The sequence below is a fragment of the Rhea pennata genome, chromosome 2, assembly GCF_028389875.1.
Source record: "Rhea pennata isolate bPtePen1 chromosome 2, bPtePen1.pri, whole genome shotgun sequence".
NCBI classification, from domain to species: Eukaryota; Metazoa; Chordata; class Aves; order Rheiformes; family Rheidae; genus Rhea; species Rhea pennata.
The window spans coordinates 89997013-90141191 of NC_084664.1; the positions used below are offsets into that span (position 1 = coordinate 89997013).

At 41.7% G+C, this 144179-nt stretch overlaps 3 protein-coding genes and 1 long non-coding RNA gene across 9 annotated transcripts in view; 2 read left to right on the forward strand and 2 right to left on the reverse strand.

Annotated features, from left to right (window-relative positions):
* The window catches only part of ADNP2 (ADNP homeobox 2), a 19512-nt gene extending 11547 nt beyond the window's left edge, over nt 1-7965 (forward strand). For 4 of the 5 annotated variants that reach the window (XM_062569883.1, XM_062569882.1, XM_062569886.1 and 1 more), the window contains one exon: nt 3192-7965. In XM_062569883.1, the coding sequence (XP_062425867.1) occupies nt 3192-6173 (2982 nt within the window). In that variant the 3' untranslated portion in view covers nt 6174-7965. Of the gene's footprint in view, nt 1-3049; nt 3107-3191 lie in introns of all 5 variants that reach the window. The other variant, XM_062569887.1, reaches the window with a different exon arrangement.
* A 7584-nt stretch (nt 7966-15549) lies between these two features.
* BLOC1S4 (biogenesis of lysosomal organelles complex 1 subunit 4) lies at nt 15550-26265 on the reverse strand. Its single transcript, XM_062569889.1, has 5 exons — nt 26039-26265; nt 25356-25427; nt 23343-23444; nt 19647-19781; nt 15550-16384 (listed from the first exon to the last, which is right to left on the reverse strand). The coding sequence occupies exons 1-5, from the start codon at nt 26228-26230 to the stop codon at nt 16283-16285; spliced, it is 603 nt and encodes a 200-aa protein (XP_062425873.1). The 5' UTR covers nt 26231-26265; the 3' UTR covers nt 15550-16282.
* A 2107-nt stretch (nt 26266-28372) lies between these two features.
* On the reverse strand, nt 28373-98587 carry PARD6G (par-6 family cell polarity regulator gamma). Its single transcript, XM_062569890.1, has 3 exons — nt 98500-98587; nt 84430-84652; nt 28373-30653 (listed from the first exon to the last, which is right to left on the reverse strand). The coding sequence occupies exons 1-3, from the start codon at nt 98569-98571 to the stop codon at nt 29794-29796; spliced, it is 1155 nt and encodes a 384-aa protein (XP_062425874.1). The 5' UTR covers nt 98572-98587; the 3' UTR covers nt 28373-29793.
* An 858-nt stretch (nt 98588-99445) lies between these two features.
* On the forward strand, nt 99446-104153 carry LOC134137196 (uncharacterized). Of its 2 annotated transcripts, none has more exons than XR_009957638.1 (4): nt 99446-99678; nt 101171-101300; nt 102018-102122; nt 102254-104153. It is a non-coding gene; the product is annotated as an uncharacterized LOC134137196 (long non-coding RNA). The 2 variants fall into 2 exon arrangements; XR_009957637.1 differs by having other exon boundaries at nt 101174-101300.
* Nucleotides 104154-144179: the final 40026 nt, after the last annotated feature.

Here is a 144179-nt window from a genome sequence, read left to right on the forward strand (position 1 = left end):
GCCTCAGACAAGTCTTAGTTACCTTCAGTCAGACTGCTTTTAGTTTTGGTGAATGGATTAAATCCTATTAATGGTAATGACAGGTCTCCAGGCTCTAGTCAACACATTATCTGAGATCTGACCTTGCAATTTTTTCCTTTTTGTTTCCTTTCTCTTACTAAAGACTGAGAAATTTACTTTTGGGAGATCTTCCATGTTAGCTGAACAAAGGAGATGCACCCTCCAGGCATGGAACAGGGAAGAGGGGGATGAAGATGGAGGAAACAAGTTTCTGAAACCTGAGATGCGTGGTTCCCCTCCTCCCTGCCCCCCCCCCCCCTTCCACAATCCGTTAAGATAAATGGTTATCTCTTCTAGTGAGAATGGAGAAGAATTACAAATAACTGCTAGGGAAAGAATCTTCTTCCATCCCTATCGCCTGGAAACAGACAAACAAGGCAGTTGTATTCACGAGTAAAAACTGATCCCTTGCCAGGAGGGAGAAATACAAATCTTATCCTGGCTCAAATAGTCAGAATGAATATAGTAGCTCTATCTATCCAAAAAACCAACATTAGTATCTGATCTGATGAATCTCACTGCAAAGACCATAATGTGCTACTGTAGCATTGATTTGCCAAGTGATATCTCTTCAGTGTTAAGTTGCTTCCTGCCAAATTTTTTAAACAACTTTTGTTCATTGAAGTATGTCATTCACTTGCCTTAGTGTTACCTAGATTTGAGAGAAAAGAAGTCAGAATAGCATATTCGGAAAGACCAAAGTTGTTACAATAAGGGAAAAGAGCTGTTTTGAGTTGCATCAGAAACTCTGTAGGCTGGAGAGGATTTCTGTTTAGACTGTTTTTTGCCATCAGTTTTATTTTTATGGAGACTTTAGTAATTCTGGAAGAACTAAGGCTTTTGGAGGCTGTTGTTTCTTTCTGCTTGTCGCTAGGTTATGGGGAATGTGGCAGTGCAGAATTGAAAGTGTTACTGTATCCGGGTGTGGGTTCTGTTGGAGTGGAGCTGTTTCCCTCGCCCCCCAATACCTCTAATGAGCCTGTTTGGATACCATTTGTGCAGTTAGTGTTGTGCTGGTCAAACTATGTTGTGACAGTTTAGTTTCCCGAAGCAGATTAGAATTCTTGTTTTGATAAACTTGGGTAGCTGTGATCCCAATAATAGAATACTGAGCAGTAGCATTTGCAAACATGAAAAGCAGTTTAGACTTGTGTGTAAGCAGAACATGCTGACCAAATGATTAAGGTGTCTATGTGGAAGAACTGTTTCAAAAAGGTCAAAGTAGTAAACTTCTGTCATGCTTCTGTCATCTAAAATGTTTTTTTCCTGAAGTTTCATGTCACTCACACCTCCATCAAAAAATAAACAAATTGTCTAAGAAGGCATGAAGAAATACTTCCCCTGACCTTACTGGTATGCATATTAGAGTCAGTTTCTTGGTGATATATTGCTATGTTTGTAAAAACTAGAACCTTTTTTTTTTACTTCAGAATAATAGATTAATTCAGCAGTTGGATCATTTACTTGTGAAGCGTTTTCACTGTCTAACGATTATATACTTAATGTACTCTTATATTATCTGGATTTGGTAGCAGGGAAATGTTGACAGTACATTAAACTGATACAGCTTTGCAGGGACAGAAAGACAGAAACCAGAAATGAACAGCAAAAAGTTATTATAGTTTGTCCCTTTTGTGTAAGAAACAGTAAAACGTGAAGAGGGTATGGGCCTAGTACAGGAAAATAAATGAGATCATCTGAGCCTGGGGCAACCAATTAAAAAAAAAAAAAAAGCAGTCACATTGTCACCTGAGTTCTTCAGAAGTAAGGCTTGCAAGGTGCAGTTTTTAATAATACTGTATTTGCCTCACTAGTTGTTGCAGTGGCCTTTCTCTGCTCCCCATACTCAACGTAAGACGGAACTTCTAGTTTGCACTGGTGCTGTTTGCTAGTAGTCAAGACCAGACACCTAAAAAACCTGCCTAAGAGTAGGAGGTAACATAATGGTCCTTTTCCAATGTAGTACGCCTCACTAGCCGTAGCCATACTGATGTTACCTGATCTAAACCTAACTTCCAAATTCAAAAGGTATAATCTGGACACTGCTTTAGTACTGCTAAATAGGTGATCTTCATGGCTATACGAAATGACAAAAAAAGCTACACAAATTTTTGCAGTTTTCTAATGTGCCTTTGGACATGTATGTGGGTGGTGTAGCTAGGCCAGATGTGGTGGAACAACTTGCTGTTCTTTTTGGATAGTATTTTGTAAGTGAAGACTTGCAGCTGTCAATAAGGTGTAATTCCCATCTAAAGGAATAGACACATTCCACTAGATGTTTGAGTGCAGATTTGTCACTTTGATGTTGTCACTGGTTTTGTAGTTTCTGGCAGAAATCTGTGTTAACTTCCTAGCAAGTTGATAAGAAAAACAGGTGGCAGTTTACTGGTTTTACCACCCTTTAGTAGTTTAAAGGAAGATGGTTAGGCTTATTTTTTTTACACAGTAAAATCTTTTTCTTAAATTCTGAGACGAATCCACACATTCAGAAATGAGTATGCAAGTAAATTTCTTAAAGAAATTACAATAGCGGGTATCCGGTATATTGAGATACTCAGAGGTCATTACTGCTTTAGTTTTTTCTGGCTCTTGAGTCTTTTAAGGCTTTGCTGGCAGAGGTGCTTTTAAAAAGCTTTCAGTGAGGGATAGGATATTGAAATATTCAAAAAAACTTCACTTTTCTCCCTTTCCCCTCAGTAAATAGGAGGTGGCACTGTTGCCTGTTAGTTAAAATTCTAAAAGCTTCATACTAAAAGGGCTGCTACTCCTAATTGCCAAGGTTTCACTACTATATACTGTGGTATACAAATTCTCCTTAGTTTGTTCTGTGATTGATTTTCCTCCTCTTAAAACTGGCTTCATAATTACCTGAACTGGGTTAGAACAGAACCCATTTAAGGCTTCTTAATAAGTTCTACAGAAGCAAAAAGGACACAAATGTTTCTCCCTTTTTAAGTATGTCATCTTTAAGTCTGCTTTTCAAAAACAGGTCTCCATGAAACTGAGAAGATATATGCTATACATCCAGTGAAGGCATTTTTGACAGGTGATAGTGCAGACTTATTTTCAAATGGATAACAGGGGTTTAGAAACTGGCAGTTTCTAAGTGGATGTTTTTGTTTTGTTTGCAGAGATACAGAACAAAGCCGTACTGCTGTAGCTTATGCAAGTTCTCTTCAAAATTGCTTACTTCATTCAAGAATCACTTGCACCGTTACCATGAAGATGAAATGGACCAGGAGTTGGTGGTTCCTTGCCCAAAATGTGCATTTGCTTCTGATCCCAAAATAGTGGGAAAACACATCCGGATGTTTCATTCATCTAATAAGAGAATACAGAACTATACAGTCAGCATTTTGGATGGCATGAAACAATTTAGGAGTGACATCATAAACTTTACATGTCTAAAATGTCACTTTACGGACACACTATATTACAATATGAAGAAACATGTGCTGATGAACCATTTTCAAAATCTAATAAGTACCTATTTTGGCCAGAGACCTGATGAAAGTGAAGAGAATTCTGTTGAGCACTACTGTAAGAAGTGCAATGCTTCAGCAAACAGCCAAGATTCTTTAATGTATCATGTCTTGACAGCTGAAACCCACAGAGACCTGGAGAACAAACTTCGTTCTGTGATTTCAGAACATATTAAGAAACCAGGACTTGTGAAACAAATGCATATTGCTCCGAAGCCTCCCCCACCTATGGCTGTGGCTGCTCCGCCTTTAGGGCCAGCCACTGCCCCAGCAGGTTCCATTACAGCGCCGGCTTGCATCCAGCTTGCATTTCCACAGAATAATCAAAACCAGACCGTGGTGCAGGCCAAAGCAGTTCAGAACACAGTCAGATCACTGACTGTTCCAAGTGCCTCTGGTAGCCTTCCACAAACAACTTCCGCTCCAGTTGTTACTGCGTCACATGTTACTCTGGTATCTAGTAATATTCCTGTAGGTCAGAATACTGTTAATATTCAGCCATCACCCTCACAGCCTATCATTGTTTCCCATAGACTTCCTCTTAATCAGCCTGTTGGGGCTGGAGCTATTCCTCTTAATCATTCTGTTGGGACCCTAAATAGAACTGTGGCCCCTGCAGTTCTTCCACTTAATCAACCTGTCAGGCCTGGCCTCTTTCCTATTAATCAGCCTATTGGTACTATAAATAGTCCAGTTGCAGCTGGACCTCTACCTGTTGCTCAACCTGTTAGCCCTGTAAATCAGCCTGTTGCGCCAGGAGTTCTCTCTGTGAACCAGTCGCTTGGGAATGTGAATAGACCCCTTGGTCATGCAGTCCTTCCTGTGACCCAGACAGTTACCTCTGGGGTTCTCCAGCTTAATCAGCCTGTTGCATCTGGAGTTGTTCCTGTTAGACAGCCTGTCAGGCCTGGATTTCTTCAGCTTAATCAACCTGTTGCTCCAGGAGTTATCCCTGTAAATCAGCCAGTTAGACCTGCCATTTCTCAAAACACAGCTTTTCTAACTGCAGGTCCTATACTTAGACAGTTGATTCCAACTGGTAAGCAGGTTAATGGGATACCTACATACACGCTTGCCCCAGTTTCAGTTACTTTGCCTGTGCCTCCTGGTGGTGGTGTAGCAACTGTTACACCACCACAAATGCCCATCCAGCTAATGCAGTCTGGGACAGTAACTCAACTATCTCAGTCACCAGCTAGTGCACCCTCTCCTCCAGTGGTTTTAGCTTCTCAGAATATATCTTTACAGACTTCTCCACCTGATCCTGCAACAAATCAAGCTATCAAACAGGCTAAGCAGTGGAAGACTTGCCCTGTTTGCAATGAGCTTTTCCCATCAAATGTCTACCAGGTGCACATGGAGGTGGCTCACAAACATGGTAAAATAAAAACCGAGGAAAACCTGGAGCCTGACAAACTTGCAGCTTGCGCACCCTTTTTAAGGTGGATGACAGAAAAGACTGTCCGGTGTTTCTCTTGTAAATGTTTTCTGTGTGAGGAAGAGCTTATGAAACATCTCTTGATGCATGGTTTAGCTTGCTTGTTTTGCACACTCACTTTCCATGACTTAAAAAGCCTTGTGGAGCACAATAAAACTACACATAATGGGAAAAAGAAGTTACATGCAGATTACAGCAACAGAGGATTTCAACTAGATAATGATGCTCAGGGTGACCTTGTATTTCCACACTTTGATTTCAGTACGGTGTTACCAGATGAAGACATTGGTGAAAAAGAAGTACATCTGGCAGTGCTTGCTGGAGTAAATTCAAGGACCCTTGTCCCTGTTTACATCAAAGTGAAACCTCAGACAGTGGAAGTGAACAATAGATGCAAGAAAAAAGTGTTAACATGTCCCTTTTGTTTTGGTACCTTTGTTAGTAAAGAAGCCTATGAAATGCATTTGAAAGAGAGGCATCATATAATGCCAACTGTACATACAATTTTAAAGTCTCCTGCTTTCAAGTGCATCCACTGCTGTGGAGTGTACACTGGAAACATGACTCTAACAGCTATTGCTGTACACCTGCTCCGTTGTAGAAGTGCTCCCAAAGACAGCAACTCAAGTGTGAAGATGCAGCTTGAGCGCACTGAGAAGAAAGAGCTACTGTTTGTGAATGGTGAAAAGCATGAGTCTGTGATGCTTAAAAGAAAACAAGCTGATACCTGCTTTGTTGCAGAAGACCAAAGGAATAAAGAACAGCAGCCTCAAAGCTTAAGTACTGGCATAGCTCTATCTTCAGAAAAAGAAGTGAATTCAGGGGTAGTGCCTTTCAAGCGACAAAAGTCTAATACTAGGACAGAGATGAAGAAACTTTATTCTAGTGAGGATCTTCGCATTCTAGCAGTAGATCCTAAACAGTATGAATACAATTCATATGAGGCTCAAAAACAGTTTTTGACGGATTACTTTCACAAGAGGCCATATCCTACTAAAAAAGAGATGGAGTTGCTATCCTCACTGCTGTATGCATCAAAAATTGATGTTGCATCCTTCTTTGGAAAAAGGAGGAATATATGCTTAAAGGCGATACAAAACCACAAACCATCTGTGCTGCTGGGTTTCAGTGTGTCTGAACTAAAAAATATTAAGCACAGTTTGAATTTAAAAGATGAACCATTAAATATGTAAGAGGTTTTTAAAACAACTAAAAGCAATCTGTAATTGCATACTTATCAGTTTAGCAATTTATTGTACTTGAGTTATTTGTTTTAACTTGCAGACTGGCCTGTTGAAGGGTTACAGTAGTATAAAGGTCTCGTTCAGTTGTGCTGTTATTGTGAAAGGCACACACAGTTGTGTATTTGAAAAAGCTAAAACCTTCAGATTTACACTTCTGGAATTTGTTTTAGCTTTTTACATTTCCTGGAGTAGATTTCTTGTTTTGTTTTGTGTTTTTTTTCCTTCTTTCCCTTCAGCCTCCCATTAGACTTTTTATACCACCATGTAAAACATTTGTCCTGTTTAAAACAAATTTTATTTTTTTCTGCAATGTCAACATCTTTTTTTAAACAATAAAATGTATAATGTTGGTTAAAACACTGAGGTAAACTAGATGGAAAAACATCTATTTGATTTATTTGTGGTTTTTAACTCTCCTATTTTTTGTTTTTTTTCCTTATTTTCTTTTCATCCGCTGGAGAAAGCGGTTGTAGCCTTTACATCCATTCCTCCTTCCCTTGCCCCCGCCTCAACATTTTGGATGCGCTGGTAGCAATAAAATACTTGCCAGTCTTTTTTTTTTTTTTTTTTTTTTTTTTTTTTTCCTCCAATCGTAATACCTTTGCCAGTTAAATCTGATGACTTGTAATATCTAACTAGCACTAATATGGTGGGCATTCTGCTGGGGGCAGGAGAAGGCCTTTTAAACTGCTATAGTTAACTGACTTGAAATGGATGTGTTTATTATTTGTTAAATAGGTTTGCTAAACAGAAGTATTAACTCCTTTTGTTGGTGTTGAAACCTGGTTGTTTAAATATCTGTTGTTCAAAGCAGTAGCATTGGTTCTTATTTCCAAAAGCAAAAACGCTCTGGAGGGCGTCGCATTGCTTTGATACGTGGAATACATGACTTTCATGCACATACCTTCTCTGTAGAAGCCCTATCCAATAGTCACTGAAGCTTGGGGGAAATATTTATATAATTTCAGTTGATATTGCATAAGGTACTAACTGAGCAGCCCATCCTCCGTAACAGATTAGTTACGTGGCTTGAACTCCTGTCACAGTCAGACACTATGCAAGCTAAAACTGGATGAGTTGTTAACGTCAACACTTTCAACTGGCGCTTACCCAAACCGATGATACTCATATACAGATGACAAGTTTTTACTGCCATTATAGAAAGTATAAGAATTGTGTAAAAACAGAGTAGATTATATTGTGCAATGCAAGCTAGCATTCATATTAGGGATTATATCCAAAATTGCCACTTTAAGTTGATCAAAAAGTTAATTTGAGTTGGTGAACAAACTGTATAAATTAGTGGCGGACATAATCGGGCCTTGTTTAGTACTATTTGTTTTTCCTGGTTATGGTCAGTTTCAGTTGGTTTGTAAATATTGCCTCAAAATTCATTAGCAGGTGGTTAACACTTGTAATAAGCAACCTAAATTATACATGATACTTTTTCTTCCTGTTTCCCATAACCCCACCTCTCCTAGAAGAAGAAAGAGGAAGCTGTTCTATCAGTTAACTTGTGCCAGCATTATAAGGGAAGGGTAATGCGCCCCCAAGTTTCTGGTTTTTTAATTCTTTTTAAAGTGGTAAACATATTTTGTCCTATGCAATAGAGGTTTCTAAAACAGATAAAGATTTTGTGTGTGTCCATGTGCTGTTTCTGAAAGGACATGATGTTTTTAACAGTTTGCTGCCTGTTCACCTGAGGTTCTATAAACTATTTAAAATTTTATTTTGGATACAACCCTGGTATTTTCATATTGATCACTTCAAAGAATTTTGATGTGTATGTAATATCCAGTGACCTAAACTGAGAGAATCTGCTGTTTGGTAAAGCTTAGTCATTTTTATACCAGTGTATAACAAACATAATCACCTTTATGGGATTCCCCCCCCAAAGAAAAAGTGACAGTGAGAAAGAAGCAGTGTATTCTTACAGCCTAATAGTAGCTCATTATGCACTCACTGATACCTATGTATGTGTATATATATACACACATACATATATATATGTATATATATGTATGTGTGTATATATATTTATATATAAAATTTGGTTCGTGAACCAATTTAGAGAGCTTTCAGTAAGGAAGAATTCATATTCACTCTCAAAATCTAGATATTGTGAGCCATATTTTCTCTGGAGTAGGTCTGCTGGTATCAGGGAAGTCCCAGCAGGAAGGAATGGGGCAGCCTGCATCAGCAGGAAAGCTTACGATGAACAGCGAAGGATCGGTCTTACGATAACAGAGCACTTCTTGGAGTGGGGAGCTGGGAAGTCAGCAGAGTTGATCCTTGTTTTGGGCACCAGAGAAGCAGTCTGGTCTTAACCAGTTTTCCTATATAATGTCCAGTGGTGATGTTAAGAGTTTTATCTATTGGACTCTTGATTTCAGTTTCAAATAAACCAGGTTTCTAACTTAGGTGTGTGTGCAAATGATTACACATTCTCTCCCCCTACCCTAACTATTTTTTTTCCTAAATATTTAATGGACTTGATAGGATGTTTCTTTGGGTACGGAAAGTCTATTAAAATACTCAAAAGGAAAATAAGACCTAAAACCGAGATCCAGATGCTCTAGATAGACCTTAAAACATGAGTGCATGAAGTAGTACATTACAGTAATCTCTAGTATTATCACAAATACTGATATCTGCATATTTTCTTACAATTGATATCCTTAAATCTCAGTGTTAATTTGCTGTTGCTAAATGCTCGAGTATTCATTAAATGAGAACTGTCAAAACAGACAAAAATTAACAGGTGGATTTTGAAATACAAAAAAAGTGATTGAGGAATCAAAACACCTATGCAACAGTATGGTTATGGTTTCAGAAAAGCCAAAGCGACTGGAAAAAGCCAAGGTAAATTAGTGGCCATACATTTTCCTGTAGGTGTCTGAAGCGTGACGTCATTTGATTAGAAAGGGTTAGTCTGGAAACATACTGCTGCTGCTCTCTAGGAATTCTTCTGGGCTCTCTGGCTCTTCAGTGATGAAAGAGTCCTGTTGGGGAGATACCCTGCCTGCGGCAGACTTCCTGATTGCAAGTCCTTGAGCATGTGGAGGAAGCCCTGCTCCACTTTTAGAGAAGTCCGGTTGGGAAGAGTTGATTCTCAGGGCGACAGCAGCAAGTATTTGTTGCCTTATGGGGATAAGAATACCTCTGTGTCTGCTGCTTCTGTAATTTATTGGTCTGGAGAAATGTTTGGGAAATATTTTGTGGTGTCTGAGTTTTACAGCAGAAAAATTACATTTGTGAAATAAGTGTGGAAGTTTATTATTTCAATGGGTAATAGAAAGGATTATTACAGTAATGTTACTTGGTCATGGCTCTTCTGTATACATTCATGTGTTGGAGTTTAAGTTAATAGTGCTTTGGGAAACTGACTTTATATTTTTGGAGGTGGATAAAAAAAACAATGCCCTTGTGCTTGATTTTCAGTATTTAGTTTTTGTATCAAATTCTGAACAGTTCATAGGATCAAACTTCTTTCCTTCACTGTTTTAAATTGCTGAGCAAATTTTAGGGGCTTTTTTAAGCACTTGTTAAACATAATTTTTGATGTGGAACTCTTAACAGATATCTCTGTAAAATTATTATTCTGCTGTGTGCAACTGTGCCATTTACAAACATATATTTGTCAGAACTTAACTATGGGCACATTCTCCTGGGAAAAATACTGGAAATAGCAAAGTACAGATACACACTGGAGACAAAAATTGCAATTTGATATCAAGAAAAAAAGACCAAAACCCCTCCAAAAATGTGCATAATTTGTTTTAAAGGTCAGAAGAACTTTCACTCCTTCCCCTGCAAAATGAATGTAGAAAGGACAAAGTGAAGGTATTAATGAATGAAGTGGAACTCAGTGGTGCTGCACTTACACTCTGACCTAAAGTTTTGCTCTAGTTCCTGTGTATCTAACTTCCAGTTTCTGCTGCTCTGAGCTCTGACAGGCAAGCAGCAGCTGTGACTCTGTGTTTCCCTTTTCTCTTCAGGTATCAGAGGCCAAAAGATGTACAATGTAGTTCTTTGCTTTGAACTTGTCTGAATTTAACATTCAAAGTTAGAAGGGCCAGATGAGGCTTGTGCTTACTGTATTGTCCTACATGTGTGAGAAGAACATGATTCTGTAAATACCAGGAACATACACTGGATGCCTATCTTCTAATTTCATATAAACCATATAACTTGTATATAGCTGTATGTGTTAGCATGGTATTTTCCCTAGTGGCATCTTGAAGAGCACCTAGGTATTTAATTCATACTGGAATCAAAGGAAGGTAGAGGCCTCAGCTCTTTGAAAATACATGCATTGCTTTTATTTTGGCTACTTGTCTGTTAAATGAGAATAACAGTTCTCACTATCATAGCATGCAAAATAGATGAGTATTTTAAAGACAGTATTGCCAGTCTGCTGTATGCTTGAGCATTTATGAGATCAGATTCTTTCTGGTAAGTGCAGTGGCTCCATTTGATCCTCTAGTGATCAACAGAGCTAAAAGTGTAAGATGGGCTGATCAATAATGATCCTGCCTGTAGCGCTCTGTATTAACAATGATCGAAGGCAAAGCATGGATCCCATAGGTGGAACAGCTGCATCTACTGTTGCTTGGCTTGCTGTTTCTGGAGTAGAGTTTCCTTAAGATAGTTCTTGGGACTGATCTAATTTATCAATTTTATTGACACTTACTCCTTCTTGGGTGTCTTGTGATAGTCTGGTCTCCTGGAGAAGAACAGGAGGTGATACCGTGACAGTGGTAAATGTGCAGATTCCTTGCACATTAGATGAATTGATATGAAAAACACGAGTGCATTAACTAAACTTGCTAATGAGAATCAGCTGTCAGACAACATGAGTTTAGAGAAGAATATGTATTATATTTGAAGAACTTGCATGCTAGGATTTTAACACAACAGCATCGTGGTTACAGACTTGTGTTTTTGATGTCAGCTATTATTTTTATCAGCAATATGAGAGGAAAAGCAAGTGTATTAGCTGGTGGCACAGTCACCCTGCCATCAGTGTCACACGGCTGTGAAGGTGACACAGGCCGGATGCTTCCAGGGGGACAGGAGGAGGTGGCTGCTGGAGCTGAGTGATGCTTTGAGACCTCACCTGAAATACTGCAGTCTGACTATCACTTCTCATCAGTAGACTGATGTCTACTATGTAGTAATCCTTGCTAAGAAAGATTAACTCAACTTGGTAATGCAGAGAAGGATTGTGACATTACTCAGCTTGTGACCAAGCTGAAGACTTAAAATTTATTTCCCATGTTTTAACCAAATGAAACAAAAGCTGACAGATGATTTATTAGGAAAATTACCTAAGGGGGAGAGGCAGCGTAGATTGGCCTACTTTACCGTTGCTAGTTAAGATGGTAAGTGGTAATGTTAGCACAAACATAGGTACACACTGACCATAAGTGCATTCAGAGCAAGAGTACAAAGAAAAACTTCACTTCCAGCAGGGCAGTGAGATTCTGAACCAGTGAGTACAGGTCTGGCAAAAAAAAAAAAAAAAAATTGAGGAGGACATGACTTGTTTTAGTTTTTGAAAGGAGGTAAGTGAGATGGCTGCATGCAATAGAAAGGGACTGCTGGCCTTCTGCTTCAGGCCCTCGGTTCCTGTGTTTCTAGTGCACGAGTATTTCCAACAATGGTATCTGCAGGCAAAGCAGCAGCTCAAACCTGAACATGAGATCTCCCCCGAAGGCAGAGCTGCTTGACAGTCTTTCTAGTGATACCATTTGAACCAAAGATCAGTACAACTTAGGAGCATACATTCAGGTCTAGTTTTATACATTTAATATATTGATATGCAAGTCAGGAAATCTGCAGAGGATGGCTGAGATGATGTAGTGCGACAGGTCAGAAAGTGACAGAAAAAAATCAGCTGACAGCAAACATACATAGCGCCGTGTGATACCTAGTGGAAGTGATTGCCTTTCTAACTCCTGCAAAAAAGATGTAGCCTGGATGCTGAGCTGAATCTCCAGTCAAGAGGATAGAAAGCTCGCTGAAATGAAAAGCCTCATTTTATACCTGAGTTGGAGTGGGAGCTCCCTGTAAGAAAATCTCCAGGGCAGATGGTTGCTTTTAGGTTAACTTTCAAATCTGTCTAAGTGAGGGTGTGAGGTAACAGATATTGTTGGCTTTCCCTTTCTGGGGTGTATTATTTGGAAGAGCCTGCATTTTTGCTGAACATGGTCTTTGATTGAGGCGACTAAGAAATGCCTCACTGTGTAACTGGTCACCCTGTGAAGTCGGTCTGTGTGGTGGTAGGTGCTGGTAACAGTTTTGCAGAATTAGTCCACAGTGGTGAGAGCTCCTATTGCTTCAGGGAGAGTAGTGAAAGTTACTGGAAAGTTTAATCAGGAAAAACCTAAGGGGGAAATAAAGTCTTCACTGCTTTCTGGGTGTCTTGTGATAGTCAAGTGTCCTGGAGAACAGCAGGAGATGATCGATCTTATGACAGTGGCAAATATGCCAGTTCTTTGCACATCAGATGAACTAGGGGAGCTGGCAAGTTCTTTTTGTATGCTAGGCTTCTGCTGCCAGATTTTATTTATATATATATTAATATATATATATATATATATATATATATATATATATATATATATAAAAAGATTTAATTTACATAAATATATAATTTATGTAAAATACATAACGTTATCATTAAGAATTCTAATAAAAAGTTATTCTAAAAATTACACTTTTAATTTTGAAGGATACATTAGTTCTGGGAGGGCAAGATTCAAAAGAACAACTGCCTTCCCCAGTAACCTCAAACCTTCAATGCTTCTAGTGGAGTTGGAATGTACAGCAGAAAGACAGTTTTTTTTCAAAATGGGTACTTCTGTGGGCTTTCTACTTTTTATGTCAACATAAGCTGTACCTACAGGTGGTGGGGGAGGACAAGAGGTTAATTGCTCATAGAAATACCTTAAAAATGTGGGTGTGAGATTCATTTATCCACTGTCTTTAGAGTAGCTGGAAGAGAAGTGGTAACTGAGAACAAGATCTGTGTTAGCTTTCGTAACTGTTCTGCTTGTTTCATTGGGTGGTGATAGACCTCCCTGTGTCTTCCCTGGCTGAATTTTCACGCTATGCATGGGACAGTTGCATCATATTGAGAAACACGGATTTTGGGGGGGAAATTTTTGGAAAATTTTGGGGAAATCTATAGCTCTAGTAACATTTGATTACTGTGAAGTTATTGTCAAGACAGCTAGCTGGTGGGGGCCAAGTCTGCTCCCTGCCTGCAAGTGGAATGAGAGATGGATTTTTCTTTTTTCCAAAGGAGTCATAGAGGGAAACCTTGAAGAGTTACACAAGAAGTTTCAGCTAGAGGAATTTACAAGCTGTAAGCAGAATCAGCCAAGGGCAGGAAAGGTAAGCTGTGCTGGTAATACTTCATTATGATGAAAAGTCCTAGCAGGAAGATTAAAGCCTCCAAAGATTTTTTTTTTTCCATATTACTAAATAAAAATGCATGGTTTGTGCTTTCTGCTCATGCACCTTGAGGAATCTGAACTACTGGCCAAGTGACTCATGCATGAAGGAGAGGGGTGCAGAGTCTGAGGCCTCAAGAATTTGGGGCTCCTGGAGTCATGAAAGATGCTCCAGATGCTCCAGAGAAACAGTGCTTGAGAAACAGGTTAGGGCAATGCTGGCTGTTCTAATCTGAGACCTAAGGTGCATGTGGCCATCACAACAATCTGTATTTCCAAACATAGTCTAATGGCTGCAAGGAGGAGCAGCATTAGGATTTGGTACATATGTAAAAACTCTGGCTGTTAAGCTGTAAGTAGTAGGAAACATAACAATTAATAGGTCTCAAGTGACTTTTATCCAAAATATCCATAATATCCACTTTTTTTTTTTTTTTTTTTTTTTTTTTTTTGAGGGGGGGAGAAGAGGAGGGGAGATGTCATACTTGGCTTGAGCAATTGTGGAGACTGCAATTAGAGAGAGAGGCATGCAGAACAGTATTTTAAGAAATACGTGAAGAAAAAGAGAGAGCGATTTAGTTGCCAAAATTTGAATGGACAGAGAATGGGAACAATCTCAGAAGTAAAACAGCCAATTGAAGAAATTCACCCTTAACCTGTGGGTCAGCATTTGAGAAGTAGCTGACTTTGAAATCAGCTGGAGAAGTAGAAACAGCATAGCATGGATTGTTTCTGCTGTAGAATGTGAGACTACTTGCTAACATGTATTTTCATGAATGTCTGAGCTACTGACAGAGGTAGTAGCTGGACTTGGAAAATGCAGGCTTGATGAGCAAAGAAACATTACAACCACCTGACAGACAACCTGACAGGCAGAGGTTCTGTGGATTGCTCACTGCATCTAAGGATGTGACTCATGCAGCAGGTAAAAATACCTAAATCTGGAACACACACTGGAGTTAGTTAGCATTTTTGAAGTATGACAATGAGACTGCTGAGGGTGGGAGCAGTAGTGCCACAGAAATGACAGACAGGTACAAATTCTAGGGTACCCAACTTTTTTTTTTTTCTTTTCTTTACCCTTTCCCCTCTTCCCCCTCTCAGCAAAAGATGTAAATGGAACCATGGCAGATCAAAAGAATACTACACTGTCTCTTGAAGATAGCTTGTCCTTGAATGCTGTAATTATTGAAATCAAAACATATATAGCATTATGTACAGGACCTGTTGCAGACACTGCAAAGCAGTCAGTGTTGAAAAAGACTAAAACAAGAGGCTAGTAACTTCTGACAGCAAGCAGTGAGTCTTATTTTCCTCAGGAGAGCAGGAATAGCTATGCTTCTCCTCTGCCTGGAAAGCACTTCCCACTTTCCCTCTGCCCACAGAGCCTTTCTCTTTTCTTTCTTGCTGAGAATATTGAAATATTTTGTGTGTGGTGATAGCACACGAAGGAAGAAGTTAGCTGGTTGTGTGATAAGTTTCCAGAATAACTGCTGCAGGGAGAAGGGGTTAAGAGGAAGACATCAAAAAAACATTTGAAAACTTGAACCAAAATTAGGAATGTTCCAGACACCGATAATACTGTAGATCATCTTGCACTGGAAAAGTGAGCCTTGGCTAAGAACTCTAACCTAAGAAAGGAAGATAACTTCAGACAATTTCTTACCATATGAACTAAAACAGAAGAGGGCTGATCTACTAAACTACCAATATCACTTCTATAGCATTTGATTTACTCTGAATTTCTTAACAGTAGTAACCAGGCATCACCTATTAAGCTTTTAAGATACAATGCAAATTACTGAATATGTTTGGCTCATAACATGGCTTAAACACAGAAGAAAGCTTTTCCTGTGATCATCACATTTAGAAACACTCCACACAAAGTTCGTAGCTTTAATTACATTTGTTAAATTACAAGAGCTTTGGTAATCATAGATATATAATTTTGTCATGTATTTACAGAAGTAAAAGTTTCAATTTTACACTAGAGAGACCTGTGAAGTTCAGCTAATTATGCTGGAAGTTCTACAGCAGCCACAGCTCCATTCTCTGAGCTTCGCTTGCTGGACTTCTCAGTTCAGCAAACAGCAGAACAATTACACCTATATTTTCTAATGCAGTACAGTCCTCTATATAAACTGCAGGGGGGCAAGTTTCAAAACTTGCTGCAAGTGATTTTATGCATAGGTTTTCTCTTAATCTTACTTCAACTGAATACATAAAAAAAAATAAAATAAAAACCCTCCACATACACCCTTGTGGTATAGCTATTTACACTTGCAGCAGCACAGAAATTTAAGTGTTAAAAGATTTTTTTATATAAAAAATGTTTCCTATTATTTCCCTATTAAAAAAAAAAGAAAAACCTAATGCAGAAGTATTCTTAAATTCCTTCCTCACTATATTCTGCAAACCTGCACTGTATGTTAGGAAGACTTGAAATAAGGTACAAAAGGATGATTTGAAAATACTGCCTCGAAGGAAGACAATGACAATCAGAATGGCAATATGCCATTAGTAACACTCAGATATTCAGCTATTTGTTCACTTGGCTTTCTCTCTTCTGGTTGTTTCATATCAGCCCCAAAACAAAAATCATGAATAAGGTACTTCATTTAGACAAGGAAAATAGTCTTCGGTCTTGAAGAGGATTGGAGGTTCATAGAGGGTTTGTTGCTGTCGTGATGAAGATGATTTCTGCAAATTAGATAAAGTTTATTTTTTGTCGTCTTAAAAAGCAAGTTTCAAAACAAAGCTTGCAAAGCTAAAATGCAAAACAATAGTACTCAAAGGGCATCCATACTGAGATAACTTTAATTATAGCTTAGATGAGTCTGGTGTTTTCTTAATGCAAGTGAACAAAAAAGTAGGCTTTGACTTTTGCCATCCTATCCCACTGACAGGATCAGCCTTGGAAAACATAAAATCTCAGCTTTGTAAGAGCCAAACAGGCAATCTTTTCCAGCCGTCTAGTCAATATGGTCTTCAACCTTTCAAAGCCATATACTTTTGCCTTTCCTGCTTCAGCCTTCAGGTTCCTCAGTTGCTTCCTTTGATTTAACCACAACATGTATATTTGTTTTCAACAAAGACTTTGACTAAGTAAACCTGCAAAAATCTTTGTTTCAAGAAGGTGGCCTCTCCTGCTGAGTTTCTTCATCAAGTGTATGTGTTTATATATATGTATAAACACAAGTGTTTATATGTATGTACTATAACATAGAGTTAAAAATAGTATGGAAGTAAATTGGAGAAAAGCTGAAAAGTATGAACTGTACATTGTTTTGCTACACTAAATGGTTAATGTAGAAAGACAATAACAAGCACCACTGTCAGCCTTTCTGAACATGAACAACTCTGTGCTGCAACACAGAACGAGTATACGTTTTTCAATATAGGGTCTAAACAGAGGCCTTACAATCAAGACATAAGTATTTAGAAATATTTGGGGGAGGGGGGTGCTCTGGGAAAGATTTCAGTAAACCATTTTGTAGAGCTCTCAGTTTGCTTCTCTCAGATGCAGAGTTCTTCAGGTACTACTTTGCCCTTTGGGGCTGAAAACAAAATGAAGTCTTCGACAAAAAATAAAGAAAAAACAAACAGTATACATGGACTTCAGTATGCTTTAACGGTGCCAAAATGACGATATAAATGAAGTATACCTAAGTAACAGCTAAGTGGATTTTTTCCAGTATCTTGCTAAACTGAATACTAATTATATTCTATATGAAATAAACAGTTTTTCTAGTTTACATAAAATTCTATTCATAGCAGGAAATTTGACTTTTTAGAATTGTTGGATTTATGGCATTTAAACTATATCTAACCTTGACTTCCCCATACTCCTGACCTCTCTGAATTTGTTTTGCCATTCAAATTGCAATGAAATTGAAAATGTAAACAAAGCTGGAATTTGTTAAAAAGAGGTTTTATTTTCTATATCAGAAGTTCTGACAAATGTAAAAAGTTTTGAAATTATCTCCTTCCTGCATACATGCAAATGTTGTACCTCTTCAATTGCTGCCATGAATGTGCAAAGTCAGTTTCCCTTGCTTACAAGGTGTTTTCTCACACAGCAACATAGGAAAGGAAACGGTTTTCAAAACAGAACTTTGGTTTCAATCTGGTGAGGAAATTCATAGCCAGGCACAGTACTCAGTTGTCTGAATACACCTCCTAATATTAGGAGTCTTACAGAGCTCTAATTTTCATTGCTTGGTGAATACAAGAGCCAAAATTTGGGGCAAAATTTGAAAGTGAGGTTACCAATACACAGTTTAAGTAATACGAAATATATCCTGCAGGTAAAGGACCAGACAATTAACTGGGAAGAGAGTAAGAGGATTTGATGGAAAATGTCAGCTACATTGGAAATCACGAAATCAATATAGCACTTTCCAAAGAACTGATATATTGAGCTAGTTAACTGTTAGGCATGAGGAAAGATCTTCATGCACACTTTTATTCGGAAAGGAGTCTAGAAGCTTTTTTCTTATCAACATGCCTGTGTTTGGTACTGAAAACAGATAATTTCCTCTGGCATATTCAGTCTCACTGTGGAACAGTGAACTGCCTTTAAGTTACTCATTTAATACCCCTAAGTTCCGAGTGTTTATTGCTAATCACGCAAACCAAGAAACTGTTGAATGTGCCGAGGCTGGCTTGTTGACACTTCCACAGACTTTCTACCTTACTAATTATAGAAAAACTGAAAAAAAAATCTATGCAACACTAACAATGCACTTTATTAGCTATGCTTGATTTTTTTTTTTTTTATTTTGAAGTCATTAGCACAACTATTTTTAGTAAGGAAAACACCATTGAAGAGTTGCAAGGCTGTACCACAACCATCACATGTTTTTTTAACTGACTGGCTTAGTAATAGAAGTTTTGGGGTTGATTTTTTTTTAAATAAGAAAATTACTCTTCTATCACTCTGAACTTTAACGTGAAAGAAAACAAGGCACTGTAAAATTAACTAACTTGAAGACTACACAGAAAATAGCAGAGGAAACCTGCTCCTCACTGCTGAGTCCTACCAAGGCAATACATACTTTCCTTTTATAGCTATTTTTCTCTGCTGCCATACACGGTTTCAGTAGGTAGGAACATAAATACTTAAACTGTTAGAATGTTGTTTTCTTCTCCCTCTCCACAAACCTGCTTTATTTTAGCACTATACCAATATTATGAGATAGAGACATGACCTAACATAGGAAAAGGTAAAAGAAAGAATTTGGGTGCTGACAAGATGCAAGAAGTAGTATTATATATGGTGTATTGGCACTTAATGTAAAGAAATGTCAGGTGTTTGTACAAGGACCAGAAAGCAGGATTTTTTAAAAAGTGGGGCACAGTGTCCATTTTTTAAAACTAGGTATGGCATTTTCTTGAAACATATCAGACAGACTACTTAAAGTCTTCTGTAGAGAAACAGTCCACAAGTGGCAATGAAGAGAAGCAGAGAAAAACACTTTCCTTTTAGAAAAATATTTTCAACAAGGTCGCTAAATGATTACTGAACTGTGGGTTGTGTAAAAATAACATCTTTATCTTAAAAATGTTGTGCAGCACGTCTTATCTTCTTTTTTTCCCCCTTCTTTGTAACATTTCAGCAGTGACTATATTAATGCAGTACAATCCTTGAAAAGTTTTGTCTGTACAGACTCCTCATACTTCATTAAAATTGTGTTCATTGTTTACTTACTTTGTGCCTTTCACATTCTCTTCTTCATATATTCAGACTTACTTGGGAACATGACTCAAGTCCTCATAAGAATTTATGATTTTTGAGTTTGGGGGTTTTTTGGATTAAGTCAGAGAATTTTGCAAAAATCCTAATGCAACATGTAAGTTTTAAATTCAGATATATGTGTAACAAACATTATTATTATTTTAGTCATCCACATTGGTCAACAGAGCAGTTAAGCTGTTCACATGATAACAAAAGTATACTTACATTAAGGAAGGATGATACGCTGATTGTGTGCAAGATTTTCTTGAATGTATTTGGAAAAGTTCCAAGATCTGTTTCTGCCTTTATGACCCGTTCTTCCATTCCAGCCACATAGTTCCCGATCATCTTCACAAAAGCCTAGATGAGAAGACAGACAATCTATTTTCTCTAATAATAAATTAAAGCAAGATTACGTATTGTAGGACAGTAGTGAAAAGTCCATTACCTGAATGATAAGAAGTCATAAAAACTTCATTATTTATTTCCCTTCCACTCACAACAAGCCCAATCTACTGATAGAAATTACTTGTGAGATGCATAAAAGACAGCAACAGCAGGTTAAATCTAATAAAACAACTGGTCTTCCTTTTTCTATTCATCTTTCATATAACTAAGTTTTAGGAAAATTTAAAAGCATATAATTTGCAACAAGCTAATAGTTGCAAGATGACATAGGTATAGCTTACCGAACTGAATGCTGTTTTCACAAATGAGATAATTAAACATTCAGAAGGTGTAAGTTATCAATAATTAAATATTACATTTTCATGACAGTTGTGTATAGCAAAAGAGGTCCCAGCATTCAGGCTTACTGTCCTTTGCCACTCTTCAAATCCACTTCTGAAGACAAGTTCCAATTTCTATCATAATAATAAGCAGCTATTTTCCTACTTCCAGCACTTCAATCCTGCAGCTTTAGCAAGAACCCTAAAATCTTGTATAACTTTGGTTCTTATACCTACTAGTAGGAAAATATTCAAGTGTCTTATACTGCTTGTATGAAATTATGTTTAAATAGCCATTCTTTCTTCTATATTTTCACAGATAAGGAACTAAGTCACAGAAAGTCAATTTCTCAGGAAGTCCAGGGAAGAGAAAGACACTGAATCAAGATCTCCTAAGACAAGACTAGACCTGTGCCCCAACTCCTTGCTAAGATGCACTTAAAACAGTCAACCCAGGCCTAGCAAGGTTAGCAACATGATTTTGAACTGCCAACCCCTCTGAGTAACTCTTCTAATAATAAGTGGAACTCTTCTCTGTAAGTGGAATTTTTATAAATGTACTGATTTTTACCAGTTTTTGCACAAGCTTGACAGTCTATCATGCCAGAAAGACCTTCACCAAGCAGAGGCTCTTTGTGTTTTGCGACTGTGCAGTGAGCGACGCCAATCAAGTGGAGTAGAGCTAACGCTGTGGCTCAGTATGAACTAAGGAGTGAATGCCCATCCTTTACCTAGTTTTGATATTTAATGCATAGCAATGGTTTTCACAGATACTACTGTAAAAAGGAAACAATCATCTATACGCATGCGCACACACTGCGCTGCCATGCTAAAGTGGAAGGAGTGGTTTACAACCCTGAGTGCGACTGGCATAACAGATTTGACTAAATCACTGCGTCTGTCTCAAACTGCCAGTGTAAAATGTAGACCAGTGATAACTGCCTGTTCTTAAAAGGTGTGTTTTAGTCCATAAAAGACTAAGGTGCTATGGTGATGAATCCTAAGGAAAACAACAATGAACTGCACTCCTCATAAGAATTGTTTGGATGTTCTTCCAGGACCTGCAAGAAATATGCTGCTACGGAAATACAACTGCTTTATGTTTACACAATTATCTCTAGCTCGTGAAGGCCTAATCCTGCAGAGTTCCAGGTATCCTGTGTGCTCACTGACATGTCAGGAACCTCTGAACTTTTACTCTTTTGACCTACAGGCTAGAAAGAATGAAATTGTTCCTACAGCTGAAGTTTATCAGAAGTTTAACATATGAGACACAACAAATGCCAACACAAAGCAAGTAGGATACCAGCAACTGAGTTTCTAAACAGATGGACTAGACCTGACCTATGACAGCATTGTTCTAACAGCTGTCAAAGAGGAATTACATAAATGACAGAACAGTAACAAACATGCACCCACACAAGCAAGTTAATCTATGCAATACAAAAGTCATCCCTAATTATGAGGAAATCTAAACACATTTGGGTGGTAAGCACTTTCTGCATATGCTCATCTCTCTCCAAACAGGCTTACTCTTCTCGGAAGAAAGCCTCAAGTGAATACACTCAAATGACCTTGCTGATAAACTTTATTCTAGTGAAAGAGAAGACTAAATTTTGGATTAAAATACTGGAAGCAACATTACAAACAGATGAATCGGAACACCATATCTGTTTACCCAGAACTTTAGCTGTATCTCTGGTAAAACTCTTAGGCTTCTCTAACAGAAGAGTATCTCAATAAACTACATTGAAGGCAAACTCCTGCATAGACTCTCTCTCTCAGCATCTTACTCAGAAACATCAGTTATGACAGCTCATTCCAACAGCAGGCTTTATTAAAAAAGATACACTGTGTTTTCCATGTAGTACCTCACAAACCACAGGTTGCCATTATAGTGAAAAATAAGATAACTCCTGAAAAGGGTAGTGGGGTATCCAAGTACCCTTTTGAGAACTCCCCTATTCCTTCTCTTCTAACATTTAATATCTAAGGAAAAATAAAACTATATTGCAATTTAAACCTGCAGAAATACCAAGACAGAAATTCCCATGATTTCCACACTTCAGAATGACTATAAGAAAACAACTTTTATTACATAGTGTTAAATTGAGAAAACCACATTCAGAAGCCTCAGTGACAGTTTGTAGTCATTCCCCCAAATGACCTTTTTACTTGAAAGCTAAGCTGTGTGCTAGTGACCAAATTAAGCTATGCTTGAGTATATAGGTATCTGTCTGCATTCTTATTGTAGCAGTAAATGTAACAGCAATGAGTAACGTTCTTCGGTCTGAGGGGTAGATGACCTCATTTTAAACAATCCTATTATCTGCTAAACTTACACGTGTTCTATAGTTTTTCTGGAATTGAAGATTATTTTTCTTTATTTTTTATATTAAAAAAAAATCAAATACAGATTCTATCTTCTGTACCTATTTTCTGAATTGAAGTTTATAATACTTCTTACGATCTAGAACCTGGTCTCCTCAATTTCCTGTGACTGTTAGTAGGCCCTTTTATCAACAGCATGACAAGGATTTAATGCTACTGCTTCTGTAATAGAGGTACATAGGAGTTTATGCTTTCATTTCACCTCATTTTGGCTAGTTTCTCTTGTTAATTCTCCTGTTCCACTTGTATGCAAAATATGAAAATTTCTTGTATTTTTTGCTTCAGATTTAGAAATTTAGCATTTTAGCCCTTAACATTCTTTGTTTTTATCTCACTGCTTTGGTGTATCAGGTTAGGATGACAATCAGCATAATTTAAACTTTTAACTGCCTAGCTTTCTATTAAATTTGGAATCAAGAATCTGAAGTCATGTACAGTTCTGAAGTTTTATGACGAATCAATATCCTTCTCATTCTACTAGTCTCAGAATAGCTTTGAAGATGGTAACTTTGAAAGATGCTACCAAAAAAGTGCTACTATTTCTTTCAGAAAAGGGAAGGATTTTTGTCTTAATTCAAGCAATAAGTTGAAAAACCAAAATGCCTCCAGAAATTAATACTTTTTGTGTTCTCCACGTTTATTAACCCTGAAGTATTGAAGTTGGATCAGACTTTGAGAGCAAAAGAGATCTGAAGTTCTAGAGAGGAACCTACCCCTTCCCCCATACACATACATAACAGCATATCATTGATTTTTCCTGCCTATTGAAAATGGGAGCACATGTTAAATGTCAAATACATACCTCTAATTTGTCAATCTTCCTGTATATATGTCTCATTTCTGCAGCTTTTGTGTAGATTTGAGGTATACTTTCATTGACAACTTGAGAGGAATCGCTTCGAATCTAAAGATGATTCAAACAGTACAAAATTGACTTAAGGGGGATTGAAAACAAATAACAAGAACTACAACAAAACATAACATACAGTAAGAATAGAACTTTGTGTTTAAAGATAGGTGCATTATGCTAGGAAGAGAAATAGGAATGCAGTTGCATTTTACCAGTGCTGATATTATCCACATTTCAGAGATTAAAAACTTAAGAAACCAACCAAACAGACAGTGAATCAGTAGTAAAGTCAGGGCTGGGATCAAGAATAAGAAGTCCCACTCAAAGTCTAGCAACTTCAAATAGAACTTCATTCTTCAACTGCCTTTTAAGAAACGGACATTTTGAAAGGATAATGTCAGATTGGGTGCAATCAGACATGTTTTGTTAAAGATGGTCCAGATAATATTTTTCTGTCAGTAGCATGCTTTCTTCTGTCTCTTCCCCGACTTGTTTTATTTCTGCCATAAGCAGCCGTAGCAGACATACATATACCAAAGCCTCCAGAGAACAAATCTATCAGTACGCGTATTTCTTCTTGAACAGAGGATCTTACTAAAGATTTCTCTTCTTCTGGCTCAGTAAGAAAATACTTGGTCCATTTCTCATTTTGCTCAGTATCAAAGACGTTGTAAAATCTGCAACTTGTTGCAACTAGTAAAAGTATCTCACACATGGCATAGAAAATGAAAATGCTGAGCAAGTAACAACTTGTATCACAAATACATGCTGTACATCTTGACACAATTCTCTCTAGGTTGTATTTCCTATGTGCTACTTTTTCAGTATTTATTTTTGATCTGACTTCAACATACTTTGCTACTTTATTTTTTCTTAGTTACTCTCAAAGGAATAAAACATTGTTTTGCAATAGCAAAAATAAAACTAACCCTATTTTAATGCCACTGTTAAAGTTCTGAGTAGACACAAATATACTACAATTTATTACTTGATACTAATTCTCTTGGTTAGAGACAGGGTCTAACACATCCTAGAATTAAATTGATAAATAAAACAAAATCATAAGTACCCAGATTTGATTCTAGAAACTAAAACTGTATTCCAATTAAATAAAGCACTAAATTAAAAATAAGCTTCCTTCCTTATATGTTTAGAAAGTATCTTTGATCCAAATTCATTTTACACAAGCAAATAAAATATTTGTCTTTATATCAGAAATACACTGCTAACCTTACTAGAACTAAATGAATGAATATTTCCGAAGGCATACTGAAAAATCAAATATATTAAACTGAAGTCCTGACTTATGTTTTGCTATCCGTATGTTTCCTCAGCTTCACTAAAAAAAGCTGGGCCACAAAATTATTCTCACTGACAGAAAAATTAGAGTGAAGTTCCCCTTAGATTAGGGCAAGAGAACCGCATGTACCATGATTTAAAAAGACAGCGTGTATAACAAAGGCAGCCTATAGGAGCTTTCCATCCAGTTTTCTGTTTTTTTCTTATGAGACAGTGAAAATGGAGCTGTCTTCCCAATGAAAAGTAAGAAAGTCCCCTAAGACCAAATCTAGTTTTGCAGGTTTAGCAACTTTGATTAAACATTTATATTGTAAACATGTGTACAGATATCCTATGCAGTTTTTAAAATGAAAAACACAACAAAACATCATCCTTTTAAACACTTGTTGCTGCACTGTTCAAAATGAAATTCCACATATGTATGCACATACGCAAATATATAAATGCAGTTATATAGCTAAATGGGCATATCATTTTACTCCTACGTGAATATTCAGCAGTTTTCATCCATGAGTTACCTGTTTATTAAACGTGTTTTCATACTAGTATCTACCTGCTTGTATATACTAAAAGCTATGTTATGTCTTGGTCCCATTTTCAGACATGAGCATATATTAAACTGCATTCTGACTATAAAAAACAAAGTTGCATGCAAGTTATACATACCATGTCTAACATTCCCACAAATTCATCTACTCTGGTCAGCAAGTCTTCTAGACTCTTCTCTAAGCTTTCTATCTGCAAAACAAATTTCAATGTTAAAAAAAAAAAAAAAAAAGAGTCGAAAACAAAAAAAAAAAAAAAAACCAAGGCCTCTCTCAAGCAAGACCTTTAATTACAGGCAACAGCCAAGCTAAAAACTAGCTTAATAGAAATTCCATTGCTTTGACATTTCTTAGCGACTCCAGATGCAAGCGGCTAGGTGTGCCGGTTGATCTGCCCTGGCAAAAAGTATGCTGAGCTAGGGTAACCGCTGCATTGCCCTGGCAGTCAGCCCGCTCGCCGAAGGAGCCAAGCCGTGCCGCCTCGGGCAGCGGCAGGAAGGCCCTGCCGAGCCCCCAGGGCACCGCGCTGGCTTTGTGCGGAAAGCTCTCCGCAGCCAGACCGAGGCAGCCCAGCCAGGAGGAACTGCCCAGCGGATGGCATGCCAACAGCAGCCGCGTAAAAAAAAAAAAAAAAAAAAAAAAAAAAAAAAAAATATATATATATATATATATATATATATATAAAATCGAAATGGTAAAAAATAATAAAATTAATAATAATAATAATAATGGGGTGGTGGTGGTGGAAGGGTGGCTGCAGGGGCAGGCCAGCGGCCCGGCCCGGACCGGCCCGACGCTGCTCACCTGCGCGCAGAAGACGGCCCGGTCCGGCAGCAGATAGGCGGAATAGGCGGCGGCGGCGGCGCTGAGCGACGCCTCCGAGGCGTCGCCCTCCTCGCCCTCCTGCTCCCCGAGCGCCGAGGCGTTGCTGTGGCTCTGGGAGACGTTGCCGCTGTCGCCGCCGGGGCAGGCGCCCGCCGCCCCCGCCGCCGCCATAGCGCTGCGCGCGGGCCGGCGCCGACCAGCCAGCGCCTGCCGGGCGGCTCCGCGGTCACGTGGGCGGCGCGGGGCGGGGCCCCGCCAGCGCACGCGCCTTCCCGGCGCGCGGGTAGCGGCGGCGGAGGGGCGGGCCCCGCCCGTAACGGCCCGCGGCCGCCGCCGCGGGGCTTCGGGAAAGCCGTTAAACGGCTCCCCGCGCCTGGCCCCCCAGCCTCGCACGGGCAGCAGGCTGGCTTCAGAGTGAGGGAGAGTGGCAGCCACACAGCCTTCCCCGAAGAGACGACTGCAGTGGAACCCGATTACCACCACGCCTTAGGTCCTCCTCTCGTGTACAGCACTCCTCACAGAGCTGGAAAGCTTTTCCGCTATGAGCTTTGACAAAATTACAAGTCCATGGATATAATTTGGGGGCAATATATTAAACAAGACTTCTAAAAAATTGTTTTCTGAGGTGCTTTACAATGAGATGGTATCCTCAGGTTTTACTGTCCTTTATGGATTCTGAGCACAAAGTGATCAGGGCTACTACCTTCAAGACAGGTCACTGTGATTCGCTCAGAGTAGAAGAAATCTAGCTCCTCTGTAAGGAAGTTTATGGAAGTTTCTAGGCTTAATTTGCCTCTGTACTCTCAGTTGCTCATTTTTACAGGCTTATTAGTTAAACAACTTAATCTTGGGCTTGAAGGTTCCTCAATGCATTTCAGTCAAAACCTTGTCAATCTTGTTCCTACCCACTTTTTTCCAGTTAGCGGATTTAGGAGAGGGACAGGTAGAGGTGGCTTTTGTTTAATGAGAGTACATCTCAAAAAAAAAAAAAAACAAAAAAAAAAAACAAAAAAAAACACATACAAGAGACTCAGTTTTCCTTAACTAAGAGTTAGACTGAGCATCGAATGTATGCAAAACAGAAGCGTTTTTTTTTTTTCTTGTCTGCAGATTAGCACAGAGTATTTGCAGGCCTTAACATTTCAAGTTGTTAGCTCCAAAACTAATTCTGTCAGTACTTTGCCATTCAAGTTAATTGAAATCGTGAGCAAAATACTTTCACTCTTCCCACTCATATATCACGTGTGAAATTCACCCCTGGGAGTGCAAGTTGTATTAACTGTAAAAATTTAATTATTTTGTAACAGCATCAACAGAGATAGATCAACACTTCATTTGGACAGTTTCTCCTGCAAAGGTCTGCAGCCTGGCAGCACACAGTGAGACAGAAGTATCTTATAATTCTGGCTCCTCAGATAACGCTCAAGTCCTCAAAGAGGACATGTGACTTGGAAAAAAGTCTTATGATGAGTACAGCAGAACATTTGCTGCCCATGGGGGAAAAAAAAAAAAAAAAATCAGTGTAACAGGGAAGCAGTACAAAGAAGAAGCACATAGAAAGCAACTTAATGTAGGTAACAGAAGACTCAATGTCTGCTCCAGTGCAGAGAAAGTCATTACTAAAATGACTAAGCATCTGAAGAGCTGTCAGAAGTAAAGCTGTCAGAAAAGAAAGTAAAATACTGAAAATGTTAAGAATGGGGGAGGGGAAGGAAGTAGAAGTAGTATAGGAATAAGATTTGTTCAGTTTTTATTGCAGACAGGTCACACTTTTACCCATTAAATAAGGTAACTTCAGCCAAACTCACTTATTTATAAATAAGTAGTCTTATTTAAGGCGTAACAAATTCTCAAGATAAGATGGCCTGATTGAAGCACATCCAGCTATTCCTTTCTTACTGCACCAATAATCAGATTTTAAAAAACCCTTTGGAAGAGTAGTTTTAAGACTAACAGGATCAGTGTGCTATTCCTACTGTGCTGGACAAAATAAGCACAGCTCTGTAACTGCTGTGATACTCTAGTCAAAATTCTTCCACTTACCTAGAAGAGGTTTAATCTTAACTTTTAAAGCAAATACAAAAATGCCCTAGGTTCAATGTCCCAAACATATTTGACAATGAGCAGAAGAACAGATGTTCCACAGGTATTCTAAATCAACTCTAATCGATTAATCCACACATCCTTGCCCAATCATTACAAATTCCCATCTGGAAAATAATCGCTTCAAACCAAGACTCTCGAATTTTCATATCCACACAATATTCAAGAAATGTCTATTCCACCATATAAAAAAAAAAGCTTTAATGCACTACAAAGTTAAAAAACAAAAAGAAAATGACAAACAAGCTAAAAGTAGAAAATACATTGTAAAACATTTATATTTTGTTCCTTACACTGATCAAGATATAACATAATATTTTAGATTAGACCACTTTAATAAATTCAGGGCATTTTCAGAAGTGAACAGTTACTGAGTCAAGAGTCACTGGCTAGCCACTAACTAGCATCCAATGAAGATCTCTCGTAATCCCAAACATTCAGTATATTTTAATTTCTAAAAATTGTGTGTAAATATCAAGCTTTATGATTACTAGAAGAGTCAAAAAATAATAACTATTTCAAGTTAGGTTTGAAAGTCAGTCTATATCCCTCATATGTATTACAGTAAGCCAATCTTTTGTAAGGAAAGACTTCAGGTTGCCCCGAACATACAGCAAGAATCTGTTTTGGCTCCGAGATGTGGGACACAGTCCTAGTGTCCACTATCTGATTTTGCTGCCGTCTTGCATGTATCCCTAAAATTTACATGAACCATGATACAAAAAAAGGAAAAAAAGAAAAAAGAAGAAAAAAAAGACAATGAAAAAGCCAGCAATTTGAAAGAGGTATTATCTAATAAATATCAAAAAAGAAAAAGAATGCACTTTCCACTTAATGGTGCTGAACCTATTTTAAAACCCTCCTTGAATCTATTTTTCTTTTCCCATACAGTACAAATTTGCATTGCAGGCAGGACTGCCTCTGACCAGCAGGTGGTGCTGATCTCAAAGCAATAACAGCATGAACACACTCCACTCTCCTTTCCTCAGGCTTTACAAAAAATATATATTTCATTTATGTTTCATTTGGTCAGTTTCATTTGGAAAAATATATTTGCAGCATCTCCTAGCATTGTTCCAGAGTAGGAAACTGCTACTTTTATGGAGCTTGTCTGGATTAGACATAACATGGTAAATATAGTGTAAACAAGTTAGTGGAAAGTCTGTATGTAATGGTAGAAGAACAGATGGCTATTACAAAGCACTCTTAAAACTGGTATTAGAGGAAAAACAGACTCCACTTCAAATGGCAGGTCTGTTATTACTATTAAAATCTAATTCATATATACATGCATGTATAAATACATCCACCCATGCATTCAAACCCAAGTATGTAGCACTGCCATTGGTAGCCTATAGCCATTGGTAGCCTATAAGGCTGCTTAGATTTATACAAACTATTTAGGGCTGTGTTTTACATGAGTTTTACACTCTGGCTTCCCCTGGCAAATTTTGCAGTGCATGACAGTTTTACGTCTAATTCCAGATGCTGTGTTTCCTAAAAAGCAACATCTTTTGCACCTGTGAGGTCTGTGAGAATATCAGTTCTCTTTGTTTTGTGCATCACATGTTGCAAGACTTAATTGTCCCAATTGGCACTTAAGACTGAGAACAGAGTTGCAGGAATTGCCACTAAAGTGTGATGACTGTTCCATCCTCCTCAATGCCTCCTCTGGGGATAACCAGACTGTGCCGGGGATCAGTTTTTAAGGAACTGAGTAATTTGTGGATATTGCCATTGCTTTCTCGGCCAGAGTTGTTGTTGAGCACCAGGTCCCTTTGAAGTCTGTGGCTAAGGCTGCTGCCATTGATTCGAGAGAGGCTATTAGATGTAAGGCTGTGCAGTTTAGGAATGTGCTGCGGCTCAAGACCGCCTTCAATGACAATGTCAGCCTCCTCATCGCTCTCCATTTCATCAGGGTGGAAGTTTTGCAGCACATGGGATGTAGGCAAGCTATGGTGACTAGCAGTGCTATCTGTAGACTGGCCAGAGCTACCAGACGTCCTACTGCTTCGAATAATATTGTTCCTCTGGTTTGCTGGTTTGACCGTGATTATAAGATTATGGCTGTTAGCAATCATCATGTCTGTGACTTGGTCAAGAGTCTTTCCTGCTACCTCAATACCATTAACTTCCAGGACTTCATCATTCACAGCCAGCAAGCCTGTGCTCTCCGCTAAGCCTCCAGGAACCATACGAGAGATGAAGATACCAGGTACTTTTTCTAGTCCATGAGGAGTAACCCTTACGCTGGTACCATCACGAATGTAAAATCCTAATGGTTTCTCACAGCCATGTCGATACAGCCTCACTCTCCTGTGTGTTTCAGGAAGAATATCCACATCAATTATAGAAGACACTGGTCTAAAATCATGAGGCATGCTGATGTTAATATGAGGACGCCGGCGGAGGTTGTCATTGCGGAGGGTCACCAGAGCCTTCTTCTTCCTTGACAATGTGTTGGTACCAAAATTACTGTAGTCCACCTCATCTGAAAAAGAAACAATACCATTGTTTCAACCATACAGAGAATACTTCAGTCCAGGGGAAATTTTTTTCTTAAACCTGGTTCAGTGAAGTCACATTCCTCAAAATATGGAAGTTATCAAACAAATTCTTCTGCTTACCCTAACCCCCTAACCTTTGTTTCTTTTCATGCCTATCAGCACATCATTCAGACTGAACAGCAGTTGTTTTCAGTGATTAGCCGTATTGGGGTAATGGGGGGGGAAGGGAAGGGAGATGGAAACCCTTTTGATTCTCAGCTCCTGTTGTCAGTTGTGTAGATTGCAATTACTTGCAGCTGCAAGTCTGATATACTATCTTATGTCTGAGACCATGATTTCAAAGTTAGATTGAAATTTTATACATCTCAAATAGGCAAAACACATTCTAAACTTTAAAATCTGAATCAGAGAGTACTTCAATATCCAGTACACAGACCTAACTGATAGCAGACCTCAGTACAAATCTGAAGGCAGGGTAGGAAAGAGGAGTTTGGTATGTACTTAGCCCAGATATATTTTTTTTTTAGGAAGAGATTTATGTTAATATGCATCTTTCATTACTGTACTTTTCACTTTGGAATCTCTTCATTAATTTCCGCTGAATTTGACAGAAATAAAAAGTGCTAAAAATATCAAATTCCAACAAGCTTTGTGAAAATAAGCATCCAGGTAAAAAGAAAACAGAGAGGAAGAAACTGCTATGTTGCCCAGTCCATTTGCTAGAGATCAAAGAACAGACACTCCTATCTGTGAGGATAAAATCCATAGGAAAGCAGCCTGGGTTCTACTCTTCCAGGAATTGTTTAAATGTTTCATCTCTGGTTTTCCCTCCAGGTCATGTGCCAGGCCATCAACTTAAACTCAGCTAAGTAATAGGAAAGCGTCCACAAGTTATTTCATGCAAGAACCTTGAGTTGCATAATATATTTATCCCTGCATATCAAAGCTGTTAACATACAAAATGTATCACTGCAGTTTACCTTAAGAATACAGTGTATCACATTTTAAACATGTGGCATGCACTAGCTGGAAAAACACTTCACCAGGAGTTTAAACATGCTAACCTTTTCAGATAAAAGGCAACAGACCTTCAATTTATTCTGTTAAGCACTGAAACAGAAAAGTATTATGAGAATGTTTTCTCTCCTATATTTTGATCCTGCCTAATAATATTTGAGAAAGTAAGACAGTACCTCTATCCAACAAAGATTAAAGTGTGTTAGTAAAAACAAGTTTACAATTGCATTTTTCTTCTTGCAAAGGCCTTTTTTCCTGAGTCAGTTTTTCAGGCATATTATTGACAGATTTCAATTAAGTGACATTGAATTATCGAACCCTAAAACAAGCGACTTGATCTATCTGGGCCTGCTTTAAGCAGGGTGCTGGATTGGGTGGCCTTCAGAGGTCCCTTCCAACCTGAGTTATTCTGTGATCTCACAGTAGGCTTTTGAGCTGAAAATCATTCTAAGACTTCAGAAAGACCAGTTCTGCATTATCCTACAACTTGTTCGCACTGGCTAGGCTAACACCGTAGACATCGCAAGGCATCTAGAAGGTCTCTCTGAAGGAAAAACCGCCGTGAAATAAACATACTCCTCAGAAGAGTTTGCAGTGTTTAACTTGACGCTTACCTCTTGTCTCATTCTCAGATTGTTCAAAGCTACACCAGCTGCACAGGCCCAATGTTATTTACTTCACAGTTTCCTTAGAGCTAAACCCATAAGCAGTTCCTTTGCCAGTGATGGCACAGTGACCAGTAAGACAGGGAAGTTAAACATGGAAGTCCTTAAAATTACTCAGACATGAAAAGCTCCCATTTCTTGGAAGTGTGGTCACACCCAAGATAGCAACTGTGTGAAGATGGCACCTCCTCAAGCCTGTCCTGTGGGCAGACTCAATGCTGTGTTTAAACAGCCTGCATATTCAAAACAACACAGCAGCTAAAGTTAGACATTATTCTTATTCCTTCATCAACAGAATCATCATCTAAATTCATCTAGAGGTGAAACTTTGCTTAATATTTTGATGGATAAGTTTGAAAGTCAGCAGCAATTACTGTTTGTAAAATATGGGTCCATATGCAATTAATTTAATCAGTCTCAAATACTACATCCTACTCACTCACAATTAATTTTCTGTGGCAGTGCTATGAAAAGTTTGAGGAATTCAGTTTTAGAAATAAAATTCTTCCTCACTTTAAATTTAATGCTGTGGGATTTAAGGTATAATACTGCTATTCTGAGACAACCTTTACCCCAAACGCTCAGTTTAAGATGCTAATTTAAGTTAAACATGGTTTTATGCATTTAAGACTGTTGCAGAACTGGAAAACCAAATTCAAAACAAAATCTCCATACCTTTAAGAGTCAGAAAATGAAATCCACTAGTGCAGTTTATTACACGGCAGATAAAATGAAACACATGCCCACAGCATCCATCCATTCCCTGAAAATACCCAGGTAACTTCTCCCTGCCTCTCCCTCCCTGTCAGAATATTAAAACTGAATGACTTTAAGGCAGACTTGCAAATTCATCTGGGAAGACTTAGACAACACCATTTTCCTTCCCTAAAGATAGCAGTATAAAGAACAATCTGGATAGTTAATTCTCACAGCATGCAAGTTTGTGATGAGCAAGTATTAACGCCACAGGTAAGAAACGAAGGCACGGTGGGCTTCCTGACATGCAGAGGTGGCTTCATCTCTGCATCAGCTTCTCCTGGCTGAACAACCACGACAGCAATGGCACAGAAGTTGTTTTACTTCTGTGACCTCCTCACCTGCACTCAGCTCATATAATCTGTCTCCCCAGATGCTCGCCAGCATTCCTAACCTCTGAGAGCTTCAAAACAACTGCCTCTTAATAATAATAATAAAAGCCTAGCTTACCAAAGAATTGGTATCCTTTCCCTCTGAACATGAGCCAGCCAGAAGCAGAGATTACATTACAAATTATATAGGCTATATTCACTACTGAACCATTCACAAGTTTCAGGTTTAGTATTTCAGGGTCAGACAAGGTTAAAAATGAATTCCACGTCCTGTTGATGAACTGGATTTTTTTTTGGTTCTTAAAATAAATGTCAGGTATTAGTTTTCAACTCTGATCCTAAGCAGGACTGCATATGAGAAAGACGAAGTCCCAATTTTAACAGTACAGGTTTAATAGCTAAAAACCTATTAAAATTTAGAGAAATGAGAGTTAATTTGGAGAGCCTTCAAGGCAAAATACCACCTCTATTTTCTAGAAAAAGTTCAAGTAGAGAATATGTGCTGCCTGACTTATTATTGATTACTGGATTATTATTGATACTTTTATTTACTCACTAGCAGTTAAAGTTTTTGGGAACTTCATGCATATAAAAACCAGACACGCCTCGCCCCTTCCCATTCATATCCTCCACTCCTGCCTGCTGCAGAAATAAAGCAAAATAGCTCTACTGAAGTTTGACATAAGCTGTGTTTGACACAGCTTGTTGCTGTGACAGCAAAAAGTTGTCAATCCCTGGCAAAATGAAACAAAATTTCCTTCCTCACCAGGTAGGAGAACTCAGCCACCACATTTCTTCCTTTTAACAATTCCAGGGTGGTCAAACTGTGCTTTATTACCAATTATTACCAACAATAATAAACTGTTCAGGTGGCATGCAGCAGACTGAAGTTAAAACTGTATCACTGTATAATCTGTAACACATTTAAGAAAGGCTAGTGATTTTTTAATTGGATTTTTTTCCCCCACCATATTGGATTCCAAGCAGGAATGCTATTTTATCTAATGAAAAGTATCCCATTGAATGCCAGATCTCAGTGAAGACAAGTAAATACTGTACATATCCAGACAAAGCTTGTTTTTCATGTTTCATTTGTTACAATATCAAATTGTCCTTTCGCAGAACAGAAAGAGTCTATAGAAATCTGCCATCAAGTGGCATTTCTAAAGAGTGCTTAAAAACTTGTGTTTTACAAGGTACTGTGTTTTCCCGAGTAGTTACACTGACTGTGCCTTGAATGAGGAAAATGAAATGTTATGTAATGGTGATAGGGAAGAGTCAGTCTTTCAAGCACTGAATATTACCTACATTTCTTAGAGTGGGGAAAATTATATGGAGCATTTTCATGCACAAAACACAGTGACTTAAAACAAAGATGTACTACAAACTGGATGGAAAAACCATCCTATTCCCACAAAACTTTGGAAGACTTGGACCTGAATTTTAGCTGCACTCATACTGTTTATGCCTTTTTTAAAAAACAACAACAACAACAAAGGAAAACTTAATACATTTGGAGCAGGAATTCTCAGCTTTCCAGTTCTGTCTTACATGAGACCTCAACCCAAAGCTACACAAAAAATGACTTCCTATTCTTCCGTAGACACAATGTTATTGTGCCTCTTCCCCTGCAAAAGCTTCAGTTTAGTACATTTTAAGACCAATTTGTTAGCAATGTTACACAAAATCTCAAGTATTTTGACTGCACCCTTCCTGTTAGTAAGTACTCCCCCCCCCATATATATACTTGTCACTAGGTAGTGTCACTACCTACCCATTAGGACCTTTCTGTAAGAGAAAACACAGGCTACAGATCTCTTCATACAGCACACTTGTGCTCACTTTCTTCACAACAGTGATTTTACAGAAGCTAACATCTTTGAGGTACTCTCCTAACAGTTCTGTAGTCAGCCTGTGACTTTACGGAATACTTCCCTGGTGGGCATCATGAATCCTACTGCAAAGTCGTACAGGACATCACAGCAAAGTACATTTAAAGGGCTATTTATAAGGGGAAAGAAAACTGCTTAGTGCATCTGGTTGTAGCCAAAGAGTATTGTATTTCCTTAATTTACATGAAACAAGAAATTATAGACCTTCTGAAAAAAACACCAGGAGCACCACTCCCATTGCTTGGACAGCTGCTTTTCATAGGAACTGCCTGCCAGATGAAATACCAAAGCTTAGCCAGATAAGATTATATAAACAAGCTGAATTCCACAGAGAAGCAGACTGCCAGGCTCCTATAGAAACAGTTCGTTTTAGACTCTACTTTTTCAGTGTACATGCACTCACGGCTTATTATTTCCTCCGGGAACTGTGGAACATTAGTTGACAGCTCTGGAAAGTACTTCAAAGACAAAATTACTTCCACTAGGGAGAGCAGCACTTCAGGCAGCTTGGGAATGAGGCCAATGAGTCATTAATAGCGAAGGGTAACCCCTCAATCCAATGGATCTCTATTACTGAGCATTCAAATTATGAGCAGTCGTAAAACCATTTTAAGGGAACATGTCATGCTTAACCCTTCTACCTTTCTATGCCCCAGCTGCAAAAACTGTCTGGATTTTACAGAAGTCGTGTTCAGCGTCTGTTTTCTCAAACAGATCAAAACCAGAAGCATTTGTGAAAGCAATCACAGAGCAAAGAAGCTGGCAGTGTGTCATCTGTGACCTGCAAGACTGACCACATGCAAAAGGATTTAAAGGGAAACAGATACGAAGTGAACTGTGGCTTAGGAGAGTTCCGGTGTCACAAAATCACTCATCAAGGAGCATTTATCACAGGAAAAAATAGTTATCTGAATGCTAACATTGCATTCTGCATGTTACAGGAGTATTAAAAACAGCCACCTTGCTTCCAGGAACCTCTGCGTGAACCAACCTGAAAAAACACACATAGGTGAAATAGTTGTAGCTACTATTCCACTGGAAGTCATTTAATGTATTCCCTTCGCATACACACTCCTCTCTACCCCTTCATTTCACTGTGTCACAAGGAACTGGACACAACTGTGTCAACATTTAGAAGACTGTCTAAACTATATAGTTTATCTATCAGATCCAACAAGGCTTTTGAAGCACAAACAAAAATAAAAAGGGACAAGTTTAAATTAACAAGAGCACGCTATCCAAAGAAATATGAAATCCATGCTTTTCTAAACCTTAACCCATCACTTTTTTACAAAAATGTTTGGAAGCTTTGTTTTAGATTGTAAACTCAATGGAATATTTTTGAAAAGAAATTTCACCAAATAGCTGCACTTAAAAAGAAAAAATGCTACTCTGGTCTAGCCCCTACTATGCATAGCAGACTGCAGTTTTGCAAAGATGACCTTTTACAGTGATTCAGTATCAAAAAGAGAAATTTCCCTTCCAAATTAGGAAGGGCTCATCATCAGGTTAGGATTAAAATCTGAGGAACAAACGTGTCTCTCCTCTCTTCTCCAGCAACTCAAAGTATCCTGTCCTCTTTCATGAAAGTGAACATTTGGTTCCTTGCTGTAGAGCACCTTACAACAAGCAAGCCTGTAATTGCATTAGGTTCAGGCTGCCTTTACAGTGTCAGACATGCACAAGAAACTTTTAGGCCTTGGGAATTTAGTCTGCAGTGGTGTGGTCTCCTGCACTTCTCACTGCTTGTCATCAGAGGCCACTATTCCCTTGCTGAACCTCTTTCCTCCTCAGCAAGAGGCCCTTATGGCCAGCTTCTGGGCTCTGTTTTCTTTTCAGCTTGCAGCACTGGCTCCCAATGAGTAGAAGCTGTTGCTGAACATGCAACTTTGCCCCATGGAATGGGGGAGGCCAGAGGAGGAAACTACCAAACACAAGCAAGTGTACCTTCTGAAGCCATCCTCACCCTCTGAAACATTCAAACCCAGCAGGCAGCTCCCCAGACTAGTCAAAATACAGGCATTAGACTCCAAATCTTACAGATCAATTCAAGGGGTGGTATTTGTGCCATACATGCTCTTCTACTCGAGAACGGTCAGAGCCAATTGCTGCTCTGTGGAGATTTGAAGTGGTTTTGCAAGGTTTGTTTTATTCAGGTCTGAGACCCATTCTCTTTAGGCAGAAGATTTATTTCTACCACAATGACTTTTATTTGGGTTTCTTTTCCCCTTTGGGTGAATGTCCCCAAGACAACTTGCATTTAAAGGAAAGAAGTATTTACTAGGATTGTCAAGCTCCTCTTCCTGCCTAAGTTCCACAATTGATTTCTTTCGACTTCTGTCTTTAGAAAGTGATAGATGCAGCCCTTCTCCCTTGTTTCCTTCCACAAACCACACTGTGCCAAGGATATGTTATTGCAGCAATAGCAAGTTGTGGGTTTTGAGTTTTGGCCTTGTTGTTGTTTTCAAAAGTATTAGTTACATGTTTCCCTTTTCCTTCAGGGGCTGAGTGGGAAGGTGGTGTGGGAAGTTGAGGGAAGGCACATTTCTGTATCTCAGACATCATTATCATTGCAAGATAGCAGGAACAACACAAGGTGCTGCCGCACAGGCTTTCTTAGTGAGAATGGTTCCCACAACAGTCAGTGCTGAGCTGAAACCCAGCAGTAGTGAGTAGGTGGGTGATGCATGCAGAAAATACCAGTGCCATCTATAGGCAGTTCTCCAGCTGGCCAGTGACTAAAAAAAAAAAAAAAAACCAAACAAAAAAAATCTTTTATCATCATGCACCCAAGCACTCCTAACAGCCATATAAAATAGTATTTGCTTAGCTGATGGTATCAAAAAGGAAAGGCTATCAATCCTACTCAAAGGGTCTTAAAGCTCCCCACCCCTCAAACAACTACTACCACCCCAACCTATAATTATGTGCAATCTCTTCAGCAAGTCATCATTATAAACATTACCATTTAAAGTTATTAGAAAGCCACCCTTTAATTATTTTATTTCACCCTCTTTATTTTGACCTGCAGCTCCTTTCATATTTACTCAAAAGACTGGACTATTGACATGTATGCCATTTGCTCCTTATGCCCAAAGGGAGTTCACTCTTTTTAAAAGGATATGTGTATGTATTATGCAAAACAAAACAAAAAGCAAAATGTGAGACGAAACGATAAAAAACTCCTACTAAGCACAATAAATACCATAAAAACCTTATTAATGGCACAAGAAGCTGTGGATTTAACTAGCTATTCTGTGGAAATTGAATGCAACTATTTCCCAACTAGTAGTAGGAAAATAGTTACTTTTTGCACAAGTCTAAAGTTTGGAAGATAAGAAAGGTAAACAGACTGAAGCAAAGAACAAATCTGGGAGAATACTTTTCCATTTTTCACAGTTGCAATATTTGGAATAAAGCCACAACTAATGAAAAAAATCTGCCTTAAGATCACATTCATTCAGTGTACAGAGTTCATATTTCAGAGGAAACAAAAGGTCTTGTCTCATGGTAGTCTCAGAAGAAGTTTCAGTGAACCTTGGAAAGGCAGCACAGCATTAGATAGCAGGGAGTTGCAGGAGAGAAAGGGAGAACAAAATCGAGGTAGGATATTTGTAGAATACTTACACAGCCCTAGGTAGGTCAAACTGAAAGGTTCAGGAGCTGCAGTACTCAACTGTTTAGTACTGAAGCATTTATCTCATAGTATTAATAGTAATCTCATAGTATTAATAGTAAAAACAGAGCCTTTTCCTCTTTGGGGACTAGCTTTTTCCAGGAATGAGGGAGAGCTGGGCCCAGCTATGGCCCTGCCATTTCCAGGCTCTGCTCAGCAGCCCCAGCAAAAGTGAGTCACACAGGACTCCAGAGAAGCTGAGACCTGAAGGTGCCATCCACAGTTCAAGGAAAATCGAACTTAGCATGCTATCTCACACACTCCCTCCTGCAGTTTTCCACCATGTATCCTTGTATTTCTTATCTTGTGTTCTCCTCCTCTCCAAACCAGAGTGATCCTCCCTCCCCATCTAAAAACAAAAGTAATAATAATCAAGAATTGAGAGTTACTTTGTATTCAGGTAACTCCTAATCACATTTCTGAGCATGCAAGTGATTTTCATATTTGAAACGAAAGGCTAGCCTAGAGATGGGAGCCTTAGCTTTCAATAAGAGATACCTATAGACTTCCTGGATGACTGTGGGCAAGTTACTAACTCCACTGGGCTTTATTTCCCCCTCCTTTGTAATTCTTTTCTAAGATAATGATGCTTTTACCTTTAAAAAAGAAAAAAAAGAAAAAGAAATAAGCAGTATTTCCAGGACAAGCACATTAAAGATGGAGATATCTCAAAACTAGGAAACCATGGCAATGGGACCCGTCAACTGTTATAAACATTAAAATTGTGTGATACAAGAGTATTACCAAACAAGAATTACCATAGAACAAAAAATACTTTTTGTCATGCATTCTTTTGCTGAGTAACACCTCATTCATCCCAAGCTAGTTCAGACAGGCAAGTTAGGAAGCTCCATTTTTGCTTATACCTCTCAATTCTCAGTAAAAAGAACCAAAAAAATCCCCCTCTATTTGCAGAAGTTCATATTTAATGAAGATTTAAGATTTAGAGGAATAAATGGGAGTAACTTTTAGAATCTTTACCCTGGATTCTTAAAAAAAAAAAATCACATCTCTTCAGATAAAAATACGTTTTTACACAGTTGAAAATTCTTCTGGGACGCATTTTCTCTCTTCAGAAAAAGCACACAATCATGTTTTTATAGCTTAACTGTTGCGGTGTGCTAATACCACATACATCTTGCAATGAGTGGAGAAGGAGAGAAAAACATTTACAGTGCTTTATACAGCACTTTTCCTACTCCTGCCTCCAAACCAGCAGATTGTAAACAAAGTCGAGATTCTGCTTCTTATCACAGAATTAAAAAGGTTTCAAAACACGTGTGGCATAAGAAATTAATTACAACACTTGTCTTTCAAGTCATGACCTCTGGGAGTCTCCCAAACATTGCTGGCTGGAATCAGAGTAGTCACAAGATAAACACCCGTCCCAGGTCAGCCTGCAAGCCCCAGTGGCTCTGCACAGCTGTCTCGTCTCTCATCAGCCCTCTGCAGTCGCTGTCCCGGATACTGGGGGCCTTACAGAGCTGGCAGACCGCTGCCTCCACCTGCAGGCTCCTGGATAGACAGTGATGCCCTCCCCGCTGGCAGATGGGGAAGCTACAGGAATCCCACCCAGTTTATCTCCTGTGTGATGGTGGAAGAAGAACTAGCAGCTCTGCTGGGATGCAGATGCGTTTCCCAGGGCCTCGTTCCCCAGGCAGCAGCGGGTGGGAGCCCTGCATGGCAGGAACAAGCCTGCAGGCGGGAGAAGGAGCGGCACAGAGCCCTTCCAGAAGGGAGCTGGAGCCAGTCATCCTGATTGCGGAGGGAGGACGGCTGGCGCAACCCTGTGCCGCGGAGATGGGGCGTGTGGAGCGTGGGAATGCCGGGACAGAAGGGACGAGCGCTGAGAAGCGAAGCAAAAGATCAGGGCCCACCAGGTGGTTGGGGACAAGAGAAGAGCAACCTCAAAGCACTGCTGTTATGAAGTGGAAGAGTTGGAGACTCATTTTGTATAAATCTATTAAAGGTCCACTGAAGGTGGAAGATGAGCAAGTTTCGAGACCCCAATTTGATAATTAAAATAGTATCTGAACCATTTGACTGCCTCCAAGTTCTCTCTCCTGCACCCTTCCCCCCTTCAGAAGACAAGATTGGTCATCTCCTCACAAAGGGAAATTCTTGGTTTTTCTATATGTAAACAAAGCAAGCCAGACAACCCACTACTGATGGCAGACTGAAGCAATAAAAGCTACTTGCAGTGTGCAAAATTAGATTTTTCCTGCTTAAACACAAAGGCATGAGCAAATGCTATTTTACTTGAAAGTTCAGTTGCCCCTGCAAGGCCCAGCCCTGTGGCAAGCAGCATGGACCTTCTACCGTACAGAAAACAGCTAGGAAGAATTCCCTGCTTTGGGCTCAAAGCACCCAACTCATTCATATTGCATGAGTGCCCACAGCTGAAATCTGCTACCAGATGTACCAGATGTACACTGCCTCCAGCTAAAGATGTGCTGAAAAAAAGTCAGTGCTCCCTCTCATAGAGGACTGCTGGGGTGGGATTTGCCTCATGCGCATTTGCCCTAGGGAGCCAAGTACACACTGGATCTTTAGGTGTAGGGAGAAGCTCCATAATGTACCTTTGTTGCAGCAGAAGAGCGGATATTTAAGATTAAAACCATTTTACACAAGTCGTCAATACGACATTTGTTATAATCCCCATGGACTTCGCTCCCTCGTGTGCCAAGTTACCCTGCAGTATACACAAACTTTGCTATGATAGCAGCACCTGGGCCACGGTGGCATGTTACCACCTCATTTCCTAAGTGGCCAGAACAACACGAAGCAAAAGGGTCAAAGCAACGTCCAATGTCCCCACCCCTCTTCCTCAAAAGAGGAACAAAACCTTGTCTATTATACAACTCCCATGGCTCCTTCAGTTGAGGAGGAAATAAATTTGTTACTTTTCACGTTAGACTAGCAATATCCTTTCCTGACCATCACCAGAAAGCAAGAAGCGCTTAACCCTGGAAGCGCTTAGCCCTGACTCTCCAGTGTCGGCAAAACTGGTATGTTTTATTTAACAGCAGCATAAAGAACAAGGGCATCTCTGTCAGAAGGATCCGTACGATGAGTACAGTTATTGGCTAGGTGACTGTGCCAACGTTATTTTGATAATGCGTTATGCCTTTTTCCATCGCTGGCTGTGGCTCTAATTAGTACATCTACCTAGTTCAGCTTAAAGACTGCACCCTGAGCAAACTTCACACCTGAAGCGACTATGAGCTGCAGAAAGGGGAATTAGTGAATCACCAGATGTCAGTGGACACTAGTGAAACGCGTGTAATTGAGGGGTTCAGCCTTCAGATCACCACTAACTCGACTGTTAGGCTTCTTTTTTTCTAAAATACCAAGCATTGGTCTGTAATAAAATAAATAAAAAAAGGAAAGGAAAAAACCTAGAAAAATACGCAGGTGCTTTTGCTGTTAAAATTTTTTTCTTTTCTCTGCTTAAATAAATAATCATAGGATATTTCAGAAATTAACTGTGGCTTGTGTACTTATTCCTTTAAAAACGTGTTTCTTCCCACGAACCTGTGATATAAACAAGGGAGTGGCAGATAGGAAGTGATTATTCAGAAATTAAAGAATTAGATCAGGTTCTATGGCATGAAACATGACAAGTGAAGCTGAAAGTTACTGTTTCAAATGCAAGAAAATGTTTTATTTACTAACTGAACCTGTTCAGGGCTCATGTACAGTATTTTGTCTACTTAATGAACATCAGAGTTGGCAGCTGCTAGCATGGATGTGTCTCTTGAGGAGTGTAAGTTATTCCATGCATTTCACCAGAAAAACTACAGGAAACAGCAGTACAGACCTTCAGTTTTTATCCAAACAAAACAAGTTCTTGGAATAAAAGTGTAGCTCTGCCAGTAGTACCAGCGAGTGTCTGACAGTACAACTCTCACTAGCACAGCTGTTCCAGAACAAGCGCTAAATACAGGCACTGCTCAAGTTCAACACTCATCTCAGCTACGAATATTGGCCTTCAGTAACTACAAACAGAGCAGAGGGTCCCAGCACCATGGTCAGGTAGACCTGGGATTCCTACCTCTGGGAATTCCCTTTTCAATCTCACGGTTTTCCTGTTACAAAAGAGATGACACTGAGTCATCCCCACACTTGGTGGCAACGAATCATGACTGTTTGTTAAATCATATTGCTTGGGGGTAGTGGGGGAGAAGAGACGCACACACTCCTCAAAGAAGGTACAGTATTCACAAATAGATCCCTCCTTTGGGGGAAGTACACGGACTATGCTGGGACATGGCTTTTCCTGTGCCTGGAAAAGTTAAGCTGTGGCCAGACCACAGACCTGCAACTCTTTGGTGTGCATTGAGTGGTTTACTACTACTGTAAATTCTGGGAAAGACACCTTAAAGAAAAGCATCCCACACAAGAGGGATAATTACAAAAACACTTTTCATCTGTGGATCCTGAAGTGCTAAAAATAAAAATTTTCTGTACATGAGAGACCAAGCTAACACTCGAATGGTTAAGCTGAAAACCTGGAGAATACATAAGAGGTTACGTAAAGCCCAGCAGCTTTAAAGGAAGGAGGTGGAATTTGCAGGGCTCAAAGGCAGGAAAGAACAGATGTAGAACATTAGACTTAGTCTCATTACACTGCATAGCTTGTTTCCAAGAATGCTTTCAACAGAAGTATCTCTAAACACAATAAGGCAAGTGCTAGCTAAATTAATTTGGACAAGCTTCAATACAAGCTGCATCTTTACTCAGTGATGTTCAACTGCTATCAGTGACTTTGGATCACTACTTATTTCTCGCTGGTAATCAGGACACCTTCATCTACCCTCAGCCTCTGCTGGGGTACTTTTGGTGAGCTGTCTGCTCATATTTTTACCTCCCAATAAAAGAAGAATGAATAAAAATTCTTCTTTAGACACACATTCAGTAGTTCCCCCCCCCATATTCTTTCTTCACTTCCCTCTCTAAATTGCTAGACAGCATCACGATTTGGCAAGGTCTTTGATAGTAAGATCAGCAGTGTTACTAAATTCATACTAAATTCCCACAGTGGGAGCCAAAAGGTGACCAAGACAAGAATTATGTGATGATGCACCTTATCTTCCAGAAAAAATAGTTCCAGTGAAGTGAGAAAAAGATGAATATTTCTATAAAGCAAACTACTCTGGAACACTGGTTGCTAAAGTGTACAATATGTCATTCTGCTAAAACACTTCCACTTGGCACTAGATTGCGCTGCATTTTAACATGCATTCATTAACACATTAGCTAATAAAACAACATATCTGAAGTGCACCCATGCCACAAGGTTTTGTGGCTGCAGTAGAGTTGAACATTAAGAACCAGCAACCGTCTCCTGAAAGACATGTTTGTGTTGTGTCTATGTTAAGCCTGACAGACCTATTTAAAAGACAGACAAAAATGGAAACTGTTTTGGACTACATTCACAAACACAGCATCACTACAGAGCACCTTCTGCAGAAACTGAAACAAATCTGAATGCCTCCTCCTATTCTGAGGAACAGATTGAGCACCAAGGAGACAGGTTATACAGGTTTCAAAGTTAATGACACCTGCCCTTGCCTTAGCAGCTAACACCACATTAATCCAAGCAGCTGTAGTGCAGAACAGAAAAAAAAAAAAAAAAAAAAAAAAAGGAAAGGAAAAGAGTCTTCTAGGCTTCTTTTCTCTTTACCTACTTAGATCATATTTATTATCTGCTCAGCCCCAGTTTTTCCTTCAGGGTGGATGCATTTTAGCACAGGAGAATGCATCCTGGCTTTGTATCAGTTCATTTTACAGGAGTCCGACCTTTGGCCACAACAATTCAAAAGCTCGCTTAGTTGAAAAGAATCATTCTAAACCTTCAGTCTTTACCTTTTAATACACGAATGAATCATTGAAAAGTTTAAAAAAGAAAATGAAGAAAAAGAAAGTCTGTAGGTATGAATCACCTGCTTGTCTAGACAAGAAAAAAAATCTGGAAAATCCTGATCCTGTGAGTACTTTCAGTATACTTCAAGAGCAGCAAGACATCCAAGGCCAGCTAGGCCTTACGGATACCAATATGCCAGGGAATAAAAAGGAAAGAGTCGTCTGTAACATCTTTTCCTCCTGGAAATACACCACAGTCCCGTTTGACTGATCTGACAGGAGAGGCATAAAAACAAAGGCCAATGTCAAGTTAACATGTCAGACTTCACATCGACTGCTTGCCCAAACAACCGGGGAAACTGTTTTAGCTGAGTTTGGCTCTTTAGCTAGTTTCATATTGTTGTGTTAATTAAAAAGTCTTGCTCTTACGTTACACAGCCCACGGGAAGCGAGGAGGAGATTCCTCGCCTTATAACAACACTAGTCAATAGCTCCCAGCGCTCTCGCCGCTGCTCTGCGCTGAGCGAGCATCGTGCCGTTGGTCTGATGGGCTGTGGGAGGAGGCTGCGTAGGAGACTCGGCACGTTATGCAGAGTCAGCCCCAGCTCCTTCACAGTGGGAGCCTTCACAGAAGCACAATGTAAAAACCTCCCTAAAATCTAAGCATTTTTCTCCCTGCAGAGCTAGCTCTGCAAAAATCCAGTCAATACGCAGAAGCGTTGCGGCTGGTGAGTTGCTGGACACTGCTATGTCACCTTTGGGCTCACCCCAACAAGAACAAACTCCTAATCTAACAATTCTGTATATTACTGTTGTCATTTCCAACCTTAGATTTAAGAACTCCCATCTTGAAAGCACTACAAGAAGTGAGTCACTCTATATACCTTGGCAGTGATTTGCAAGCCAACAGGGAATATCCAGAAGGAAATAATGTCACCAACTGGTGAGGCTGCAGCTCTGTTTATCAGCTTAAACAGGTTTGTGTCTCTGTACTTATCGTTTGGTATGGCCAGCAGCAAATTTTCAATTCAGAAGTCATTTACAGCTTAAAAGATCTCTGTTTTTCAGGTATATTAACTGTTCCCAATTGTTTAAGAAGAATATTGGAAGTTAACATCATACAAAGGGCTGTTTCTTCTGAATATTTGTACTGCCTTTGTCTTATATCTGCAAGGTCTTCAGCAGAGAAGCTCAGAAACTGGAGATGTGTTAAGAGTGAGGCCAGAGCAGCTGCCACCTTGGCCTCTCTCTGGGCAGCAGGAGGAAGGTGGGGAAGAGCTGCCCAAAGGAAACCTTCACAAACAGGAGCCAGGTATAAGGACACAGGGCACCTGGGGGGACAAGCAACCAAAGCAGCTCAGTGTAGATAGGAACAGGGGGGCTGGCAGCCCAATCACCTTTGACAGCTTGAGGAAAGGTTGGCTTTTTAAACAGACTGCTGTCAGGAATCTGCCAGATGCAAGCAAACTAGTTAGAAAGCTAGTTAGAAAAACTAGTATCCACTGGTGAAAACAAAGCAAACTAAGTTTTGAGGGAGAAGCCAATAAACAAGACACTGGATAATTGAGTGGATTGCTTATACGGCAAGCGAGATGCTAAATAACGTACAAGATAACTATTCAGTAGTTAAAGCTAGGAATCAAGCTAGCAACCAAGAGCTCTCAACACATCCATTTGCTACATAACTTCCAGCAATTTACACATTTGCTCCCTGTCTGATGGGAAGTGCTAAAAGAACACAGTGCACTTAAGGAAATCTTCCTTACTTCACTTCAAATAAACTCTAAAATAGCCTACTCATATTTTGCGCTAAAAGTTTACTTTCAAAAAGGTCCAACAGAGATGCATTAATTTCACCTTTGCAGCAGGCAGAGGACAGCACAGAACCAGAGTTATGGCACAGCAGAGTTGACATGAATGTCAGACAGACAGCTAAGAATCCACAAGAATACACCAAGCAGTTACTTGAAAAAAAACACGTTAAACGAGCAGAGTTGTTAAGCTGGTCTTCCTCTGCTTTTTTTTTTTTTTTTTTTTTTTTTTTAAAAAAACAAAGAAATAATAATAATATAAACCATCTATTATCCTCACAGGATTTACTTTTTCAGAGTGCGAGAAGTGCTTTCATTGCCACAAATGCTTTATAAAAGGTAAAAAGCTTGCTACTTCTATGAGCCAGGAGGATACATGCTGCTTGAGCAACAGTTTCAAGCCTTTGAAACAACTCACTTGCAAAAATGAGGATACAAAGCCTTTATACTACTTTACTTTTTTTTTTTTTTTCCTAATCAACATATTATAGATAGATACCTTGTTACCTTCTCCCCATCCTAAAAAGTTTGCCCTCAGATTGTTTTTAAACTACATAAATATATTCTCTAGCCTTTTCAACTGTGCATGCTGCAAGCCTCTGGTGTGTTTTTCTTGCAGTCTCAAGTGGAAGAAAATAATCCTTAGCACATCCTCTTCCCTTTTCTTGCCTAGGATTTACAGATGCCTTAAAAAGAAATTAAAATAAGATAGAACCTTGACTAACGCACTTCAGTCCTCAAGTTTTATTTCCTTCACAGAGAGCAGTCAGTGCTCTACCAGCCTCCAATGGTTCATAGACAGGAACAACAGTGGCTTATCTTTTTAACACAGCAACCCAGATGACACGAAATAAAGGCCTTGCAAGAGCCACACTCTTAAGGTAATATTAGTCTCCACTGCCCACTCCATAGGTCATTTTAAACATTATTTTCTGAGCAGACAGAAAATCTCGCTTTGTAAACACAGGCATTTTTAGGAGACCTGTGTTCATTTGTTCTCATGATGAAACAGCTTTCTGAAATTTACTTTAAAATCCCTATTAATGAGGTATCAGTGCATAAGCTGGCACACAGAAAGTGTGCCAAACTGGCATCTGCAGTTATTGCAGATCGTACTAATTGCTCATGCAGATATTACAGCTGTCAGCACACACACATCACCAGCCAGAGCTATTTGCAGACTCTTCAGAAAAGCTTGCCCTCATATGACGGTGCTCATTCCCATTTCAGAAACCCGTGCCCATTACAATGGGGACAAATGGATTTAAGTGATCATCTTGCCAAAGCATTTAAACTAGAAGTAACTTGTAAAATTTGAGAACTTGGTCCAGGCGAAATGTTCACACAGCAAGTTTCCTTTAGATAACTACATCAGCATTGAAACGAGCTGAAATCCTCCACAATTCCCCTTGCAGTGGGCTTCGCTAGCTCTGTTGCCTAGAGCCAGCTTTCACCAACCCAGCAGCAGCCACCTGACAAACCACTTCCAACTTCCACATCTGTATTGAGGCCAACAGTCTACAGCAACTGCACAGTGCAGCCAGGCAAGGCAAGGGTGTTCAGGCTTCTTGCACTGCAGAGGGCAACAATTCAGAATGAGGAAAAAGCTCATGTGTTTCTATTAATTTACTGAAGCTGAAAGCTGTTAGTTCCTCTCAGTCTCTATAATAAGCAAGGTTACTAAAGCCTAAGCAAGGCTATCATCCTAAAAAAAAAAGTATCAAGCTTTTTCCCTCCTCCAGTGTTTTTATTTTCCCTCTTCACACCTCCAATGGAGCATGAAAACTGTTGCTCCATCCACACACTGTCGGTCTCTGTGCCAGCACCACAGTCAAGAGATTCTACCTCTGCAGTTTACAGACTACATTAAACCTGCCAGCACCTCTGACGCTAAACAAAAAAAAAAAAAAAAAACAAAACACAACATCAGATTCCTCCCTTTAGATAATTTCTATCAGAGGAAGTCATGCTGTCAGTGGGGTGGGGAAAATGAAGGAATTCCTGTTTACTGTTAGACTTGAAAACTTACTTGGGAGGGGACAATTAAGAGCTAACACCTGAAATACCACACCAACTGATGTGTCACTAATACATCTGTTTATCTAAAAGACCAACCTATAGTTTGTTGATTAAAAATCATTACAGAAGGTGAGTAGCAACTAGTGTGAGAGAAACTGAACATGTGGGAAAATATTGCTCAATGTTTGTTCAGGGTAGGAAGCCCAAGGAGGCATCTGAAATGACACCAGAGAATAAACATGGTCTTGTCCTCTCAAAAAGCACACATGCAGAAGGGCATATGCTGGTGCTACATCATGCTACTGCACTCCCAAACATAAACGTTGGAGCTCAGATTGCTGTGCAGATTCCAATGCTGAGCTGCCAGGGATGCAGAGACTTCAGCTTACAAAAGCAATAAGCTGTCATTTTATTTTATGATAAATCTGGCTTTTGTGATCTACCTTAGACTTGCTAGTATATAACTTAAGGATTTCCTGCCCTTCCAACAAAACCATGGAGCCGTTAGTGATTATTTTTTGTTTTATTTTTTTAAACAAAGAGATACCTCAGACTTGCAACCTGAGCCTGACCATGTTCATACATGGGTAAAGAGTTTCCAAACGTTACAGTCAAATAATGTTGATGAAGTTGAAACCACTACTGCAAGGCGAACATACCTAACATCCTACAGCGTGCACAAGTGGTTTCCATATGCTTTAGCCAGAGCTAAGTATGGCTCTGACCTATCATTAGCTAACTAATTATTGCAGAATGAGGAGAGGGGAAGTATGAGCTAGAAACACTGAGTCTCTTCATGAGCACTCCCTTACTAGTTTCCAAATAAAAAACAGATACCCAACATTTGGAGAGATAAACGTACTTAGATTGTCACTACACCTTTCAAGAGCAAGGACAACAGGAACCTTAGTTAGAACAATAACTGGCTTTTACAGAGCTGTAACACACAAGTGAAACGTGAACATTGGACTTGAATTCTGGTTATTTGCAGACAGTCTTTTCATCCTGATATCATACATTGGCCAAACACATCCAGTAGGCTCAGTCTGGACCTTCCAACACTGCCAGATCCTCATAAACACACCTTTATCTTTGCTAACTAAACTCCACCCAGAAGTTGACTGTCATCTTGACAAGGAGATAGGTTGTCCAGGATGCTCAAGTCTGATAAGCAAAATCCTTGTGATTACTGCTGGTTGTGTTAATACAAGCAGCACTGCAGCTAGCTGGCTCCACACAACTCAGAACAGTTGGGGGAGGGGGAACACAGAAAAAACACACACACAATAAAAACAGGGCCATGGATAAGTGAACCACATGGCAAACCAAACCATTTGCCAACTATTGATCTGATTCACCCTGACCATGCAGCAATTCCTTGTTCTCATCTCTTCAGATAAAGACATCTTCATGGCAATGCCCACTTTTCTGGCACACTGAATCTTTAGATAGTTAGATGCTAAACACAATAGAGATTACTCAAGTCTGTGGAAGAGATAATGCTTGCAAAGCACTCGTTTGTAAACATCTTCAAAACTCCTGTAAAAATAATGCAATTTTAAAAATTATATGTAATTTCTTCTGGTATACACACAAACGTGCAATTTGCAATTTTCAAGGGCTAGGATCCAAATGAGTTTCAGTGTAAAGTACACAATCACCTCCTTCCCAGGAAGGCAAGGGCAACAGACTCTTTGGTCCCTTTTCCAAAAACCCTCTTGGGCACTTTAAATTTTGTCTCATATATACAGCATTTTTCAGACTAGAGCTTTGAAACAACTGTGTGTACCTCTCTTTCTAAAAAAAGACAATAAAAACACCGCCCCCATCATGGATCATGCCTTTTGACTTTTAGCTTATTGTTTTGTGGGAGACAGCCACACTGTATCAAACGTTTTGTAGTTCCCAAATCTAGATAGAATGTGTCTAGGATGTTAAAAAGGCAATTTGGACTTAATTCAAAAAGCAACTCTGCCTTGACTGAACTTTATTGTTGACCGACCTTGTGAAAAAGCAGCTTAAGAGAATGGAAAGCCCTACCTCACCTCTACGTTGCTTTGACTGCCAAGAAACTTCCAGTGTAAGCTTTGCTTCCACCATCAAGGAAAAAACCTTTGTGGCTAATTCACTCAGTTTCTGACTATCTTCTTAGGCTGTAGTAAGCCATGGCATGACCATAGCTTGATCTCAAGATTGCTATAGCAAGCCAAACCCACTCCCATATCTTTTTTTTTTTTTCCTCCAGTTAGGATAGTGTTTTTTGTGGCTACATAAGACTGCTTTCTCCTTGAGAGCCTCTGAGCAACTGGGAGGAAGTCGCTGCTAGTTCCTGCAGGTCACTGACTATGGCTTTTTGCCTCTCTCTGTGGGAGTCTAGAGGTTCAAGATTTATCAGGTTAATGAAATATCAATAAGGCTGCCAACAGTTTCATGGACTAACATTAACAAAGCTATTTTAATCTTATGCTTTGCCTGACTATGGGTAATTAAATACCCCAGATATATTATCTAGCCCTTCTATTCAGTTTTCCTAGCTAAAAAATGTGAAGTTTCCAGGCCAAGTCAAGTGAGCCAAACTAGGGTTAAAACACCCTCAAAATTACTACCAGAATTTTAAGGCCCTTAGTTTATTGTCCTTCTGCTTTCTTCCCAAGTTCTGGGACCACAAGGGACCACAAATATTTTTGGGAGATAGGATTCTTTCATACAGGTTAGACAGTCTGAAAGTCAAGTTTATAGCTGAAAGTTACCACTTTATGACCAACAAATAGCAACTTAGGTCCAAAAATATTAGCCCTTACAAATGTTTTGTATGTTGTCTTAGCTCAAAAGCCCAAACCTAGACTGTTTCAATAATCTGATTCTGCAGACTTCACTTTGGAAAGGATTCTATTCAAGTCAAGTAAGGCCTGTTAAATAAGGTCAAATACATGGGATGGCTCCAAATTAACTATTATTTTGTAGGCCTTTATAGTAATCATCACTCCTATGGATGTTTTTACCTGACTATACAGGCACAACATCTAAATGAGCTACTAAGGAAAGCAGACAGGAAAGAACCATGACTTTTGCTTTGCAGATAAAGGACTTAAAGAACAACACTTGAAGGGTCATTAACAAAAAGAAAACAATGATAGGGAGCTAGTAATTGGTTGCCTATCTGCCATGTCTTAGGAATAAACCTTTTAAACTCCTCTATCAAGGCCAGAGGAGCCCAAGATCAAAAGGACAGTGAAGAATCCCTGGTCTCATCAAGCTCCTCCTGGGAAAAGAAGTGTACACGTGCACACACGCATTGGGGCACAGATAATGAAAACTCTGCAGAGTAAGTCTTGAAGCCAGGCTACATGGTTAACATCAGAGGGATGGCAAGCTGCATGTGAATGTATCTTTATATAACAAGGCCCTTAAAGTAAAACTGTTGACTGCATGTTGTTTGCCACTTCTGCTTTTACTCAACAGCAGCCTGCTCCAAAAGGACAACTGCTGTCTATATGACTGTTTAACTTTCCAGTGTGAAAGGGAGGCAAGGCCTGTGGCTTTAGCACTTGCAAGCGTATTTCCAAGTACCCAAATAGTCTAGACTCTGCTTTAAATGTGGGAGATGTCCTAGTGCCATCTGTGAAGAACTGAAAGCAAGTTAGTTAGGTCTGAGAAGAGAAATCTGGAGAGAGGACTGTACCACAGCTCACTCGGCAATGTGGCCAAATTTATTTTCTTTAGAAGACGTCACTTCAAAAGGTTCACATCTGTAATGAAGCGGGATATGGAATAGGAATAGATTTTTTTAAAAAAGGTTTATTTGTTCTAGAGGCTTCTGACAGGAGTTTATAGCAATACTTTTGTTCTGGCCACCATCAGTGACAGAGGTCAGCAGAGCCATAGTGATGAGCCAGCAGATGAAAGCAGTCTTAAGTGCTACTGCAGAGGGAGCAGAAAACATCTGCTGACCCCACTAAGACAGTGGCTATTGAGCATAAGAAAAGTTTTCCAGGCAATCAGAAGCAAGAACTGCTTGCTCTCCTTCATACAGTCAAGCTTATAGAAATACACCAGAAGAATCCAAATTTTAAAGGTGTACAAGGCATTCCAGTGTAAACACAAAGCCAGAGGCTCACGATAGCTGGACGGTACCATGGACACTGAGTCACAGAGAGATTCAAAGCAGTACAAAGGGGGAAAGAAAACTGATCAAAATGAGGAGGAACAGTCATATCAGTCTGAAATTTGTTTTTTCTTGAAGTAAATTCCAGGAAGTAGCCGAAAAAAATTCACATTTCACACCACCTACATTTAAATTGTTATTATTATTTTTTTGTATCCAGGCAAAAATAAATAAATAAATAAAAATAATAAAAAAATGCTATCCCAACCTACCTGACACCAAAAATTCATTTTCCTAGCAAAAGGAAACTTTAGCTTTCATCTTTAAGAGCTCTAGCTTGCAAGCCATCCATCTATTGTGACTACAATTACAGAGCCACACCATCATCTAGTGTAAAGCATAGTCACTCCACTGAAGCTAGTAGAGCTGTACCCACATACAGAGGCAAAAATCTGCTTCATAAGCTTCAGGGTTTAAACATCACAGTCATACAGTAAAGTTGGATTTTTTTTTTTTTTTTTTTTTTTTGTCTTTCAGAGATTTATCCATTTTCCATAAAGACAGTGAAACCTGACTTTTGTTTGTGGTCAAGTCAGTGTCAGGTCCTACTTTCTCTAAGCATGTACAGAGGGAGTTGTGGGCTTTTCATTAAGCCAGGTTTGAACTACAGTGCTTGAATCCTTACTGAAATTCCACTGGTTGGCACTGGGGTTCTCACTCTGCCTGGGTGCAAAGACAATGCGATTCCACAACACCATAATTAACAATTCCACAACAACATAATTCAGCTGACTGGACTTCACAGTCCCTTCTCCCTCACAGAATTTACCAGCTTCTAGAACATTTGAGACATTTACTCCAAGCATCAGTTACTTCAAGTTTCTCCACTCCAAGGAAAAGGGTCACTTGATGGTAACCAAGATGGCCCCAAACGCTTCCTGTTCAAGATGCTCGCCTTCCTTCCTTCTGGTAGGCAAGGTATCTCAGGACACTTCAATATTTCTTCTTATACCATTTACAGAGCTTTCAAAGAAGGCTCCTACATCAACTGCTACAGAGTTTGGCACTAACAACCCCTTTACTCCTTGCAGAAGGAGCTGCCAAGATGTTCTCTCCAAGTAGTCCTCCAGGACCAGCTAGGCAGGAGACCTCACAGTGGAGATTCACTCCTGGCAGCATGCAGGCATACGGATCACATGACCCAAAGCTTATGTAGATGTTCAAGTAACAGCACTTCATAAACTCTTCAGTATATAGGGAAGAAATTTATCACATCATGTCTGGGAGACTTCTCTATGAAGACTAAGTGCAGTTTAAAAGGGCAGGTGGTACACACCATTTCTCTTTAGTGCCACTGGAACACTCAGGAATAGCCTAAACCCAGGAAATGAAATGTCATCTCCAATCCAGCAGCACATGATGCAAAATAACCTCTGATCCTACCCTAAAGCCATCTCTTGTCTGTTCCCCATGATTCCCATCAGCTGCCTAGCCGCTTTAGTTGCACCATGTCATTTTTACAACAGAGCATAGAAACAACACTGCCAAAGGTGGAGAACACAGGAGGTTTGACCAGCTGCACCCACAGGTCTTTGCAGGAAACAAGAATCAAGATCACAGAGCAAAATCTCTAAGAGGCTGCTTAGTGTTGGGAGGAGGGGCAGGGGGGATATAAGGTGATCTCACATAGCTATCAAGAAAAACAAGAGGGAAAGAGAGGAAAGACAGCACACCTGACAGTCATGTTAGGAGATGTCTGAACATGAACAGGACTGGTCCCAAACCATACTGTCTGGAGAGCAGTAAAAGCAGTTCTGCAACTAAAAGGCACTTGTGGCTTATCAATTACTGGTGTGTGCATGCTTGCATTACTGAATTATTCAATAAACCGATTTAAAAGACAGAATTGAAGGATGACTCAAATAGTAACTGAACAGACTGGGAGAAGGGAGCTGACACGCACACAGAGGACAGCAAAGGAAAAGATGCCAACACTATGTTCATGAAAAGCCAAGACACATGCTATGCCCATAATGCCATACCAGCACTTTGAATGATTCCTTTCTCTTTCCTCTGAATACATTGCTGACTCCTTATATTCCCACTTGCACCAGACTCTCCCAAAGCATCTGTTCTCCAGGTATGGTGACTACCAAGCTACAACCTATCTAAGCAGCTGCTGCTGAAGGAAGGAGGCACCTCACATTCTGTATTTTAGGAGACTTACAAGTCATGCAACTCAGTCAAAAAAGAATAATTCACAGAGCCATTATGTGGAAGATGAGAATGTGTACTAGAGGCATTCAGACTTGTTGAACTATCACACAGTTTACTATGCACATTTGGGTCAGTTTTATCTGCAACTGCAACAATCCAAAAGAGGGGGTCAAGTTACATCCTAGAGAAGAAAGCAAGCTAATTCACATTAGGTTACAGACTTAATCCTGCAAAATCGACACCGCCTTGCAAAAACATATTCCAGCCCAAGCTTGTTTAGGTAATTAAGACTAAAGATCTTCCACCCTACCTTCGCTATAAAATATTCCAGTACAACTCTACCCACTTAGCTTCAGAACATGCCCGTTCAAGTCTGGATACTGAATTCAACCCACTTAAATTCTTCCGCATAATTTGAAAAACAGAGCATATACTTCATTAACAGCTGGTTGATTAGCATTAATCAGCTATTTCACTCCTCTCTCGTCATCCTTGTAGCCAGAGGCTGAATGCACTCACTATAAAAGTTCCTCAGTTTATGAAATTTTGTCACATGATAAATACGGCGAGGACTTAAAATTCTTAACAGGCCTTTCTTGAGTCAGTACCACCTGAACGGCCCATCTCATGCAGTGTCTGCCTATGCCCAGCCATGTTATTCTGCAAGTACATACTCGACCTCTTCTAGCAAAACTGCTCTGTCGTCACCAGAGCAGGACTTCCCTTGTGCTCCAACAGTTGCATCCCCTCCACTGGACGTGGAACAGCATGTGTGTAAACATGGAGACAGAGCTGTATGTCAGTCTCCATTCAGGGCTACAGAGGGTTAAAAACAGACACATAGATAAACTGAGTATCAACCAGTTCTCCAGATAAGCACAGCACACCCAGTAAGCAGCACAAGCTTCTCTCACACAGCTCCTCCTCGGCTCAGAAGTCCACTAGGGAAGTCCAATTCCCTACTACCATGGACAACTATATCATAGACTGGTCTCCTGCAGCCAACTAGATCCCTTCCTCTACTTCGACTACTAGCAGACTCACTAAGAGCACCACTGCTCTGTTGGTTAGAGACCATCTGAGTTACAGTGTGGGTGTTATTTCTGGTCAGTTTATTGACATTTCCTCTCAGGTCAAAATAAAGCCTTGTGTTTGTTCAACTCTCTCCTTCCATGGTCTCACTTCATATGTTAACATTTGTAGAACTCCTCTTGACAGAAGAGCTGGAAAAGCATTTGCCTTTTATACACCTCTCAGACCACAAGCATAGTCATTCTTTCACTGGTACAGCCAGATCTTTGCCCTCTAATGAAATCCCATTTTCTATATTTTAGTCTCTGGATAAGAAACCCCCTAAGAGCAAAAAGCGTCTCAAGAAATCTGTCTGTAAGGGACTGGACTACAAAGACGTGCATTTCAGAACTACTGTTCCATGATTTCACCTACAACAAAGTCAGAAGCTTACAGCATACTGAGTCAGAAGCTTACAGAGTAACAATGGACATAGGTGCTTTGACCAGCTGGGAGCTTAAAAAAGCAAGGTGCAGGGGGGCTGGGGTCAAGGCTAGTTTAAAGAAGTGCAGTTCTCTGGAATTCCTACCAGAAACTTTTTGAGACAACATTAAATTTTATGGCAATATTCAAAATACTGTTCTTTCCTTCCATAGGATTTGACAGAAATACAGTCCTTTGTTTATTATGTTTTTTACGTTGAGCTTCTTGTTGGAGGAAAAAAGGGGGAAGAAAAAGAAGAAAGATGAAAATCTGAGGTCTTAACACCTGTGTTTTCTCTCCTTGGCTTTCCTGATATTTCTTGGCATGCAAGACCCGATCATGACTCCAACACACTGCTTGAGCAGTTTCAAATGTGTCAAATCAGCATTGCCACCCTCTCACCCAGTCTTCTCTCCCACACCTGATGTAAAGCTATTCATCATATAAGCAACACCTCAGGAAAGACAAAGTTGCTCACACAACTGTCTCACATTTTCACAAGTTACTGATGCCTCCATCCACTCATCTTTCTGTGGCTCCGCAGCAAGGAGGGTCTGCTGAGACTCCAGGGGCAAGAAAAAACAGCCACAAGTGCAGCTTCACATCACCAGAACCCATTGTTTCTGTTATTGAAGGTAGCAGGGAGTTGTTGTTGCACGGCATCTGCCACCAGCCTCTTCCCGATTCCAATAACTACGCTATTTCTAGTCAGAACAGACGCTTCCCTATAGCCAGCGTTCCATGAGACCACTGCAATGGTCCATCTGCATCCCACCAGTACGGGTGCATTTGTCAGGAGTAAAAGCAGCTTGAGAAATCCCCTGCACAGCCACATACACATCTGCAGAAATCACAGCTTGACTAAACATGCTGAGGGAACCTAGGTAATGCTGGCGCAGCAGAAACAGTGGCCAAAGCCAGCAACCCAAAGTGGCATTCACAACAGAGAGAAAATGATGGTAACATTTGCTGCTCTAAGTCAGACTAGCAAAGGAGTGAGGATCCAGTGGAGTGAGGATCCAGTGGACACAGCTTTTCTCAGGCACATCCAACACACAATGCAGATCTATGGCAAGGATAGGAAATCATTTGCTTTGGATATCTCAAGGAGCAACACTTATTCTTTCCTACCCCATCATCACACAGCACAGGCATTTTCAGTGAAGCCAGTAATAAGATAAAAACAACTCGGATCAGAGAATTCTCCCCTCCTCAGACTTAGCAGGGGAGAGGAAAGTCGCTTTGCTCCTTCAGCAGAGGCGGCTGCCTAAGGAAGGCAAAGGACTTCCAGGGCGGAAGGAGCGTTACTGCCATAATCAGCAGCGCAAACATCAGAACAACTTGAGCAGTGTCAAGTCCTGCCTGCTGGTGTAGAAGCTGCCCTTGTGCCAAGCACTGAGGAAGGTGAGCTATCAAAAACTAATTGAAATGGAGATGAACACTGGAGATAGATTTCCTCTAAGAGTCTCATTAGCAGAGCAACTAGCGCCCGACCTCCTCCCGCTTTGCTATGAAAACATTCTTTATTAAACTCCACTTGCAAGTGATTTCAGAGAGACTGGCAGCACACTTAATAACAGAACATGACTGGAGGGGCTTCTCTAGACCTGATTAAAAAAAAGTCAATAAAATGTCCATTTGCATGTAAGAAATAAAACTTAGTTGTTGTTTTAATAAAAAAAATCCCATTCTTATTTCTTTTGGAGGAGGAGAAGGGGGATTAGCATGCTACTCCCCTCACCTCCCCAACTCTGAATCCATGTCATTGCTCCTGGCAGCAATGAACAAACTTCAGCTCACTACTAGGAGAGGCTTGCTCCTGGAGGTGAGTAGGAAACCCAGGCACGTGCTGGGTGGAGAGAGGAAAACCACTTGGAGGTTCTCACATTGCTTCAAAGATCAATCCAACATTTTAATTTTAGACCAGAAGCAGCACAGCAAGATAGGGGTTTTGTTTTTGAAGGGCAATTAGAGCCTTCCTCCTCCATTTGTTTTTTCTTTAGAAGAAAGATTACTATTGTCCTGACTTTTTGGAAAGGAAAAGCCCCACTGGGATTGTTTTACAGCAGGTTTGATATGCAGCAGCCACAACAACATTCAATTCTAGGTTTGTGTTGTTGGTTTTCTTTTAGGTGCTCAGCCTGGGCCGTGCAGGCATGAAATCATTTGCCCAGCAGCTCAGCTACTGGTCAGTTATCTAAGAAGAAAATCACTGATGACTGCAAACCAAGATAAACACCAGGACGTGCACAATGCAACAACCTTTAAAAACAATAGGCTCTTTTAAAGAGAGTCCACACAGGAATGACCCAATGATTTTCCACCTTAGTCACTGTCTCTACCATAGTCATAACTTGGCATCAGCCTATTTGAGCTCATTTTACTCCTATGCAAGATATAAAAATATTTTGCCTCTGGAGCACAAACAGATTAAAAACAAGCTACCTGAGAAAGCATGCTGACAGACTGGTAGTCTGAAAATGCTGAGGTAAATGACCATTACCTGTTCTACTGAAACAGCATCTGAAGAGTGATCTTAAAAATCTTTTAATATCTTATCTTGAGAAAACTTGCTGGCACAGAAGGAATCACAGTCATGTTGCCTGTTAGCTAAGGTCAGGAGTTCTGTAACATGTTGCCATATGATTTTATCAGAAACAAGAGATGCAGAACTCACGTCTGCCAACAGCCACTGCACCACGCTTGCAGTGCAAACTGGTATATACCAAGCAAGTGAAAAAGGAAGACGAATTCTCTAACATTAAGCAATTCCCGGGGACATCTCAGATTACTTGAAACCTTGCTGTCCAGGAGGTGCCTGATTTTTCGCAGCACGACTGCAATCTTATTTCAGAGTTTGAACAAGCACATCTTGGGCAGCCCAGCTCAAGACATACCAGAGCAGAAACCCACTGCATTTTATAGGCAGGACCTTTATTCATCCCATGAAGCACTCATTAAAGCAAAACTCTCAGTCCCCAGAATTTTAGTCAGAGTTAAGAAAAAGCTTAAGTATTTGATTCTAGATTTCCCACAGTGATTAACATGATTAGAAAAGATAAGTTCCCTGGTAAGAGGCAAGAGCTATATTTACCCAATTGATTTTGTACCATCACACTAACAGTAAGAAACCTTCCTGTTAACAGCTGGCTCTCACTAATCCTTCCATTCAACCTGCAGAAACATGCATTTGCACCCAAGGCCACATGCAAAAACATCTGGCTCAGAAGCAGAAAGATGCTATTGAGCAGGATGAGTTCTACACCTTTATTTTCTATCCTCATAAATGAACATAAACAACATTTGCTGCCAGATCTCACAGGCTCTGAGACAGAGACAGCAGCTAGGAAATGCTTCCTTAGGAGTGAGAGTGGAAGCATACCTTGTAAGTTAGGTGCAGACCACCACAGTTGGCCACGAAGTTGTAATGCAAAGCAACCTTAACTTCACATTAAACTAACGTTAAACCCAGAGAAGTACTGTTCTGGGTTGAAGTCTTCTGTTGAAGTCTCATCTGATTACTGAAGTAGACTAAACAGTCAAAAGAATTCTTTGACTTCCTTAAGCCCCATGAACCCTGGTTTAGATGTAAAGATCAAGGAGGAGAACAGCAGCTTCCAATACCACCAAGCTCCAACAGAAAGCACTTTACAAAGTTAACAGAAACTGGGCTGGACAACTAAAAATCTAAAATCAAGCATGTTCACGGCAATCCAGCCCTTTCCTGCTGAAACATACCATATTTAAATGGAATCAAGTTTGTATGCCTCAATCCAGGGAGGATTTCCTTTTCCAGAACAGAGAAGCATACTATTTCCGTCTCTGAAATAAAGGCAACAAAGTCAGGTCTTCTGAACTTAACTCAATACAGAAATGCTGACATTGAGTGCTAGTCAAACAAGGGCGAAATTAAAAAAAAAATGGAATATGATAGTTTGCTGCTCATGGACTGTCTTTATGTTAGGACTCAGGAAATGGATGGCTGAAGTTTTATTATAACTAGAGGGGGAACATTTTCCTCTAATAATCTCCACAATTGAAGTTACTCAGGTGTGTCTCCGGCAGACCTAGTCTCAGACACATTGCATAGTCAGAACATGAAGTCATCATCACTGCAAAAACCAGTCTAGCCAGCAAAAAGAGAGAGGGTTTTCCCCCACTCAGCTTCACAGCAAACATCTGATGTACATGAACAGAGCAGAGTATGGCCAACAATAATGGCAGGCAGTAAACTCCAATGCCAATTACAAACTCGATAACAGGGGAGCCCAGTGGAAGAACGAATCACTGAGCCACGCACCTGTATCAAGTCAACAACTCCCCAAGCCATGCACCCACATCAAGTCATCAACCTCCACTCAAGGGTGGCAGGACCACCAACACACACTTGTCCTGGAGCCTCAGAGCTAGAGGCGTAGCAAGCCCTTAACACCTTGCTCTCTCACCTTGCTCGCTCCTGCGTCAGAAACGCCTGTGCATCGTAACCACAGAAGCAGAGCAGTTAACTGCTGGCTTAATAACTAAGAATCACTTCCCCAGCTGGCCAAGGAAGCCCAACATACAGCATTATGAGTGCATGAGATGCGTGCTGTTTCAGACAGAACAGCCTTAATTCAGATTAGGTTTTAAGATAGGTGACATGCTTTTACAGACAATTCTGCTTGCTTAGATGAAGGCAGTCACTGTTCACGCAAATCAATAACATTCCCTCCTACCCCATCTTAGGATATTTCAATCCAGGGCAGGGTGAGAAGAAGAGGGGGAAGTAAAATGCTCTTTTCTTTCATCCTACCAAAAACCCAACAACAACAAACATTCCCCACATCAAAACCACAAAGCAACAAACAAACACATAACAAAACAGCAAAAAAAGCCTGACAGCTTTTGGGTTGTATTTGTAACATTAAGCAAGGAAGTTTAGAGCATCAACATCTCTTTGGTCATGGGAAATAGTTATACAGACGGCGTTGGGAACTGTATTGGTGAGATCATAATCTAAGCACATGAGCATTGCACAAGCTTACTTGCATTTTCCAGCATGCTAATCACTTGTTAAATGAAGCAAACTCAGACTTGGACTTCAGAGGGCTGGAATAACAACATAAATTTTCAGATCAACCATGTTTGAAAACAAAGTCACCCAGACACATGGAGGTGGGGAAGTCTGTCTCCAAGAACACAACAGGACTTCACCATGGGATCTCATGTGCAGCTGCGCTGCTTCAGAAAAAAAAAACACCAAGTAGGGCTGAAGAGAAGACAGAGGAACAGACTTGTTTCTTGCTCCACCTGGCTCACACACAGGTAAGAAATCTGTCCAGCCAGACACTGGCTGTGGGCAAACTACAGCACACACAGGCATGTCAGACATCCTCTTCTTGACCCTACCAAGACAAAATAAGCAGTGCCCATGAGGAAAGCTCCTGCTTCACTGCTAGTGGGTCCAATCCCTCACAATACACTACTTAATCTACAATGTTTTTCTCCACTACTTTTTTCACTTTCTCCTACAAAAAAGCAGGCCTCTCTTTCCCCATTTATGTTCAATTTTCTCTCACATATCTTGCTAATTATTTAAATTTGAACAAAACACAAAGACTGCAAAAAAAAAGCATACACTTACAGTGAAAGGTGCAAATGCATTTCTCAATAACTATATGGCAGCACACAGCAGCCTAGTAAAACTCTCACCACGTACCACTCTGATAGCAGTTAGATACGCAGGAGCTTGAAAGCATCTCAAGAAACTATTTAGTGCAATTCTCTGCAGCAAGACAGAATCAACTCTACCCAGGCAAGCAGGGGACAGGAAGCAGGAAGACGAAGAGAAAAGGGCTCTGGCTACTTTCAGTGACAGCATGAAAGGCAGCTTTAACAGTCAAACCCACTGTCAGGCAGCTTAAAAGTGTGCGATGAATCTCCACTAGAAAGTACATAGGATTTGCAGCCAGAGAGGGCTGGAAATCACCATTTCCAGCCTCCTGCCTGGGCAGTCTGTCATGTTAATACCACCACACTAGAGGCAGCTCTGTATTAACAAGTAGTTTCACCCACTTGGAACAGATCTATTACACAACAGCAAGGAGGTCTTCACATCTGGACAAATTCGTTTCCAAAGGTTTTATTTCACACTGGGCCTGGTCTCATGCCACAGACTGAAATCCCAGCATGAAGCAGGTGGGCTTTGGGAGTACAGCTTCTTTTAAATGTGAAAGGGATCTGGTTTGCATGTTTTGAAGCTGCTCTGCAGCGCAAGCCAGCACATGGTAATCAGCAAAAAATCTTGAAGTTTGTTGTAGAAGGGCCCTTCTGATGCAAACCAAAACACAAATCAGATATATAACTTTCAATGCTTCTCCCCTGCCCAGTGTCAAACCTATTTTCTCCTCCTTCCATTTATTTAATTTGGGAAAAAGCTGAACGAAAAGTCTCCTAAAACTCTTCTTCTCACTGCTCATATCTGGACTCTTTCCAGGCTTTCCTTTCTTGAGGTGAAGAACAAACAACCAAAAGAAAAGAAGGTTACAGTACATTAAATTGACATTTCCCCAGTGGCAAACTGCTTCTCAGTTCCCAGTGCACTAGCTTTATGGATGAATACATTACAGCATGTTTGTCTTTACTGCATCTTTTTCTAAGGTGTTCTACAGTCTGCTACTGACGTCTCCGGATGAAATTATTGACTAGAACAGCAGCTTCACAGCTGCTTCTGAAGAAGACTCCCCCACTTGCAGAATTGCTGATGCAGTGGTTCAGGCTCAGAGTGGTGAGGGAGGAGGAAGACACTGCACAGGCATCTGTCACCAGGGTAGCCTGTAGCGCGGGCCTGACACTGGGTTGCTGCTGGAGCAGGGAAGGGAGACGGTGGTCGGGAAGCAGTAGTTGCGGCAGGGCCGCTGGTGTTTAGGGTCCTGCTGGGATCACTAACAGGCAGAGCAGAAGAGGTCGGGGCCGAGCAGCCCTGCTGTGCTCTCCAACTCAGAGCTCCCTCTGCACCCTCCCCAGAGCAGGGCACCTCACCAGCAGCCTCCTCCAGATTTTTGGAACATTGCTTTACAGGGCCATAAGACAAGAAACGTTGAATGCTTTGCTAGGCTGGAGGGTCTGAAAGTACAATTTGGCCCTTTATAATTAACTTATTTTTTTTCTTTTTTAAAGAGATTGAAGCTTTGGCAGAGAATGTAAATTCCTTCAATCCCCCTCCCTTCCATTTTAGATGCCTCTAAGAGCTTCAAGCATTAGTCAAAACATCCCAAGACTTCTGGCTGCTGTCTCAGCTTAATACAGAACCATACACTTTTCCCCTCCCACATGCATATCCTCCGCACCTTCCTAAAGGAGCACCTTTGGGCGAGTGAAGGCAGGCATGGTTACACCTCTGGCAACAGAGGGAACAAGCTGCACAAACTATGCAGCGAGCAGATCTGCAGCAACTCCTCACAGCATGCAAGGGTGGTTGGGAAAGGGGAGAGGAAGGCATAAGGGGAGCAATGTTCTTTCCTCTAGATTGAAAATACTGAGTGGGAGTGTTTTTGTTCATTTCAAGGGCAAAAAACAATAAGTTCTTATTAGCATGCATACTGTAATTCAAAGTCTCATGAGTCTCTGTGCAGTAGTAATGTGAAAGACATTACCAAGCAAAGAACTACTCTGATGCGAAAAACTGAGGTATAAGGGGAAAACCCTTCGGCAAACAAGTTTCTCCTACTCTACAGGGAGTTTTATTCCCAGCAAAGTGGCAAGTCATTTCCTCCCTCAATTCACCCAGTCACTGAAGACAGCCTGGCCTGATGGCAATTGCCTGTACAGTTCTCCACAGCTGGTTCACGAAGCTGGTTCAGGAACTCAGGGCACACAAAGGGGAGCTGAAATCAAGCCAAGAAACCTGAGTGCAGCTACACCCGCCGCTGTCAGGTGGGTTCAGATCTCTGCTCTCTGCCAGCAGCCTCCTTCAGTCCCACTCCTTGCAGACAGGCACTCAGTTTCTAGTGAGGCCACCTTTCCTTCTGCTCCTCATGGCTGTGAGTCATCATTGAAGGATTGAGGTTAGCCTATGGAAACCACCAATTTTCTTTCTTCCTGAAATGCTTGGTGATAGAACCCATATGAAGTTTTAAAGAAAAATCTGACCCTGAAGGGCACACATTAGTTAGCTGCTTCCTAGCAATCCTTTTTGGTGCACAGATACCTGCATTAACCCTGCTAAAGAATTATACATTTCACATATGTTAGGAATATCTAGCTGAACAGTACAGAGTGAATATCTATACATAGTGCAAAGAGATTATCTGGTACAAGCTACACGTTACAATCCCCCTGCTTTACCTCCTCCCTGCAAAAGAGAGAAGAAAAAAAAAAAAGTTATTTTGATTTACTCATCCAGCACTAAGGCTAAGGTTATCGCTACCCATCCACTGCAGACAGCTGCTCCCACCCTGCTCCAGACACTGGGCACAGGAATCTGAGCTTGGCACTAGGCTAACACAACTATGTGGCTTCTGGAGCAAAACCGGTTCACGTCCTGCCAAGAAAGCACAGAGGGAGCCAAAATGCAACTGCTTGTACCAGTATCTGTGTTAGCTAGGCCCTTAGATACTCTGCTTGTGTTTTCAGGTCAAAGATTTTTTTTCCCCAGTAACTAAGAAAACTAGAAAACAGGCACAAGCACTCCAGAATTCACTTGCATGCTTTATAAACAAGGGCTTTGCAAATATTTTTTTGATCCAGCACTGCCAGAGTTAAATAAAGGAGCTGAAGTTTATCTAACTAGGAATGTGTTAACTACAGCATACTTTCTTGGGAATCCATGTTTCATTCTATGAGCAACAACACAGCCTTGCAATCCTGTCTCCCAACTCCTGGGAGAAAGATACATCCCCTGCCACTTTAATTTTTCTACTCCTTGAGTTTTTTCCTTGAAAGTCTCCACCCCCAGCGCTGCATTCCCAGCTATCCGCCCCCAAGCACCTAGACTAAATTAAGCCAAAAATCAAAGCCAGCTGATTATTTATTAAACAAACAGGATACATTTTGTGTTTGGTAGAATCAAGCACTACTGGTAGCTGGAGAGCTTAAACTTTACTTTGGGGGAGTGGAAGGGAGGAAGTGGTATTTCATTTTAAAGAGCACACTGAGTAGTCATTATTTTACTTAAAAGCCATCTGCCTATAAAATGAAACTGTATGCACGTGTAAGATTTAACAAGCTACAAAATGAGCATCAATAGCAACACTCATATTTCAGTAATAATAGCTGGCTTTGATCAAGTTTCTTTACACTCCCCTTCAAACCATTTTCATCTCCTTCACCTCCCATCAAGCCCATCTCCTATCTCTGTCAATTAAAAGAGGAGGCAGAAATTGGAATTAATGGGGCACAGGGAGGAAGCTGGTGTGCTTTGTTTCTGCGCCAAGCACTTTACCAGGATGCACGTCCATGTGACCCATCCTTAATAAACAAGGGCCAATAAAACGTGCAAATGAAAAAGCTACAGTCACATACAGAGACATTCTTATTTTTTTTTCAGAGAAGTTCTGAATGCTTTGTCTCCTGTGAAAGAGCAAGTGCTTAGAGATCTCCAAATCAGAAAACAGACAAATCGAGTACTTCTGGAATGCTAATAAACTTAAAGAACTGCTGCCTACCCCAACTGACATTACCAATTAAAGAGCACCTGCTTTTATTTGAGTCACAGCTGGGAGAAAGATCTTTTACATGAAAACAGAACTATACACAGTCAGTTTCTGCATGGATAGAGAGCACTACATGTGCAGATCCAGGAAGACACAGCTTAGAAATCACTTGCACCAGGGATTGTTTTCTTCTTTTGTTTGGGGAAAGAGAAAACATTTCTAAGCCCAGAATCCATAATAAAATGGTATTAAGGAATGTTAGTCACTCCTGGCTTCCCCTCAAATCAGAAGTCAAAGACTTTTTTGCCATTCATTCACAAGATGTATAAACATTAACTCTTGCTGAAAGGGAAAGAAAAAAGAAAATAGGATAAGAGTGAAAGGAAGTAAAAATCACAGTTGCTTCTCTCAGCCTACTAACAAGCTCCCAAGAGCACCTTTCCTTCATCCATGTGCTAAAAGCCAAAGCAATCCCTGCAGCACCACCAGGCGCTGTGGTCAGGGCTGGGTCCTAGCCAGTCAAGAGTGCAAATACAGTATTAAATACATTCATATTTTCCCACTGAGACAAAGACTGAAAAGCCTAACCACTGACTGTCTTTCTGTGCTGCCTCTTCCCAGTTAAACCTCCTGATATTGCTCCTAAATTAAGATGTCCCTGACTGCTTTCATCTGTGTTTATACGAGGAAAGTGTTCAGGGACATGGGCTGGAACAGCTGAGAAGAGCAGACACATTGCTGTAAACGTGTCCGCTCTTCTTCAGAATTTGGCTTACGTATGCAGTGGCTTTGCTGTTGCAATTCAGCATCCATTTATACAAACACCAGTGTGGTCGTCAGAGAAAGGAGGATTGTAATTGAAACCCCCCAAAATAACCATTGGCAGATGATACTTGTTATTTTGCACAGACCCCCTTCAGCAGTTTTCATGGTCATGATTCAGCAGACACTGTGGCAACACTCCAAATTAAGGTCTCTTTTCCTCCTTTTTCTGCAAAAGGATCACAGAGCTGCACAGAACTGTCTAGGAGAGGACCTCATGCCCAGAGCTTAACCAATTTACCACATGCTGCATCCTAACCACAAGAGGCAAATAGAGGCAGACAGAGAATTGTGTTAAGCCTTTATAAAGCCTCTCCCAAAGAGCCCTTTCCCCACATGTAAAATGAATCTAGGCTGGTATTCCCAATAGCTGGTGAGTCAAACAACTTAGTTATGAAATCCTTGCTTAAGACCCTGAGTTGTTATTTAAGGAGCTGGTATCTCACCTGTCTCGTAAAGATAATAAAGGTACATGAGACAACACACCCAGAACTTAGTTCCTCTCTTGCTCTAAAAGAGTGATGTGGTCTGAAGTGCCTTTCCCTGGACTGTTTTAAGTCTGCCACACTAGCACAGGAGTTGTTTACCCAACTTTTGCTGAGAAGATAAAGCTGGACATAATAGTTTTAACAGCTTCAGAAGCTAGTGAGTGAGCAAAAGAAGTTTTTTTTTTTTTAATCAATAAAGTGAAAATTCTTAATTTTGAAAATTTGGCTGAGTTACTGAAAGGCAACATGAGGTGACTTTTCTCTCTATTTTTACCCCACAGAGCAGAAGAGGTTAAAAAAACCCAACTAGATATCTGGTAAATATTTCCTCAATTAAAAAAAGGTTGAAAGCCACACACTTTCCAAACAGTCAAAATAAAACTCACTTCCTTCATATAAATCTCTGCTTTAGATTTTGGGCCCAAGGTACGATTCTTAGCATTTCCAGTGAGATGCACAAAAAGATGACCACAAGAAAGGCTGCTGCGATTGCAGACTTTCCTTTTTAACGCCTTCTTTGCTTTGAAAACACACTACACCCAAAGAAAAGCTGCTTACCAGCTTCCAATTTATACATCTATTGACAAGTACTTTTTAAAGGAGCTCCCACAGACATGATAGGTTTTGTTTTGCAACAGCCAAGTTGGATCATCTTAGCTGTCAGACAACTGCCTTCAGATGTGAGGATTAATTTAGACAAAGTTAGAGGAACTCTTTTGCTCCTTGGAGCCTTTATAGGGTTTGAATTCAACCTGGCACCCCAACTTTGAATCTCACCATCCTTCAAAGCTCCTGCGCTGCCGACTACTCAGATTGTTACAGATCGTTGCCCTCTTGCGAGGGCTAGGGATCGGTGTGCATAAGGAGCAGCAGTACCAGCTGGTGCAGAGAGAGAAGAGAGAAAGTTGGGAAACATGTACAAAAACCACTCACAACAGTGGAACTGCATACCTGACAGTTTTTTAAAATCAAAGTAAACCACTCAAGAATACATAATGTTTTGAGCAGATTACTCATCATAACTACTTTAAAGCCAGTAGCTGACAACTATTTTCCAGCCAACACAAATTCTCTGTTAAAGATGAACTAATCAAGATGTTTAGCTCTTATTCTCATTTTATCATTAAAATAACTAAATGGCATGGGATCTGAAATGCCTTTAAAATAATCAAGAAAAATGCCAGCACAAAAGCTGTTCACTCAGCTTTTAGTGGTATGATAAAAAAAAATTAGGCATATAATTGCCCATTGCAAAATAAATAAATAAATAACGCAAGCTTACCTGCCTCAGGCAGTTGAGAAAGTAGAATTCTGCAACTTGCAAAAGCTCACACACTTTGGAAATGATTATATTGCTCAGGAGTTGCTAGTGGCAGTAACCCTGCCGCCACACTGGTAGATGCACCACTGTGTGAACTAGCAGCTTGGTAATCACTGGCCTCCCACCCTCTGTTTCTGAAAGAAACAGCTTTTCAAACAGGGAAAAGTAACTTCCTGCAGTAGCACTACAGGTCAAGCAAAATTAGGGAGTGTATTTAAGTAGCTCTACTCTTCCACAGGTAAGCCATCACACCTTACTGCAGAACTTCTCATATTTTACTGGCATCTAAGCTACTTCAGATAATCATTACGTGAAGCCACTCTGCTTCTTCCATGTACCAATATTCTCAGTACCACTGACACAGGTAAAAAGCATGAAATGAATTCTGTACTTTACTCTCTGAATTCAACATCCAACCTCATTGGGATGCCCTCTTTGGGACAGCATCTCCAAAGGCAGTTCTAGATATATATCAAGTACATCACACCAACTCCTTGGGCTTCTCACATTACTGCTCAGAATGGCTACTGATTTTGCAAATGCTTTTTCAAGCCAGTAGGTTGCAAATGCTAAGTGCTGTAAAGAAATAGCAAAGTTGAAAAATGTTGTAAAAGTATATTCATATTTTAATTAAATTTAAAAAGAGTCTTGAGGCAAAGTACTAGGAAGACAGATTTTGTAGACAGAGTATGTAAATCTAGAGTCCAAGTCCTCACTGTGTTCCCTTTTAAAACCAGAGAGATTTTGCTGGTTTGTCAGTTCTTTCCCCATCTTCCCTATAGCTGTCTATCATTTCTGATGCATTCCTTCCTCCTCTGCCTTTTAAATTATACCAGAAGAACCTGTTCATGGGCAGGGAGGCTCTGGAAGGAGCCTCAGCAGTACGATGTCTGCCATCTCAGAGCCACTAGACTCCCTGCTGAAGCTAACGAAGCAAAGTGTACAGAGGTACGATACCAACATTCAGTCACTTGCAATGTGAGCTCAAAGATCTGGGATTCACCTGTACAAGATTTATCATCCAAGATTGAACTCTACCCCCTAGTCCTCTGAACTGAAGCGCGCCACTTCCCAGATTTGTACTGCACAGATAGCCAGGCACTGCATTCAAGAGGAGAAGGATTTGTTCACTGCACTGAGTAGCAGGCATTCCTAACTTACTCGAGGCAATGTCAAAGCTAATAACTTAAGCTACTACATTTTCCCAGGAACTGCAGAAATGCTTAGTCAGGTACTATGTCTCAGCAAGAGACTTGACACCCACATGGCAAGAGCAGGAACAAGCTCTGCTCCTTAAGCCATGCCAGTCCGCAAGGCCTGACACAGTCCCACTGCACACAAGGGGAGCAAGGCCACACCAGAGGCTTGGGAAACCTTACAGATGCGAGACCGTAGCAAGCTGTCTGTATAAGCCCTGAGACATACAGGTCAGCACACCGCCACAACAACTGCCAGCAGCAGTTTTTATTCCTCTGCCTTGCCGCTGCAATCCCTTCTCAGCAGGGATGCCACTTCCTCAGTACAAAACTGTTCTTTCTGCATATAGGCAGCTGTCTAGCAACTGATGTTGCCAACATAGGCACCACTTGCAGTGCTAATTTAAGATGGAGAGACCTGGTTTGCTTCAATTGCTCCATCTGTATCAGCTGCAAGAGAGTCACCAGAGAGTGCAGTACATTTAGCAAGCACTAGCAATCAAGCAAACTAACAAGGTTTGTACTAGCAGCAAAAGAATGTCTTCTCATATAGTTGCTACTAATGCACATATAAAAGTATCTTCTTCACAATTCTCTTTCAGCTTTCCTGGGACAGCCACATGGAACTAAAGGAAAAGCTGAGACATAGGTAATAAAATTTCTGAAGACAGATGGAGCTTGACTCTGATTCTCCTGATAAGCGCACACACCCATAAACCAGATAGACGAGACTGCAGAGCATGCTACCCACATGCCATGTGACACTCATCAGGGTAGAAAGGCACTCATACCATGCTCTGCAGCTCCACTTCTTCCTCATGATGCAACATGGCCCTGCAAACTTGGGACACAACTGGTGAGAAGAAGGGTGTGGAACACAGTCATCTACCAAATGAACCAACTGAGGCACAACACTGATAAAGAAAAAAAATAAAAATAAAAAAAGCAAAATAGAAAGGACAGGAAATATTACTGGCCTTACTCCAGGCTTTCAAAGGTAGGACTTATCAGCTAGTTGCAGGGATGCTCAAATACCACCTCTCCACATTGTTTGAGGTTCATTATTGCTGGAAATCTACTGCAAGATGGGGCTTTGTGCATTCCTCGAGCAACATCCCTTTTCTCACTCACATTCCCTCTTCTCACTCACCAACACCATGCATTTCCCAGAGCTGATGCAGGTGACACGTACACTGGCTGATAGCCATCTGAGCAGAGGAACACAAGTTGTTGAGGCAAGCTGTTCCTTGTGCTCTGCAATTCATGAGCTGCATCCTGTAGCCAGCTGCTTTGGGGGATGTTTCAGAGAGGTGAGATCAGTTTTGAGGTACGGCCAAATCACTTGGCCCATGGCAGCATCTGTTAAGTTGCAATGGCTATCAAGTCAGCAGCTCCCCTCCATGCTCCTCTTCTCTGCTGCCTCTGCATGGCACACCTGAGTTGAGCTTAAACACCTTCCCCCCCCCCCACCTCAGAATGCTTTATTGCACTTGCACAGAAGAGATTAACATAAAGCAATGGGGGCCGCCAAGACAGACCCCATAAGGTGATTGGCAAGTGTGCTTTCACAGTAGTAAGAAAGAGAAAGTTCTCTCTCCAAGCTGACAAATTGTCAGAAAGCTTTCTACCCTCCCCCAGTGCTAAAAAATTCATTTTTTCATCCAAATACAACTGCATAACACATCATCTTTCAAAAAGTTTCAGGGTTTATGGGATGCTGAAAGAGATAAGCCGCTCTTTCCTTCTTTCCTTTTTCCTTTGCCATGCTACATAGCAAGGCTCCAATTTAGGACATTCTCCCACACTGCAAAGTACGTTAGAAAGGACATAAGAAAGTAGAAGCATTTAATTTACCCCAAAACAAAATGAGTTTTCCTCACTCCTACTGCAAGAGTAAAGCAAAATCCTTTGAGAGCTGTGAAGAAGTCAGACTATGTGTCATGAGAGCCAGTTCACCAAATGCCTCTAGTATACTGTGAAGACACAGTACTTGAGCAGGACACTCAGTATTGCTTCAACTTCCATTCCAGGTGGAGCATGCCAGTAAGAGATCTCTATAACCAGAGGAGGGTAGCCAAAAAGATTAGGGAAGGGGGAAAACAATCCTGCTTAAAGCTAAACATTACAAAAGTCCACTTTCCTAGGAGCAGACTGGGAGTCCTCAGGACCACTTGAGGACAGCTATTCAATTTCTCTCTTAGTGAAAGAAATTTTAAGGCCCCAAACTTTATGCTATAACAGGAGGTGCCAGGTAACACTGTCACACAGCCTTTGACGCCCTCTTTGTTCTGAAGTTCAGGAGCCAAAACAAACAGGGAAGGGGAAATTCTGCAATACTGTCATCAGCACCTTTGTATTCACAAGCTAAAGGCAAAAGAATTGACCAAAAAACTGTAGTTAGGCAAAAAAAGCGTTTCCTGTTTTTTATTATGATGGCCCAGTGCAATGACAGATACCTTGAAGAAGTCACAAACACCAGCTACAAAATTACTGAAATCAACTAAAAAGAATTTGATGCACCTCTGGGCTTGTTCTGTTTACATTAGAAGAGGCATTAGGCAGATACAGTGACAACTGTGACTAGAATAAATATTTTCAGACCTCCTTGCAAATGTGAAGTTCACTAGCAACCCATAAGCAGTGCCTCCCTCACTTATCTGTAAGAGGAACCCACAAGACATGACCTTTCATGTCCAACAAGGTGATAAGAGGAGACATAATGTGGCTACCTACATGGCAAAGTAACTCTTCCATGAAGCAATCTAACAGATGAAGAAGTGACTTTTCAACCATAGCATTGCAAGATTCAAGTTCAATATAACACTGGAGACAATCTGCCTTTTTGCATTAGGAGTATAGATGACCTTTTAGGTTGGTTTGATCTACAGTTTTAGATGATTTAGGTTTGAAGAGATAGACTGTATAAGTGCTTGATGCATGATTGCTAAGTTGGCCCCTTGTATGTTATTCTCTCCTCTTTCTAATACTAGGGCAGATGTGTTTTAAAAGCAGAAAAGAGTATATTACACAAGTTTTCAGTGCTCTTTTAAGTGACAGAGGAGTAATGTAGACACAGTAGATATAGTTACTCCTCTTACTGATATTCTTTATCTCCGCTAAGAATTGTTCTGAAAGAGAAAATTTTAAAGGTGTAATTTAAACATTTAATCCTGTACTGTACTTCTAATGTGTTGTAGAAATAATTCTGCCTTTTCAGAAGGACAAGACACATTAGCATTTATGCAGCTTGAAAATCTGTAAGCTTATGGAAATCCATCATTTTTTCTTTTTGATAGCCAAAAGGATACACTACCTCAGACTTACCTGCAGGACTTACTATAAGACATTCATTAATTCAGATGCTTGTAGGTTAGGAGAAAATTCTTTCTGAAAGGTTACTGTTTTCTGGTTAACACTATTTTTTCCCCTCCCATTTCCTCATGCCATGTATTTAAAAACTAGAATTTAAGAAGTGCACAAGAGCAACAAATTATTTTGTAAATAAAACTACTTCATCTGCTGGATACATATTAAAAATACCAAATTTCTTGCAGAATGAAAAAGAAAGGAGATATCCCATTTTATCGCACCTTGTTGGTATTCAGGGATAAGCAAAACAGCTTCAGGCCTTTCCAAATCATCATCTGACACCTACCTCGAAAGAAATAGTCATTTGCCTGAAGTGGCCAAAGAGGAATAAATGCGCTCACACAGCCTGCAGCTGGCTGAGGTTGGACTGTCAGCAAGTTCGCAGTGCCCAGCACCTTCCACTATTTCAGCTGTATTCCAGCTCTCAAACTTTCACAGTGAACATGCACTATGTGGTTTCTTATTTATTTGCTAATTCAACTTGAAGAAGCGTCCTCTTTCAAAATTTTATGTTTATTTTTAAAATCTCGACTTCTCCACTATTTCTATCCCAAAAAAGTATGCAGAGGAGGAAATGAGTTAGTTCAAAATCTACTGCAACAGGCAGTCTTTCTTCACTAACTGACATTTCCATAGCCATCATCCACCTCTCCACCTCTATCAATATTAACATTCCCCAAGCTGTATTCTAATATTTGGAACAAAATAGACACCAGCACCTGCTTGCTTTCAGCCAACAAATGTAAAGCTCGGTGAAGAACAGTTCAAAAAGCAAAGATGAGGACTATAAAGCAGAGAGCTGAAAGAAAGAAAAAGCAACAAAAAGGAAAAGTGAGCTAGAAAAGATATAGGAAAACGGAGGAGGGAGAAGGAAGGAGGAAACGAATGGTGTCAAAGTTGCTCAGTATGAAGTTTCTAGAGGTTACTTAATGTCAGGATATGGCAGAGGACTGAAAAGCAAGAACACCACTGAAGTTTTCTAGGTTAATAGTTTCCTTAATATTCCCAAAGGATTCTTCATTACTCTAAACATAGCACAGAGGAAAAAATAAGTTTGAAGTAGATCATCATTAGGGGCAAGTTCAAGAAAGAGTTCATTCAACCTCTCCCAAGTTGTTTTCTCTTCGAATATTGAAAAAAATATCCCGGATTCTCACGCAGCATTAAGAGAGAGCACTTTTATTTAAATTTGGAAATTCCAATAACACAGGCAGGTCAAAGACAGAAGAGGAGCTTTAAATCATAAATAAATAAATAAATAAATAAAAGCTTAAAGAGCATCCCATATGAAAACTGCTATTTTCAGTGCCTACCACCAATACCCAACAGAACATCACTGCACAATTGCTATCAGTGCAAGAGTGCAGCCACTAAGCTGCCATAAGACCTTTAAAGAACTTAAGAAATTTATAAGAAAGCCTGTTTCTGAAGGCCTGAATATTAAGCTAATATATGCATCTGTACTGTGCTGTCCTCCCTCACTACATGAGAGCTACTTTGAGCTTACAAGGTCTCTTCAGGTAAAATCTGGAACACATGTCAAAGAAGAGACTGTCAAGTGCATTTCATTATTATCTGCACATTGTACTTGTTTCCATCATTTACAGAACGGAAATGACAACTAGGCAGAACAGGAAAAAAAGCCTGAGCCATGAGCAGGAAACAGAATCTCTTGTTTTGACTACTAAGGTAAAGAAAGATAAATAGTGGAAAATTCCCTCATAGAGACCTTAAGGGAAATGGATCATTTGACAGGTCTTCCTCACCTGTTTTCATATGGTCAAGCCATATGAAACTGCTGAAGCAATTTCCTACCTTAAATAAAAAGGGTCAAAGTAAGGAAGAAGATAAGAGATAATTTTACTTAAGACTATCTTTAAGCAGACATGATTGGGGAGGGTTTTTTTGTTGTTGTTTTTTTTAATACAGTTGCAGGTTGATACTGTGACAGTAAGATGACAAAAAGGAGTTTGGAGTGAAAGAAAAGAATGGCTATTTATTGGTTCTCATGTGGGTTAACAGTTAAAGCAAAGCACAGAGTTGAGTTAGAGGCTCTTGAATGGCTGCATGAATTCCTACTGTAAACTAGTTCCTTTAGTCTAACTTCAGCTGAACTTGTGGTCCCAGCATCAACCGTTACTTTTTGTAAAGTAGCATCAAGTATACTTTAAAGTGTAATTTTTACTATTGCTCATGATACATTAAAACTGAAAACAAATCCCATGTTGCTTTGACACAAATGCCTCAAGTATCTTCCACCAATGCCAGAGCAGCAGTGTTTGTGCAAGGCTTTTGTTCCATGCACAAAGTATGGTATAGCTACTAATATTCACCAATCTCACAGTGGCAACTTTAGTGCAGTAATACAAATTACAGACTTATTCTTGAAACCCAATTTATGTACTGCCCTATTTCCAAACACTTTCCCCTCCTGTCACTTAACATTCTTGCTTACCGGCTATTCTGGTTGCAATTAAAGCAACTGGTGGTGAAAAAAAAAAAAAAAAAAAAATCAAACATCCTCATTCTCTAAAAGTGGAGTTTAAGGAGAGGGAGAGAAGCAGCACTGTGTTAGCACTACCAAGGCACCAGAGGTATTACTAACCATGCCAAAAACAAAATCCAAGGCTATTTTGAGTTTATGGCTGACAAGCAAGAGAAAACAATTTTTTTTTTTTAAAGATGAGTAATACAGTAGATTAAACACAATGATTACTCACTCTCATCATTTGCACACTAAAGGTAGAGAAGAGAAGTAACATTAATTTGTTGCCAGACTTCACTGGAACAAATAGTTGCCTTTTATTTATCTTCAGATATCAAAAGACTTGAGTGGGACAAAGATTACTTGGCTCAAGAATCATTCAAAGACTCCTCCAGCTCAATATACAAAGATGTTTCTGATGAAAATCATGAAAGGATTTATTTTAAGCCTAGTAGCAATTCCTGATTTATTAACACAAAGTTTACAACCATCCCCTAATTTTGTCAAAGCTAAGACAAGGTGCTCTGCCTGCTTTTTAATAAAAGCAGTGGGCTTGCACATTTCCAAGGCTATGAGCAGACAAGTGCTTCCTCCCAGGAAACAGGGGCTTCATGGTGGTGTATGTCAGTTTAAATCTACTGTGGTCTGGCCCATCCCTTGATAACGTCTCAGTAAAGCAACTAGCTTTCTGCTAGAGTTGGCTCAGATTGCTCAGCAACCAGGTCACACCACTGTCAGAGCCAGAGCACAGGAGCCCATAAACAGAAGACATCAAGTCACCTTCTCCTCACCCTTAACATCATTCATCTCCCCCCCACCCCCAAGCTGTAGAGGCCATTTTGAAAATTTGCACAGCTCAACAACAAGATCTGAAGTAGTTCAGAAGTGCTCTCCTCAACATCTGCTGCTACCTGATTTATTACTTAATAAACCAGATGCCAAACACCAGGAGGAGTAATCACATTTCTCTTGTTTGGAAGGGTAATCTTTTCAGATTGCAAAGTCAATGCTGGTGTTCTAAAGGAAACAGGAAGGCTATGGAAGAACCAAGAAGAGGACATGAAAGATTTTACCTCTTTTCCAGCTGTACCCTTTCTGGAAGGCTGAGCTGATAGTTAAAGATTTGCAATAGGTAGAAAGAGGTTTAATTTTAGTTGCTGCCTCAAAGAAAGTTTACCTGTTTAACACATGGTCAGACAGCCAACCATCATTCCTGGGGATTATCTGCTTAGAACATGAAAGACAATAAAACAATCACAATCAGTTTTTCAGTCAGACCTGGGCATGATTCCCATTGACACATTTTTACCTTAAAATTCTCAGTGTGATTGCTAGGATTTTATAAAACAAAAAAGCTAAGTACAGATGTTGGTACTTTGAGCAGAACAGAACAACTTTGCCAGGTAAATAAATTGCAGAGTTACAAACTGCTTTTGAGCACAGAAAAGACTTGCCGTTGCGTGGTACAGCAGTTTAAACACAGTCACTAGTATACTCTTGAGGAAAAGACCATTTTCCAACCAGCAAATTAAACCAAGCCAAACTGAAGACCAGATTCAAAAGTCAATCGGGTCCAAACTCTTCAGTTTCTTAAATTTTCCTTTTGCATTCCTGTAAGATGACTGATATTTGATAACATATATTGAAATACAGATCCAGCATCCACCATTCTCAGAAACAACATCTGCCACTTCAATATTTCACCTGTCTCCTACTTGTAGAGCACTTTTTATAACAACAAGTTGAACCTTTAGAAAGCTTTAAAATCAATTTTACTGATGGAAAGATTGTGAATTTGATCTGCTTTAGGCTACATCAGGATCCCCACATTCATTGATTTACTGTTGTTTTTTATGGAAGTTGTTTAAGAGCAGTAGTAACACATCTGCTGATTCATAGGAACAGCAGCTGTGCACATGCACGATTTCAGCCCCTATAGACACTCTACCTGACTTGTCAAGACTGCCTGAGGATTTAAACAGGTTTGTTCTTTCTCCAAAGCCCAACTCCTTCAGGCCTTCCTTGGGAATTGTCCTGTTGAAAGGGATACATTTTCATGAACACTAAGGATTTACAGGGAAAAGAACGCTTGCTAAGACTCAGGCAAAGCAAGCAGAGTTTCAAAACCTCAAACTGCGATTAGGATACATCTCTCCAGATGAAGAGTTCCTTGACTTCAGGCTGGTGTCAAGATGAATATCAACAGGCTATGCATCACCTCTTTGCATCTGCTTTGCTGCCTTTGCTGCAGCAGATCTTCTGTTACTGTCTGTGCATGTTCTACAAACCCTGAAGAGTAGTAGGAAGGGAAGGGCAGGTCATCAGCACAGTACCCATTGCTTCTCTCAGAGTTAAAATTATTAGTCTGGATTTATATCAGTGTGCACATTCAGAATTAGACCAAAAACACTCCATTCACTGTATTTGCTGTTCTTCAACATCTCGGTCCTGCATCCACCTTTTAGGTTTGGAATAAATGCTGCATGGAATACTTGCAGGGTGATCAGCAAGTTCATTCTGCAATACTTCCAGTCAGAGTTTCTAAACTTACTAGGTCAAATGCACCACAGTGGATAACCTATGTAATAGAGAGGAAATCTTGAAAGATCTGTTATCTGGTAGATCTTCACATAAATTCCTAAGTTCCTCTGGCAAAGTTCAAGGAGCGGTTTCAAGCATGTACACAATGATGGAGTCATTACACTTCTGCTATCTATTTCATTTCACTTAACAGCCTCTAACAAAAAGCAGCTTGATCTCATATTCTGCTTCTGGGAGATAGACACTAAAAGCAAGATTTGATAATAATATGCCATTCCATTTAATGATACAAGGAAAAAAAAAACATAATGCATTCTCAGTACATAATACCGACGCCTTTCAGGTTTTTATTCTTTTTTTCTATTTGAATTCATAGCTTCCATTTAAACATTTTTGCAGTATTCGAAGACCAAGTGTCTCAAATGCTGCAGTTTCAGTCACACACTGTCATCCGATGAGCTCTTCCTTCATGCAGGTCTTGACAAAAACTTGTCATAGCTGAAATTAGTCAGCTCTAACCTGCAGACATGCTATCATCACGCTTTAAAGGAAGCTGCAAGAAGAATGGTGTAGGGAACCTTAAGCCAACTGACAGCCAACTGCCAGAATGCACTAGTGCTCAAGTGCACAGAGTACAGCATTGCTCAAATCAGGAGATGGACCCTCAAATCCTGGACCCCTCAAGATCCTCCCTATCTGGGGAGGGAAGAGCTACTGTGATTCTGAAAAACATAGGGCTCAGGACACTTGAACACAGGAAAAAATAAAAAGGGGGGGGGGGGGAAAGAAAAGGAGTGGAATAAAACTGCTAGTCCCATACCTGGGCACCAACCTGGTATCTAAGGGTCCAAACAGTATGCATACACTTAGCCTCTAGAGACAAGTGAGAGATGAGCTTTTGAATTAAAATAGTGGAAGACTAGCTTCAGATAAAAAGCTAAACAAAAAAAAAAAAAAAAAAAAAAAAAGAATTAGACAAGCAAACATTGCTCCTTGGTTATTGTGCAAAAAATAAGTCACCTATTTTGTCACTCCGATCACACAAATAATTAAACTGTTTTAACATGATTATAATCCACTTGACAAGAAAAGGAAGATAACCCAGGTATAAGCTGTGAAAACAGGTAAGACTACAAATCACACAATTAACAGCTCGCTCTGCTAGAGAAAGATCAAACATCAAATATTCAGTCCTTTCAAAAGTCTGCATACTTCCGGCTGTTTTCCCCAAAGCCTCCAAAATCTATATACCTATAACAAGTTTTGGCAGCATCTCCCAGGACTTCTCCTATGAAGAGCAGTGATCCATGGCCTAACAAGCTAGAGACCCTATGCTCTGCAGTCTCCTTTAAACTCACAGGAGAGGACTGACCTCGTATTTTTCTACTATCCCTGTCACTATTTTCCCATGTCTGAAGTCAGAGTTTAGGATACGATCTGAAACATTGTTAACATGCCACATTCCTTTGAATGGCATAATGGTTTCCTGTACTCTGAGAAGGAGCTGGTAACCTTGCTCTCTAGTGCAGGTCTCCAGCAAAAGGATTATTGTTGGTCTGTCACCTCAGTCAGGAGAAAGGCAAAATAGTAGAGGTATGACAGACCAAGGAAGAAACGGATAAAGTTTCAGGCATGCCTATTACTGCTGAATGGAACAATTTCTTATGGGTAAAGAATAAAGGGCAGGCTAACATGGGTGACACTCTTGTGTGTGTTTACTACAGGCCACCTGATTAGGAAGAAATCGAAGCCTTCTACAGACAGCTGGAAGAAGCCTCACAATCACAGGTCCCAGTTCTCACGGGGTCTTCAACCACCCTGATATCAGCTAGAAGGACAACACAGCTAAGCACAAAGAGTCCAGGAGGCTCCTGCAGAGCACTGATGATAATTTTGACACAGATGGTAGAGCAGTCAGTGAAGAGGTGTGGTGCTGGACCTTGCGCTAACAAACAAAGAAGGACTGGTTGGAGATGTGAAGGTTGGAGGCAGCCTTGGCTACAGTGATCGTGAGATGGTAGAATTCAGGATCCTGCAAGAAGGAAGCAGGGCAGTAAGCAGGACCACAACCCTGGACTTCAGGAGAGCAAGCTTTGGCCTCTTCAAGGACTGACTTGGAGAAATCCCATGGGTTTAGCCCTAGAATGAAGGGGAGGGGGTCCAAGAGAGCTGGTTAATATTCAAGCATTACTTCCTCCAAGCTCAAGAGCAGTGCATCCTATGAGTAAGAAGTCAAGCAAAGGGGGCAGGAGACCTGCATGGATGAGCAAGGAGCTCCTGGCAAAACTCAAACAGAAGAAGAAAGTACACAGAAAGTGGAAAAGGGGACAGGTCACTTGGGAGTAATATAGGAATACTCTCAGAGCATGCAGGAATGTGACAAGGAAGGCTAAGGCCCATTTTGGGATTAAATCTGGCAAGGGATGTCAAGGGCTTCTTCAAATACATCGGTAGCAAGACGACGACTGGGGAAAATGTGGGCCCTTTACTGAATGGGGTGGGGGCCCTGGACGAAAGATACACAGAAGGCAGAGTTACTGAACGCCTTCTTTGCTTTAATGTTTACTGCTAAGGGCATGCCTCAGGCATCTCAGAGCCTAGAGACAAGAGAGAAAGTCTGGAGAAAGGAATACTTTCCTTTGGTTGAGGAAGATTGGGTTAGAAATCATTTAGGCAAACCTGACGCCTACAAATCCATGGACCCCTGATGAGATGCACCCATTAGTACTGAGGGGGCTGGCAGATGTTATTGCCACTCTCCATCATCTTTGAAAGGTCACAGAGAACTGGAGAGGTGCCTGAGGACTGGAAGAAAGCCACTGTCACTCCAGTCTTTAAAACGGGCAAGGAGGATGACCCAGGAAACCACAGGCCAGTCAGCCTCACCTCCGTTCCTGGAACAGCTCATGCTGGAAGTCATCTCTAAGCATGTAGAGGAAAAGAAGGTGATCCGGAGTAGTCAGAATGGATTCACTAAGGGGAAATCCTGCTTAACCAATCTGAGAGCCTTCTGTGTTGGAATGACTGGCTGGGTAGATGAGGGGAGAACAGTGCATGTTGTCTACCTTGACCTCAGCAAGGCTTTTGACACTGTCTTCCAGAACATCCTTTTAAGTAAGCTCAGGAAGCGTAGGTTAGATGAGCAGACAGTGAGGTGAATTGAGAACTGGTTGAAAGGCAGCGCTCAGAGGGTTGTCATCAGTGGTGCACAGTCTAGTTGGAGGCCTGTAGCTAGTAGTATACCCCAAGAGTCAAGACTGGCTCCAGTCTTGTTCAACTGATTCATCAGTAACCTGGATGAGGGGACAGAGTGCCTCCTCAGCAAGTCTGCTGACATCAAACTGGGAGGAGTGGCTGATTCTGAATGGCAGCTCAGCCTTCCGGTGTGAGACCTGGACAGGCTGGAGAGTTGGGCAGAGAGAAACCTTAAGGAGAAATAACCTCATTATCACAGTACATGCTGGGGGTTGACCTGCTGGAAGGCAGCTCTGCAGAGAAGGACTGGGGAGTGCTGGTGGATGACAAATTGACCATGAGCCAGCAATGTGCCCTTGTGGCCAAGAAAACCAATGGTATCCTGGGGTGCATTAGGAAGAGTGTTGCCAGCAGGTCAAGGGAGGTGATCCTTGCCCTCTACTCAGCCCTGGTGAGGCCACATCTGGAGTACTGTGTCCAGTTCTGGTCTCCCCAGTCCAAGAGAGACATGGAGCTACTGGAGAGAGTCCAACATAGGGCTATGAAGATGATCAGAGGGTTGGAGCATCTCACCTATGAGGAACGGCTGCAAGAGGTGGGCCTCTTCAGCCTGGGGAAGAGAAGACTGAGGGGGCATCTTATCAGTGTTTACAAATATTTTAAGGGAGGATGTCAAGAGGATGGGGCTGGACTCTTTTCAGCAGTGCCAAGCAACAGGACATGATGCAATGGGCACACCTGAACCACAGGAAGTTCTGCCTGAATATAAGGAGAAACTTTTTATTGTGAAAGCGACAAAGCACTGGAACCGGTTGCCCAGAGAGGTTGTGTAGTCTCCTTCTCTGGAGATGCTCAAAACTTGCCTGGAGGTGATCCTGCTTGAGCAAGAGGGTTGGACTAGATGATCTCCAGAGGTCCCTTCCAACCTCAAACATTCCATGATTCTGTGATTCTTAAGACTTTCCCAGAAAATACAGACCTGATGATTTTTGAAGCATCCACACACACAAGCCCCAGCAATCCCTTAATAACAAGGTTGCCATTCTTCTAACGAGCAGCCCAAAATTTACTGTTCATTTCAGATTTAGAAGGAGCACAGGAGCACATACGCTGGGAAAACTTTCAGGTTTTGTCACAGGTAAGGAGGCATGGGCCCATTTTTCCTCTTGGATTAGCTTCCTGTCTTGTCAGTACAGTTTTTTTCCACTAAGCATCAGGCAAAAGAAAATGTTTTAAAAAGGAAAATACTACACTCACCTGTTAAGATCACAGGTTGGAGTATTTTTTTCCACATGTAGCTGACAAATTCTCCCATTTGCCTGCTCTTGCAAAAAGCAGTTCAGTGGCATACAGTAACATCCCCCATCCTGATGCAGAGCTCAGAGATACTCTATGCTCTCAGCAGTCTACCGAAGCAGAGCAAAGACGGCCACATTTTGAACAGGGCTGATCTTGTGCAGAAGACGCATGAATAAAGTTGAACTGACACAGGCCCGGCAAAGTCATACAAGGGATTTCACATGACCTGACCCAAAAACGAACATTCACAAGCCCAAACATGCTGCATGAAGAAGACATAATAGAATTTGTCATCCAGCTTTGCATTCTCTGCACAAGGAGAGCTAGCAATTCAAGCCCTCTCTCATAGACTTTCCCGCTCATCTGATAGACTAATTAAAAAAAGGGAACTGCTCTAGACTCTTTTATCCACTGCCTCCTTGAGTATTATTCCCATCCACAAAAGGAAGGCAGACAATATGCTCTAACTAGGGAGAGATGCACAGCCCTGGCTGTATCTGATGACACTGAATCATACACTATACCACCTCATACCAGTGGGTAGGCTGAAGCCTCTTGGTAAATCCTTGTCAATACTAAAAGCCACACAGCAGAGAATCCAGCCCAGAAAAGCCATATGACTGCTTAACGTCACAAATCAAGTCTCATTTCCGAGTCTGCTATGACAAGATTTTAACTCCAAGTCCTGTGCTATAAATCACTATAGTGTTGAAAAAAACTGTGGAGGCAGTGTTAACACAGCATTAGGTTCCCCTGGGATTTAAGGAGCTCTCTGGGGGAGCACTTTGCTATAAAAAGCAACCTTTGTCCGAGGCAATTGTCAAACACATTCTTTAGAAAGAAGATAGGATATATTTTCAGATATCTGCAATAAAAGCTTGATGAGAGCAACATACAGACACCTAAACCTGACATCACCTTGATATTTGGTCAGTTCTGCCCAGCACTTGCTTAATGATTCAAAGAGGGAAAACTGAATACCCCTTAAAGTATGGACAAGGGGGAGAACCATGATTTATCTGCCAGAACAACATACTCAAACAAGACCTCATTTGTGGCAGAACTTCACTTTCCTCCAATTAGGTATCTGTATGCATTTATACACTGTTCAGGCATGGATCATTTGCGTGCAACACTGATTCCCAGGACAGGCGAATAGATAAGACTTCTAAATATGAAGTAGTAGCACAACACTAGAATCCTCTCCCTCCCCATAGCTCCCTCAAACAAGCAGAGTAGTGCAGGTGGCATGCTCAGATAATGACACAAACCAGCAAGATAAAGTATATCCCCATAGGGAAAGGGGCTCACGGTGACACTCAATGGGCTATCCATTTAACACCTTACAGGCAACAGTGCAGTCCCTCCACTTACCTGAAGCCATTCCTGCATGTTGTAACAAAGTGCCTGAAATAAGTTTGTAACCCTGAGAGAAGGGTGGGAAGGCTCCTAGGACCCTCTTACATTGTCTTGGCCTTTAAATGCATCTCAGAAGGGCCACAGATCCACTCTTCAGCCTGCCCCTGCACCCTTTGAGGCACTGACATGAAAATTGCATCTTACCTTGCCTTTGTATAAAAACCCTGAGCAGTGGGTGAGCACTTGAAACAGCCTTGAAGAAGTTGTCGTCATTATTAATAGGGAGAAGGTCTCCATGCACATCAGCATATCCAATCATAACCTCCAGGTTGGCTATGTGATGAATGTGAAGGATTAGTTTATAGAAGTCTTCAAATTTTCCTGGCTTGTAGCGATCCAGGGAGAACCGTCTGAACTCTGCCCCAAACTGCAAGAGAAAACAAATAGGGCATCTGATTTCAAACCATATTCCAACAGTCCAGGCTGGCATTTGAATGTGGTGTTACCTCTTTTCCTATGACAAATATAATCATGTATCAGTGCTTGCAAGCATACAAATGTCCTTCAAGTTCCTTGTAATAGAATATAACTGTTGCTGTCAAGATACCACTCTGACTGATAATAGATACGCCCAAATGTTCTACCTTAAAAGAAAATATATTTTTTAAATAAAAAATTCTATAAATCGCTTAGAGAGTAACTACATTTGTAGGATTTAAATTTGAAGCTCCATCATTCCTTATCACCCCTGGCATCCCGAGAACTATTGTTGCCTAAAGTAGGAGTGTTCACTGGACTGCTTTCGAAAGAAGTTACTCAACTATTCAAACAATCTTATAAAAAAATACTGTACACATTTCCCATCAGTGCCACTGGGATTCCAACCATAAGACATTTAAAGTAGTATGAAGTAAGTAAGAAGTTTTTCTGCCACTCCATAAGTTTTCATTTTTGAAGTTTTATGGACCTGTAAATGGCTATAAGAAATGGTTCAGTTTGGCTGAAGACAATTAAAAATGTTTTAAATTCATGAAGTTTTTTGTAAAAAAAAGTCAGAAAGCGACTGTGGAAAAGGTTTCAATTAAACTTATTTCTGATATCAGAAGCCAAATATACTATTAAGAACAGGACAACAAAATCAGATTCTCCAAACATGAAAATTAGTAACTGAAGAATAAAAAAACCCATCTAGTTTAACTTGAACTTAAACCACGTTTCTGCTATGCTTAATTTCACAATCAGTGTGGACTTGTATTGTATTGGTATACACTTGTTCATCAGTTGAACCAAGTCATTCTAATTCATTCCTCAAAACATGTCCACAATTCCAAAAACTTGAGAAGCCTTAACCAGGATTTCATGGAAGTTGACTTTTGCGAAGTCAGTCAGCATCAGGGCAGGAAACAGAAGAAAATCGAATACATAACTTCCCACCCCCAAAGAGTCTTCTGCGGATAAATTTCTCCTCAAATAAAAAACCCTGAGAATTTTCTATAGATAAATTCCTTCTCAAAACAGAGAACTACTTGCTTAAATTGGTTCTCAGTTCTACTTATACGTAGAAGCCATTATTTTGTTGAGACTAACGAAAGTATGAATCGTCATCAGAATCATCTTTCAGCAAAGGAGCCACTAGCTTTGGGTGCAAGCATGTTCTCAAATTATTTCCAGAGTTATGAAAAATCCCTCTTCAGCATCAAAGCCTAGTTTTGATTATCTGAAAGCTTATTTAGCCAAATCAGGCTGCTTGTTCATAATATTAGCAGCTAGTTACAGTTTGGATTTCAATACAAAATGCCCATCCAAATGTAAAAAAAAAAAAAAAAAAAAAAAAAAGGTTCCAATGGAGGAAAAGTCATTCTTTGCCCTCCTTCCACTGCTCCTCTTCAAAAAAATCCAAATGAGATCATACTTCCATTTCCATTTCAAAACGAAAAAGCTGAAGTACTGTTATTTGGAAAAAATGCATCTTATAGTTTCCTTTTTCAAAAGAATTTTGAAGATTCAAAAGAGAAGAAATATCTTCTTTTGACAAATCTAACACCGTCATGGTAAACTAGAGGGACAAGAATAAGATCTATAACTACAGATAGGAACAAGATCTTTGTAGGCTTTGTGTAGAGCTGTACCTTCTGTTCTACGTACCTGACCAGAAGCAAAGGCTTCCTTTAGCCAAGACAGCACTGCACTGGACCAACAAATGTTTATTGGAATTGGCACTCAAATATGTTTTATGACAACTTATTCAGAATCACAAGCATGCATGGAACTTGGCAAAAAAATGGATTCTAGTACAACATCCAGTCTACAAAACCATCCAGATGCCTGTCCTGTCACGGCTCATCTGGCAGAGGGAACCCATAGGTTCTGCTCTGCTGAACATGTGCTCTAAGCCACAGGATAGCTCCAGTACTAGTATTCACATTCAGTAGGAAAGGTAAGGAGAAAAGAAGAGAGGATAGCTGTTTACATGTTGATATGACCCAATGGTCAGCTCAAACCACCACAAGATGCAGACACCCAGTGAAAAGGCCTAGCCTCCTGGCCTATCACCTGCAGGTACGTCCTCGTGCACATTAGGCACAATTATGTCAGGGGAATGTGACACACGGGTGACAGCCCACCCACGGGGATTCAACCGCAGACTTCAGGCAGTGAGGTCTGATGTGAACACTGTAAAGTCAAATGAGCTCGTTCACACGTTCAGCCTCAGGAAAGCCCAAGAGATAGTTTCCATCATGTAGGAATAGTGTAACAATAAACAAACGCAAGTGACTTCACTTGTGCCTTTGCATGATGAAGTCCTTTAAGGCAAGAGAGTTGGCAGGTGATTCTGCACAGAGCAGTGAGAGAAGGGAAGGACAACACAAAGTTTCCTTAAAAGATTTAAATTGATAGTGAAGATTGTGTTTGTTGTTTAAAGGTTAGTATTACTGTAGTAGTAGTTTAGCTGAGTAATTTACACTGATACACACAGGCAGCAACCATTGTCAATGGGTCTTTTCAGAGGAGAAAAAAAATAAAAGAGCTTCAGCAGTGACCGTTCATTCATCATCCCTAATGAGGCTGATGGGGAGCATCACAGTAATAATAGGTTTTGCATTACCACACAGCTTGGAGACTGGGTGCTCTGCATTGTATTCAGCCAGGATTTCACGATAACATACCCAACAGAAATTGCAAATTCTCAGGGCTTTTAAGAGGTAGCCACAATGACTATCCGCTTTTCTAAGCTACAAACAAAGTTTATATTTAGTATATCACTCCAAAGAAAGACACACAAGGACTAGTGTATCTGTCAGCACAGTCTCTGCCAGAACAATACTGTATTGCCCTGTTTGATAAACTAACAGTTCTAACAAGCAGATTAGTTTTCCATAATGAAGTAAGCTACTCTGACCTATTTATCTAGTGCAAATACGCTATCTACTATTGCAGAAATCAGAAGACCAGAGAGTTGAAGGGAACTGAATTTAGTCTGACAGAGCTAATTACGACTAAAAAAACCTAGAGAACTGTAGAGTGTTTGCTTTGCAAAGAACGCACTCTGTCCCAAGATCCTCCAAAGTATCAGCCAGCCACTATGCTTGCTCTCTGCAACTGTGAATATATGATCAAAACCATCCAAACAAAATGTTATACAGAAGCAGGAACATCGAGCAATTTCCACAAAACAGAAGCCAAGGGAAAAAAAACAGCAAAAAAGCAGTGTTCTGATAAAAGTTGTATTAAGAAAAAAAGTCATAGGTAGCTGATCATAACTTGTTGAACTTGAATTGGTCTGTGCAAGAGTGATGAACTGCGCCGCTTAGGGGGACAGAACAGAGGGGCAGATTATAAGATTTGTTTACTTGGAGGGATGTTATTTTGTGAAATTAAATGGAAGAGCCCTTTTTCACACAAGAGACCAACTTTTTTTTTTTTTTGAATTTCAAGTTTCAAAAAATTTAGAAGGTAAAAAAAATAAAGCGCAGTATTTATGAAGTGCCATCTCTCCAGTTTATTGCTAGCTTTGAGTTAGACTATTGTCATAAGAGAACATCAAAGAGTAACATTTAGCAATAAACATAATTTATGTTAGCCATCTCCTTTTCCCATGAAGTAAATGCCAGGAACAGAAAGAAAAAACAAAACACTCTCATCCTTGCATAGACTATAGTTTCTAGTTACATGAGATTTGCAAGAAGGGAAAGGCCTGATCTGGCTTCTGTTATCAGGGAGAAGGAGCAGAGGTCAAGGAAGAGGAGAGAAGACAAAAGCTAAATGGTTTTGTGCTGGCTGACAATCTGGGACTTCAGGTTACTGCATCCATAGTCACGTCTACATTTTTCTATTCCCTCTTTCTCCCCCAGCAACATCTTTCCCGTCTCGCCCAGCATTCTTTTGCTCTGCTCTCAGTCTCTCAGAGGGCATTTCTAGCAGCAAGATGCCACTAACTAAGCAGATTTCCACAACAAATTTTCTCTTTTCTTCAGCTCCATCAGCCCTGTAGCAGCTCTCTCAATCCCACTGATCAAGCAGGCTCATTCTGCTCAATCCTCTGCCCATCTCTTGTCATTTCTTCCAAGAGATAGTGACAGGAACAAGACTTACCTCCCTTCAGTTTGTTCTTCATAGGAATTCCATCATAGACAGCTTTTTAGCTACTTTCTCTCAAGTTTTTTTTCCCTATTTGGCATCATCATGCCGTACTCCTACCTTTCTCCCTCGTCATCTTCTCCCCTTTCTTTCCCCCCATAAAATACAGCCATGCTTTAATCTCTTCAGTTCTTAAGACAGTTTCCCCAAACACCCTCCATGATCCCTTTTCACTTAGGCTTCTTGGACATAGTGCTCCATGTCTCTCTGTTTTTACTTCAGGAACACCTTCTTCACTTCTGTGACACCTCCAGCATAAGTGTCCTCTAGACTGGGCTGTGAGGCCCAGTCCTTCACAGCCCTTTTTCCTCCTCTGCATCTTCTCTGCAGAAAATTCAGTATCTGGGTCTGTCCCCATCACTCTCAAATCATCTCCTTGAAATGTGCCTCCCTTGCTGTCTCTTAAAGACTTCCTCTTCACAGATGCTCAGCTGTCAGCTCAAGTGTAACTTGAACAAAACTAAGTTTACACTTTTCCATACTTCACCTGCCTGCCTTGATTAATGTGACAGAACAATTATATTGCCAGCCCTCAGTATCTGTAACTTCGGTACCATCCTTATTCCAAGCACTTGCATATATTCATGTGTTAGTTACCCAGATCTTTTCTGCCCCAGAATCTTAGACCTATGAACATCTTCCTGCTACTCACACACAGCCAGACTCTTGCCTTGAATCACAGAACCACATAATGGTTAAGGTTGGAAGGCACATTTGAAGACCACCTAGTCCAATGGCACTGCTCAAGCAGGGCTGTCCAGAGCAGGTTGCCCAGGATCATGTCTAGACTGCTTTGGAATATATCTAACGATGGAGACTCCACCTACTCTCTGCGCAACGTGTTCCAACACTTAGTCATCTCCACAGTAAATAAATAAAATTATTATTTCTTTTTAAAATTCAGATAGAATTGATTTTTGCTGTGTACTTTTCCTAAGCCTTCCTAAATACCATCTCAGTTCACTATCACACAACTAAGAATATTTTCATAATAGCTATTTTCCCAGACCATTACTGTGAATTCAGCAACCCTTTCTCTTCCCCCACCCACCCTGACTCCAGTAGCTCCTGTTTTTATCAGGGTCACCAGGTTAGCTGCTTTCCGTCTCAGGATGTGCCCCAAGTGGCACAAAGTGTCAGCCCCCTTTGCTGCCCCAGCCTCTCAAGCCCTCTCCCACCCTTGGGCACTCACTAAACATCTTCAAAGCCACAATACTGTTTGCCAAGCAGCCCTTCACAGCAAGACTTTTAAAATAAATCTTTGCCTTGAGCAGATGGTCTGCCTTTCCACAGACAGATTTCTTCCTTTTTTCTCCTATCCCCATGGTCTTTGGGGATAAATCAGTCCACCTGCAAAGGGTATACAGTGACTTGGTCCTAGATTTTCAAGAGAACACTCTGAGCACCACACACACCATTGGACCACACAGCTCTAGCATGAATATAGTGCTGGACACACAACATGCATGGCCTGTCACCATCAGCATCAGGGAGAAAGGAACGTTTGGCACCTTCCCACCCAGAGGGACAGAGGACCATTGAATCAGGTGGTCTTGTCATCACTGCCAACAGGATACAAACCAACAAGACTAGCTCACCGAAGAAAGGCAACCCTGGATTAGTACAGGTCTCTAGCAAGAGCAAACTATTTTCAGACCATTTTCTGAGATGCATCTGTGTGATTACAAGACATGCAATCAGTCAGGGCTTTGGTTGGTTGCAAATTTAGCTAAGACCCTTTACATTTCTGCCAGAACCTTCATACAAGCACAGGGCCTACAATAGCTGCGGAGAAGTAATCTGAGGCACATACACCTGGCCAGACCTGATGGGGTACTGGAACAGCTGTGTAGGGCAAGAGCAGGAGGAGCGGCCCCAGGCTGGGTGGCTCTGGGGCTGGTGCACCACACCCTACCCCAGACATTCCTGCTTCAATTAGCTTCAGGAATTTCCAATGAGAACAGGACTAGCTCTGTACTGGGAGATTTTGCCTTCACTTAGAGGAAGGGAAGGTCCCAGAAGGTACAATCTACCTTTAATTTCTGGCCTGCATTGTAAAAGTAATTAGGTACAAGTAATCAATCTCTTGAACAGTGTTTCTTCGTTGCTAGAAGTCCAGGTTAAGCACACACAAAGCCTCTTACAAAGGAATCATAAGGGGGGACAACGGAGGAAAGCACCGTTAATCATACCCCTGAAGAACTCCTTAGAGCTGGCTAGTCCTGTAGGCTGCCAGTTTGAGGTTAAAATACCTGTGAAGGCTCCAACAGTAGAAAGACTTGCTGAATTAAGTTTCTAGATCAAAAACTTCTAAGTCACTAGCATAAAAATAACTATGAAAGCAAGGACAAGAACCTGGAGGCTGGATCAAGTATAGGTGAGTACATGAACTGCTGCAATGCAAGGTAACAGGTTCAGTCTTCTGGTCAATACATCATTGCTATATCATTAACCATCTAGTTAACAAAGTTAATGCCCAAGCCTGTAACAGTATACTAACTCTCCTTGGGATCACTGGCAGAGGCAACAGTTAGATTTAGTTTCAATATACAGATTTTAACATGTATTTTCATTAGGCAAAAACCTTAAACTACATCTCTAGTGATGCTATGACCTATCCACCTCCATGCTGTGCTCTGTGGAGTCATGTAACTCAAAGTATGGTGTCTGGCCTTGCCTACGTCTCCTACAGGCACTGCTGCTCACACAGTCGCAGATCATGGGTAAGAGAAGATAGTTACAGCATGCTGGTGCTTAAATGCAGCTGTCACCTGAACACTACTATTGCAGAATGACTTGTCTGTGCAACACCTTTGCAGCTGACAAGTTTGGCTGCCACCTGTGAAGGGCGACAAGCAGGCACATGATGAACTACTGTGGTTCAGCTGAAGTACAGTATCTCATTATGCTGTGGTCACTTTCTCTCAAATCATCTAACCATTTAAAGTCTTAAGCCTAAGTTTAAGAGATATGACTGCTTCAAAGAAGTCATCCTACTTTTAAAATCGAGTCATAATAATAGAGGAACTAGCAGTTTAGTAGATGCCATTTAGTGAACAGTTACCAGAATCAGTGTAATACCTGTTGTCAGAAGCCAAGCAAATTGGAAGGGGAAGAAACAGGGACGGGGCAAAATGTCTGAAGACAGACATCAATGTTTATAAGACAAAAAAAATCTTTCTTTTGACACATTTCGCAAAAATCCAGACTAACTGCAGTTGGTCTTGTTGTGGCATACTGTCTTCATTTAAGAGGGGAAGCACTGTGGTTTTCTGAGTCTGTGCTACATTTGGTTTGCATATAATCAAATATGTTTTGAAGCTCAAAACCAGCAGTTAAATCAGCTGGGTACAGTGCTTTTCACTGTGCTATTTTAGTTGTCTTCTAGGTATGACAGTATGATCTTAACTTGGAAGAACTTGAGTATTACTTATAGACCTAAAAATGGACTTAAAACTGTTTAAAATGCTGTAGGTTTAAAGACAGTGATATTTTTTCTGTCAAATTTCAAGTATGCTACACATGGAAAACATTTTTGTAGACCTTTGTCATTTGGTTAACACCAGAAAGAGATTTTAATCTTTTTACGAGTTTGCCTTTACTGCTATTGCTACAATTACAACATTATGTTGTGGTATATTTCTACCTTTCAAATACATTATATATATTATATAATATGTATATTAATAGCAATGTTATTACTACTTTTATTACATATATGTTTATGTGTATATATGTATATATATAGTGCGCATATATACATATATATGTATATACACACACACATATATATATAAAAATCAGTAACAACATGCCCTGTGGACACAATATTTTGATTGTTAAGGGGCCTGTAGAGTAACAGCAACATTTGGAGAAAAAGGATAGGGAAAGTCTAAAACATCTATCTGTATGTGACAGGCACAGGCACACATTCCCATAAGAAAGGATGAGAAGAACAGGACAAACCACCAATTGTTTTAATATTATATCAGTCTAGCAATTGTTTTGGAAATGGCAGACTTGCTGAAGCGTTATCTGTCTTACACACTTGTCCAAGACATAAAGATACCATTTTATCTGCAGGTTATCTCAGAACACAAAGCTCTGTCGATTCCATGTGTATTCTCTACATGGAAGACCATATTTTGTATCATGATCAATATCATGCCTCTAATCTAGACATATCAGAATGGGATTAAGAATTTATTAAAAATCCAGTTGCAGTGTTCAGCTGAACACCAACATTTACTGAAACAAAGCAGAAATAGGACAGGAGAACAGAGCAAAAAAAAAAAGGTTATATTTAAGTAGATATGTTTATCTTAATGGGTTTGTTTATTATAGTAGGATGTAAGTCACAATCTTGTTAATTTTTAAATCCATTTGTAATGCAAGAAAATACATACAATGTTATTAAAAAAGCAGAAAAGTCACAGTCTACCACTGAGTATCTAGAACAGCCTCGAGTCCGGTAGCTGTGTTGTTATGATCCTTAGCTATTATTAAAAGCTCACATTTTTTCCAAGAGGATTCAGGAATTAACAATGAGGGTTTTTTTTTTCTTCCCTCCTAGGAATACTTTTTGGGGAACCAAGAGTATATCTATCCACTTTTGACAGCATAAAAATGAATTCTTATTCCTATCTAAAGCTTACAAGAAACAACGTAATAGTAGAAGAAAAATCCTTCTCTGTTGCTTTTAAGCCAGAAATGTAAAGCTGTCAGCTTTGAAACTCAGAAACACTCTTTTACAAACAATTCAAAGAGCTGCCATTTAAAAGCCTGAGGGAATCTTATACCTCTACTATTCTAGAATTTCCCAGTGACTGGAAAAGAAATATACACTTAGGCTGACAGCTACCCTCTCATTTGAAAAGCTATACTTACAACTTAGAAAAATCAAATGTCTGTTTTCTTATCCAGCTGCAGGAGGGTGGGAGATTAGCTACATGGAGTTACAATTAAAGAGGGACTGTCACCGTTAATGTAGGAATTTCTATCAAAAAGTTTTTGCTCTTCTGTAGGCTCACACTCGTGCAGAGAGAGGTCTACAACCTCTCTCTAAAACTAGGCGGAGAAAATGAAAAAATAGGTTTGTGATCTTGTGACTACAGGCAGGATTCTAAAACAAAACAAAAATAAAAAACAATACACAGAGTAAAAGTCATCTGGAAAGTAGATTAGAGGTAATTTTGTGCAAAGGGGACAGACAACTAGACTCGGGAAAGATGAAACTAAGTGCTAGACACAAGTGAATACACAGTTGACATAAGCCAGCAAGAGAATGTGTTTTCAGATCTTGTCTGAAACAGCTGAAACATTTATTCTGAGCTAGAGACAACACTGAGATAAGAACTGAGCATTTAATTTATCCTGTAGTGACAGATAAGAGAAAAGGATGAGATGCAATTACAATTCAATTAATATTTTCCTACAACATGTGCCAGTTTCTAAGCAGATTTCTCTTTCCCCTACTGCTTTCCTATCTAGCAATAAGTTCTTACACGTTTTAATTGTAGTAAGGCTACAGGGAAGGTGGTAGACAGAGGGAGGAAGGATAGGGCCTGAAGGAAGATGACATCTTAAAGCAAAAGACTACAGCAATTCCAACTACTGACATGTGTGAGAACAGAAACATTCACAGATGGCTTCTTTTCTGTTTTCCCCTTTGGCATTTGCTGCAACATGGTGACCCAAGAGCTTTCCAAAGCACCTTCCTTTTGCCCAGAAAAAAAAAAAACTAACCTGATGTACCCCAGGGTATATTCCATAACATTATAAAAATATTCTTTCCGCAGAGATCTGTAGCCAGAGAACGTATCACTCTGAACACTTCCACCGGGCAAAAAGGACATTAAAATATTCGGGGCACAAGCAGCAGGAGCTGAAGCATGCTTTTGGGTCACATTCCCAGTGGGTGTGATGGGTCAGCCTAGGGCCAGGGATGATACAAACTGGTTTAGACCAGCTAAAAATCTGACCTTCCACAAAGCTCATAGATATTCCAGATAGGGAAAGAGGAAAATTTTGTCCAGTTTAGGGCCCACCAAATAAAGACGCTGAAAAACTGGCCACCAAGACTGTCACTTGCCATGTGAGCAGAAGCCAAGGGAATAGGTCTTGTTTAGCCTGAAGCAGAGAGAGCTTTTGAGGGACCTAACAGCAGCCTCCAGTACCTACAAAGCTCTTCACAGCAGTGCACAGCAGGAGGACAAAAGGCTTTGAGAGGAGAGAGTTTCTGACCAACTGCAAGGAAACACTATTTCCTCATGAGGACAGCTAAGCAGTTAAGCAGGTGCCCAGAGAAGCTGTGCAGTCTCCATCCTTGCAGGTTTTCAAGACCTGACTGGATAAAGCCCTGAACAGCCTGGCCTGGCCCTGCACTGCCTTGCTTTGAGCAGGAGGCTGGATAGAGAGCCCCAGAGGGCCCCTCTTGCCTGAGCTGCTTGGTGGCTCTGCTCTAGGACAACGGGGACGAAAGAGAGGAGGAGAAAAAGCAGACCCATTTTTGCACTGGGTTCTGAGAACAAGAAACTTAAGTCATTAACTTGTCTGTTAACAGAGGATGTGAACAGTACATACCAAACCATCTGAACAGATCTGGAGACTATGTATTTTGTTTATCGAGAAAAGAAGCCACATAAGACACGAGGTTGAGTAAGATGCTCTTTATAACACCTTCCATCCAACAGTTTAATGGTTTCAAAGTGGCTGTGGTGACTGGAGGGATCAGTTATGCTTGAACCCTGAGTCCTTACGGGCTATATATCCACTACTAAGAATTGTGCAACTTTTTCAAGCTTTAAGAATATGCAGAAAGGATAGGAATCTGAGAAATCTCTTACCTATATATATATATGTGTGTGTGTGTGTATATATATATACACACACAAAAAAACCCCAACATCCCGTTCCTCTTTTTTTTTTTTTTTTTTTTAACTAAGCCTCTGCACACAGCAATCTTAATATTTAAGGAGACTTATAGATTGCCAGAGAAGGGTCTTATCCACTATGGTGTTAAGGCTCTGACAAACTTTCTCTTCCAAAAATTAACAGCTCAAGTCAATCTTCAAGAACTTTCTTTTGCAGAAAAGGAACTAAACTCAGGTACATCTGGCCTCCAGTAGCTGTCTAGAATAGTCTTGCTCAGCTTCCTATGGAACCATTTCTGAATTGTGACCAATGCAGTATATAGCTTGTTGACAGTTTATCCTTAAGGAATCACCTGGTTGTAACAACAGAGGCAGGGCTACAATAAATAAATAAATAAAATAAAATAAAGTGTTTGCAGATCATTCATTTGACTTCTCATAGCTATTTTCTCAGAGCTCTTTCACATAGGACTCAATCTTCAGAGAAGGAGAAAAGCTATTTCACACAGTTGTGTAAAAGCAGTGCTCTCTCACACTCAGCTCCTCCACTAAAAGGGATTCCACCTGCCCACGGCCTGCCACTTCCCAAGCCTTTGAAAAGCCACCTGAGAATCCCTTGATCCCCAGCCAAGGGTACGCTCCAGCTCAGACGCTGCGCTGTACCCACCTTCATTCGCCTGGCAGGCTACAGCATTAGAAGATAGATGCAAAATCATGAGTTCTCAGACTCAACTTTCTAGTTTGCAGGCAGGTTTGGACAGGCCTTGTACTTACAAAACAGAGGCAACTGCATGTTTAAAAGGCTGACTACATAATGCTACCAAAAGCAGCAATATCGAATAGAAGGTATTTAAGTTTCCCCTCCTCCCCCACCCCAGCTCCAGATAGCCAAATATTGTTGGCCAGAGTTTCTCACTGGATCCATTTCTATAATTGACTATCTCTTTCTGAGTAAACATATGAGCCTCACAGACAGAATAAAACCATCTTGCAATTTTGGTACGAACCTCTGTTCACCAATAACTTGACGCACACAAGTCATGCTGACAGTAAGCTGACAAAACAACCCACCAGAACGAGGAAATTCAACAGCTGGCCTCCCTTGACCCAAGTTGCACAGTAATGGATCATCACTGGGTGTAGGCCCCTCCACATGCTATTTTAAGTTTCCACCCTACTGAAGTTGTACTATTCTCTACAGTAACTTCTGTGCCATTAGCAGTAACTTCCCTGAAGGCCTCCAGTAAAGCCCTTCCAGTCACGCAAGTTTATCCTCAATGGATTTCCTTCTCTCCGCATGTCTGCGGTCATTCATTCACACTCACAATCTACCTAAATCACTCTGTATCTAAATGGCTACATAGGATTCACTTAAAAGATTGCTACAGCTGTAGAAAAAGGCTAGGAGGTGTTCATTAGAAGATTGCTTTAAATTCTTAGTAACAGGACAAATGTTAGGGCAGTATTCAGGTAGAAGAAAGTAAAAGCATGAACTTAAAAGTTCCTGTCTAACTGGGGTGAAGTTTTTACTTTGAGGCTTTTGCTGCGTACAAGCCAGTAATTAGAAAACAGGAACTGGAGGATTTGGGGATCACACCGAACGTTGTGTGTGTGTGTGTGTGGGGGGGGGACGACACCTTAGAGCTACCACAAACTGAACCAAAGTTTTCCAGCTGCGTGATCAGGATGAAATCTTCCCCGGCCTGCTTACCCCCTTGCAAAGTTTGAGCGGCAACAGGAGGTTAGGAAACGAGAGCCCCCAACCCACGTTTCAGATGCCACCTTTGGAGGTGGTTGGACACTGCCCTGCACGCGAGGCAGGGCTGTGGGCTGGCTGCTCTGAACGCAAATATGAAGAGCGGCGGAGGGCAGAAACGAGGAGCACCTGAGGCCTCGGCTCTAAGGCCGCGCAAGCAGGTGCTCGGCGCGCAGCTCCCCAGAAGGCGCCAACGCTGCTCCTTGCTCTTTCCAACCCGCCTGTGTAACGCACCTTCTCTACTACGGGTATGTAGAACAGGCTTCTAGAGAGGGTTTTTTGTTTGAGGAAAACTTTTAAAAAACAGCAACATGACGTGTTTTTCCACCCAGAAGCGGCGGACAGATTCCGACGCGCCGCTTCAAGCGGCGGCGCCCGGACCAGACCTCTCGGAGAGCCCTCGGCCAGGCCGACGGCAGAGAGAGACACCCGAAATCGCGGTGCCAACGAGCCAGGCTGCCGCACGCGGCACGACGGAAACACCCCACCTAACAAAAGCGGCCACGAAATTAAATAAATAAATAAAATCAAGCGGAGAGAGGCTTTCTGCGCCGCCCAAGCAGCCTGCGCGGGGGGCCCGAGCACACCGCGGGGGCCGGGCCGGGCCGCGGCGAGCCCCGCCACGGCGGCAGGGCGGCCGCTCCCCGTGCCCTCCCTTCCCCTCCCCTCCCCACGCCGAAAAGCCCACGCCGAAACCCCCCGCTTTTCGGCTAAGGCGAAAACAACGGGCGGTTTCGAAACTGCCCCAACACACACACGAAAAGAAAAGAAAAAAAGTTTGCGCCGAAGTCCCTGCGGCGAAACAAAAGATCGAGCTGGAGCGGCGGGCACGGGGCCCTCGGCGCCCGCCCGCGCCGATCCCCATCGGCTCGCGGCGCGGCGCGCCGCGGGGGGAAGGGGCGCGCCCGCCCGCCCGCCGCCGCGCCCCGGGCGGGGGGGGCTGCGCGCACGGCGGGGGGCGGGCACGAACTGCCGCCGCCGCCGCCGGCCGCGCCGCGCTCAGCTCACCTTGCTCTTCACTTCCACCGCGCTGCACTCCAGGTACCGCAGAGTCTGAGACTTGTTGAAACTCCGATTCATTTTCTCGGTCCCCGCTTGCTTCCCTCGCCGCCGCCGCCGCCTTCTCCGCGCCCCGCTCCGCGAGCCCCGCGCCTGCCCCGCGGGGCGCTGCCCGCCGCCGCCGGCCCCCCGCGAGCGTGTCGCGCCGCGCCGCGCGCGGGGCTGCGGCCACTTTGTCCCGGCGCGCCAATGAGAGCGGCCGCCGCGCTGGGCTCGCGCTCCGGCTCCCAACAGCCGCGCGGCCCCGGCGGGCGGCCCGGCCGCCAGGCACCGCCCTCCCCCCGGCACCGCCCCGCCCCGCGCCCTTTGACCCCGCCCCCAGCCCCGCCCCCAGCCCTGGGCCGCGCCCCCGAGCCCCTCCCTGGCCACGCCCCATCATGGCCGGGCGCGCGGGCTCCGCCGCTGGGCCGCGCAGCTGAGGCGGAGGCGGCTCTGCCGTGGCTGCGCCCGCGCCGCGCCTCGGCCCCGCTGCCGGCCGCTGTTCCGGGCTGCCGCTGCCTTGGGGCGGCGGGGTCCGGAGCGGGGCTCCCCTCACTCCCTCCTTGGGGCGCGCCGGTCGGGCCGGCCGCCGCGCTGGGGGCCTCTGCGGAGCTTCGCCCCCGGCCGTGGTCCTTCCCCACCCTCGGGGGTCTCTTCCGACAGCAGTGCTTTCTCCTAGCTAGTCCTGCCCCAAAAGTCAGCGGTGCCGTAAGGCGGCTGAGGCCCAGGCGCAGCCCGGGCACCCGGCTCGCTCTCGCTCAGCGTCTCCCACGACCGCCTGCACCCCTGAGCGCGGAGCGGAGAGCCCCAGCGGGCCTGACCGCCCCCTCTCGTCCCCCTTCTCCACGCGCCCTGGGCCGGCTTCGCTCGCCGGCCGCGCCCTCGCGCCTCGCAGCGCGCCACGCTGCAGCGTCCCGGGGGCGCTCGGGGCCCCGCGCGGCGCCTGCGGACCTGCCGCGGCCGCGGCGGCCGGGCCCCGAAATCCAACCGCTGGAGCCGTAAGGTTTAGCAGCCTCCGGAGCAGAGAGGCAAACCTGTTCCTCAGGGGCCTCTGGCAGGCGTTGCAGAGTGCAAAACGTTACTCGTTAGCGTTGCCCTCTGGAGTGAATTTCATCAGCAAGTGAAGCAGAAGAGGAGGCCGGGCAGAGTGTAAGTGTTCTTACCTATTGCAGGCATAGTGATGTGGTTTGAATCAAAATCAGAGCCATAAGGGAGGAATGATTGGTATTAATTTGGTTTAGATTCTTGTTTTGCTTTGTTTCTTTCCCTAAGGGAAGGTCTGTTCTCAACAGATAGTAATCAGTAAGTAATTTAATTTGCAGACTTTACACTAAATTTCATACTTTCTTCTGACATCTGTGATGCTCATTTGAGAAGAACAGATTGAATTCATTTGGACTTTTTATTTTGCTCTTCTTTCAGAAAATGCAAATGCTTCATTACAATCTTTTTTATATTAATAAAGACTTTTAAAGCTAATAATGTCTGCCTAGATGTGTGTAACCAGGAAGAGAATTCAATTAAAATGTACACGAAAGAACTAGTTTTTGGTGATACAGAAGTTGCTAAACTTTGCTGGATCCATACAGACTAAAGATACATTTTTCAAAGCATAAGTCAGAGATTAATTCACTAGTCGAGTTCAGGGGACTTCCACTCTCCCTTCCCTGTCAACAGCAGCCATCCAAGATTCATATTACCACCAGCACAGAAAAACACAATCCTCTTTTCCCATCTATTCTACCCTGAAAGCTATCAGCTTTATTAAGCACACAAATTTCTGTATTTCAGGAATGGAACCAATGTTGTTTCCTGTTCTTGTATACTACAGCATTTTAGAAAGAGCAGATCACTGCTTCTCACTGTGCTTTTTATTCACAGATTAGAGGAGCTGCTTTTCTGTTTTTAAGTTTTTGCCCGCTTTTTCAATTTTGAATTAAACACTCATCACAGTAAACAAGGTGAATACACTGATATGAGAAAACATGCTCTTTACACCTACAAAGAGGCTATTGCTATAAAAGCTTCTTTAACAAAATTTAGTTTCTAATGCTTTTTCTGTTTGTCTCTTAAAAAATTCCATCCGCAGGCCAGCATACCATGTTTTAAATTATTTTTTTTCAGATTTTGTTCAGATTTTAAAATTTCAAGTGTAATGATGTACAGACTTTTAAAATGTTGCTTATTTAAATATCATACAATTCGAGTTAAGTATCTATTATTTTGTAAATTAAAATAAGCATTTTTTTTCCCATTCTGATTGGGGGGATGATCAGTTTCTGTATAGGTCATTGTTTAGGCTAAAATAGGCATGGACATGTATAGAAGGCCTGAGTGTGAATATCTGATTGTATATTTAAATTCATGAAAAAATACAAGAATGTTATGTAAGGACATAGAATTTGTTGTATATGAACGTTTCTCAATCAAGCTTCATGAAATCCAGGCCATTTTTATGTGTTTGTGATAATACAATTTTTAAAAAATGTTTCTAAATTGATTTTAGATTTAATCTCCTGTGTGCAGAGCAGAGCTGGGACACATGATTCAGGCAGCCTCAGAAAACTTGTTTTGCTGTTGTCTGCTCTTCACATGTCTATGCTGTACCTTAATGAGCAGTGACTTCATCTCCATATACCAGCAGGAACCAAAAGATGCTTGTTCTCAGAGTGCTCTGGCTCCATAATGCACCAGACGTTACAGCTCCTACCAGCCACTTCTCCCTCAGACTCTTGTTGTATTTTCAATATGAAGAATTGTCAGTAATGAAGGTGATTTTAATTTAACTGCTTTTATTCAGATACTTTCAGCTCTTTTCTCATCATTTGCCAAGGGCACCACATTCCTTTAGTAACTTCTATAAGTCTCCATCCATTTTGGTAATCCATAATTAGTTCTCCAGTTTCTCACCTGCAGGGCTAAACTCAGCATTTCTTATGAGGTGGCTGTGTCCCAGCCCTTGCTGACACGGCTGGAGCCAGGTGGGCATAGCACTCATGCATCCCCAGCCCAGTCCCTTAGCCCGTTTCTGCCACCATCACAGCCATCAAATATCCTGATTTCTTGCCCTAAGCACTGCAGGGATGCTACAGCCCAGGGATCCTATTAGGCTGTATATTTAAAAAGAAGTTTTCAAATACTCCTCTATTTTAAAGGCATTTTATTTGCCAGGGAGGGGGATTAAAGGTGCTGCACGCTATGTCTAATTCACTCCTACAATGCTGTTTTCATCACTGGCTAGCTGCACGCCTCATTAATACAAACAACAATTGCCTACAAGTTCTGAGAGGTGAAAAATACCCAGACTCATATCCAAGGATTTATTTTTCCCCCTCTGTGCTGAATTTGCAAGACTTACAAATGGTAAATCCCAATGGCTTGAGGGAGCTGCTGCAATGATGGACTGGTTTTGATTTCATTAAATGTAAAATGAAATGAAGCATAGCACAAGGCAGACAAGAACAAGGATGATGATTGTTGTTTTGTAGGTAGCGAGCAGTGTTCCTGCCACATGGATAATAGTTTCTACTTAATCAGCTGCAGAGAACAACACCAGGAAACAGCGATTGCCTCAGTGCGGAGACAACCCAACGGTGAGCAGAACGAGTAATGCCATCAGCCATGGAAAGAGTGGGTACATCGGGAGAGGAGACAAGCTGCTCCAGTGTTCTTTCCACTGTACCTTCCCTAATGCTGAAATAGCTTCTTTCTCTTTCCTTTTAAGAGCTTTTGCCTTCAGGCCTTCCAGAGCTGCATGTTAATTTACTAGGAAAAAGAGCAAAGAGTTTGCTCTCAAGGTGGGTGGAAACCTGATGCTTCTTTACTACCAGGAAGATGAAGCACTAAGGAGACCTCTTGCATGACTTAACTATAAAGTAGTCCCAAGATGAGAGATCAGATCTACAGCAGAGGGAATGGCACCTGCTGAGTTGTACCCCGGAGCTCACGAGTGAAAACGGAGATGGACACTCGCTATTACAGCTTCCAGCATTTCTCAAGAGAAAGGCTCTGCGCTGCCGCAGTCCTTTGCTTTGCTTTACAAGGTGAAATACTGCTGGAGAGAACCAGGCAATAAAAGGATGCCAGGAGCAGTATAATTTAGAGCTTGATTGCTTTGTGTTTTACAACAGCGCCTGCTGGGAAAGGAGCAGCGTGCACGCTCCCAGGCGCTGGCTGTGCCAGCCAGCCCGATGTATGTGTGCCACCCAGTTGGCAGGGGCAGGCAAGGGTCCCAGCAAAGCGGGAGGCAGATCCTGGCCTCAGTGGATTTTCATGCCCCTTTGGCTTATCTGGTGGATATTATATAAGTGGTTATGTATTTACAGTTATTATCATGCAAATAATTCAAGAACAAAAGGAGCTGAGACGCTACAGTCCCAGCAGCTAATCTCCGAACATCATCAGACAGAGATTAGAAATGGGTTATCAGACTGGTTGTCCTCTTTCCAAATTACCCCTAAGGGGGGTTAAACGCAACAGCACTTTGCAAGGATGGCAAAGGTTGATTGGCAGATGTGTGTTTGGAGGTGGGAGAAGGGAGAAGAAGAGATTGTGCTCTTAATACTGCCCCAAAAGAGTGCTCTGACTGTGTAAATCACCAGGATAGGGCATTGCTCACAAAGGACTGTGCAAATATCCAGAATACACTTTGCCGAATTTCATGATTTTTGCTTCCTTTCAAAGAAGCTTGAGTAGTCCAGAGCTCATGAGTAGCTTTAATTCTTTGTTTTCCTTTCTTGATTAACAAAAAAAAAAAACAAAGAAAGAAAGAAAAAGGAAAAAACAGTAACATCTCCCAAGCGTCATTCATTTCAAGCAGACAAATAGATCTCATTCTCTGTACGTTGTCCAAAAGTAGATCCTTCTACTTCATTGTGGGATAAAACTTTGCTTAAAATGTAAAATCTGGTTATTGGAATCAACAGAAGCATTAAGTAGGGTAGCATATACACCTCAATAATGTTGCAAGATTTCTCTGTCCATGACTTGGTGGCTTGAAAGTAAGTGTAATAGTGAGTAATTCAAACAAAAAAAAAAAAAAAAAAAAAAAAAAAAAAAAAGAAAAAGAAAACACAGGTTTTGTGAAGAAGAGCATTTCATGCGTTGCTAGTATGAATTTTGAACATGCAATGGCCATTCAGAAGCACTGAAATTAATTTTTGGAAAGCTTTTCAGGTTTGTAGATGAAAGGTGCTGTATAGACAGAAGTTACTCATGATGTTAGAATGATGACTGCAAACCCTTTGAAATATAATTAACTTGAAAAAGCACTATTGACGACAGGCCTAGTATGTGGCCTTCTCTTCCTCCCTCGAGATGAAGCTCGCCTTCACTTTGTCTCTCTATGGATGGTTGTAGTTCTATGGTAAAATGAAGTGTAATTGCAAATTTGCAGGTGCAAGATCCATTTTCTGATCAGTTCAGTACTATCAAATAATTTATGCAGTTGACATCGTCTCTTGTCTTCCCATGCACTTTTTCTGTATGAAACTGTGACTTAAGTTAAAATGGGTTACTAAAATACAGACAATGATTGTGGAGTTACTCGTTTGCAGTAATTGCTAAGTTTTCTAATGGACTTAAGCTGGACAGATCCTCATTAAATTCATGAAATGAAAAGCAAATCAATACTATTCATTTTTAATTTTAAAGTCAGTATGAGAAAGCTACTATCATGAAGATATAACCATGCCTTTCTTCTTTTTTCTGTGGTCCAAGTGCTCATCTAACCTGTTTGATAAACAGAGAAACCTGCCTGTGGCAAATCTGCCATTCTTTTTGATTAAAAACTGGGTTTATTCTCTTATGGATAACAATTTAACTTGTATGAGTGCTATTTACCATTTTTGCTAGCCCTGGAAGCAGAATCTTGGGTTTTGGTAGCAAGATAGGAGAGTACGACTTTTACCTAGCCTAAGCGAATCCCTCACAAAGAACAAGCAGAAGTTTTCAGCTTGGCGTTGGCAAGAACAACCAGAATCTTATTGAAAACATAATGTATTGAAAATTTCCACTTGGAAAATGACTACAGGTAAAGCAACAAATAAGTAAGCTACCCTTATATTCCTGAAGTTCAATTTAAAGAAATTTGTAAGATGCTATTTCTAGCTATCAGGTTAAGCCCTCCCAGAAAAGGTGGTCAGTGGTCTCACCTGCTAGTAAGGGAAAATAACAAGAAACTTCCCTAGCACTGAGAATCACACAACATGCAAATCTTGACTATTCTTGACTTGAATCCCTTAAAAAATGTAGCACGCTGCACCTTAAAGCTTCTTAGTAAAAGAAAATTATCATCAGATGACTTTTTAAGTCTGTTGTTTGCAAGATTTCTCTGGCAGATGTGCTAAATCAGTGAGGTCATGTTGAGATAAAGACAATTTCAAAGATTTAGTTCCTGATTAGTAATTTTTAAAAAAAGAAAAAGATCAGAGGAAGAGGTGTCTTATATTCACACAGCAGAATTCATCCAATGTTTGCCAGATCCTTGCACATAGCTGTACCAGGCTGAAATCACCTGACGTTGTCAGAACTACTGAAGCAAACTTATTGATGGAAAGACACTATTAAGCTCTTAATTGTCTGGGACTCGACATAATCTCACTCATCCACCTGATTTGCAAGAGACTTGCCAAGAAGCAACTTACTACATTGGAGAGTTTTCTCAGGGTATATTTTGCCCAGTAAATGCCAAAGTCTTAAAATGTCTGTTCATAGGCAATCCTTTCCAGAGTTTTCAGCAAGGGCAAACCTGCGAGCGTTTAGGGAGTCCTTCAAAGCAGCTGCTTAGAAACGCGTGAAGCATGAGGCACATCATGCCCTTCTTCCCACAGAGCCTGGGCCAGATGTTCAGCGGGTGTAAAGCGGCATGGCCTCAGGGTGACTTTATGAGGGGGGGCTGGAATGATTTATATTGGCCAAGAATTTGGCCTGAGGGTTTCAGCCAAGTGATTTTTTATGACCTCTGCTGAATATAGACCAATTTTGTGATCTCTGGTCTAACCTCAGTACTGCATTGACCTTCTCCATGAAGTACAGGTGTGTGATACGTTAGGATTGCAGGTTCAGGGTGTTGAAAAGAGAATGAGGAGTTTCATAGACGTTTCCTGAAACAGTTTCTCCATTCAATTTGCCGAAGTAAACACAGGCTTTCAATTGTGTGTTGCATTTACATATTTTGCTTTTAGGGTTTCTGCTGTTAGCAAAGTCTGTAGGTTCTTTACATCTGTTTATTTGCCAAAGCAAGTTCCCTCTTGCACTTTTGTAAGATCAAGAAATGAGAACATTTCTTTGCAAAGATGGTGTGTGCTTTTTTTTTTTTTTTTTTTTTTTTTTTTGTCCATAGTTTATGTTTTCCTGAAGCATGAATGAGGAATACTTGTGGGCGTATGGATTTCAGAGTCAGGACTTCTTTCCATTTTGATAGTATCATGGGAGGAAAAACTGCTTCCCAGAACCAAGCAATTTGACCGCATTCCAGAATCATGTGCAAAACAGCGATCCCATCTGTTCAACAGCATTCCCAGTAAGTACGACTCTCCTTGTTGCTCACCAGCTTAAGCAGTTCAACAAAAAACTTCAGTTTGTAATGATGGGATTTTCTTCAAAATACAAGACGCCAGTAAAATTGACTTCATAAGGATTTGCACATATGTCAAGGTATATTTCCTTAAATACTATTTTGACTGATACGGCGACTGAAGAATATTATAGTGTAACAACAGTCGCTCCAAAATTAAGGTTTTTTTTTGAGATCAGTTTTGGCAATGCCTTTAAATCCACAGTAAATGAATAAATAATACAAATATTAACTTCAAAACTGATGGATTAAAACTGAAACAGATTTCTTTTTCTTCCCCACAAGGCCTGAAGAGATTTGAACAAAGAGGTGCTTGAATTCAACACTGCAGGTTTAGGCTGGCTTACAAAAATGATTCTTCAATAAAAAGAATAAACAATAAAAAGGCCATAAAATAAATGAGAGACATTTAATTTGTGAGATTCCTCTAGCCGAGAGCTGGTGCCTAGGATTTTTGTGTAATATCACTATGAACATCAATGAGTTTTGCTTAGCAAGTACAACAAAGGTCTTCTGGAAACTCAAGGTGAGGGCTTTTTGTTTGCTTATTTTTGCATATCTCAATTTCCAAGTGTCCCTTTTGAGTCATCTTAAAGACCTTTTAATGATGTCTCCATCTGACTGCCCAAGATTCCCTTAACAGCTTTGGAAAAGTTTCATTCTTGTGCTTTTCTGTTCAGAAACAAATCTGAAAAATTGAATGCAGTTCCAAGGGGTGCTTGCTAGTAAAAGAGACTGTCACTCAGCTGGGAGGTTGGGGCATGTTTCCTGTGCCTTGCTGGTGTGCTTGCTTTGCCTGCAGGCGAGGAGCAGAGGCTCACCCAGACTGTTTTGCTCCAGTCTCCCTGTTTCTGCGTAGCCCATACCCAACATGCTCCTGCAGCTACAGGAGTGGAGGTGGTTATGTGGCTCTCAGAAGGAGCCAGCTCATGGGTAGGTTCAAGAGGGCTGGAAAGGAGACGTCTTACGAGAAAGGGACTGATGTTGTTTCTTCCTCTCCTGTGGCTCTTTGGATGGAGGGCAGGATTGCAGTCAGACAGTGGATTATTCTACCCTTTTCTCCCCAAGTCCCCTTGAACACCTCTGCTGCACCAGCATGATGGTTCTGCAGCCATGCCTGCTTTTTCCTGTAGATACACACAGGTCTGGGATGCATCAGTGGTGGGTGTAAGCAGCTTTCCAGATCATTCAGGATGTTTTATGCAAGATATGGGTTTTATAACTATCATCCCATAGTTATATACATCCAATGTCTAGATTTTCAAGCTAGCCAGAATCTACCTCTATACAGCCAATTTAGCATTTCTCACCTGCTGTACCCTTCATAGTGTGTAAGGGAGGCAGGTCTGACTTTCACTCTTTGGGTTCATCCATAGCTTCATGAAGGGAAAGCATCATGAGGGGAAAGTGCTTGGCAGTGGGAGAGGGATACAACTCAAATGCAATTAAGAATAATCTCTCTCCTGACTAATGACTTTATACAGAAATAAGTGCCTTCAGGAGTGCAGTCAGACATTGGCTGACCCTTGGGTTTTTGAAAGGGCTGGATTAAAGGTGTTCCTGGGGCACTCAGGGAGAAATAATATACATTGAAATTTTTAATGTTTTTAATATTTATAAGAAAACTTGCATAAGATTTTGTAGAGGCACAGGACATAGCATGCTATTGTTATTAGCAACAGATCAAAATGCAATGATCTGTTGGATGGGAAGGCACCTGGTGGTTAAGGCAGAAAGGCCAGGGGAGGGTTTGGGCTGTGGGACAGAGTGGCGAGTATAAGCTAGTCTCTCAGTTTCTTTATTTGCATAGCAGAATGAAAAAAATACTTGTATCTTTGCATCACAGTGTTAGCATAAGGTTTAATTAATTTTTGTTTGTGACATGCTGTTGGAAAGGTGTTAAGATAACCAGAAACATAACTCTTACATCTGTTTAGGCCTACTCCAGTGGGGCCACAATCCATAATTAAGATTTCTAGCAGATGTTATAATCAAAATGGTGACTATTAATAAATGGAACAACAGTAATAAGGAGAATGACCAATTCTACTCTCTCTCAGAAAATGCATGCTGAGTCTTTGCTTCCAGACACCATCAAATCCCTTCCTCCTTCGAGGGACCTGATTGTACACCAAGGTGCTGCTTGGCTTGGTGTTGAAAGAAGAAGTTTCAGAATACAGAAACTTGGTGTTTTATAACAGATGTCCAGCATTTAACTAGCATCTAGAAACAGGCAAATCCACTCTATGCCTTCTACCCTCTCTGCAGACAACTGCAGAAAGAAGCATTTGCCATTGGAAAGGATGTTTGCTGATGCTGTTAAGAAGTAGAGTGACATCATTTACATTTTTTGAACAATGGCCTTTTCCCCAAAACTGTTTTGGCTTTTGTTCACTTTCTACTGGCGCCACATGACTGGCAAGGATCCGACGTTATTCTTGATGTTGGGTGCCAAAAGAAAATGCTCTCTGGAGACTGTTTGACTGTGAAGAGTCAGCAAAACACTGATGAGTTTGGGGGGTTTTATATGTTGGGGCAGGGGGGCAAGTGTCAGCATTCAGTATTCCTATTTCATTAGGAAAATTCATAGCTGCAGAAGAGGGCTCCAGCTTGTTGGTATCTGAGGTGCTAGAGGTAGTAACAGAAAGGAGCTGAAGTTAGGTGATCAGCGTAAGGGCTGGAAGCTCTCTTGGTTGCAGTCAGGCTTTGACAAATTCAGGATATATTGGTGGACAGAAACAAAACAGGATTGTATAATCAACACTTGCCTTCCTTACTCTATTTCCTCTCCAAAGCAGATCAGCAAATCGCTGAGGCTAATCTTGGTTTTCCTGCTCTTCCTCAACTCCTTCACTTCGTTCCTCCTTCCCTGACTGGCTTGTCTTTTCCAAGGCAACCTGAGCTGTTTTTCTCTCCACTATGCCTGGGTCTAGCTGGGGTTTGTGGTGCTCACAAGAGCCACAGGCCTCCTACCCCTGTTTGGGTGTCCAGGCCAAGAGTGACCTGCAGGGGCTAAGTGTGCCTGACCCAGAGAGAGTTTTCTGCAGATTTAACTATTCAAATCCAAGAAGCATTTACAACATACTCCTCACAGGGTTAAAGTCTCGGGGTGCCATCTGGGGATGGCAAAAGTCTTGTATCTGATAAAAAGAGCTGCATAAATATCCGTGCAAATAGCTTTTTCCCAAATCCTACTGCATTTGTGATTTCCCAACAAAAGATCATCTGATTTACTTATTTTAAATATGGATAAGAAATTTATTCTCTAGCCTCCTTCTTAGCCATGGTGGAGGTCTTTTGCCTCAAAAAAACAATACAAAATAATCCTAAACAACCCCCTCCAAGCCACTGAAACTCCCAAACTAAATCAACTCTCAACAAGACTTAACTAGCCTGAGGTAGGCACTCAGGCAAGATTTCAGCCCAAAAGCTTATTTTTGGCAATGCTGTAGCAAAGCGAAGGCAGGAGCTTATACCTGGAAATCCTGGGCAGCCATGAGGCTGGCTGCCAGCCTTTCCCTCTGTTGCCAGCCCAGACACTCGGTGATGCATTTCAGGTACTTTGGCTACAGGTAGCAGGGGATCTCTATTATGGCATGCTTGTGCCTAAAAGCAGCTCAACAATTTTTTTTTCTTATTGTATGGTTGTTCTTAAACTTGCAGTGCAATAGCTGTGGCAATCATCTCAGGCAACTCAGAAGGAAACATGACTGAGAAGAGTTTTTCAGTGTTGGAAGTTCATTAATATGGCACCTGGAGAATTACACCAGGGATCAATTTTTACCGTTTGTTTCCAACTGCAAATAACTTCTTGGAACTCTGGTCTTTTCCAGCTAGGTTTGGTTGATTGTGTTTCCTTAGAAAGGTTACAGTCTATAAAATAGCCATAAGCAACACAATAAAAAACAGTTTTGTTGGATGCAAGTCCTCTGTTTTCACAAAATGTATGAGATTTGGAGTAATGTGCAACATACTTTAAGTTATATTGTAAAGTTCATTTGAAAACATTTCATATGCAAACAATAATTCTTGGAAAATGATGCCAACTAAGAATTAATACTGATAAAACCCATGTTTTTCTTTCTGAGGATTCTCATAGGAAATATCTACTTTTGCCATTTTGATTTCTTTTCAGAAAATGTGCTACCAATTGTAGGTGTTTTGGAAATAGATTAAGTGAAGGAGTAGGTGACAAGCATAGACTCAAAATCAGCTTCCAGGTGGATGACTGAAGAATGTTTCTGGAAAAAGAAAAGAAAAAAGAAAAAAAAAAACTCTCTAAAGTTATCTTTTCCCTTCAATATACTGCCAAGGTTTTCTTATAAAAGGAAGACTTAGTTCACATGGACCAGTAAGCCATGATTTAAGCCTCAGACACAATATAATAGCAAAGTTAAAACATATGAATTTATGCTGCTAACAAGGCTAAGACATTTGGCAAGCCATAATCTCATTTCAGAGAAGCTGGGAAAGTGGTGTGAAGAAGAAGAGCCTACACTGCTTGCAGGCCACTTTTGGCTGCTAATGAACCCATGTGTAGAAACAACATCAAATTCAGGCCAAGAATCCTTTTCATTTCTTTATTTTTTGCTATAGGAATTGTCTAAAGCTGCTTAGTATGCTTCCTTCTGTTTCTTTCAAATGTCGTCCCATGTCATCCTACCTTTGAATAAAGGACTTTAGGGCTGTTTACCAATGGAAATGGGTAGCTGTAGACAGCTGCATCTTTCAGCTCCACCATGTTCTGCCTTCCGCTTTCCACCATCACACTGTTTTAAGGTTGCTCACAGCATTCAAATGACTCCCCTGACTGGGCATAGTCTGATGCAGTACCAGTGCTCGGGTTTTCCTTCCATCATTCTTCTTCCCCATGTGGCAGCATAGGCAATTTCAATTCGCCTTGTTTCTCCAGCTGAGAATAACCCAGTGACTTCATCCCATGCATGCACTTCCTCCTAGAAAAGAAAGCCATCGGGGGCAGGGGGGGGTGGGGGGAGCCTCTTTTCACTGACAGTGTGTGTCCACAATGTTCACTTTAACAGCACCCGACTTCCAGTTTAGGACTGAAATTCTCCGTTACTAGTAGCATATCTCTTGTTTGTATTTCGTTCATGACTGACTGCAATCTGTTGCTCAGATCTTTTATGTGTTCTCAGTGTCAGCTGTGGGACATCATACTAGGCTATATTCACCTGCTCAGACTTCAAACTGAGCCTTGATACGAAGCCCCGCTCCATCAGAAGACCTAGACCTCCTTTTGCATTTAATAACGTACTATGCCAGACCTCATCTTACCTTCTCCATCTGCATTTGCACATCATCTTGTCGTTGCCTGAATATAAGATTTTCTTTCATTTAGGCCATAGATAAATTGTTTTCTAAATTCTTTCTACTCATTTCACCAAGTCCTGACAATTTCTGGCCATATTTTCCCGTTCCCATATGTAATTGGCAGTACAGTATAGACCATTGCAAATATGGATTTAAGTCAGTTTTTGTGGAGAAAGCAAAGCTCTTCTCTGGTTAACATATCGCCCTATTTTAACACTTTGAAGTTAGTCTATGTGATTAACAGTCACACCAGCTTCCACAATTGCTAGAAAATCTGGTAAAGATTTGACTAGCCTATAGTTCCCACCGTATCACAGAAAAGATGACCAGGGCTCCCATAAGGATGAAGGAGCTCTTGGTAGATAGTAGAGCCTGCCTTGGAATTATACCAGGTTTTGTATACAACAGGATTAAAGTTTTTAGTGAACTTGGTTAGTTGTTTCACTGTTGGTTCCACTGTTGACAAAACAGAGAAAGTACTTGTCCACTCCAAAACCAACACTCAATATATAGCCTGTAGGGGCTGTAATAGTTGATTCTGTTTTGTTTTGTGAGGCACAAGCTTATATGGAATAGCTGTTTATTTCTAGTGGTAGAGAGAGATGACTCTCTTCATTTCTCAGATGTTATGGGAAAAAAAAGCCTACAAGAAAGGGAAAAATTTATGAAGATGAAGTGGTCAGAAAAACAGATTTCCATCCAAATGAAATATGCAGGCATAGAATATTTTTCCTGAAAGAAACTGATATTTAAAATGTTATCATAGCAGGGCTATGGGAAAGGAAGCATCCTGCCTTCTCATCTCAGCTTGGTTTTAGCAGATAGGCAGAGCTGCAGCTGCCTTGCACAACTCACACAGGATGATTTTTTCCTATCTTAAAGCTGATGTTTTCCAGCTGGAACGTGAATCCTGACCACACGAAAGCACCCCTATTTCTAGGCAAGCAGAGCAGCCGCCGAGCTGTGATCTTGGCTGGCACCATTGAAGTCAATTGAACTTTGGTTCCCAAGTTCAGGAAAAGGTTTTCTTGATTAGCTGGGAATGATGGATATGTACTAGTACTTCATAAAAGAGCTCTTTTATTAAGAACATGGTAAGTAAGTAGAGTCCTGTGATGGGCTGGTTGTCACCAACGTTTTAATCAGTTTGCTTGAAAGATGCAGTGTGGGGGTTAAAGTACTGTTATGCAGTTTGGGGACGACACCGATTGAGTGCTGCCTGGCTGCGAATGAGCAGCTCCAGGCTTGAAGAGCAGGAGGCTGGGGCAAGGGGTGGGACGCGCGCTCTGAGCTAGAACAAGCAGCGGGGAGAGGAGTCACATATGGACGTTAATTTACTAGTGGAGACACACAACTGCTCACTGTGCCAGAGAACATTTCCAGGAGACAGATCTGAGTTGTTCTGTTGTTAAACAATTTTGTTCGAATTGTTAAACAGTTCTGAAGTATTGTTAAATTGTTAGCATAGTCCCCGGCACGGTTTTGATTCTGGCCAACAAGCATCTTTTGAATAGTTCCTGGGCCAGGAACTAAGTCCCAGTAGGCACTTTGGGTATAGACACACCATTTTGAGGAGTAGGAGAGGATAAGCGTATGGACATAGGGCACAGTGTCAGCAGATGGGTCTGGCCACACTGAATTTGCTGTTAGTGACACAGCTATGACTTCTACATGGGAGAAGGTAACAGGGTTTGGAGTGATCCTGAGCCACTTATATGGGGACTGGCACTGATTTTAACAGGGGTTTTTGGCAAGTTGAAACAAATGCAGCAATGCTCTGGACGATGCCAATGGGCGAATAGCTGCAGGCTGTCTCCTCTACTGCCCTGTCAAAAGCTCACCCGGGTAAGCGGGAGGTTGACAGGACGGGGCATGGTCAGCCACGCAAGGGGAGCTAGCTCAGTGCCAGGGAATTTGGCTACAATGTTTTTTTTTTTTTTTTTTTGTAGGGGAGAAGGAAGGGAAATCACACATTACAAACCCTGTTTTTCATAAATACTCTTTGCTGCTGAGCTAATATGTCCATGCAGACAGTTCTTTTGAGCTGTTAGCATTTTCTTCTGGTAGATTAATTTGGATATTGCCATCTCCACTTTCAGTTTCTCAAATAGCAGCACAACAAATACGGCCATATCCTAGAAGGCGAAGGGAGGCAACTGAGCTTGCTTTCGCTGTCCAAAGCAAGTGAATCAAAAGTGAGCAAATAGCACCGATAATATAATGGATGAGTATAAGACTACACAGGATCATCCCAAAACTCTGAATGAAACTAGCTACCCTCTTAGCTGCTCTGCTTCTCCTACTGCTCTTGTTTAAACGTCGAAATAACCAAGTGTGCCAAGAAATATAAACTGCAAACACAGCGTTTTAATAAACACCAAGTGAAATAAAACAAGCCAGAACAAATCTGTTGGCTCTTGCAGTTTTTTTGCTTGCAAGATGGGGAGGCTGAAGGGGGGGTGTGCGGGGAGGGTATAGTTTCTTGCACATGTTTGCCTGGTGCTGATTAGCAGGGGCAGTGTTAAAAATTTTCTGTGACATGTTACAGGCTGTAATCTTCCATTTTAGGGCCTTGTACTGCTCTCAGTTTAATCACACGATCTCCATTAAGGAGCGCAGAAAGCCCTAAGGAGGGTTTGTGTAATAAGCTTTGCTGGTGTTTTAGAAACAAAAATCTACTTCTTTATTGTGCCTAAACATTTTTTTTGTTTCTATTTCTGCAGAAGGACAGGGGGTACTACCTCTGCATCCCCGCAGAGGATGCAGCACCGCCTCCGGCCTCCTCCTCGCTCATCCCTGCCAAGGAAGCCCTTGCCCGACCTTTCCGAAAACAGAGGTAGATGGAAAACGATGAAAACGCCTTACCTGTACCTTGCCTGACTAGTCACATTCTCCCTCTTGGGACCTATTGTGCTTCGGAGCCTGCAACTTAGTCATCCTTGCAGGAAAGCTCTCCCCATTCCCCAGGTTTGCCCATCAGCAGGTTCGTCCAGACCGTTCGCTCGTCTCTCCCTGCTGGCTCTGGGAAAGCCATTCAGCACGTGCTTGGCTTTAAGCACGTGGAGCACCTGGTAACTAGGGAAAGGGCCGGCTCTACAGCACTCTGCTTTCTGGCTGGCAATTCCTAATGTAGGTGGGAAGACCTGCCCTCGGGAGGTGCCTGCTTCTGGGCGCTGACTTATGAGGAAAACCTGACAACCTGCAGACCAGTAAGAGGAGAGTCTGACCGTACCAAGCCAAGAGCTAGCATGTGCATCCCTTGAGCAGGGTATTGTAACTCTTAGGGAAGATAAGTCAAGCGCTATTTTTGGCAAGCTTTATTGATTCCTGTATAATTTCCCTTGCTCTTCCTGCTGAAGTTCCTTCCTTTCCAGTAATACCAGCAGTTGAAGTAGCACATCAATCCTTATTATGTGTCAAACCTTTCTTTTTCCCTGAGCCTCAGCGTGACGCGGAAACCCTTGAACACAAGCTCTTCCTGTAATTTAAACACCCAACTGTATGTGTGATTCAAGTAAGATATAGTGAGTGTTAATGCAGTTACCCTTGGGCTCAGCAGGTAGTACAGCTGCTCATGGGAGAGCCAAAGTGGCCCTACAAAATACTTCATATTGCCAAAGAAAAGAAAAAACAACTCGGTGAAGTCCAAATGCTAGATGAATCTGGCTCTGTGCTTGTACGCACTGACTCCATGACATTGCTTTTGTGGTTCTGATTTATTCTGCCCTTCTGAAAATTGCAGAAGCAAAGCAGTTATTCACAGCTTTGTTATGCTTATGCTCAAGAAAGCAGGCTCTCAAGCTGCCGGAAATCTCTTAGAGGAGTTGCTGCTTTTAAAACACTTCCGCCACCAAAAAGAATCCATGTTTACCAGAGTAGCGAAGTGGGGCAGGCCAGCCTTTGTGAAAGCCAGAAGATTTAAAAGCAAAAGCTGAGCATCAAGTGCCAGGACCTCGCATTCCCTTTACCTCGTCTCAGTAAACAAAATCAGACCACGTGGGATTATCAGCGCACGTGTGCTCTGAGCCTCATCAGCGGTATATGGTACAGCAGAGCTTTTTAAACTAAGATCTGTCTATGTCCATTTAGCCACTGAGCGCAGAGCTGAAGCAGGGTGCTACACAGTTTAACCATTAACCAGGTTTTCCCCATGCATTTGGTATCAATATAGCAGTGTTTGTCTCAGAGCACGGCAAATACTGTCGGCTTTGCTTGGGGCTACGGCAGACGGGAGGAGCTTTAGCACAAATAGCAGGAATCTCTACCGCTTCTGGCAGAAGTCTGAGGGTCAGATTTTTATGAAGCCTTCAGGGCTTTAAAAATACCAAGAACCCCTCAATTGGACTTTTTTTTTTTTTTTTTTAAGGCTGTTTCTCCTCCTTTACTAAACACAAAATACCAGCCTTAATCTGTTAATGCAAACTACACTGCAAACTTTCATTGCGGAAATTGTGAGTTAAAGGATTGAACATGACCACATTAGTGCACAGGGACCAGCCACCTCCTAGTGATTGCCAGTCCGCAGTGTGCGTGTGCGCACAGCAGAGAGTGGGAGAGAACAGCAGTGCGCGAGCATTTAGCTGTTCATGCTACATCTGTATAAAACGGATGCCCACTGCAGGGCCTGATGTCCTCAATCCACGTCTCTTCGGTGCTGGGCAAAATGCTGCGCTAGTGCGTTTGGGAAACGAAGGAGCTAACCAACGCGATGGTAACTCACCCTTTCCTCTGGCTTCCCACCTGGCCGGCCAGGGCAGCCCGGGACCTGCTGGGGCTGCTCGGCAGGACGGGGGCTGCTCCTGGGCGCACGCTCCTCCAGTCCTCTGACACAGTACGCACCAAAGGAAGGGTCCGAGCCACTTCTTCCCCCCTGATGATATTGTTAGAGCCGGGAATGGGTGGAAAATCTCTGCAAGCCTTTCGTTAAAGCACATTCCGTTCGGTTCAGCTGTCTGTGAGCCCTGTGGGGATGTGTGAACTGAAAAAGTGTTGGCAATGTTTGTTCAAGCACATGGGGGGACAAACTGACCTACTCGGCATCAGACTTTTCTGTCCTTCTTGTGCTTAGGTGACCAATTTGGGTTTTGAATACCAGATGCAACGAATTCACGGGCTGCTCATCTCCAGTATTTTTATTATTTTCTTGTAAATATTGAATAGTTTAAAATGCTCCATGAAGCTTAAGTACAAGCTAAAAGTAACAACTGCTGAGCAGCTTGCTCAAAAATTTAGCTATTCACCTTACTTCACAGTTCTGAAATTTTTTAGATTAATATTCTTGTGCAACACTAGCCCTGACTTCCACAGTGTGCATTAGGACTGCAATAAATAAGTTGCGAGTTACGTGGGTCTGACATGGTATTTATGAAAAGATTGTATTTGCTCCTTTGAAACGGCCACCTAGCAGAGAGTTTGGCTCTTGTACAAAGGCATTTATTTGGTGGATCCCTTTAAAGGTCAGGGAAGAAAACGTAGCAGATCAGTAATTGCAAAACTAGTTCTGTAAATGTGCTCTTATCTCCTGAACAAGAAGCAGATGCCAAGACGCTAGGGAAGTGAGTTAAAGCAGGCTCGGGGAAGATTTAAATTCCAGGACCCTCACGGCGGCAGATGTTATGAGAGGAATTTTTGCATTTGCCAGTTCCCAGAAGCGATGCCCCTGCGCTCCCAGCAACGGTGACAGGCAGTCCAAAGGAGGAGAGAGCCATACACATTTTATCCAAACATTCCTGTTTTATCAATGTTTTGCAAGGCTGGGAGAAAGGCAAAGGTAGTTCTATATTTTAAACTGTCATTTGCACTATCCTGTTTTGGTATGGACCATCTTAAATCCAAAACAAACCTTCCTATTCATGCACGAAACCTGAGCTAACAGCCGTTTCAATGCCAGCTCCTCTTTCTTGTTGACTCCAGTGGATTTAAGGAGTTTTTTGACCAACTTTGCTGCTAATTTCAAATAGATACCTGAACCGTCTAGTAAATAATATTAAAAAAACCCTTCCAAGCTAGTATTACTCTACTCCCTCTTCCTTGGGATTATTCCCTAGGACAGACATTTAGTCAGTTTTGTCTATTCCAGCACTTTCTATTCACATTCTCAGTGATTTCCAGGTCATCTCCATCGAACACTTACTGTGCTCAGTTACATCATAGGGAAGACTAGTGTTTTCCTGTGTAACACATGGGAGTAGCTGACTAACTTAGTACATCTCTCACTGACGTTGTTGGGACTTCCACCCTCCCCTGAGTGAGCTGGCTCTCTAGGACGCATGAAACACAAGCCTTAACCTCTGCTGCACTGAAGTCTCAGCAAATGCGTTTTGTACACCAAATTGTCAGGTCATCCCATGGGGGTTAAATCATTCTCAGTTATCTTCATAATAGCTCCGATTTCTATGGCGTGGCCTGCACACGTAAGGGAGCCGGATTTGGTCCATGACCTGCAAAAGTTCAATGCACTGCACCCTGGGACACAGTTTTTTTGCCAGTCCACGTGAACATATTACTAGTGTGTTGTCCTGTGGCTGGACTTGTACCAGTGTGCCGCAGGAGCTCTGACTCCACCAACCGGCACAGAGCAAGCGCTTGAGAGGGGGCACCGCTGACACAACTCAGGTGCCACAAGGTAGGATGGGCAAAGCTAGTGACCTGGCAGATTGGGAAGTTTCTTACTCAGTCTGAGGGTTGCAGGAGCTGCCTGTCCTCTCAAGGAAGCACAAACGACAAATTCAGATTCTCTGGCAGCTGGTTAAATTCACTGACCACATGGAGAACCCAGTACAGAGGTGCAGGTGGGTAGCGACTCCCAAGGGGAAGATATCCAAGGGATCTCAAGGCAGCAAAACTTCTCCCCTCTAAAGGTCAGATGAAGAGAGAGTTCATCCAAAATTACAAGGTGTAGTTCCTCTATATAGTTCAATATTTGCGCTGGTTTACTCATCTAGAAATAGCAAAAAAAAAAAAAAAAAAAAAAAAAAGACATTAACATTTCTCTGGAGTGCGGTGACAAGCACTTCGTGAGAGAGGTCCCCATCACTTGACTGTAAAATGAGACAGGCAACATGTTGGCGAGACCATAGAATAAGTGAAAATAAACCATCATTTGTGGTAGCTATACAAAACCCCTACAATTTCATGTCTCCTTTTTATTTACAGGACACATGAACTGACGCTACTACCTGGACCTGAGCCAGTCCAGACTGGCAAAGCAGACAAACAAAGCAGAGTTTTTTAAAAAGTGCCTTTTTTCTGAACCGAGACCTAAGTTTCCATAGCCAGTCATTTGTCGTTTTCAAGTTATAAATTAACGGTGAGAGGGCATGGCAGAAACCACAGCTTATTCTTCAGCTGTAGTGTGGGTCCAATTCTGCTGTCAGCATGAGCAGCACCCAGCAAACTGCACGTGTGACCTGTGGAGTTAGTGGTGCCACACGAGCATCACCGAAAGCAGTGTTGGACCACTTTTTCCTACCTCACAGCTGCGTTTTGCTGCTTAATAGCTCCATCGGCTGCCTTCATCGCCTTTCGAAATGTTTCTTTCCCACGTGCGCTGAAAGCTCACGCTGACTGCCCTGGGGGCTGAGCTCCCTCCGGGCAGGCCAGGGGAGCCTGCTTGCCCGGGCTGCGAGGAGCCGGCCAGGGAGCCCTGCCCCACCGCGACCTTGGGAAGTCTCCATTTCCCAACCACTGTTATTTCTTTTCTCACCCTTGCAAATGCATTAATTGCGTCGCGCTTCCCAAGACTATTCTTCAAATAAACTGCGTTTTCATAAGCTCCCTGTTCAGCCAGCTGGAAATCCCATATTTCACTCGTGTTTGCAACAAAGCAATGGAAGAAAAGAGCGAGCCGCAACCCAAGCGGCAAAGCGTTAAAGCGCTGAATGCAGTATGATATACCACCATCTCCTGCCAAACGAATGAAACATCAGCATTCTGCTCTAGAATTTGATGTCCATGATTGCTAAAGTAAGAATAAAATATGAACTTAAAGCATTTATGCAACAGCCATCAGGCTGTAATAAGATTTCTGTCCTGTGGTGTCTTGAATATTTTAGACTGTCAGGTCCAACAGTTCAGAACAGATGGTTTAGATTTATGTTTTCCACTATCAAGCTTAGGGCATGCATCTGGAAAATGCATGCATACTGGATATAGGTGGGCCCTTGTGGAAAAATCTTCAGTATCTCAAGCTTTAGCTTTTCTTTGTCCTCTCGCACCCCAGCTAAAAGCACACATGTAGGATCCTATGTGTGGAAAAGTTACAATAATTACAAAATTACACAGCTTCCCTCTTCAGTGTTCCCAAACAAACCCATGAGAAAAATACTGGAGTTAAACAAAAAATACTGGGGTGGATACTTCAAATGTGTCAGAAAAATGTTTTTATCTCTGGAGAAACTGTGGGGCGAGCTATTCATCCCTGTGCACCTCACCCAATAGAACAGACCGTAATACTGTCACCATCATTTCTATCATCAGCTGCACAGATTTAAAAAGCTGAACTTCACGGTACACTACTTGCCCAATCTAACAATTTTTAAATAAAAAGTGAGATCCTTTTCTCCATGTGCACCTTTGGCTTCCTCAGGAGCAGAGCCTGGTGCTTAGCTGGAGAATAAGTCATGCAGTGCAACAGCAGTGCAACACTCAGCATGTAGCTCTGTTGACGGTGTTGCTTCCAGCAAAATGCACCGCTTTCAAGTCACAGGTCCCCCAAACTGTTGCTGTGAACTGCTGTGACAGATCCCAATCTCCTCCTCTTACCTGTATTTCTCCTTATGTGAGTTACAATTTCTCAACCACTGGGGAACAGATCAGATGGGGGGAACATACCCAGCTTGTGCTGCTCAGAGGAGTCTCCCAGTAGTTATCTCTGGAGCACCTTGCAGAAGTACAGCTTGCTCTTAAGTATGATATTAAAACTCATCCTTTGCAGACGTGAACAAAATGCTCTGAGGAGGGAGCCGGTGGATCAGTCCTGGCACTAATTTTAGTGCTGCTAGTGACTATCATCTTAGTAAGTCATGAATTTCCAAGTAATGGATGCTCACAATCTTTTCAGTAGCTTTATATGACCACACAAGTGGCTACAGCTACCATCACTGAAAATCTTTAGCACTACTGAAACAAGAGACCTATCTATCTGTATCCAGAAATGGAGAACAAAACCTTTATTTATTTATGAAACAGCTCTGAAAATGTAAGTATTTGATGCTACTGTAAAGTAGAAGGGATGCAAAAAAGAGTAGTAAGAGCCCAGAGGCGAGCTTTCTGCTGTATGGGAGATTAGAGACAGCTGGATATTTGGTTATGAGCATGAGCTGCATAAGAGGTTATACAGAAAGCCTGCATGATTTAGATACTGACAGCATCTGAGGGCCTGTAGGGAGAGAGCAGCAAGTCAAAGATCACACATAAGCTGTTAGCATACGGGACAAGCCGAATACTGGTGGTGTCAGTGGTAGACAATAGAGCAGGTGCTGGGTGACTTCCAGGGAATGCTACCCCATCTAGTTCACATACACTGATCTTGTATGGCTGACAGCACCTCCATGAAGATGTCTCAGGCTAAATTGTGACTGATGATTGCAAAGGTGGGTTCTCACTGGTGATAACCTTGGAAATCCCAAGACCTGCAATGAAGTGTCTCTTTCAGCGGCAGAGCAAAGTTTGTCAGTCATCCCCCAAAACCTGCTGCCGCAGCGTGGGGCTGGGGCCTCTTGTCCCTTTTAGCTCTCACCTGCTGCACCAATATTGCACACTACTGAGAAACCAGTTTGTTCAGAAATAGTTAAAAGAGAGTGCAGAGCAGTCGCCCCCTGCAGATAAGCTTGCTATTTCTAGATGCATCTCACACACTGTTAAATCACCTTTCAGGCTTGCTCTTCTCGCTCTTTAGTGACTATAACTGACTCAGTATTTCCACAAGTCAGTAACTCAGTGATAGCCTCACTCAGGCTTTCAGGGTTTCTGAAAGCACCTGAAGGCTGCTGAGGAGGGCGGCTGGGCTTTGCACTGCATCAGCCTAGAAGAAGCACCAGCAAGCCATGCAACAGCACATCGGCAAACACAGGCATTATGCAAGGAAGAGGTTTCATGCTGGTTGCAAAGTGTCTGCTGGTCCTTTGACTTGGTTGCATTTCCTACTGCGTCCTTGTATGCTATTTTGGGGGAAGTCGGTTGTGAGTGCTATTGTCCCACACGAGGATTTGGGGACTTTCGTGTTTGCTTTTGATCTGGGAATGGCTTTTCTGGTATCACTCAACAAACTGCACAGGCTTAAAGCAAACTCTAAAGCCAGGCAAGAAGCTCTTTCCTGGAAACACTTTGACATACTGTTGACAGAATAGCTGTTACTGTCTTCCCAGAGGTTATCTGATTTGAATGACTAAAATATTTAAAAAGCTAAGTAAGTTCCTTTCCCTTGAGAGGTGCTGATCAGTCAGCATCCCTTTGGTTGTCAAAACAGGCTAAATAAAATCTCAAGGACTCCAAATCTCAAAGTACCAGCCAATGTATTTACTGTCACACTGGGCCAGTTCCTGATGGCTATTGCATAAACTGGGATGTGGATTACTTTCAGCTGATCTCCATCCATGATGTCTCTGTATTTATAGGCACAGTGTAGTTAAGAGCAGATTTTAGGCTGCTGGGTGGTGTGAGAAACCACAGGCACAGGGACGTGAACAGCTCACCCCAGATCATGCTTCCACATAGTGAATGTCTCTATGCATGCACTAAGCTCAGGACAAATTTCTAGCAATTTGAATCGATTAGTTATCCGTTCCTTACTGAGAGTTAACCCAAATTATCCAGTGTTGACCTTGGGCTGAGAACATCCACATGTAGAATTATCCTGGATCATGCGAAAGGCAGTGACTGATTCATAGAATTGTAGAACCACATAATCACAGAATCGGTAAGGTTGGAAGGGACCTCTGGAGATCACCTAGTCCAACCTCCCTGCTCAAGCAGGATCACCCAGAACATGTTAGACAGGGCTGCATCCAGGCAGGTTTTGAGTATCTCCAGAGAAGGAGACTCCACAACCTCTCTGGGCAACCTGGTCCAGTGCTCCGTCACTCTCACAGGGAAGAAATTCCCCCTCACGGTCAGGCGGAACTTCCTGTGCTTCAATTTCTGCCCATTGCCTCTTGTCCTGTCACATGGGACAACTGAAAAGAGTTTGTCCCCATCCCCTTGACACCTTCCCTTCAGATACTTATACACACAGATCAGATCCCCCTCAGGCTTCTCTTCCCCAGTCTAAACAGGCCCAGCTCTCGCAGCCGTTCCTCATAGGGCAGGTGCTCCAGCCCTCTAATCATCTTACGCTGGACTCTCTCCAGTAGCTCCACGTCTCTCTTGGACTAGGGAGCCCAGAACTGGACACAGTACTCGAGATGAGGCCTCACCAGGGCTGAGGAGAGGGGCAGGATCACCTCCCTCCACCTGCTGGCAACACTCTTCCTAATGCACCCCAGGAGACCATTGGCCTTCTTGGCCACAAGGGCACATTGCTGGCTCATGGTCAACCTGTCATCCACCAGCACTCCCAGGTCCTTCTCTGCACAGCTGCTCTCCAGAAGGTCAGTCCCCAGCTTGGACTGCTGCCTAGGGTTATTTCTCCCTAGGTGCAGGACTCCGCACTTGCCCTTGTTGAACCTCAGGAGGTTCCTCTCTGCCCAACTCTTCAGCCTGTCCAGGTCTCTCTGAATGGCAGCACAGCCCTCTGGTGTGTCAGCCACTCCTCCCAGCTTGGTATCATCAGCAGACTTGCTGAGGAGGCACTCTGTCGCCTCATCCAGGTCACTGATGAAGAAGTTGAACAGGATGGGACCCAGTGCTGAGCCCTGGGGGACGCCACTAGCCACAGGCCTCCAACTAGACTCCACGTCACTGATGATGACCCTCTGAGCTCTGCCTTTCAGCCAGTTCTCAATCCACCTCACTCTCCACTCATCTAACCCACACCTCCAAAGATTCTCTAGGAGGATGTTATGGGAGACAGTGTCAAAAGCCTTGCCGAAGTCAAGGTACACAATGTGGTTCATGTGCCTGAAACCCTCTGGGCTGCAGGCTAAAATGCATGATGTAGCTCAGGGCCAGGACTGGCTCTGCTGACCCTTAGGAAGCTCCAGTGTGAAACTCAGTGAAAACAGCCGTGTTTACTGTGAATAAGGATGTCAGTCTGTTCCCTCCTAAATGCCACAGTGACAATGAGATTTGGTTAAATACAAAGATTTCCCCATATTCCTTCTGCTTTGCACTGTCAGGAAAAAAAAATCCGACTAACTTTGTGAAGACTACCTGTCAGTTGTATTTTAGGTCTTTAACTTGCATCCTTTTATCAAATAAAACACTATTTAGCTTAGAAAGGTGTTACTGACCAATTCAGCTTCATTTATCCTTGAATATGACCTTGCGAGGAGTAACTGAAATTCCAGCTCTGTTCTTGGACAAGGTTAGCCTTGCTCAGCAGCCAGGACTTCAGTAGGAGCTGTATGAAGTCAGCCAGTAATCCGTATGAACAACACACTGATGCTTTAACAAAAATATGATCCAGTGTTGCTTCCCCTTGCTCTTCCTTTCTGTTCTCATTATAAAGTGTTATTGAATAGGACACAATCAATATTTTCCCCTTAACAGGAAGCATTCATGTAGCTGTGTCATTTTACATTTTGAATGGGAGTGTTTTTAAGATGATGGTTGGGACATGCCTCCAAATACTGCCATTACTTCTTTATATAAAATAGATAACTCGCCTCACTTTAAATAGCAGAACTGCCTTGTATAATCAGCTAAAGCTTGCAAGCCTTCCTCAGGCCCGTAGATGGCATATTCTAACTATTTGTGTTCTGTAAAAACCAGCAATGGAATGGACAGCAAAACAGTGTAAAAGGTAAGATTAGAACAGAAACGTTTCTTTCTAGGCACTAAAGAAAGGGAGTTTTATTCCCCAACTCCGAGATGGAGTAGACGCCAGTGGAAGAGGTAAGAGCTTCCAGATGAGACTCTGTGAGTGCCCATAGTGGAATCTCAGCAGTTACTGCTTGTCTAATGATGGCCAGCAAAAGCAATGTGATGGCACAAAGCCTTTATGTCTTCTAGTGAAAACAAAAGCAGATTGGAAAATGAGGCAAAAATGTAATACAGATGGGAGTTACAAGATCACACCAAAGCTGAATCCTGGAAGAACCACAAGTTCTCTTGCCTTCTAGTGCCCTCAGCACCACGAGGGTACATGTCATGCTGGCCAAAGCCTCCTCCAGGAGGTTCTGTAAAAATAAAACTGTGTCTTTCTCTCCCACCCATTTGCTGACATTGCCAGTTTCTAAGTGTTAGAGAACAAATTCCTTCTAAAAGCATGTTCTGAGCACAGAAAAAGGTCAACACCTATAAGATCAGGACAAATTCCCCTTAATCAGGAGAAATTTGGATGTTCATAATTTTTGTGAACAAACAGGGGTAGCCAGAATCTGCTTAAAGGGTAAAGGAGGTGGGGGCAAATAGTACAGTCACCTGGGATTTTGTTAAGGGTGAGCAAGCTGGCTTGCACAAAGAGAAAGAGAAGAAAACGATCTTTTGCTTTCAACGTATCTTGCAAGCAAGCCAAATTATTGGCCTGATGTAGCTATTAATGCTGTGTTCTGGTAAGAGACAACTCCCATGAAAACACAGGGAACAAAACAACCCAGCACGCTGCAGCCTTCAGCAGAGATAATGAGTTAAGGAGATGCTCAGAGAGACCCAACACCTAGCTCAGTAAAATGGATGCTGAAGGCTGCATGATAGGAAGGGCAATGCTGCCTGGCATTGCTGGTGGGACAGTGTTCCATATCTTCAGGTACATCTATGCAGCTACAGCAGCATCTGCCACAGGACATGACCCCCGGTTCTCAGCCAGGCATCACAGAGAAGCACATATCCACCGTGCTCATGGTTAGTCACCCCCACAACAGCCTGGGGGCATCTGCCCTGCAAAGCACTTGGCTTGGCTCTATAGGGCTTTGTGTGCCCCCCCCCCCAAAAAAAAAAAAAAAAAACAAAAAACAAAAAACAAAAAACACTTGCTTTTCAGTTCAGCATGCCTGAAATAGCAATGGCTGTATGACAGCCGGAGCAGCGTTCTTAGTAGTGGGACGCTGCAGTTAAGCGTTGCGAGCTCCAATCCATGGCACGAGAAGCGGCTGGAGAATGCAGAGGATGGTGGAGGTGAGCGGACCCAAAGCCTAGGGCAATCTCATCAGCTGTGCCCATCAGGGCAAGTCCTCTAGCAGCGGATCTGCAGACTTAGGGAAAAACAGGCAGCTCGTTCCACGAGAGCGCCTGGGAATACAGTATCCCACATGAAGCACAGATGGTCAGGAGACCACAGCTCAGGAGCAGACCAGGCAATAACTTTCTCTGACAGTATAAGCGTACTCTGTGACCATGTTTTGCAGAGCTCTGGTACTGCTGCTTCATAGGGCGGTTAGCCTAGGGTCTGAGCAACCCTTCGGCTCTGTCCCTGTAAGAGCAGGGCTGCAGAAACCTGCCCGCATCCTTCGTCTGAGAGGAACATGCTACGTTAGTGAGGAACGCAGCAGCGTGTCATCGTACGAAATGCGTGGAATGCTCATGAATCAACTTTTATCGAGGCTTGTCATACTTTTCTGTGGATTTTGGCACTTTCTGCACTTCAAACAAAAGAGAAACATTCTTTTTACCGGCCAAAGTTTGCTCTGCAGAGTTAAAAGTACCTTTCTAATGTAAACTGCAATCCGTCTGGAGATCTGCAGCAAACCTCAGTAAAAACTAATCAAATAAACAGTGGATGAAGAGAATTTGTACTGGAAATTATATCAGTAACAGCATTAGGAGAACAGGCCACATGGAAGGGTGCTGAGAATTCATCAGAAATTGTTCTGATGACCCTCAAATAACAAAGATTTGTTCTTCTTTGTTTTTAATAACATATGCAATGGTGAATGTTTCAGTGATGTTCTTGAAGCTTACCAGGAACACGAAAAAGAGAAAGGAAAATTAAGGAAAGAGGTGAATGTATCGAAAATGCAGGATGACAGAGGGCAGAGAGGTGTCTGATGGGTTTGACGTGGAGCAGATGTACCCTTGCGTTCCACCGGCAAAAACAGCGCTGAGGCCTCTGAGAAAACAGTGAGGAGGGAAAAAGCAAAATCTCCCATCTCCCGTTAGCTTTAACACAGAACTGTTTCAAAAACTTAATGAAAGTAGCAAAAACATTTCTAACAAAACCCCCAAACTTTTCCCATCTAAGGAGGAGAGCAAAAAGCAGACAGATAGAATTACACCCTCTGCCACTCAACGGCACTTCTCAAACTTACTTTTGAATTCAGGCACAAAGTGCCCTATGCTACCCTCAATCTGGGGATAGTTGCTCTGTCTCCTAGAGATAAAGTTAGAGAGTTACAGTTAATATGCTGTATTAAAGTGTCCAATTAACATAATATGCAAATAGGTAATATATCTATTTTTGGTATATTGAATTGGAGAAAATACAAGCCAAAGGCACAAGCAATGGCATATTAGGTTATTAATTTGATTTTCTGTTTTTTTTTCTCCTAATAACAATAGGAATGATCTTTTTAAGCTGCTAACTCACAGCAGGATTCAGAAAGGGGTGGGGGTCATAGATTACTTGGTATTAGTACTGAATCCAAATCAACACTGGAAAGCCTACAATGTTAACATTGCCTTTAATTCAGTCCACGCAGGGATCTGGAGTGCAATTCTGACCTTACAAGAAATTAATGGCAGAAGCCACACTGACGGCAACAGAGCTGGCATTTAACCCCTTGCACAGTTCTGCTTTATTAGAAGCATAAGTCAAAAACACCAGGAGCTGACAGGGAGATGAGTGGATGTCCCCTGTGATTTTGCATCTAGAAACACGTTGAAATTATGTATGTACACATGTGTATGTCTTACAACATAGGCACTTATTGGCTATCAGCCTATGAGTATGTGTGCATACACACATATAGGCAAAGATACGATGCTTTCTGAGGTGCATTTTTTCATATATGTCAGATAAGTGTGTTTAAAACCTTTCAAAATTTATTAAAAGCAAAAGGAAAATTCCTACTGATTAAATTAACAGAAAAACTGAGAAAGAATCCTGTGCAGCACCGGATAGACTAAAAAACAAAGTGACCACTTCAGAGAACTTCATCTATCACATTAGTCATCTTCTATCATTTATATGGTTGAAAATTTGAGGTGTTTGTAATCTTTTAAATGAAAACATTTTTCCCTTTTGTTAGCCTAGGTCTGTCCAAATTGCACGGCAGCAGTCTTAGTTAGTAACCTTATAGAGATTCCCCACCGAGTCATTTAACACAGCTAACAGAAATGATTAAGTGACATCTAAAACAAAATAAATATCAAAACATAAGAAAATAATAAGAATGAGGGTAGTTACTAAAGACACACATGCCAGAAATACTCCCAGCAGCATTGGGCTCCAGGTGAACAGTGTCCTACGCTGTCACCTTTCCTGGCATTTAAGGAATCTGGAGGTTTTGAAAGCGGGAAGAGCACGTGGAAGCAGCCCAGATTTCCACTGCCTGTCTTGGCCAGCATTTCACCTACAGGAGTCCGTGGAGGAGCCAGGCTTAGGCCTGAGAACACCAGTTAAGTTTTACACTAAAACAACACCTACCCGGGGGCAGCAAGCAGAGCCTGATGCTTCGTTCCACGCCTGCCGCTGCAAAGAGCTCTGCAGCTGCAACGAGCTCGTCAGGGTCCCAAGCGCTCGAAGGGAGTTGGTTGAAGTATGGAAGAAGGCCAGGTATGAAAACCCCTGGGAGCAAGGTAATTGCTTCCAGATGTTTGAAAATTGCTTGCAGAAATGCATAATCAAATCCTTCGCCAGGACACAGCAGCAGAGGCAAGAGCAGTCAGAAATACGTAGGAAGAGCGCAGAGGTGGCACCTCTTGCTGCAGCAGGGGCACAAGGGACTTGCCAGCCCGCGGCATCCAAAGTCCACGTTTTAGATCGTAGCTCACTACAGCCTTTCAGACTGGCAGCCAGTCCAGGAGGATTGACATGCTAATGATAACTTAACACAGACACAACAACTGTTGTTGGCTGCAAGTTTTTCAGACCTTAGTTAAATGTGGTAAGAGATACAAAGACTAGGCTTATCAAAGTGACCTTGTGGGGCCACTGCCCGTCACTCATCTTTGCTCGTGGCCTTATAGTAAACAAAGTTAAACCTAGAGTCTTTTTCTCTCCTCTCTTCTTTTGATTTAGTATATGGAATATCTAAGGTCATTTAATTTTATTTTAAAATAAGCTTTTTTATATATATATATATATAATTGACCTAATAAGAAAATATCTCCAGAAAGGAGATATTGGCATCATATTTTTATATGCAAAAAAAGACTATACTTAAATATGGGTCCAGGCAAAAATCTGAAGCCGGTGGCTGTAACCCCTTGTCACCCTCCTGCCCTTCTGTTCCCAAACCTCAGCTCCTGCAGGAAGCCGAATGCGGATCCTGAAGGCCTAATGCAGAGTTACAGTGCTTGACAAGGAGTAAATCTGTGATCCAAACCTATACTTTCCTTCCTGACCTACAAGCTGCCAAAAACTTCAGTGAGCATGCTGCGTTGTGCTTTGTGGTATGACACTCTCGAAAGATGAGACACCAAGCGAAAGGGCCGCGAAGCTGGCTGGAGGCAGAGCAGCAAATTGTACATCACATGCATAACCTCGGGAGCCAGAACAGGCTATTACAATTATAGGGCCTGACTCAATAATACTTGTGGCATCGCCACCATTTCTAAGCGTTTTTAAATAGCTCTAAGGAGCAACATTTCAGATAACCTTTGAGAAAAACAGGAATCTGGTTTATTGCAGTGTTATCCTGGCAACATGTAAGGAGTATGAAGAACTGAAAACCCAATTTTGTATAAAAATATCCTAGAATGCTTTCAGGTTCCTAAATGTGATTTTGAGGAATGGTGTCTTCGGTCATGGCTCTGCACTGAGTGCAAAATACTGTCTTCACATCCCTTGTCCAAGAGCTGTTTAGCAGGGCACCTTTTTGAGAAAGATACATGCAATATTAATGAGCGATTTAAGACAAAATTCATATCCAGAGCAGCAGCTAACCTTCTGATAGACTTACATGCAGTACATGAATAATAGCATAGAGTTGTGAAGGAAGTGAATGGAAAGATTTGGCCACAGTAAAAACAGCAAGTATATACATATACATATATATAAATATATAGTGGGGGGGGTAACACTTTTCAAAATCAGATTTTTTTAAAACTATGTCGCAGTTCTTATACTAGAAGCAATATGGTTGAACTACAGTTAGTGTTTCCTTGCCAGAAGGGGACCGGAGAGGTAATGCCTCTCCCTCTGGAATAGATGTTTGTAATTAAGATACCATTCTTGAGCAGCCTCTAGTAAAAACAAAAGGTGTCTTTGTTCTGGTGCCTTCCCCCCCCCCCCCCAATTCTCTACTGCTTTATCCATTTTATGGTCATTTCCAATTATGCAAATTAAATGCAAAATTTTCCAGTTATGGCTTTGTAGCATCTCTTTTATAACATGAATAACTAACTAGTTATCACAAATGATGAGGTTAAAAAGTTAGAGCCTGGTTCTGTTCAATAATATTGTTACAAAAGCTGAGAAATGGCTTGTCATTCTGCCTGCTAATTCAGTCTTTGATCTCTTCGGTAAACATGTTTTCTGTTTCTTAGAGGAAAGAAAAAAAAAGGCGTACAAAACCCAGCTTGTTACTGGGAACACAACTTGTGTTCCTGTGAAATCTTTCAAGCACAAAAGAAAAAGAGTGATGATTTCTTTGAAATGTCTTGTTAACAAAGCAACGATTTTAATCAAAGCTGAGCTCATGGACTTGTTTCTCTGCTGCAGGTTAAAAAAATATTAAGATAGGTTACGTTGAGGACTAAGTATGCTGATGCCCATATCACTTTGTATAGGATACTTCTGAGTGTATCTGACACGTGAACATTCATGACACGCAGTCAGGACATGCCCACCGCACCACACGCACAAGCACACCGTGGGCGCGCGCCCAGTGTGAAGTGCATTTGTTTTGTAGGGGCAAGTGGTGATGGAGCTCCGCAGTCCTGACCCCCAGGGTGGGCAAGTGACTGCCTCTTCTAGTAGCACACCAAGTACAAGTTTTCCAGGGCAGAAGGAAAGGTCCCAGATGACAAGTGGGGCCGCTGGGGCTGAGTGGAGGTGGCCAGGCTTGGCATTAGCCAGCAGGGCAGCCCAGGAGGTGCACCTGGCCTGGGTTTCACCACCACAGCAGGGAATCAGTCTCCTTCTCCCAAGGGGCAAAACTGATCCAGGGATGCTTATGCTAAGCAAAGAGCAGACAGACCTGCACATGAGAAAAGCCCCCTCCATTGCATGGTTTAGCAGAATACCCAGTGTAAAAAAAATGAACAAGAAGTCTCAAAAGATCAAGGGATACCAGCCTCCTTGAGAGATTTAGGTCAGTTCTGGATTTATCCTTAAACATCACCCTCTGACAGAGGACCAATATGTCCAAGGACAGCCAAAGCGAGGTCAGTTCCATAACCATTTGCTTTTAGGCTACTGTAGAGATACCCTAAAGGGCTGACAACCTCTGTGTGTTTCTGCCCACCCTCATTTGCATTAATAAGCCAGTGACTGCCATGTGTTTCCCAACTGAGCTCTGATTAGATCAGAATAATCCATGCCAGAAGCAGCCACTTCAGTGGCCTTCACCTCCTTGCTGCGCTGTAGGCAGCGAGCTGGGAGCTGCTTCTCCAGAGCCAGAGGCTTCAACCTTCTCTGCAAAATGCTGGGGATTAAAGGATTTGTTACTCTCCAAGCTGCCACAGGCTCAACAGGAAAAGTTGTCAGGAGAAGCACCCAGCTATACATCAGAAGGAAAACAGGAATGAAAATCTGCTGTAACTGAGCTTGCTAATGGTTCTTCACTGAGTGATTTAGTCTTTCTGACACAAAGCATGGGCAAAACATAACAGTGCTATGATGCACATAAATACTTCCCTTTCCTGGCCCGAACAGCTTTACTGCATCCCCAGGGTGGGGAACCAGAGCATAGTTAGATACAAGCTCAAATGTGCGCAGGACTCAGGCCACAGCAGAGAAGCAGGTGGTTTCACCTGCGAGGAATTATTTGCCTTAACCTTTCAGGGACAGCAGGCAGAATTGAACAGTGGGTCGATAAAAGATAAAGTTTTTCTGCAATGAGACACAAGCCATTATCAGCACAGAATTAACTGAGAAAGTGATAAAGATCATAATGATTTTCTAGGCTCAGAATTGACTGTATTTCTATTCATCTGGCACAGCAAGCTGTCTTTTGACAGTTTAGAGAGAGATGTCTGAGCAAATGAGTATATTGACAGAATGAAGACCAAGTCATGACATTTTCCTTCCAGAAAGGAGAATTCATTCTTTGCCTCTATGGATCATTTTCTTCTCCCTCAGGTGCAGAGGGCTCTGCTTTTATTGCAAATTGGATTTATTCTGCCCTCCAGATTCTCCTGTTCCACTGCCTACTTCTTTGCCAACTTCTGCAAAACGTAGAAAGAGTTTCTATCGTTATTGCTTGATCAAAATGCTTTTCCAACATAAACAACCAAGAAAGAAGGATCGTGGAGAAATTTATAGAAAAGAATTATATAGATCTGCTTCCCACAGGGATATTTCCACTGCTTGGAGTTTGTCAGACTGGCCTAGCTGCTGGTGCAAACACAGTTGCTCTGCAGCTAGTGCTGTAAGTTTCCATTACCATTTTCCTTTGAGAAGATATTTTTCTCCCAGGAGCATCCTTGCTCTAGAATTATGGGCTAATGCTTTCATAAAATATGTTTTTACATGGCACGGAGAAAGTCCAAAAAGTGACAGAAGCACATCATGTGCAATAGGGACCTTCTTTCTTTTAAATACCCACTATTTGATCAATAAATAGCCTCATTTAGTTTTCTGGAAGAGAGGTGAGTGAAAAGAGAGGATATACAGCCAAAGAAAAGAAAGCTTTCTGCACCAGGATTCTTTCTCTCAGCTCTGCAATGACTGTGTTTAGCATTAAAGAGATACTATCAGAAACAGGCATAACTCTTCAAACAATGACCAATGAGTCAACCACCACAGTGACTTATGGACAACGCGAAGTCTAACTGCTGTTCAGTGCCTTTAACAAACATAGAGAGAGTTCTGCTAAGGAACAGAAGGATTTTTTCATAAAACACAACATGGTCATTTTTGCTGTAACCTAGTAGAATTATTGCTCTCCAGATGACAGAAAGTCAAAAATAGGAAAGAATAACCAGAAAGAACTTTCCTCTCAAGCTTTGCCATCTAATCAGCCCTTCAATCAAAGCAAGCCACTGCTGTTTCCTAAGCTTCTCATATGCTGAAGCTCAGAAAACCTGATGGCCATGTGCTACTTCAATTGGTTGTTGATTATCACCCAAATGTGCTCTGATAGCAAATCTTCTCCTCTCTTGAGTCTATGCTGTCCAATTAGTCCATTCTAAGCCTTACCCCTTCTAGGCCAGTTGAAACCCCACTTTTGTAGAATCAGCTCTCATCTATATTCTTTGGCTTTTTCATTATTATGGTATATAAGCTGGCTCTTCTCATATACTTTTCTGTTGTGTCCTAGTGGAGATCAGGTTAATGTCAGAAAAATGTAACATAACAAAGGTTAAATCTTTGGTTACAATGCCCCTGAGGGAATGGGAGCTTCCTGGATGTGGATGGTTTTGAAAGTCTAGGAATTCCGTGCATGAACCTTGGGTGATTTACCATATGGAGAGACCAAATAGTTTCAGATCAGCTTTGGCCTAAGGTAGAAACCATAGTCAAGACGAAACTCGGGGCATTTGAACCTGGATGACAGATGGAAAGACGGATTTGTGCAAATCTTCAATAGCTTCATAGAGAGGGCCACAAAAACTTGTGCCATTCTGGATAAATACTATTTACTCGCATATTATTTACTTGTTTCCTGGTAGCAACTTAAAAAAAAAAAAAAATCAGATGAATTATACTTTGTTGTACAAAATGCACTGTTTTTAGCATGCAAAGAGTAAGAAAATGAAAATTAAATAGCACAAATATAATCTTTTCAGTAGTTAGGCTACTGCATCCAAGGCATGATTTAAGGGATACCCCTAGGCTAAGTTCAGCCACCCTTGGTCTTCTATAGCAAGCAGAACTGCAGAGCCCATGTGAAGCCTGATCAAGCATCTCCTTTGCATTTGTTCCAGCAGGAACCTTATCTCTAGGTTGCAGGCAACAAATCAAAATGGATAAGTTCAGTGACTTCTAGGCTAGCTATGTTCAACTGGTAGTCCCCCCCAGTGCATTTGCGAGCCTCGTGAAAGGACCTGTTTGGCAAGTGACATGCTTCAGGCTGCTCTCCTTCTCAGGAGCTCCTCAAGATCCAGCCATATTTCAGAGCTGTTGTCCTGGCAACAGCAGACATCCTGTCTCCAGCTTTTGCTGAGGGGCCTCTGTCTCATCACAGAAGGGGTGTAGGTTTGAAAATGATATAGAAGAGGAGCAGGTCTAAGACAGTCAGGCTCAGCCTAGCCAGATCATTATGGCGAAGGAGCCTGATCTGTGCTGCCTTTTTCCAGAGCTGTCTTTAAACAAGTGTGGGGAAGAGGACCCAACCGTGTCTGTGTAATCAGTCCAGCAAGCCTAGATTATTACTACCTTTAGTGCTCATATCTGGTTTAAACCTCTTTGTCTTAGAAAGGTATACTGGAAGCTTCTTCACCCAGCTGGCACCAGTTAATTACACTTGTATGTTCATTAAACATGCACATTGGCATGATGTTAACAGCAGCATTAACAGCCAACCCTGTTTGTGTATATGCCTCATTAAAAATAAGCAAATAGTTATTTCCAAGACGGTGTGTTGCAGTCATTTGCATACTGGCTGTGTTAATACTACTATAGAGAAAGAGATCACATGAATCAGAAACAGGAGCTGTCTAGAAACCACACTAAGTCTGGGTAGAGTAACTAGGTTACACAGCAAGCTTACACTTATCAGCCAGGATGCATTTGCTTCTGCTTACGTGCCAGTGCAAACACAGGCCTTGTATGCACGTGCCTCATTTGCTGCAATAAGCGTTCCTTGTTTGCTAAGTGAGTTTTGCTGTGTGTATGCTGCTCTTGCTGGCTGCCCAGCAGAGGAGCGTCTAAACAGCTCTGAAGGAAAACCGTGCCATTCTCTCACTGCTCTGCCTTGAGAAGGCTCAGCTAGCTGACCTACGGTGTTAAGTAAGCAATAGCACAGTTAAGTGATGCTTCCAGCAGGATTTTTGGTTTGAATACCTGGTTACTGAGGAGGAGCCAACAGTGAGAAAACCAGTGTTGGCTGGGCTTGCCTTACCTGTGCATTCATAGGCAAGTGAACGCATAGGGCCCAGCGGGTGGGTGCCACGGCTGATAAAAGAAGTCTATGTGGATCTACGCAATTAGGAGTTCAGCTATGGTGCTGAGACCTCCTATTACAAGTTCTCATTTTACAAGCATACCAACTTTTTGTTATTAATGCTATAAGCAGCCTTAGTCTGGTTGTATGAGAACAGGCAAATTGAATAGCTTATCAGTCTCCTGACTTTAGATGCCATAGTGGCTTAGGGACATCATGGTGAGGCATTTCTTGCAAATGACCTGAATACAGACCTGCGGGTGAAGGCCAATGGCCAAGGCATGTGGTGGAGCCTGAATTCCTCCAGATATCTTCACCCTTATTTTTGTATCTCTGAAGCAGGTACTGATGACAACTTTGCAGTGCAGCTTAACTCAAAAGTCTGAACATCTGAGATAATGCTGAGTTCTCAATTAACGCTACCTGGCAGCAAGAGCACTTTAGCTTCTCTAAGGATGTAGATAAGTTAAATTTGTGACTCTCCAAAAGAATTAAAAAGAACAAAATAAAAATGAGTAACACTTTATTTTACAGCATTACCACAACCTAGGATTTAAGGTAGGGTGCTACCACTATGAAATACTATAAAAAACAGCTCATATAATCTGAAAGTCTGGCTTAAGACTAGGGCCAGAACAAGCTCCATAAATTGGGGAATTTCTGATTGCTGTTAACATCTGACATATACTCCTCCTCTGAGGTTTCTGCTCAATGGGATTCTTCTGAAGGGAAGATAGCAATTTTGTCCATTAAATTTTGGCACTGTGGGCCGTTTACTCATGAGTTATGAAGCAGCTTGGCATGGGCTGTCTTTTGGGGGCCATTTTGAGGAAGAACATCCTTAGCTGCCCACCTTTCTCCTCTCCCTATATGGCCTCTGCAGGAGGTGGAGTTTTGCAGCTGCTTCTCCAGGCATCTCTCTGCAGGGATTTAATTTCACAGCTGTGTGTGGTCAGTGAAGAATTACCCCCACCATTACCCTATAAGGATTAATAACAGCCAACTGATGCTCAAAGTCAGTGACAGATCTGTGGCTTTTGGACACCTCTAAGCATAGGGAGGTCTCACATAAAGTGGCACAGATCTTACCTATCATATTTTATATGGCTCATTGGACATGCCTTCCTATCAGAAATCATCACAGTAGAAGGAGAAAGAAGCAACTCAACTTGTTTGCACCAGCCGTACCACCAGATAACACACGAGTCTGCAGATGCTGTAGAAATTACGCCTGCTTAATTCCTCAGTGCTTCTCCTTGCCAGTTCAGGAATGACAGACATTCATAATATTGTGAAAAAGTATCTCCGTGCATTAGTGCATCTGCTAGTGTAAAGGAGAACAGCAAATAAATGGAGTAAAAAAGGGTGAAAGGAGGCATTTACTCTGGGGAGAAAGGTGCTCTGTGGTTAATGGAAGAGAGGATACTTTCACTGGCTAAGTGAAGTTTCTTTTTACTTTTTATGCAGAGCAGCTGCATCTTAATGAATCAAATTCCAGACAAATATCATGACTTTGAGAAGAGAAACATAAATGTCAAAAAATAGAGCAGTTTCTAAAATTCATCAGGAGTCCTACGATATAACTGACTGTGACTGTGAGCAGTTTGACACTGGCTGTGGTAACATCTGGCATCCTGTTTTCAGAAGCACCGCTGTGTGAGTCCGCCAGGCTCGTTTCCAGCAGTGGTCTTCCCACCAGTTGTTTCTTCTATTACGCTGTGGCTGAAGCTGTCAAACGGCACTGTCACAGTTTAATCGTTTCGCCCTGGGACCTATCTTTTCTTTACGGCGGATAAGCGTCTCGACAGTGCTTCAGACACGCTTTCTATATACGCCCTTGAAACATGCACACCTGGTCTTCTCGGCTGTAGCTTTGGTTGGGCTGAGGTTGAAAGTTTTAAAGCAGCAGACAATGTGCAACGAGCTACACGTGCCTCTCGAAGCTGCACTTGATTTTTTTCTCCCTGGTGGTCAGCTGAATGCTCCAAATGCCATCTGAAGGTCTGCAGAAAGAGTTTAAGAAAAAGAGTTCAAGTCCTCCCTGATGAGCTTTTTTCTCAGTGCCTGACATTGCAGTGACCCTGACATGACTTGAGATCTCTTGGGCAATACCTTTTGAATTAAATGCCATTACTTTGGCAATAAATCATGTTGATGTTTAATGGGCAAATGATTCTTGCCAAAATATGACAGTAGATTTCATAAACTAAGGAAAAACTTCAAGGGAACAAGCAGGACATGACTGTTTCATCACAGTGGAGGGTAAATGATTTATCTGACCAAGGAGACCTGCAAAAAGACCTCACAACAACATGTTTCCAGGATTCATACTGGAACCCCATCTGCATGGCTAACTTCCACTCAGAAGGTTTTCACAACCGGCCAGCAAACACACACCTCAAGAAGATTTGCCTTTTTACAATCTGATCTGAAATACAGGACTCTAAAGAGGAGATCTTGATCCCAAAAGGAAAGAGTCCTCGTGCAGAAGACAAGTCCACTCCAACCCCCCAAAATGAATCCTAACTGGGGGTAGCGCTTCAGACTGACTCTCTGTGCCCTTACATGTGACACCCCCACCGCCGTGGAAGACTGGCTAGCCCCTCTCAGCCAGTCTTTAATGACTGCTGCAGAAAAAGCTGGTGCATATCATGGTGGTGGTGGTAGAATACTTTTTTACTTAAAAATAATCTCTCCTCAAAGAAGCAAACTCGGTGTGTGACAGCTGCCGAAGAGACAGCACTGAAGAGTAGACTCCTCTGCTTAGCCAGCCAAGGGCTGCGGTTTGCATCTGCAGGTACCATTCGTATCAGCAACAAAGGAGACAGTTCGATGTCTCGGCTTTCACCTGAGGCAGCTGACTTACTTATGCCAATTTTAGTGATGATTTTTGTGATGAGAAAGCCTATCCGGAGAGATATAGAATGAAATCGTTTTCTTATTTTGCACCGTGCACTGTAATGATTGCATGAAGGCAACTTTGAACAAGCAGTACCTGGGCTAATCATGCCATGTAACCCAAACGCGAAGCCCCCGGTTGCTGGTCCCTGCTCTGTGTCACCCCAGGACTCCAGGGGAAGAACTGCAATTAGGCAGAGCACAAGAAGAGGACGTTTTTCTTCCATGTATCTTACAGCAATATCTTGCGCTTAGTTAATGCTCTATACACTTTCTTTCATTGCGTTGGACATGGCAATTCCTCTCCAGGGAGAGCGAAGCCGGCTGGCTCGGGAATCTGCCTGGCAGCAAGCACGCAGCAGCCCAGAACTCAGGCAAAATTTTTTGCGCTAGGTTGCTTTGGGGATCCATGGGTGCCAGCGTGTTGTTAGCAGGGTTTCCATAAACAGAAACCTAAGCTATCATTCGGAAAAACACCCCGTCCCATCTTCTCTCCTAAGTTTTGTCCTCAGGGCTTTTTGCAGACTTCCCCTCTGCCGGCTCACCTGCGTGAGTCACAGCCCCCGGGGGCTGAGGGCATGGGGGGCTTGTAAGTGCTTAATCACAGAACTTCCTCTAAAGTGTAAATCTGAAACGGGGTTTTGTATTTTTCTGACCACACCTGGTGAGCAGCCACCTATCAGGACTGCAAGAACTTCAGGCAGAGACATCCTTCCTCATGCATATTTGTTCAGGAGGCAGCAGATTGAGGCTTTCAAGCCTGATTTAATAATTACTGATTACTAATAATTTTCATCTGTGCACTACTGACTATGTATGATAGCTTTAACAGCTCCCTCAGCCAAAAAAGGTGCTGCCAGTGCCGGGCGCTCTGTTTACCCAGTGACACTACCCTCCCACCGAGGGGCAGCGGCCAATGCGGCAGCGCTCCGGGGACACGCGGACGGCAGACGCGCCCTGCCTCGTCCCACAGCCGGACAGGAGGCAGGTCAAAGCCTTCATTCCCTGGCAACAGCTGAAGTTGGCTGTTCGACCAGGCTGGACTAGACTTCGTGGCAGCCAGCATTTCCAAGTGCGATTCCAAACCAGTGGAATTAAACGTTGGTCTGACAGAGTTGCTTACACCAGAAATGCTAAATTACAGTGTAAAACAAACCTCCAGAGGACTTGAATAGCCTAAAGAGTAGTTTTACTATGCCTGCAGCATCCTGAGTATGGTTAAGTAATGGTTCTACCAATAAGACATCCTTGCTTTTTGGTTGATTGAAGAATGCATGCGCCCTCAAAGTTACAAATTACAAACACGAGTGCACATTTAGGTATTTAATCTGTGCATATATGTTCATATAGTTGCATATACACATCCACTCTTAAGTGCAAACACATGGCATGTGACCAGAACAAGCAGACCCCATAATTTTGGGACTGTCTTGTTCCTGCTTCCACCAGACTTTTGCTGCCAAGGAGCCCTTGTTGCATCCTCCCCTGCCCCCCGCAGGTACCGGCACTGCTTTTGCAGAGCTTCAGAAGTTGTCCGCAGGTCCTGTTAGCCCAAACTGTACCCACTACAAACTATTACTGAGCCAAGAAGAACTAGCAGACTTGCAGATTACGGCTCCCTGCTCACATAGATGTAAGCAAAAGTATTAATCTGTTTTAGCAAAACAGGCTAAACTAGATAGATAGGGAAGCTGGAAAAAAATCTGGAACACATGATTAATTCTGATATCAGGGTAGAGCAAAATAAATTTTTCATTAATCCTAATTATTAGCCTTTAAGAAAGTCTCCTGACTTTTCCACATATGCATTTAGACTACAAATTAGGAACTTACTTGCAATGATCCTCAAATGTTTTCTCCTGTGAAATATTTACTCCAAGGTGGATCAGTTCTAAGTAATTGGAAGTTATTAATATGGCGCTTGTAACGTTAAATGAAGACTCTAGGGCTAGTCTGGAAATATAGCTTCAGACGGATACCATTGAGCTGTGATTTCTGGGCAGCAGAATAAAAAAGATTTTTACTTTTGTTCCACCGAGCAGTGTCTGAGCATCCTCAGAACAGCCGATCCTGCGCGAACACTGCCGTAGCTAACGCCTGGCCGCTTCCCGGCCTCGGGCAAAGGCCACGACACCCAGCGCGGGTCCCTTCCCTGCTGCGCAAGAGCCGATCAGGAGCCCCCCGGGAGGTGGAGGGGAGAGTTGTGCAGGGTGCCCGTGGGCAAGATGCAGCGGCAGCTTCTGCGGCGGCCGGGTCTCACATTTCCAGCACGTCTCCCTAGTTGTCCCTTCATACCTTTGCAAAATCTTGTCTTTGTGCGTGGAAGAGACACTTCCTCGAGTGCTCTTAGGCAATCACACCCAATTTTTTAATTCGTAGCTTGGGGCTGAACATGCAAACAGATGCTTCTTGGCAGCCGGAATTTGTGATTTAAGAAGTCCTGGCAAAATAGTGCACCTCACGAAATAAAAAAATGAAGCTTGAGAAAAATAGCATGACCTTTAAGCGATGGCGTTACCAATAGTTCTCTATTTCTTCTAAAGGGAAGGAAATGGGGAGTCATTTAATTTAAGCTGATCCTCGAATATAATGTATCCATTTAAAGTTAATTCCATTTAATGTTAATTTTAATTGGCTCACATCTGTTAAGGGATTCACAGGGCCAATTTAACCTGTGAACTTCTACTGCTTTTTCTGGCAGTCCTTTATATCAATTACAAAATCCCACCACAGCGAAACACTAGAAATCAAATGGCTCCCATGGGAAGGGATGAGAGAGGAGGAACTGCTCACAACGGACGTTAGTTGCCTTGCTTGATGCGGAGTCGGCCGCAAGGCATGCAGCTCCACTGCTGACCAGAAAGGAACCTGCAAGCACCAGAACAGGATCTACTCAGAGCTGCAGCTCCTCTTAATATTGGCCCATACACAATTGTAGGAAGAAGTGGAAGTGAAAATACTTCCGGGACTACCAGCTGAGATTTAGAAGAGCTTTGGCTGCTCGTCTCAGTTGCTTATTTTCTTGTACGGTTAAGGCTGGCTGAGGTCTGCTTTTATCATTTGCTTGTGATAAGTGAATTTTAAGATTATAAAATAATTAACACTGGAAAATTGCACTACGGACTTGAGGAAGCCAGATGAACCTGCAAATAGATTTTGCAAAACTAGTGCCATGCATTATGATGATTTTATTTGTATGTTATACTGAAATTCAGAGGAATGCTAAAGGAATGGAAATGTAGATGTTCTAAGCATCCTTAACTCCAAAACAAAACGTGCAGCAATTTAAGATAACCAATCACCATTTTCCCTCCTTCAGAGAACTCCCTTTACTGTAATAATACTTTAGAAAAATGTTTGCACACGTGATTATTCATTTAGGGGCAAGGTCTAGAAGTCCCAAACAGGAGCATTGAACTAGACAAGGACAAATGAACCCAAGATGAGCTTCATTAGTTGGGTGAATTTGGCAGGAGGAAATTAAATGTAAACTCTGCACCGAAGTACTACAATTTATAGTGCACTTATTTTTTAAGGGGGATGCCTACAGCAGGCTTACATGGCCATTAAAGGAAAGGCTTTGATATTTTATAAATTTCCATTTCTTCCCAGACTGAAATCTAAGCCTGACAGACTCGAAGGCCAAATTAATTCCTTAAGCCCTTTGCACAGTGATAAGACTTATCTGGAGCAGGCAATGGAAATGTACAGTGTGCTTTACCAAGCCGATCGGAGATCACCAGGAAAGTGCAGAGATAAATAGCATGAATGATCCACTCCCACACATGGAAAAAAACCCGCATATCTTAATTGCCTAAATTATCTGCTACCAATTATTGTGAGAAGTGTTTTATGCCCTGGAAATTGAGAGACCTATCAATGTCTGTTAAAGTAAGTAGAGATTCCTATTATTCTTTTGAGGACATAAAGTTAGGAGTTTAGCTGTGGTGATGATTCAGATCTAGAGATGGATGAGCCTCCCAAAGTGTGGAGCTGAGTGTCGCTATGTCCTAACTGAGACTCAGAAGAAATAAACCATGTGGTACGAGACCCCTCCTCACCAGGCTAGCTTTTCTATTAAAAAAAGAAACAAAAAAAAAAAAAGAAAAAAAGAAAAAGAAAAAGAAAAAAAGAAAAAAAAGAAAAGGACAGACAAACTCCTGAAGGAGAAGACCATGCACTGCACTTTAACATGCTTACATGTTATTATCCAGTGGAAGACAACACACATATGGACACACAGAGCATGTTACCACAAGCCATTTCTTTTTGTTATTTTTCCAGTAGGTTGAGAAACATCTTTGTCACCAGCTAATCACCAACTAATCACCAACTAATCCCTCACTCTTCTCACACCCATTTCTACCCACTATCCACACGTGAAATCACTGTGCAGTATGCCTCACCTCGTACATGAAAAGCTTTGGGCTCTTCGAGCCAAGTGTTGCTGGCCTTTGAAAAGCTCAACAAGGGAGTTTCTAGTCCAAGCTATTGTGTTTATGGAGCCAAGTACAGATCCAAGGTTGGATTTCTCCTCAAATAACCCAAACGGGCTTGCATGGGTTGAAATAAGGACAGAATTTGACCTGTGAAATTCGTCTGTAGCAACTGATGGTGCAGTCTGAAAGGGTGAATGGGAGCACCAGTAAATCAGTCAGCTGGCTTACATCGTTGGCCATGGATGAATTCGAGATATTTCTGTGACATTTAGAAATGGCCTCTGCTCTGCTCGACTGCTGCTGCTCTTGGCAGGAATCATCCACTGCATTTCATATGAGGAAATATGCACAGAATATCTTACTATGTGAAACAGTCTGTACAGAACTGGCTTTTCCAGAAATGGCATGATGTTCTGTTTCCAAATTATTTCCTGAAGCAAGCTGTATTCTCTGGGATGTTACTGTAGGCCAACTGTAGCTAGCAGGAACAACAGTTAGCACAAGTACCCATGACTGAACTCCAAATCCTTCAGAAAGAGGAGTTGTCACGGAGTGGTTTAAGACTCCTGAAGCAGAGCAGAAAGACGTAAGGAAAATTGAGGAAAGCATGTTTGGAAAGCTCAAGAAAGCCGAAGCAGAAGCCTGGGGCAGTGCTGAGCACCAGCACAGAATGAGTAACATGTTAAAAAGCCTCATCAACAATGAAGCAGCACACCATCCCTCCTGGTTGTAATCCACATTCACCAAAAAGCAGTGTATCTTCCTGCTTCATTGAGCTTGAGGTCTAATGCAAGCGTGGTTAGATTTTAACCATCACCCCAGGAGGTTTAAAAAGAGGCACCTCCCAATAGAGTTGTCCTGCAGAGATAGTTGACAGAGGTGCCTAAATGTGTGAATTTAGCGAGAATGCATGTTTGCTGATGGCATGGCATACACTGCTACCTTGGGTTGGCTTACTGCTACCTTTTCTTTCTTCTTTCTACCTGCCTGTCTGCATTTTTGTTTCTTATAGAGCAGCAAGTTAAGTAGGACTTGGGCCAATATGAACAAGCTGGACTCGATCTCTCTGCAGCAGTTTGGCGACAGCCTGATGAATACAGTGTGTGTTGGCACTTCTCATTCAGGCTCATGATGTGTGGACGTGTCCCTAGAGCCCTGCCACTGAAACAGAGACTAGGAGAGAATCACAGCTTTCTGTACAAATTTTAACAGCAATAAGCAGATCTCATGCTTTACACTGCAGAGCAAAGCTTGTGAATGCAGCAGAAGTATAGCCTAAGGACTTCTAAACAAGCAGGTAAGAAAAAAAATCATACAGGTCCCTTTAAAAAGGCAAAGAAAAGTAAGGCAAATGAAAGAAGGAGAAGAAGGGGAGAGGAAAAGAGATTTCATAGGTTTTAAAGACAGTTGCCTGATCTTGTGTGCCCTGATTCGTAACTTTTGCATGCCTGGTGTTGGTGATAGCACTTCTGGATCTCACCAGCAGAAGAGTGGAAATGGTGGCCAGGGAAAGCATATGCTGAATTTCACAGTAAGCAAGCAGAGAGGAGGCAGAAAAATTGCTGTAAGTTACTGGCACCTAAAAGTAACACCTACAGGGGAGTTTAAGTTAGTCAAGTTTTAGCTCCTAAAAATTAGAACAACTATGTGAATGTCAGTAATGGCAAGCCAATAGGATCTTCCATTCTTTAGATATAAAAATAAAACCTTACCCCCAAAATACTGTCTCTGTAGTATGAGTAGATGGTTAAAGAAATTCTGCGATGAGCCTCCAAATACCATCATGTCATTATATCTGTCACTTAAGGTCCTTGTAATATACCGTGCTTTAGGCTTGTTGATGTTTTATGCCTTACGATAAAAATGGAAGTGTCTATTGATTTGTTTCTAATCTTATTCTAAATAGCCCAAACCCAAGCAGATCACTCAGTCTAATGATCA

Coding starts and splice junctions, on each gene's coding strand:
- PARD6G (XM_062569890.1), bottom strand. CDS start 98,571: ATGAATCGGAGTTTCAACAAGTCTCAGACTCTGCGGTACCTGGAGTGC. Junction 84,653..98,499: donor CGGTGGAAGTGAAGAGCAAG/GTGAGCTGAGCG, acceptor TTTCTCTTGCAG/TTTGGGGCAGAGTTCAGACG. Junction 30,654..84,429: donor GGTTTTTATACAAAGGCAAG/GTAAGATGCAAT, acceptor TTTCTTTTTCAG/ATGAGGTGGACTACAGTAAT.
- BLOC1S4 (XM_062569889.1), bottom strand. CDS start 26,230: ATGGCGGCGGCGGGGGCGGCGGGCGCCTGCCCCGGCGGCGACAGCGGC. Junction 25,428..26,038: donor GGGCCGTCTTCTGCGCGCAG/GTGAGCAGCGTC, acceptor TTTGTTTTGCAG/ATAGAAAGCTTAGAGAAGAG. Junction 16,385..19,646: donor GCGTATCATCCTTCCTTAAT/GTAAGTATACTT, acceptor TCTAATTTGCAG/AAATCATCTTCATCACGACA.